Source organism: Rutidosis leptorrhynchoides, chromosome 10 (genome assembly GCF_046630445.1).
Source record: "Rutidosis leptorrhynchoides isolate AG116_Rl617_1_P2 chromosome 10, CSIRO_AGI_Rlap_v1, whole genome shotgun sequence".
Taxonomy (NCBI): domain Eukaryota; kingdom Viridiplantae; phylum Streptophyta; class Magnoliopsida; order Asterales; family Asteraceae; genus Rutidosis; species Rutidosis leptorrhynchoides.
In genome coordinates, this window is record NC_092342.1 from 194143969 (window position 1) to 194288147 (window position 144179).

The window sequence follows — 144179 nt, forward strand, 5'->3', positions numbered from 1 at the left end:
AAATAATTACAATGACATTATCAATTTATATCAAACTTAAGCTCATTTTCACATTTTTATCAAATCTACACTTTTTCAAATAAGCATATACGAAAATGTTCGCCAAGTTCATAAGCATTCAACTCAAATAACATGTCAAAATAATCATTACTAGCAATCAAACAAGTCTCAAATGGCATTATCTTTCAAAAATCAAGTTCATGAATTTTAGACTTGAAAAAGTCCACTTTAATTCTCAAAATCATGTTTAGGCTCAAAGTTTGGATCATTTAACTACCTAGACATGTTACACTACTCAATTTAGCAACAATTCATGACAAAAATCGGCCATAACCTGTTTATATCAAAAAGCCCCAAATTGCTCAAGAACACAAACCCTAGATTACTCAAAATTTGAAGTTTAAGGCTTCTAATCATGTTAAACAGCATCAATCTAGGTTATACAAGCATAATACATAAACAATTTAAGCTTAATTACACTAAAAAGCATCAAAATCAAATTGGGGAAAAATTTGCTCAAGAACACCAAATTTCGAATTAAATGGTGTTTAGGTGTAGAAATTTACCGTTTCTCTTGAGTAATTCTTAGATAGCATCCTTCTCAACATGATTTTAGCAAAAAATTTGGTGATTAACGGTTAAAAATTGGGATTTTTGGGGTGTTTTTGGGTGGTTTTTCGTGGGTTTTTCGCAGCTATTTTTTTCTGTTTTGGGGTTGTGTGGTGCACTGATCGTTCAGCTCTTTTTATTTTTTTTTCTGATTTTCGGTCCCTCCGCGAGTCGCGGCAAAATACACTTCAAACTCCGCGACTCGCGGAGTTTGTTTTTTTGTTTTTTTGTTTTTTCATTAACTTATTAAAACAATTAAGTAATTAATTTTAAAATTTTGTTTCCCTTGTTATTTAGGACGAGGTCGTTTCGGATCGATGTCCTAGTCCGTCCTTCGACAAAATTTTAAAATTTGTCTTTTTGTAGCGATTGTTTTAAAAGCTAAGATTTTTGGGTTTTTTCAATGTTTTTGGCATACTTTAATTCAATAAGATTAAAAATAATGATAATAAAAGTTCTCGTCCCTCCCTCGGGTAAAGCAATTTCGGTTCAAAGACCTAGTCTTCAACTTACGACGAATTTTAAAAATCATATTCTTAACTTAATGAGATAAAGTAAATTTTTGTTTTTAAATTCACACAACTTAAATATAAAATTCAAAATTAATATTAAAAATTCATACCAAACTTAAAATTTGAAATGCATAAAATTAAAAATTAATATTTTAAAAATTAAAAATTTACACCAAACTTAATTTAAAAATTTATAAATTCATACTAAACTTATATTAATTTTTCAAATATTTATAATTTTAAAAATATTGTTTTTACAAAGTTTACAATATTAATTTAAGATTTAAATATTAATTTTAAAAACATGATAAAAATAAAATTAAAAATCTTTTTGTCTTTTTATCCCACTTTAATCAATCAAATATTATCAAAAATATGCGCCCCTCTTTTCGGTAAAGTAATTTCGGTTCCAAGACCTAATTTAACTCATGACGAATTTTTGAAATATTTTGGGTTGATTGTTTAAAGATATTTATACCTTAAGAATAAACGTTAAATTTCGCAGTGATGTAATAAATTTTTGAATGATATCAATAATTTCGGTCGCCAAACCTAATTTTATTCAATACCAATTTAATACTTTTTAGCGAACAAATTAGCGTTTATTATCAAAAGGTTAAAAATAAAAATAAAAATAAAAACTGTACAGACATACCTGTGAAATAGATTTCTTAGTTATATGATCTATTCCATTCATAAGATAGTCGGTTTAATTGGTTTTCCATGGCTACATAGGCATAACCTCGAGCATTCAGTATCTTTTCTTCTAAACATATGAACGGTCCGTCTCTGCATAAAGTAACAAATTCGGTATTTGAATAGGTTTGATTATTTGAACATTTACCTCCATGTGACCATTTTCCGCATTTGTGACATCGTTCTAAGTGTCGTGCTCTTCTTTTCGCTGCGGATTTTGATTTTCCTTTACCAAATTGTAACTTATTATCTTCGCATCTGGATTCTTTTCTAACTCCGTCCATTCTTTCTCTGATTACTGATACTATTTCACTCGGGAGTATGTCATTATTACGTTTAGTGATCAAAGCGTGTAGCATTAGACCATGGTTTAGTTCACAGGCAGTCATCATTTTGTAAAAACCTAAAAAAAATATAAATTCAGAATGGGGGGGAGAAGACTAGTTCTTTAGGGTCTGCTAGGGAAAGACCATTCGGGTTCTATTTTCGAGAACTACACAAAAACAGACAATCTAACTCTAACAGAAATACATATTATCCTTTAAAGACTTGATTCTCCCCACACTTAGTTAGCTGTGGTGTCGAAATTGTGATTAACTTCGTTGTCGACTTTCATCGGACCATGTATGTAATGTTTAACTCTGTGACCATTAACTTTAAATTCAATCCCATTTGAATTTATTAATTCTATCGTTCCGTATGGGAAAACTCTTTTGACTATGAATGGTCCAGACCATCTTGATTTCAATTTTCCAGGAAATAGCTTGAATCGTGAATTGAAAAGAAGAACTCTGTCTCCTTCTTTAAATTCTTTTGAACTTCTGATTCTTTTATCATGCCATTTCTTCGTTCTTTCTTTATAGATTAACGAATTTTCGTATGCTTCATGTCTTAATTCTTCTAATTCATTTAGTTGACTTAATCGTAGATGTCCGGCTTCATGTAAATCAAGATTACATGTTTTCAAAGCCCAAAATGCTTTGTGTTCAATTTCTACTGGAAGATGACATGCTTTTCCATAAACAAGTCTAAAAGGTGTGGTTCCAATTGGAGTTTTGTAGGCTGTTCTAAAAGCCCAGAGTGCATCCTCCAATTTAATGGACCATTCCTTCGGATTTGATCCTACGGTTTTCTCTAGAATACGTTTTAAAGCTCGGTTGGTATTTTCAACTTGTCCACTTGTTTGTGGATGATATGCGGTGGAGATTTTATGAGTTACTCCATATCTTTTAAGAACTTTCTCAAGTTGATTATTACAGAAATGAGTACCCCGATCACTTATAGATTATTATGAGATTTTGGAAATGGACCCATAAAGTCAATACCCCAAATGTCAAATACTTCACATACTTGGATGACATTTTGTGGCATTTCATCACGTTGACTTATTTTTCCGGCCCTTTGACATGCATCACAGGATTTGCAAAGAAGGTGTGCGTCTTTGTAAATTGTAGGCCAATAGAATCCAGCTTCATAAACTTTTCTTGCTGTTAGTTGAGGCCCATAATGCCCTCCTGTTGGTCATGTGTGATAATGGTTTAATATTTTACTAGCTTCATCTCCAAATACACATCGGCGTATTATTCCATCGGGACAACTTTTAAACAGATGTGGATCTTCCCAAAAATAGTGTTTTATATCACTGAAGAATTTCTTTCGTCTTTGGTACGATAATCCTTTTTCAAGGAATCCACAAACTAAGTAGTTTGCATAGTCTGCAAACCATGGGATTTCTTTATAATCTATCTTCAATAGATATTCATCAGGAAAGTTGTCTTGTATGGCCGATTCATTTAGAACTTCTAACTCAGGATTTTCAAGACGAGAAAGATGATCAGCGGCGAGATTTTCTGCTCCTCTTTTATCTCGGATTTCAATATCAAACTCTTGTAAGAGTAAGATCCAACAGATTAATCTTGGTTTAGCATCTTGTTTTGAAAATAGGTATCTAAGAGCAGAATGGTCGGTATAGACCACCGTTTTTGCTAGAACGAGATATGATCGAAATTTGTCAAAAGCAAAGAAAATAGCAAGGAGTTCTTTTTCAGTAGTTGTATAGTTTGTTTGTGCTCCTTGTAACGTCTTACTAGCATAATATATAGGTTGAAATCGTTTTTCAATCCTTTGTCCTAAAACGGCTCCCATTGCAAAATCACTTGCATCGCACATTAGTTCAAATGGTAGATTCCAATTTGGTGTTATCATGATCGGTGCATTAGTGAGTTTCTCTTTAAGAATATTAAAAGATTTGATACACTCATCTGAAAAGATGAATGGCGCATCCTTTTCTAGGAGTTTATTCATAGGAGTGGCAATTTTAGAAAAATCTTTTATGAAACGTCGGTAAAAACCGGCATGCCCTAGAAAACTCCTAACTCCTCTAACATTTGTGGGATGTGGAAGTTTAGCAATTACATCTACTTTAGCTCTATCCACTTCAATTCCTTCTTTTGAAATTTTATGTCCAAGAACGATGCCTTCTTTAACCATGAAATGGCATTTCTCCCAATTAAGTACTAGATTTGATTTTTCGCATCTAATTAGCATTCGTTCCAGATTAACTAGACATGATTTAAATGTATCACCGAAGACTGAAAAGTCATCCATGAAAACTTCCATGCATTCTTCTATCATGTCATGAAAAATCGCCATCATGCACCTTTGAAAGGTTGCAGGGGCGTTGCAAAGTCCAAATGGCATTCTTTTGTAAGCAAAAGTACCATAAGGGCACGTGAATGTGGTTTTCTCTTGGTCCTCGGGTGCTATTGGAATTTGAAAATATCCGGAAAATCCATCTAGAAAACAATAGTAACTATTTCCGGCTAATCTTTCCAACATTTGATCTATGAAAGGTAAGGGAAAGTGATCTTTTCTGGTGGCGTCATTTAATTTTCTATAATCAATACATACACGCCATCCTGTTACAGTCCTAGTAGGAATAAGCTCATTTTTCTCATTTGTAATGACAGTCATGCCACCCTTCTTAGGTACGCATTGAACTGGGCTTACCCATGGACTATCAGAGATTGGATATATCAAACCTGCATCTAGCAGTTTAATAATCTCTTTCTTAACTACATCTTGCATATTAGGATTTAGTCTTCGTTGGCGTTGCACATACGTTTTATGACCCTCTTCCATAAGGATTTTATGTGTGCAATACGAAGGACTTATTCCTTTAATATCATGAATCTTCCATGCAATGGCTGGTTTATGAGCTTTCAACACAGAAATGAGTTGTGATTTCTCATTTTCAGTAAGAGAAGACGATATTATTACAGGTAATTCAGATTCACCATGTAAATAAGCGTATTCCAAATAGTTTGGAAGTGGCTTTAACTCTAATTTCGGAGGTTCTTCTATCGATGATTTATATCGATATCTGTCTTCTTCTTTTAGCACTTGAATTTCTTCTGTTGTTGGTTCATATCCATTAGCTATAAGTGTAGCTAACATTTCAGCTTCATCAATTGGTTCATTACCTTCTCCTAAAGAACATTCTCCTGTTCCTTGTAATTCTGGAAATTCTTCTAATAATTCTGCATGTGCATCTATAGTTTGAATATAATAACATGTATCATCTGCAGATTGTGGTTGTTGCATTGCTCTATCAACTGAAAAGGTAACACTCTCATCCTCTATACTTAGGGTCAGTTTCTTACCGAACACGTCTATCATTGCTTTAGCCGTGTTTAAGAATGGTCTTCCTAATATGAGAGGAACTTGAGAATCTTCTTCCATGTCCAAAACAACAAAATCTACTGGAAATACTAAAGTACCAACTTTAACTAGCATGTTCTCTATTATCCCTCTAGGATATTTTATTGATCTATCGGCTAGTTGTATGCTTATTCTGGTTGGTTTCAATTCTCCAAGGTCTAGTTTAGCGTATAGTGAATACGGCATTAGATTTATACTAGCACCTAAGTCTGCCAATGCTTCTATTGAACTAAGACTACCCAGAAAACATGGAATTGTGAAACTTCCTGGATCAGATAGTTTTTCTGGTATCTTATTCAACAGCACTGTTGAACAATTAGCATTCATAGTAACAGCCGAGAGTTCTTCCATTTTCTTTCTATTTGAGATTAGATCTTTCAAGAATTTAGCATATCTTGGCATTCCTGAAATCACATCAATGAAAGGAAGATTTACATTTATCTGTTTAAACATATCCAAGAATTTGGATTGCTCGGCTTCAAGTTTTTCTTTCTTCATTTTACTCGGGTAAGGAAGTGGTGGTTGGTATGGTTTAACATAAGGTTTATCCTTAACTGTGTTATTTTCATTAACCTTTTCAACTACCGGTTCTTTTTCCTTATCTTGATCAGGTTGTGGTTCTTGTGGAGTAGGAATAGTTTCATCAGAAGTTACAGGTATTTCAGGTGGTTTAAGTGTTGTACCACTTCTTGTGGTAATAGCTTTAGCTGTTTCATTCCTGGGGTTAGCATTTGTATCACTAGGTAGACTTCCCGGTTTTCTTTCACCTATTAACCTTGCTAGGTTACTTACTTCTTGTTCCAGATTTTGAATAGAAGCTTGTTGATTTCTAAATGCTTGAGCATTTTGTTCATTAGTTTGTTTCTGAGATGTGAAAAACTGTGTTTGAGTTTCAACTAGCTTTGTCATCATATCTTCTAAATTTGGCTTTTTATCATCGGTTTGTTGTGGTGGTTTGTTTTGAAAATTCGGTCTTTGCTGATTGTAAGTATTATTGGATACTTGTTGATTGCTAGGACCTTGTTGGTTGTTGTATGGAATATTTCGGTTATAATTCTGGTTTTGATTGTAAATCGGTCTTGGCGGTTGATAATTATTCTGATAATTATTTCCAGGCCTTTGGTTTATGTATGAAATATTCTCTCTTTGTTCCATTGTTAATTCAATACTGAGACAATCTTTTGTCAAATGTGGTCCTCCACACTGCTCACAACTAATTCGTATTGAGTGAATATCCTTAGTCATCTTTTCCATTCGTCTCTCCACAGCATCTATCTTTGCGGAAATGGAATCTATGTCATGGCTAGAATCGGCTCTAGCTGCTTTAGATGATCTAATGATATCTTTTTCTTGGTGCCACTCATGTGAGTGGGAAGCAGTGTTATCAATAATTTTGTAAGCATCAGTTTCGGTTTTCTTCATAATAGAACCACCAGCTGCTATATCTATATCTTTCCTTGTAGTGATGTCGCATCCTTGGTAGAATATTTGTACTATTTGACAGGTGTCTAAACCATGTTGCGGACATCCTCTTAATAACTTTCCATATCTTGTCCACGCCTCATATAGAGTTTCATTTGGTTTCTGTGTGAACGTAACAATTTCTGCTTGAAGTCTTACGGCTTTAGATGCAGGAAAGAATTGTTTAAGAAATTTGTCAATTAAAACGTCCCATGTATCAATCGCCCCTTCAGGTAACGATTCCAACCAATCTTTGGCTTCTCCCTTTAAAGTCCAGGGAAATAACATGAGATATATCTGTTCATCCTCCACTTCTCGTATTTTAAATAGTGTGCAGATCCTATTAAAGGTACGTAGATGTTCATTTGGATCTTCCTTCGGCGCACCACTAAATTGGCATTGATTAGTCACCATGTGTAGAATTTGTCCTTTGATTTCATAATCTGGCGCATTAATGTCTGGATGAGTAATTGCGTGACCTTGGCCAGTGCGTTTAGCTCTCATTCGGTCTTCCATACTTAAAGGTTCCAGATTCTCCATAATTGAATTTGTTGAATCGGTATCACTAGATGATTCTGATTTAATGGTTCATTCCTCAACAATCTCTGTTTGAATGATTGGTGGTTCCGGAGGAAAGTTTAATGGTTCAGGATCTATGAACTGTTCCTGAATATTCTCTGGATTCTCAATTGTGAGGTTGGGTTCAAAAAATGGATTATCGGAAATTTGAACTGAAGTACTTGGTTGACTGGATGACGATTCTAAAGAAAAATCAACGGTGGTTATATTTGCTAAATGTCTTGATCTAGTTACAGGTGGTGAACGTACAAAAGGTGGTGAACGTCTTGCTCGGTGCATTCACTGAATATCCTATTAGTTTTTAAAAGGAAAGAAAAATTATAATAAGTTATCCAATTAATAGACTTTTCTGATTTTGCCCACGTTTTGAATAGCCAAAAGATGCAGCAGAGGGGCAGGATTCGTTTGGTCTCAATATAATTGAGGACTGTTTGGCTCCAATAACCCGGTCCACGTACAAATCCAACTATTACTACGAACCAGAAAATTTTGATGTCTATCAATTTAACCACTTAAAATAAATTTTCGTAATTTTAAGAAATTTAGATAAGAAGTAGAAAAAATTCGAAGTCCTAAAAACTAGAATGGCGAGAAATAAGAGAGAAAAAGAGTTCGTCGCAAAAGGTCGAAAAAGAAAAAAAAAATGGTTGAAAAATAAAAGGTGACGGAAAAATAAAAGAAACTTATCAAAACTTAAAAATACTTAACTAACCTAACCTTATTACTACAACTAACTTAAAATTATAATCGCAAATTGAAATTACTAATTGGAATGATAATTGATACATAGTAAAAGGTCTAAAAATATTAAAGCTTACAGGAAAAACTAAATCCCAAATAGAAATAACTTAAAAAGAAACTAAAACTTAAAAAGGCGTCGCAAAATTCTAAAGCACCTAAATCTTAGTCTAAAGAAAAAGCACTTAAGGAATTCTACGGCAAAGCCTAAAAATCTAGGAGTAAAAATGACTATAGCAAAAACTAAGTTTAAAATTAAATATGAGCTAAAAATACAAAAGTTATGCTACAACGATTAAAAAGGGACAAAATATAAAAATATACAAAAAGTTGTAATAAGTACAATTTTTATAAAAATATTATTTTTATATTATTTATTTAATAAAACTACTAATTTTACAAATTAATTAAACTAATTAATACTAAATAAAACAAATTAAATAAAAAGTAAATCTTAAAATAAAACTAATAATAATAATAATAATAATAAGGTTTAAATAATAATAATAATTAATTAAAACCCGTAATTAATGCTGGTTTAGGGTTTTTTGTCGCCTGTCAGAATGGCTCCGCGAGTCGCGGCATTTATTGCATCAAACCCCGCGAGTCGCGGGGTTCAGAAATTCAGTTGACAGATTTAAATATTCGACGCGTTTTTTCTTTATTTATTTATTTTTTATTTTCTGTTTTCCATTTTTATATAAATAAAAGATGTTTAATAAAATTTATATTATTATAAACTAAAATAAAAATAAAGAAACTTATAAAACTTAAATATTTAACAAAATCTTAAAAATACATATATTTTTGTTTTTCTTTTTATATTTTTGAATAATTAAAACGTATTTTTACAAAAACGAATTTTAATAAAAGTTAAATTTTTTTTTTTTTTTTTATATTAGCGTTGCGCTTCCGGCGTTTAAGAGTGTCCCCGGCAGCGGCGCCAAAAATACTTGATGTTATGCGAGGTGTATATAAAATAGTTATTAATTTTAGCAGAAAACACTATTAAATACGATACAATTTTACACAAGATATTTATTTATTTATAGAATGGATATACTTAAACCTTGCTACAACACTTATAGGCAGTGTACCTAATCGTACAGTAGTGTAGTTTTTAGTAAGTCCGGTTCGTTCCACAGGGAAATCTTTAAACAAAGCTCAACGCTATATTAGTTTACTTTTATAAAAATACAAACATATATATAAGTAATATTATTATTATAAAGGGGGGTTTTTACCGTTTAATGACCGGTTTGTCGATTTTAAGACTTTAGTCGCAGTTAAAACCTAATGTAAAATATAAAATAAATACAAGACTTAAATTAAAGCGTAAAGTAAATAACGATAATGAAATTGCGAATAATAAAAGTGCGATAAAATAAACTTGCGATAATTAAAAAGTACGATAATTAAAAGTGCGATTAAATAACAATAAATAAAAGTGCGATAATTAGAAGTGCAATTAAATATAAAATAAAGGAAATTAAATATGAAATAAAAGAATTATGCTTATTTAAACTTCCGTAATCATGATGTTTGACGTGTTGATTTTAGTTTTATGCCCATGGGTTAATTGTCCTTTGTCCTGGATTATTTAATATGTCCGTCTGGTTTTTGTCCATAACAGTCCATCAGTCATAAATATAAAGTGCGAGTGTCCTCATCAAATTATTCTTATACCCGAAGTTAAATATTCCAACTAATTGGGGATTCGAATTGTAACAAGGTTTTAATACTTTGTTTAATGAATACACCAGGTTATCGACTGCGTGTAAACCAAGGTTTTACTACTTTGTTAACAATTACACCAATTACCCTTGAATGTAATTTCACCCCTGTTTTAATTATTCTAGTGGCTATTAATCCATTCCCGTGTCCGGTTAAATGAACGATTATTCGTACATATAAATACCCCGCCCATCGTGTCCGATTGAGTGTATATGGTAATTTATAGGGACGCCCAATTGTAAATCTTTATATTAACATTAACAAACTTTCATTTAGTTAAACAAATATAAAGCCCATTAATAACCCATAGTCTAATTTCCACAAGTGTCGTTCTTTTGTCCAAACCCCAATTATGGTACAAAGCCCAATTACCCAATTTTAGTAATTAGCCCAACATCATGATTACTTCGTTTTAAATAAGCATAATAATAACTTAGCTACGAGACATTAATATAAAAAGGTTGAACATAACTTACAATGATTAAAAATAGCGTAGCGTTACACGGACAGAATTTCGACTTACACCCTTACAACATTCGCTAACATACCCTTATTATTAGAATTATAATTAAAATTAAAATTAAAATATAAATTATATATATATATATATATATATATATATATATATATATATATATCATATAGATAGAGAGATGAGAGAAATAGAATATGAAAAATGATTAGAATTCGGTTTGCTTTATAGCCAGAGTTGAAATTTGGGGCTCCGCGACTCGCGGTGAAAACCTCTTCAAACTCCGCGAGTCGCGGAGATTACTTTTACAGCTCAGAGGAGTTTGGCTCTTTGTTTACCGACGGTTTATAATATATATATAATATATATATAATTAATATAATTAATTATATATTATATTATATTTATATACATAGTTAACTTGTAATTTTTAGTCCGTTGCGTCGAGCGTTAAGAGTTGACTCTGGTCCCGATTCCGGATTTTCGAACGTCCTTGCGTACAATTTTATATTTTGTACTTTGCGTTTTGAATCTTCTACTCTTGTAATTTCGAGACGTTTCTTATCAATAATTGGAACCTTTTTGATTGTCTTTTGTACTTTTGAGCTTTTTGGTCGTTTGCGTCTTCAATTCGTCGAATCTGTCTTTTGTCTTCACCTTTTATTATTTAAACGAATATCACTTGTAAATAGAACAATTGCAACTAAAAGCTTGTCTTTCTTGAGGAATAATGCTATGAAATATATGTTCGTTTTTAGCATTATCAACAAGCATAAGTAAACCCATTTCAATTTTTCCTGTTATGCTATTTGCAGCCTGATAAATCGCTCAGAACTCACACAAACACAAAACAAACTGCTGCACACTACCATAACTTATTTCTATTTTTTGTTAGAATCATAAATAAAAAAAACCACACATGCAACACATCTTGATCGACCCAATTCAAAACTACCCAAATTCACTTTCGATTTACAATCACACCATCACAACCAGGTTACTTATTAATAAGCACAATCAAATTCATTAATTCCTAAATTATTCAAACAAACAAGAATCATCTAACCTTTATAAACTGCTACTGCATTGTGTTAACTTTGAAATCGAGCATCACCATCGATGAACCTGCATAAATTGTTTTTAGGTAATCAAACATCAATTTAAAACTAAATGAAATACAAACAATTAATCAATTATCACTACCTTCCTTGATTTGATACATATAATTAAAAACCCTAATCCTGCTCGTATTCATCTCCTTCCTATCATCCTATTTCTGTTCACCTCAAACCAATCAAACACCAACCACGGCTATTGTTCCTGTTAATAACCGTAAATCACCATCACAAATCTTGAAACCATTCTTAATCACGACTACGTGTGTCGGATGATGATGATGATGATACGAAGATGAAGACTGATGATGATATTGACAAGATGTTGATAATGAATTGATGACCGGTTATAACTTTAATTGTTGTTGGATTGATTGATAAATTGATCGATTGGAGAAATCAAAATACCCTTGAACCATTATTTTTCTCTGCGAATTGGGTTCTGCTACTTCTCGATCTGTTGTAGCCGCCAACAAACCCTCACAGATCCCTTTTATTAGGTATTTTAACAATTATTATTATTATTATTATTATTATTATTATTATTATTATTATTATTATTATTATTATTAATATTATTATTATTATTATTATTATTATTATTATTATCATTTTTGTTATTATTATTATTATTATTATCATTTTTGTTATTATTCTTATTATTATTATTATCATTTTTGTTATTATTATTAAAAGAATCAATATTTTTTAAAATTATCATTTTCATTTTCATTAAAATTATAAGTATTATCAAAAGTATCATTTAAAAATTATTAACATTAATATGATCATCATTATTTTTATTACTAGTATTATCATTATTATTATTTTTACAACAAATAAATATTATGCGTATAAAGTTATACTTATAATAAACATATATTTTTTATATAAACATTCATATATAGCAAATGATGTATTTTTAATATAATATTAATCATATATAAATATTAATATAACTATATAAACATTAGTCATTTTTTTTAAAGATACATACAAATTAAATATATATAATATATAACTTAAGATATAATAAATTTGTTCGATTACAAATATATGTTTTAATGTATATAAATGTTATAGGTTCGTGAATCCGAGGCCAACCTTGCATTGTTTAGTTGTTCAATGTCGTCATATGTATTTTTACTACAAAATACATTAGGTGAGTTTCATTTGCCTTTTTACCCTTTATATTTTTGGGCTGAGAATACATGCGCAATTTTTATAAATGTTTTACGATATAGACACAAGTAATCAAAACTACATTATATGGTTGAGTGATCGAAGCCGAATATGCCCCTTTTGCTTGGTAATGTAAGAATTAGTAAACCGATCTACTAATTGACGCGAATCCTAAAGATAGATCTATTGGACCTAACGAACCCCATCCAACATACCGTATGCTTTAGTACTTCGATGTTGTTTTTATCATGTCCGAAGGATTTCCCGGAATGATAGGGGATATTCTTATATGCATCTTGTTAATGTCGGTTACCAGGTGTTCAATCCATATGAATGATAATTTTGTCTCTATGCATGGGACGTATATTTATGAGAACTGAAAATGAAAATCTTATGGTCTATTAAAATGATGGAAATGATTATTAATGTTAAACTAATGAACTCACCAACCTTTTAGTTGACACTTTAAAGCGTGTTTATTCTCAGGTATGAAAGAAATCTTCCGCTGTGCATTTGCTCATTTTAAAGATATTACTTGGAGTCATTCAAGACATATTTCAAAAGACGTTGCATTCGAGTTGTTGGGTTCATCAAGATTATTATTAAGTCAATTATAATTGGATATATTATGAAATGGTATGCATGCCGTCAACTTTCGATGTAAATGAAAATTTGTCTTTTAAAACGAATGCAATGTTTGTAAAATGTATCATATAGAGGTCAAGTACCTCACGATGTAACTAAATGTAATGTATTCGTCCAGATGGATTTGTAGAGACCCGTCCTAATCCATCTGGACGAAGTCCATATCGATTATAAACGATTCACAACAGTTGATTACATTGCGAGGTACTTGACCGCTATATGATACATTTTACAAACATTGCATTCATTTTTGAAAAGACAATCTTTCATTACATCGAAAGTTGACGGCAGGCATATCATTTCATAATATATCTAACTATAATTGACTTAATTATAATCTTGATGAACGCAACGACTCGAATGCAACGTGTTTTGAAATATGTCATAAATGACTCCAAGTAATATCTCTAAGATAAACAAATGAACAGCGGAAGATTTCTTTAATACCTGAGAATAAACATGCTTTAAAGTATCAACCAAATGGTTAGTGAGTTCATAGGTTTAACTTAAAACAATAAAATTCATCATGTTGATAGACCACAAAATTTAAATGTTGCATGGTACAAATAGGCCCGAATCCTATAACCACCTGTAATGTACATGCTATATCTTTTAAATACAGTACATCTTTCTCGTGTATGAAACCATTTTCATAAATCATAGTAATCGTACACATATCTTGTGCACAAAAATAACATACACATAACCTGTGTATAAAATCATTCTCTCGATATATAACATTCACATCAACTGGTGGGTATTATCATGTCCACATATTTCAATGGTGGCAATTATCATGTCTGCATAATTCAATGGTGGCAATTACCATGTCCACATAATTGAATGGTGGCAATTATCATGTCCACATAATTCAATAATAATCCGCAGAACTTTTGTCTGCATAATAATTCATTCGAGGAATGTTTTGTTTGTGTCTATCTCGTCAAACATTTATAAAAGCATTTCATGTATTCGCAGTTCAAAATATAATTCAAAAGCATTTAATAAAGCAGTTGTAAAAACAGCGCATGTATTCTCAGTCCCAAAAATGTAAAGAGTAAAGGGGAATCAAATGAACTCACGCATATAAATATCGTAAAACAGTTAATAAAGCATTTGCATGTATTCTCAGCCCAAAAATATAATGAGTAAAAATACCTAATTTGTATATTTATTAATACATATAATTGTAATCGAACAAATTGATGCATTCCATCTTAATTTATATATTTTATATATCTAATTTGTGTATATATATTTAAAATGATTAATATTTATATAGTTATATTAATATCTATATATGATTAGTATTATATCAAAAATATCTAATTTGTTACATAAGAATATTTATACAAAAATGTTAATATGAACAATACATACTTATATGTAATATTAATAAAAGTATACTTTCATATACAAAATATTTATTTGGTAACATAATATTAATAATAGAAACAAAAGTTGTATTTGCTTATAATGATAATAATACTACTACTTATGAAAATAATAAAAATAATAATGCTATTCTTACTAAAAATGATTCTTTTAATAATACTATAGTTGTTATAATAATAATAATGATACTAATAGTAAAAATGATAATAAAAATAATAATATAGTTGTAATAATATTAATTATGATACTCGTAGTAAAAATAATAACAATGTTAATAATACTAATAACATTTAATGATACTAACTAACTTATCACTAATAATAATAATAATAATAATAATAACACTAATAATAATAATAATAATATAATTATATTAGTAACCCTAATAATAATAATAATAATAATAATAATAATAATAATAATAATAATAATAATAATAATAATAATAATAATAATAATAATAATAATAATAATAATAATAAGATAGTGATAATAATAAAGATAATAGAAACTACCTCAAAGGAATCGGCTAAAAAAAATAATGTCACTGCTCGGGTTCAAACCCACAACCTCTCATTTAACACAAAAGATCACAAACCATCACTCTGTCTATTTCATTTCTGTTTTAAATACGCCTTAAATTCTTATATCCCGTATTATTCTGTTTTCTACTTCTCTTTTTCTTCTAAAAAAATATGCAACAAACTAGGATTGAACCTATGACCTCCTTAAGTCATCAACACCCTAACCATTGAACCGTTGTATCTTTCTTGAATCAACTAGCAAATTAAATTTATTTCACATTACGATACTTATTGTCTTCTTCAAACAAAACCCATTAATTGTCTGCTTTCCTTTTAAAACCCATTTAATTTCTTTATCACCATTATCATAATCATCATTAAATTCCTTATGATATCATTCTTCATCATAATTACATAACATCATTATTAATATACACCGTATATCATCATCAACCTAATTCATTAACTCGTGTATCGTTATCATAACCTGGTTCGACTACTAATATCACTTCAACTTCATAAGCACTGTTCATTATATTTATTCCTTTCGTTCTCAGAGATATACAGCAGGAGCATGAAAAAATGATAGAAAATGGGTTTTGATAGTGGTTGTTTTCGATGGTTTAACACGGGATTACAAACAGAAACTGTATCAGCAACATGAACTGGTTCTTGGCCCATCAAGAATAAGAACACGGCCAAACAAAGATATGGCAGCCCAAAAGTCCAAGTAGGTGTTTAATTGGATCCATAAGCCTCATAAAAAAAATGGAATACGGCCTACTGAAGAAAAGAAAACGTCCATGAGGTAAATCATTTGGAATTTCATAGTGGGTGACATACACCTTGATAACTTTACAGCTCATTCTTGTTATTTGAGATCTCAAGTAGCCTAATGAAGTCAATTAACTAATCTCTCCACTAGGCTAAAGGTGTGGTAACATGTCGGCAATCAAGAAAAAGTGGCAGGCTAAAATTCTTCATAATCATATCGTTATCACTTATCATAATCATCATGAATATCATAAGCATTATGTATTTATCTAATCCATCCTCACTCATCTTTTTATTCGTTTACCCAACAATAGAAGTGAAGGTATAGCAACAGCATATATCAATTTGTTTTGTTTGATCAAACCGTAGCAGTAGCAGTTCGATATGATAACAAGAAAGATGTAGCTGTAGGTGGCGGTTTACATGAGTTTCGATGGTGGTGGATCAACGATGATTGTGGTGGTGATAAAAAGGTGATTTTCGATTAAACAGAAATAGAAACGAGATAATAGCAGCGGTGTAGCAGTAGTGTCTTGGTGGTGGCGATTCGGTTAAAAAAAATAAAAGAAATGGAAAATGGGTTTGTGATTGTTCACGTAAGGTGGTTGTTATGGTTTGTGAAAGATCGAGCAGGTAGTACGTTACCGTTAGAATAGGAATAGAAATGGAAACGTAAGTGGTTGTTTAATGGACTGTGGTGGTGGTTTGAGATGATTAATAGAAAAGAGTAGTAACAATACCGGGGTGGGTTTATGTTGTGGTGTACTCGTAAGGTTGCAAGAATTAATACCAAAATGGTGATCGATCAAATGGTTTTGTTTGTTTTTGTTCAATCGAGTAGCAACAACATTTAGTGTTTCGTATATGGGGATGTTGATGTTTGGCGAGTGTTGCAACAGAAGGCGAGCAAGAGTGGTTCGATGGGTTGGGTTTGCATGGTGCTGAAGTGGTAATGCAAATCAAAGAACAAATAACTAAAAGCAAGTGGTGTATTGCTTTTCCCTATCTATGATTTATACATAGTTTATATAAATACAAAAAGGTGATAAGTTAGTTGGAGAAGAAAGGATAAGTTGGTTTTGTGTTGACCATGAAGTATGTATCTATTTTCCGTCCATATGAATGTGTAGGATATAAATATAAATATATATTTATGCTGTAATTTGAAGTGAAAGGCCATCAAGTACCAATCAAGCATAGTATAACTCAATCAAGTATTAATCATAAATCTAAAAAGGGATACAGTATTTCACATCTCTAATTCACGGATGAGAGATAGATTAGATGAAGACTTATAACAGAAAGGGAAGAATGTGGGAGACAAGGAATCATAGACAAGCAGAAAGATACAAGAAAATAAAAGAATAGATAGTGATATCAATTAATAACGCGTGTATCCCTGCTTTTATAAATATGATATTTAATATTAATGTTTTAATAAATATAAATATATTAATAATAAATCAAATACTAATAATAATAATAATAATAATAGAATTAATAATAATAATAATATTAATAATAATAATATCAAAATACTAATAATAATAATAAGAATAATGATAAAATAAAATAAAAATGATAACAATAATATTAGTAATATTAATAATAATATAACAAATTAAATGTCTCAATTATATATATATATATATATATATATATATATATATATATATATATATATATATATATATATATATATATATATATATATATATATATATATATACCCCTTTATTTACAATTAGTTGTTCATGAATCGTCGGGCATGGTCGAAAGTCCAATGAATATATGAAACAGTTCAAAATTTTTGAGGCTCAACCTAAACGACTTTGCTTATCGTGTCAAAAATATTAAATCGTATCGAGAGTTTGGTTTAAAATTAGTCAAAAATTTCTGGGTCACTAAAGTACCTACCCGTTAAAGAAATTTCATCCCGAAATTTGAGTGAGGTTGTCATGGCTAACAATAAAAATGTTTTCATGCTGAATATGAGTTGATAAATAGAGTTTTATCATCATTGAGTAATATAGATAAAACCGTTTGATTTTGTGAAGAGTACGATTGAAGCTATCACCAAAGGGTGAAATGAGTAGGTATAGATTCATCATATCTTTTGACGTAGATATGATTGATTTCCAAGTTCAAGGTATTTGGAGAAAATCTTCGTAATAAGATTTGATTCTTTGGTAATCAAGGAAATTAGGATCCGCTTTAAATGAGATCATCTGTTTTGATTGCTCTGCCGGATAATTTACTATAAATCCACCCTCTTTGTGTCCTTATTTCCACAACTCGATTTGACTTTTCAAATTATCAGAAGTCACGAGAAAAGATATAACTATCAAGAAAATATGCTCTTGATATGTTTATAGATTAGATAGAATGTAAGAGTCGTGTAACATGGCACATGATGATGGTACTGAGAATCATCACGTTCCATTAGAAACTCAGCATGACTTACTGTAATATAATCACGTTGATCAAGTGTCGTTATATTATACTAATTCATGCATCAATTTCCAACACTACTTCAAAATCATTCATAATTCAAACTCGAATTTTAAAGAAATTTAGAAACTAAATTAGTTTCCTTTATGATGTAATATAGATAGCACGAAGAGATAAATAATTTCGGACGAGAATATTTATGAAAATATCTTCAGAAATATCGAAGATATTTATGATGATATTTTGGAATTTCTAAGTTCGATGATTGATGAAGAAAGATTTTTCGCAAGATTTTAACATGTTTTTGGAACAAGATATTCTCTAAAGATTTCAACGGATCCAGAATTACTTGGATTCTTTGAATATAGAGTATGGTTCTTGTATTTGTCCTTGGTCTCCTTCGTAGTTAGCTCAATCCGTTTTCCAGTTCCAACTTTTCTGAGCTTTTCCAACATTACTTCAATAACATTCATTTTTTAAGCTCGAAAGTTTACAGAATATAGAAACTAACAGTTTCTATATGATGTAACACTGATAGCACGATGAGATTAATGATTTTAGACAAGATTAGTTATGAAAATATATTCAGAAATATCGAGGATATTTATAATGAAAGATACAATAATATTTTTGAATATCTAAGATCAGAGGATGATGGAAACTATTGTTTGCAAGGGTTTAGAGTAAGGAGCAAGATATTCGCTAAAGACTTCAGCGGGCATTGAATCATTTGGATTCTTTGAATTCAAACTTATTCTTTGTGATTTGTCCACGGTTTCCTTCATAGTTTCGTATAATCCGCTTTTCGGTACTAAATTTTCTATTGAGTGTTTCCAATACTCCATTCTTTATCCTCAAACTTTTGATGGTTAAGGTCGTGTACAATTTTTGCTGCTGTATTCAGCTTTTTCAGAATTTGTGGTATTGATTTGTAGACTGGGTGCTTTTCAGAATTTCAGAATGAAAGATCATAACTCTAAAAGATAAATGTTATATGTTTACATATAACTGTTGATGTAGACATGCTACGAGGTTTCAAAATACTGATTGCTGATTCTCGATATTTGGTACGAAAATTCTCGTTATCAGATGCAAATGAGTAGATGATAGGATTTCAATGAATATAATAACTTTTCATTAAGTCAAAGATCAATGATGTTGTTGGTAAGTTTACTGCTAATGTGGTGAGATATAAACGGTTTCCTAGTATCGATGACGAAAGACAACTTATATATATCAGGGTTATAATAAGCTAATCTGAGTGAAAAGGCGAAGTTGACTTATTGGAGCTGTGACAAAATTGGCTAATTTGGAAAAAGAACTGCAGAGTTATTTTGGGTAATAATAACACCAAAGGAATTAGCACAGCTACGTGTTAAACGTTTACTCAGTTTTTGAGAGTTTTTTTTTCCAGGTGTATAACTATATGCATAAATCTTTCCTTCTGTAGATGAAGTGTCGTTGGTTCATGTTCTCGATTGAGATGTTTTCAAGAATCATGAAAGGTTTGAACGCAGAATGTAATCGTGAAGATACAAATGAGGTTTAAGACGAAATCAAGTGGCAAACTTAAAGAATTGTTTAGTTTCATATGTTATAATCAATATTTTAATTCATTTTAATTGTCCAATGTTATTAGTCCACAGTTGACAGTCCAATAATTCATATATAGTTTAATATATAATATTCGAATTAATTAATACGTGTCGTGACCCGTATACGTCTCAGACTCGATCACAACTCAAACTATATATATTATTATAGAATTAACCTCAACCCTGTATAGAGAACTCGATCATTACTGCATATAGAGTGTCTATGGTTATTTCAAATAATATATATAGATGCGTCGATATGATATGTCAAAACCTTGTATACGTGTCCCGATATTTAAAATGCATAAAATAAATAACAGAAATTAAATGACGATAAATAAAGTGCATAAAGTAAATAATAGAAATTAAATGACGATAAACAAAATTGTGATAATTAAATTGCGATAAATAAACTGCGATAAATAAAATGTAATAAGGAATTAACAGTTTGCTAGGAACAGTTAGCTAGGATTTTGTTAGCGTGGTTTCTTAACAGAATTTCTTATAGTTAATTTGTTTGTTTCTAACAAAATTTTATTTTGTCCAATGTTTTTCTTCATTATGCCACTTGTTGGGTTCTGATAAGTCAAAATCCAAATATGAAATTGAATGACAATGGTTATTCTGTGGTGAACGGATTCGTATATCTGTGGATGTAGGTAGAATAGTAAATGTCTGTTGAATCGGAATCGAAGAACGTACAATGTAACTTATTAATGTGAAATCTAAATATTCCTCGGGTATTACCTACCCGTTAAAATATTCTCACCATTAACAGTTTGTACTATAAAACTTTTAATTACCATCTTTATAAAAACATATATACATATATATTTTCTTCAGACGTAATCATGGATTTAATGAGTCAATGTGATATTAAACTCATCAGATTTACGGCTAGAACTAGAGTACATAATCTCTAAAACAGAGATTATATAATCGCCATGAAGGACAAAGATAGTTTATGTAGAACGATTAGTAGAACGATGATTATGCTTGAGGTATAGACTGCGAGGTTGAGATGTGTGATGATGTTGTTGTGGTTGGTACTGGTTATGCTGCTGGTGCTGCTGATGGTGGTACTGTTGCTGTCGGTGCTACAAGTGTTGTTGGTGCTGAGGTTGGTGATGATGTTGGTGTAGTAAGTATAGCTTGTAGATCACGCACCATTCTTGTTAGGGTTTCTATCCTACCCTCTATCATTTCTATCAATCCACTCATCTGATTTGATAGATCTTGATTATCAATTCGAAGTTCCCTAACTTCTTCTAATATTCCCCTTCGATTGGTATTCGGAAGTAGAGGTTGAATATTTTCTGAAATTGCAGTAATGCGACCTTTGAGGTGGAAAACTTTAGCAAGAAGGGTGAATACAGTGTTGCGCATAGGTTCACCGGTGAGTACATCATTTTCTTCGATGTTATGAGGTAAGTTTGGTTCGCGGTAGGGCTCGCCTTCTTCATTTCTCCATCGAGTGAGTAAGTCTCGGACCCACTCCCATCTCCTTCAGAAAGAAAAATAGCTAAACAGTGGAGACATTTTGGGTTCATTGACTTCGGAGTCTACTTCAATACGCATCTCGAAATTGCTTCCGGAACTAATGGAATCCAAGCTAGGTGTAGGATCCATCTCTTTAAAGGGTTTTCGATATGAAATGATTTTCGGTTATCGGATAATACTCCAATTAGATAGAATATCTAATATAGTATAGAAGATCCCGTAGATTACAGAGGAAATTAATGAAACGTGTCAGATAAAGTCTACAGTAATAGATACGCTAAGATATAGATCTTGTCTATACACTATTCATACAATCAATGCAGTAAGATGTGTCTAGACTAAGAATGATAAGCAGGTAATTTTCTAAGGATAAGTAGATGATTTTCGACACGAATGATAAGCAAAACTTTTTAACATGCAGACATGGTCGAAGTCCAGACTCACTAATGCATCCTATCGACTTATCAGTTAGACACACTAATACAAACCTGGTTCGCTAAGACCACCGCTCTGATACCAACTGTAGAGACCCATCCTAATCCATCCGGACGAAGTCCATATCGATTATAAACGATTCACAACAGTTGATTACATCGCGAGGTACTTGACTGCTATATGATACATTTTACAAACATTGCATTGGTTTTTGAAAAGACAATCTTTCATTACATCGAAAGTTGACGGCAGGCATATCATTTCATAATATATCTAACTATAATTGACTTAATTATAATCTTGATGAACGCAACGACTCGAATGCAACGTCTTTTGAAATATGTCATAAATGACTCCAAGTAATATCTCTAAGATGAACAAATGCACAGCGGAAGATTTCTTTAATACCTGAGAATAAACATGCTTTAAAGTGTCAACCAAAAGGTTGGTGAGTTCATAGGTTTAACTTTAAACAATAAAATTCATCATTTTGATAGACCACAAAATTTAAATGCTGCATGGTACAAATGGGCCCGAATCCTATACCCACATGTAATGTACATGCTATATCTTTTAAATACAGTACATCTTTTTCGTGTACGAAACCATTTTTATAAATCATAGTAACCGTACACATATCTTGTGCAAAAAAATAACATACACATAACCTGTGTATAAAATCATTCTCTCGATATATAACATTCACATCAACTGGTGGCAATTATCATGTCCACATATTTCAATGGTGGCAATTATCATGTCCACATAATTCAATGGTGACAATTATCATGTCCACATAATTCAATGGTGGCAATTATCATGTCCACATAATTTAATAATAATCCACAAAACTTCTGTCTGCATAATAATTCATTCGAGGAATGTTTTGTTTGTATCTATCTCGTCAAACATTTATAAAATCATTTCATGTATTCGCAGTTCAAAATATAAATCAAAAGCATTTAATAAAGCAGTTGTAAAAACAGCGCATGTATTCTCAGTCCCAAAAATGTAAAGAGTAAAAGGGAATCAAATGAACTCACGCATATAAATATTGTAAAATAGTTAATAAAGCATTTGCATGTATTCTCAGCCCAAAAATATAATGAGTAAAAAGGGAGCAAATGAAACTCACCTAATGTATTTTGTAGTAAAAATACATAGAACGACATTGAACAAGTAAAGGGTTGGCATCGGATTCACGAACCTATATCATTTGTATATTTATTAATACATATAATTGTAATCGAACAAATTGATGCATTCCATCTTAATTTATATATTTTATATGTTTAATTTGTGTATATATATTTAAAATGATTAATATTTATATAGTTATATTAATATCTATATATGATTAGTATTATATCAAAAATACCTAATTTGTTACATAAGAATATTTATACAAAAATGTTAATATGAACAATACATACTTATATGTAATATTAATAAAAGTATACTTTCATATACAAAATATTTATTTTGTAACATAATATTAATAATAGTAACAAAAGTTGTATTTGCTTATAATGATAATAATACTACTACTTATGAAAATAATAAAAATAATAATGCTATTCTTACTAAAAATGATTCTTTTAATAATACTATAGTTGTTATAATAATAATAATGATACTAATAGTAAAAATGATAATAAAAATAATAATATAGTTGTAATAATATTAATTATGATACTCGTAGTAAAAATAATAAGAATGTTAATAATACTAATAATACTTAATGATACTAACTAACTTATCACTAATAATAATAATTAATAATAATAATAATAATAATAATAATAATAATAACACTAATAATAATAATAATAATAATAATATAATTATATTAGTAACCCTAATAATAATAATTATAATAATAATAATAATAATAATAATAATAATAATAATAATAATAATAATAATAATAATAATAATAATAATAATAATAATAATAATAATAATAATAATAATAATAATAATAAGATAGTGATAATAATAAAGGTAATAGAAACTACCTCAAAGGAATCGGCTAAAAAAAATAATGTCACTGCTCGGGTTCGAACCCAAGACCTGAAATGTCCCGTTCTTATTGATTAAAAACGTTCCATATTAATTGATTTCGTTGCGAGGTTTTGACCTCTATATGAGACATTTTTCAAAGACTGCATTCATTTTAAAACAAACCATAACCTTTATTTCATCAATAAAGGTTTAAAAAGCTTTACGTAGATTATCAAATAATGATAATCTAAAATATCCTTTTTACACACGACCATTACATAATGGTTTACAATACAAATATGTTACAACAAAATAAGTTTCTTGAATGCAGTTTTTACACAATATCATACAAGCATGGACTCCAAATCTCGTCCTTATTTAAGTATGCGACAGCGGAAGCTCTTAATAATCACCTGAGAATAAACATGCTTAAAACGTCAACAAAAATGTTGGTGAGTTATAGGTTTAACCTATATATATCAAATCATAATAATAGACCACAAGATTTCATATTTCAATACACATCCCATACATAGAGATAAAAATCATTCATATGGTGAACACCTGGTAACCGACATTAACAAGATGCATATATAAGAATATCCCCATCATTCCGGGACACCCTTCGGATATGATATAAATTTCGAAGTACTAAAGCATCCGGTACTTTGGATGGGGCTTGTTGGGCCCGATAGATCTATCTTTAGGATTCGCGTCAATTAGGGTGTCTGTTCCCTAATTCTTAGATTACCAGACTTAATAAAAAGGGGCATATTCGATTTCGATAATTCAACCATAGAATGTAATTTCACGTACTTGTGTCTATTTTGTAAATCATTTATAAAACCTGCATGTATTCTCATCCCAAAAATATTAGATTTTAAAAGTGGGACTATAACTCACTTTCACAGATTTTTACTTCGTCGGGAAGTAAGACTTGGCCACTGGTTGATTCACGAACCTATAACAATATATACATATATATCAAAGTATGTTCAAAATATATTTACAACACTTTTAATATATTTTGATGTTTTAAGTTTATTAAGTCAGCTGTCCTCGTTAGTAACCTACAACTAGTTGTCCACAGTTAGATGTACAGAAATAAATCGATAAATATTATCTTGAATCAATCCACGACCCAGTGTATACGTATCTCAGTATTGATCAAAACTCAAACTATATATATTTTGGAATCAACCTCAACCCTGTATAGCTAACTCCAACATTCACATATAGAGTGTCTATGGTTGTTCCGAAATATATATAGATGTGTCGACATGATAGGTCGAAACATTGTATACGTGTCTATGGTATCTCAAGATTACATAATATACAATACAAGTTGATTAAGTTATGGTTGGAATAGATTTGTTACCAATTTTCACGTAGCTAAAATGAGAAAAATTATCCAATCTTGTTTTACCCATAACTTCTTCATTTTAAATCCGTTTTGAGTGAATCAAATTGCTATGGTTTCATATTGAACTATATTTTATGAATCTAAACAGAAAAAGTATAGGTTTATAGTCGGAAAAATAAGTTACAAGTCGTTTTTGTAAAGGTAGTCATTTCAGTCGAAATAACGACGTCTAGATGACCATTTTAGAAAACATACTTCCACTTTGAGTTTAACCATAATTTTTTTATATAGTTTCATGTTCATAATAAAAATCATTTTCTCAGAATAACAACTTTTAAATCAAAGTTTATCATAGTTTTTAATTAACTAACCCAAAACAGCCCGCGGTGTTACTACGACGGCGTAAATCCGGTTTTACAGTGTTTTTCGTGTTTCCAGGTTTTAAATCATTAAGTTAGCATATCATAAATATATAGAACATGTGTTTAGTTGATTTTAAAAGTCAAGTTAGAAGGATTAACTTTTGTTTGCCAACAAGTTTAGAATTAATTAAACTATGTTCTAGTGATTACAAGTTTAAAGCTTCGAATAAGATAGCTTTATATGTATGAATCGAATGATGTTATGAACATCATTACTACCTTAAGTTCCTTGGATAAACCTACTGGAAAAGAGAAAAATGGATCTAGCTTCAATGGATCCTTGGATGGCTCAAAGTTCTTGAAGCAGAATCATGACACGAAAACAAGTTCAAGTAAGATCATCACTTGAAATAAGATTGTTATAGTTATAGAAATTGAACCAAAGTTTGAATATGATTATTACCTTGTATTAGAATGATAACCTACTGTAAGAATCAAAGATTTCTTGAGGTTGGATGATCACCTTACAAGATTGGAAGTGAGCTAGCAAACTTGAAAGTATTCTTGATTTTATGAAACTAAAACTTTTGGAATTTATGAAGAACACTTAGAACTTGAAGATAGAACTTGAGAGAGATCAATTAGATGAAAAAAATTGAAGAATGAAAGTGTTTGTAGGTGTTTTTGGTCGTTGGTGTATGGATTAGATATAAAGGATATGTAATTTTGTTTTTCATGTAAATAAGTCATGAATGATTACTCATATTTTTGTAATTTTATGAGATATTTCATGCTAGTTGCCAAATGATGGTTCCCAAATGTGTTAGGTGACTCACATGGGCTGCTAAGAGCTGATCATTGGAGTGTATATACCAATAGTACATACCTCTAAAAGCTGTGTATTGTACGAGTACGAATACGGGTGCATACGAGTAGAATTGTTGATGAAACTGAACGAGGATGTAATTGTAAGCATTTTTGTTAAGTAGAAGTATTTTGATAAGTGTCTTGAAGTCTTTAAAAAGTGTATGAATACATATTAAAACACTACATGTATATACATTTTAACTGAGTCGTTAAGTCATCGTTAGTCGTTACATGTAAATGTTGTTTTGAAACCTTTAGGTTAACGATCTTGTTAAATGTTGTTAACCCAATGTTTATAATATCAAATGAGATTTTAAATTATTATATTATCATGATATTATCATGTATGAATATCTCTTAATATGATATATATACATTAAATGTCGTTACAACAATAATCGTTACATATATGTCTCGTTTCAAAATCATTAAGTTAGTAGTCTTGTTTTTACATATGTAGTTCATTGTTAATATACTTAATGATATGTTTACTTATCATAATATCATGTTAACTATATATATAACCATATATATGTCATCATATAGTTTTTACAAGTTTTAACGTTCGTGAATCACCGGTCAACTTGGGTGGTCAATTGTCTATATGAAACCTATTTCAATTAATCAAGTCTTAACAAGTTTGATTGCTTAACATGTTGGAAACACTTAATCATATAAATATCAATTTCATTTAATATATATAAACATGGAAAAGTTCGGGTCACTACAGTACCTACCCGTTAAATAAATTTCGTCCCGAAATTTTAAGCTGTTGAAAGTGTTGACGAATCTTCTGGAAATAGATTCGGGTATTTCTTCTTCATCTGATCTTCACGCTCCCAGGTGAACTCGGGTCCTCTACGAGAATTCCATCGAACCTTAACAATCGGTATCTTATTTTGTTTAAGTCTCTTAACCTCACGATCCATTATTTCGACGGGTTCTTCAATGAATTGAAGTTTTTCATTGATTTGGATTTCGTCCAACGGAATAGTGAGATCTTCTTTAGCAAAACATTTCTTCAAATTTGAGACGTGGAAAGTGTTATGTACAGCCGCGAGTTGTTGAGGTAACTCAAGTCGGTAAGCTACTGGTCCGACACGATCAATAATCTTGAATGGTGCAATATACCTTGGACATAATTTCCCTCGTTTACCAAATCGAACAACGCCTTTCCAAGGTGAAACTTTAAGCATGACCATCTCTCCAATTTCAAATTCTATATCTTTTCTTTTAATGTCAGCGTAGCTCTTTTGTCGACTTTGGGCGGTTTTCAACCGTTGTTGAATTTGGATGATCTTCTCGGTAGTTTCTTGTATAATCTCCGGACCCGTAATCTGTCTATCCCCCACTTCACTCCAACAAATCGGAGACCTGCACTTTCTACCATAAAGTGCTTCAAACGGCGCCATCTCAATGCTTGAATGGTAGCTGTTGTTGTAGGAAAATTCTGCTAACGGTAGATGTCGATCCCAACTGTTTCCGAAATCAATAACACATGCTCGTAGCATGTCTTCAAGCGTTTGTATCGTCCTTTCGCTCTGCCCATCAGTTTGTGGATGATAGGCAGTACTCATGTCTAGACGAGTTCCTAATGCTTGCTGTAATGTCTGTCAGAATCTTGAAATAAATCTGCCATCCCTATCAGAGATAATAGAGATTGGTATTCCATGTCTGGAGACGACTTCCTTCAAATACAGTCGTGATAACTTCTCCATCTTGTCATCTTCTCTTATTGGCAAAAAGTGTGCTGATTTGGTGAGACGATCAACTATTACCCAAATAGTATCAAAACCACTTGCAGTCCTTGGCAATTTAGTGATGAAATCCATGGTAATGTTTTCCCATTTCCATTCCGGGATTTCGGGTTGTTGAAGTAGACCTGATGGTTTCTGATGCTCAGCTTTGACCTTAGAACACGTCAAACATTCTCCTACGTATTTAGCAACATCGGCTTTCATACCCGGCCACCAAAAATGTTTCTTGAGATCCTTGTACATCTTCCCCGTTCCAGGATGTATTGAGTATCTGGTTTTATGAGCTTCTCTAAGTACCATTTCTCTCATATCTCCAAATTTTGGTACCCAAATCCTTTCAGCCCTATACCGGGTTCCGTCTTCCCGAATATTAAGATGCTGCTCCGATCCTTTGGGTATTTCATCCTTTAAATTTCCTTCTTTTAAAACTCCTTGTCGCGCCTCCTTTATTTGAGTAGTAAGGTTATTATGAATCATTATATTCATAGATTTTACTCGAATGGGTTCTCTGTCCTTCCTGCTCAAGGCATCGGCTACCACATTTGCCTTCCCCGGGTGGTAACGAATCTCAAAGTCATAATCATTCAACAATTCAATCCACCTACGCTGCCTCTTATTCAGTTGTTTCTGATTAAATATGTGTTGAAGACTTTTGTGGTCGGTATATATAATACTTTTGACCCCATATAAGTAGTGCCTCCAAGTCTTTAATGCAAAAACAACCGCGCCTAATTCTAAATCATGCGTGGTATAATTTTGTTCGTGAATCTTCAATTGTCTAGATGCATAAGCAATCACCTTCGTTCGTTGCATTAATACACAACCGAGACCTTGCTTTGATGCATCACAATAAATCACAAAATCATCATTCCCTTCAGGCAATGACAATATAGGTGCCGTAGTTAGCTTTTTCTTCAATAACTGAAACGCTTTCTCTTGTTCATCATTCCATTCAAATTTCTTCCCTTTATGCGTTAATGCAGTCAAGGGTTTTGCTATTCTAGAAAAGTCTTGGATGAACCTTCTGTAGTAACCAGCTAGTCCTAAAAACTGGCGTATGTGTTTCGGAGTTTTCGGGGTTTCCCACTTTTCAACAGTTTCTATCTTTGTCGGATCCACCTTAATACCTTCTTTGTTCACTATGTGACCGAGGAATTGAACTTCTTCCAACCAAAATGCACACTTTGAAAACTTAGCGTACAATTCTTCCTTCCTCAATACTTCTAACACCTTTCTCAAATGTTCACCGTGTTCTTGGTCATTCTTTGAGTAAATAAGTATGTCATCAATGAAAACAATGACAAAATTGTCAAGGTATGGTCCACACACTCGGTTCATAAGGTCCATGAACACAGCTGGTGCATTAGTTAAACTAAACGGCATGACCATAAACTCGTAATGACCGTAACGTGTTCTGAAAGCAGTCTTTGGAATATCATCTTCTTTCACCCGCATTTGATGATACCCGGAACGTAAGTCAATCTTTGAATAAACAGACGAGCCTTGTAGTTGATCAAATAAGTCGTCGATTCTCGGTAGTGGGTAGCGGTTCTTGATGGTAAGTTTGTTCAACTCTCGGTAGTCGATACACAACCTGAATGTACCATCTTTCTTCTTGACAAACAAAACAGGAGCTCCCCACGGTGATGTGCTTGGTCGAATGAAACCACGCTCTAAAAGTTCTTGTAATTGGCTTTGCAGTTCTTTCATCTCGCTGGGTACGAGTCTGTAAGGAGCACTAGCTATTGGTGCAGCTCCTGGTACAAGATCTATTTGAAATTCAACGGATCGATGTGGGGGTAATCCCGGTAATTCTTTCGGAAATACATCGGGAAATTCTTTTGCAATGGGAACATCATTGATGCTCTTTTCTTCAGTTTGACTTTCTCGACGTGTGCTAGAACAGCATAGCAACCTTTTCTTATTAGTTTTTGTGCCTTCAAATTACTAATAAGATGTAGCTTCGTGTTGCCCTTTTCTCCGTACACCATTAAGGGTTTTCCTTTTTCTCGTATAATGCGAATTGCATTTTTGTAACAAACGATCTCTGCTTTCACTTCTTTCAACCAGTCCATACCGATTATCACATCAAAACTCCCTAACTCTACTGGTATCAAATCAATCTTAAATGTTTCGCTAACCAGTTTAATTTCTCGATTCCGACATATATTATCTGCTGAAATTAATTTACCATTTGCTAATTCGAGTAAAAATTTACTATCCAAAGGCGTCAATGGACAACTTAATTTAGCACAAAAATCTCTACTCATATAGCTTCTATCCGCACCCGAATCAAATAAAACGTAAGCAGATTTATTGTCAATAAGAAACGTACCTGTAACAAGCTCCGGGTCTTCCTGTGCCTCTGCCGCATTAATATTGAAAACTCTTCCGCGGCCTTGTCCATTCGTGTTCTCCTGGTTCGGGCAATTTCTAATAATGTGGCCCGGTTTTCCACATTTATAACAAACTACATTGGCATAACTTGCTCTGACACTACTTGCTCCGCCATTACTCGTTCCGACACCATTTGTTCCTTTCGTTATATTAACCCCTGGTCCGTAGACCTCACACTTCGCCGCGCTATGACCATTTCTTTTACACTTGTTGCAAAATTTGGTGCAGAACCCCGAGTGATACTTTTCACACCTTTGGCATAGCTGCTTCTGATTGTTGTTGTTGTTACGGTTATTATTATTGTTGGGATGATTGTTGTAGTTGCTGTTGTTGTTGTTGTTGTTGTTGTTGGGCCGTTTGTTGTAGTTGCGATTGGTGTTGCGATTGTTGGGATAATTGTTGCGATTATTGTTGTAATTGCTGCTGTTGTTGTATTGGTGATTCTTATCACCGTTTTCCTCCCACTTTCTTTTGACTTGCTTCACATTGACCTCTTCAGCAGTCTGTTCTTTAATTCTTTCTTCAATCTGGTTCACTAGTTTGTGAGCCATTCTACATGCCTGTTGTATGGAGGCGGGCTCGTGTGAACTTATATCTTCTTGGATTCTTTCCGGTAATCCTTTCACAAACGCGTCGATCTTCTCTTCCTCATCTTCGAACGCTCCCGGACACAATAGGCATAATTCTGTGAATCGTCTTTCGTACGTGGTAATATCAAATCCTTGGGTTCGTAACCCTCTAAGTTCTGTCTTGAGCTTATTGACCTCAGTTCTGGGACGGTACTTCTCGTTCATTAAGTGCTTGAATGCTGACCACGGTAGTGCGTAAGCATCATCTTGTCCCACTTGCTCTAGATAGGTATTCCACCATGTTAACGCAGAACCTGTGAAGGTATGCGTAGCGTACTTCACTTTGTCCTCTTCAGTACACTTACTTATGGCAAACACCGATTCGACCTTCTCGGTCCACCGTTTCAATCCGATCGGTCCTTCGGTTCCATCAAATTCCAAAGGTTTGCAGGCAGTGAATTCTTTGTAGGTGCATCCTACACGATTTCCTGTACTGCTAGATCCAAGGTTATTGTTCGTATGTAGCGCAGCCTGTACTGCGGCTATGTTTGAAGCTAGAAAAGTACGGAATTCCTCTTCATTCATATTCACGGTGTGTCGAGTAGTCGGTGCCATTTCCTTTAAAATAGTCAAATGGAACAAGTTAATCATACAGAATATTAAGAGTAGTTAATAGTGTTTCGTAGCATAATATGAACTCATTTATAAAAGCTTTTTCTTCATATTAGCATTTTATAAGTTTAAATTCGGGTAGTACCTACCCGTTAAGTTCATACTTAGTAGCTAATATACAATTCAACTACTACAATTCTATATGAAAAACTGATTATAATAATATTTCGCGTTCAAACTTTTACACAATATTTTACAAACTTACAATACCGCTTATTTTACATATAGCATGAAATATAGCACACAATAAATTTGATACAAGATGGTTGTGAAGATAATTCTAGCTAGTACACAAGTCGTTCAGCAAAGGCAATAAAGACACGTAATTCATACGTCCAGAAACAAGTCATGCATTCTGGTTTTACTAGGATTACTTCCCATCCTTGGTCTTGTGGAACATAACCGTTATGGCCGTTGATAAGACAGCGTGTTGTAACGTCGTCAAAGGGACGAGGGTTACGTAATGTCCAACAGTCCCGTAACAATCTAAAAACCTCATTTCTTACCCCAATTACCGACTCCGTCACTTGTGGAAACGTTTTGTTTAATAGTTGTAGCCCGATGTTCTTGTTCTCACTTTGGTGAGAAGCGAACATTACTAATCCGTAAGCATAACATGCTTCTTTATGTTGCATGTTAGCCGCTTTTTCTAAATCACGAAGTCCAATATTCGGATATATTGAGTCAAAATAATTTCTTAACCCATTGCGTAAAATAGCATTTGGGTTCCCCGCAATATATGCGTCAAAGTAAACACATCGTAACTTCTGGATTTCCCAATGTGATATCCCCCATCTTTCGAACGAAAGCCTTTTATAAACCAAGGCATTCTTGGAACATTCTTCGAATGTCTTACAAACTGATCTCGCCTTAAATAGTTGTGCCGAAGAATTCTGACCGACTCTAGACAAGATTTCATCAATCATGTCTGCGGGTAGGTCTCTTAAAATATTGGGTTGTCTATCCATTTTGTGTTTTTATACTGTAAAATAGACAAGAGTTAGATTCATAAAAAAAAAATACTTATTAATACAAGCAATTTTTACATATATCATAAAGCATAAGCACACTATATTACATATATTACACCACACGAATACAACTATCTTATTCCGACTCGCTCGTTTCTTCTTGTTTGGTTTTGGTTCGTTTTGCCAAGTTTCTAGGGATATATGATGTTTCCCTAATACGAGCCGTCATTGTCCACATTGGTTTAGAAAAACCTGGTGGTTTAGAGGTTCCCGGGTCATTGTTACAACTTAAGGACTTCGGGGGTTGATGATACATATAAAGTTCATCGGGGTTGGAATTAGATTTCTCTATTTTTATGCCCTTTCCCTTATTATTTTCTTTTGCCTTTTTAAATTCAGTTGGGGTAATTTCTATAACATCATCGGAATTCTCGTCGGAATCCGATTCATCGGAGAATTGGTAATCCTCCCAATATTTTGCTTCCTTGGCGGAAACACCATTGACCATAATTAACCTTGGTCGGTTGGTTGAGGATTCTCTTTTACTTAACCGTTTTATTATTTCCCCCACCGGTTCTATTTCTTCTTCCGGTTCCGATTCTTCTTTCGGTTCCGATTCTTCTTCCGGTTCCGACTCTTCTTCCGGTTCCTCTTCGGGAACTTGTGAATCAGTCCACGAATCATTCCAATTTACATTTGACTCTTCATTATTATTAGGTGAGTCAATGGGACTTGTTCTAGAGGTAGACATCTATCACATAATATCAAATACGTTAAGAGATTAATATATCACATAATATTCATATGTTAAAAATATATAGTTTCGAACCAAAATGTTAAGCAATCATTTTTAAAGAAAACACGGTCGAAGTCCAGACTCACTAATGCATCCTAACAAACTCGATAAGACACACTAATGCAAATTTTCTGGTTCTCTAAGACCAACGCTCTGATACCAACTGAAATGTCCCGTTCTTATTGATTAAAAACGTTCCATATTAATTGATTTCGTTGCGAGGTTTTGACCTCTATATGAGACATTTTTCAAAGACTGCATTCATTTTAAAACAAACCATAACCTTTATTTCATCAATAAAGGTTTAAAAAGCTTTACGTAGATTATCAAATAATGATAATCTAAAATATCCTGTTTACACACGACCATTACATAATGGTTTACAATACAAATATGTTACAACAAAATAAGTTTCTTGAATGCAGTTTTTACACAATATCATACAAGCATGGACTCTAAATCTCGTCCTTATTTAAGTATGCGACAGCGGAAGCTCTTAATAATCACCTGAGAATAAACATGCTTAAAACGTCAACAAAAATGTTGGTGAATTATAGGTTTAACCTATATATATCAAATCATAATAATAGACCACAAGATTTCATATTTCAATACACATCCCATACATAGAGATAAAAATCATTCATATGGTGAACACCTGGTAACCGACATTAACAAGATGCATATATAAGAATATCCCCATCATTCCGGGACACCCTTCGGATATGATATAAATTTCGAAGTACTAAAGCATCCGGTACTTTGGATGGGGCTTGTTGGGCCCGATAGATCTATCTTTAGGATTCGCGTCAATTAGGGTGTCTGTTCCCTAATTCTTAGATTACCAGACTTAATAAAAAGGGGCATATTCGATTTCGATAATTCAACCATAGAATGTAGTTTCACGTACTTGTGTCTATTTTGTAAATCATTTATAAAACCTGCATGTATTCTCATCCCAAAAATATTAGATTTTAAAAGTGGGACTATAACTCACTTTCACAGATTTTTACTTCGTCGGGAAGTAAGACTTGGCCACTGGTTGATTCACGAACCTATAACAATATATACATATATATCAAAGTATGTTCAAAATATATTTACAACACTTTTAATATATTTTGATGTTTTAAGTTTATTAAGTCAGCTGTTCTCGTTAGTAACCTACAACTAGTTGTCCACAGTTAGATGTACAGAAATAAATCGATAAATATTATCTTGAATCAATCCACGACCCAGTGTATACGTATCTCAGTATTGATCACAACTCAAACTATATATATTTTGGAATCAACCTCAACCCTGTATAGTTAACTCCAACATTCACATATAGAGTGTCTATGGTTGTTCCGAAATATATATAGATGTGTCGACATGATAGGTCGAAACATTGTATACGTGTCTATGGTATCTCAAGATTACATAATATACAATACAAGTTGATTAAGTTATGGTTGGAATAGATTTGTTACCAATTTTCACGTAGCTAAAATGAGAAAAATTATCCAATCTTGTTTTACCCATAACTTCTTCATTTTAAATCCGTTTTGAGTGAATCAAATTGCTATGGTTTCATATTGAACTATATTTTATGAATCTAAACAGAAAAAGTATAGGTTTATAGTCGGAAATATAAGTTACAAGTCATTTTTGTAAAGGTAGTCATTTCAGTCGAAAGAACGACGCCTAGATGACCATTTTAGAAAACATACTTCCACTTTGAGTTTAACCATAATTTTTGGATATAGTTTCATGTTCATAATAAAAATTATTTTCTCAGAATAACAACTTTTAAATCAAAGTTTATCGTAGTTTTTAATTAACTAACCCAAAACAGCCCGCGGTGTTACTATGACGGCGTAAATCCGGTTTTACGGTGTTTTTCGTGTTTCCAGGTTTTAAATCATTAAGTTAGCATATCATACAGATATAGAACATGTGTTTAGTTGATTTTAAAAGTCAAGTTAGAAGGATTAACTTTTGTTTGCGAACAAGTTTAGAATTAACTAAACTATGTTCTAGTGATTACAAGTTTAAACCTTCGAATAAGATAGCTTTATATGTATGAATCGAATGATGTTATGAATATCATTACTACCTTAAGTTCCTTGGATAAACCTACTGGAAAAGAGAAAAATGGATCTAGCTTCAATGGATCCTTGGATGGCTCGAAGTTCTTGAAGCAGAATCATGACACGAAAACAAGTTCAAGTAAGATCATCACTTGAAATAAGATTGTTATAGTTATAGAAATTGAACCAAAGTTTGAATATGATTATTACCTTGTATTAGAATGATAACCTACTGTAAGAAACAAAGATTTCTTGAGGTTGGATGATCAGCTTACAAGATTGGAAGTGAGCTAGCAAACTTGAAAGTATTCTTGATTTTATGAAACTAGAACTTTTGGAATTTATGAAGAACACTTAGAACTTGAAGATAGAACTTGAGAGAGATCAATTAGATGAAAAAAATTGAAGAATGAAAGTGTTTGTAGGTGTTTTTGGTCGTTAGTGTATGGATTAGATATAAAGGATATGTAATTTTGTTTTCATGTAAATAAGTCATGAATGATTACTCATATTTTTGTAATTTTATGAGATATTTCATGCAAGTTGCCAAATGATGGTTCCCACATGTGTTAGGTGACTCACATGGGCTGCTATGAGCTGATCATTGGAGTGTATATACCAATAGTACATACCTCTAAAAGCTGTGTATTGTACGAGTACGAATACGGGTGCATACGAGTAGAATTGTTGATGAAACTGAACGAGGATGTAATTGTAAGCATTTTTGTTAAGTAGAAGTATTTTGATAAGTGTCTTGAAGTCTTTCAAAAGTGTCTGAATACATATTAAAACACTACATGTATATACATTTTAACTGAGTCGTTAAGTCATCGTTAGTCGTTACATGTAAATGTTGTTTTGAAACCTTTAGGTTAACGATCTTGTTAAATGTTGTTAACCCAATGTTTATAATATCAAAAGAGATTTTAAATTATTATATTATCATGATATTATGATGTACGAATATCTCTTAATATGATATATATACATTAAATGTCGTTACAACGATAATCGTTACATATATGTCTCGTTTCAAAATCATTAAGTTAGTAGTCTTGTTTTTACATATGTAGTTCATTGTTAATATACTTAATGATATGTTTACTTATCATAATATCATGTTAACTATATATATAACCATATATATGTCATCATATAGTTTTTACAAGTTTTAACGTTCGTGAATCACCGGTCAACTTGGGTGGTCAATTGTCTATATGAAACCTATTTCAATTAATCAAGTCTTAACAAGTTTGATTGCTTAACATGTTGGAAACACTTAATCATATAAATATCAATTTCATTTAATATATATAAACATGGAAAAGTTCGGGTCACTACAAGACCTCTCGTTTAACACAAAAGATCACAAACCATCACTCTGTCTATTTCATTTCTATTTTAAATACGCCTTAAATTCTTATATCCCATATTATTCTGTTTTCTACTTCTCTTTTTCTTCTAAAAAAATATGCAACAAACTAGGATTGAACCTATGACCTCCGTAAGTCATCAACACCCTAACCATTGAACCGTTGTATCTTTCTTGAATCAACTAGCAAATTAAATTTATTTCACATTACGATACTTATTGTCTTCTTCAAACAAAACCAATTAATTGTCTGCTTTCCTTCTAAAACCTGTTTAATTTCTTTATCACCATTATCATAATCATCATTAAATTCCTTATGATATCATTCTTCATCATAATTAACTTAATTCACCGTATATCATCATTATTAATATACACCGTATATCATCATCAACTTAATTCATTAACTCGTGTATCGTTATCATAACCTGGTTCGACTAGTAATATCACTTCAACTTCATAAGCACTGTTCATTATCTTTATTCCTTTCGTTCTCAGAGATATACAGCAGGAGCATGAAATAACGATAGAAAATGGGTTTTGATAGTGGTTGTTTTCGATGGTTTAACACGGGATTACAAACAGAAATTGTATCAGCAACATAAACTGGTTCTTGGCCCATCAAGAATAAGAACACGGCCCAATAAAGATATGGCAGCCCAAAAGTCCAAGTAGTTATTTAATTGGATCCATAAGCCTCATAAAAAAATGGAATACGGCCTACTGAAGAAAAGAAAATGTCCATGATGTAAATCATTTGGAATTTCATAGTGGGTGACATACACCTTGATAACTTTACTGCTCATTCTTGTTATTTGAGATATCAAGTGGCCCAATGAAGACAATTTACTAATCTCTCCACTGGGCTAAAGGTGTGGTAACATGTCGGCAATCAATAAAAAGTGGCAGGCTAAAATTCTTCATAATCATATCGTTATCACTTATCATAATCATCATGAATATCATAAGCATTATGTATTTATCTAATCCATCCTCACTCATCTTTTTATTCGTTTACCCAACAATAGAAGTGAAGGTATAGCAACAACAGATATCAATTTGTTTCATTTGATCAAACCGTAGCAGTAGAAGTTCGATATGATAACAAAAAAGATGTAGCTGTAGGTGGCGGTTTACATGAGTTTCGATGGTGGTGGATCAACGATGATTGTGGTGGTGATAAAAAGGTAATTTTCCATTAAACAGAAATAGAAACGAGGTAATAGCAGCGGTGTAGCAGTAGTGTCTTGGTGGTGGTGATTTGGTTAAAAAAAATAAAATAAATGGAAAATGGGTTTGTGATTGTTCACGTAAGGTGGTTGTTATGGTTTGTGAAAGATCGAGCAGGTAGTACGTTACCGTTAGAATAGGAATAGAAATGGAAACGTAAGTGGTTGTTTAATGGACTGTGGTGGTGGTTTGAGATGATTAATAGAAAAGAGTAGTAACAATACCGGGGTGGTTTTGTGTTGTGGTGTAATCGTAAGGTTGCAGGAAGTAAAACCAAAATGGTGATCGATCAAATGGGTTTTATTTGTTTTTGTTCAATCGAGTAGCAACAACAATTAGTGGTTCGTATATGGGGATGATGATGTTTGGCGAGTGTTACAACAGAAGGCGAGCAAGAGTGGTTCGATGGGTTGGGTTTGCATGGTGCTGAAGTGGTAATGCAAATCAAAGAAAAAATAACTAAAAGCAAGTGGTGTATTGCTTTTCCCTATCTATGATTTATACATAGTTTATATAAATATAGAAAGGTGATAAGTTAGTTGGAGAAGAAAGGATAAGTTGGTTTTGTGTTGACCATGAAGTATGTATCTATTTTCCGTCCATATGAATGTGTAGGATATAAATATAAATATATATTTATGCTGTAATTTGAAGTGAAAGGCCATCAAGTACCAATCAAGCATAGTATAACTCAATCAAGTATTAATCATAAATCTAAAAAGGGATACAGTATTTCACATCTCTAATTCACGGATGAGAGATAGATTAGATGAAGACTTATAACAGAAAGGGAAGAATGTGGGAGACAAGGAATCATAGACAGCAGAAAGATACAAGAAAATAAAAGAATAGATAGTGATATCAATTAATAACGCGTGTATCCCTGCTTTTATAAATATGATATTTAATATTAATGTTTTAATAAATATAAATATATTAATAATAAATCAAATACTAATAATAATAATAGAATTAATAATAATATTAATAATAATAATATCAAAATACTAATAATAATAATAAGAATAATGATAAAATAAAATAAAAATGATAACAATAATATTAGTTGTAACACCCCGTTTTCACCGTAAATGATTTATAGGTGTATTGTGTATGTACAATAGGCGTATGAAGGGTTCGGGACATGTTCGGGTGTTGAGGTCTTGTATGCAAGAAAATGACTCAGATCACGCTGTGTGTCGCGGCGCGACAAACGAGTCCGCGGCGCGGAAATAAACTGGAAATCAGATCAGAAGTCCAACAAAAAATGATCCCAGACCTAGGCAAATGTCGCGGCTCGATATTTAAGGCCGCGGCGCGGCAATGTGGGCAAACTGGTTCCTGTTTTCGCAATATTTAGGTAAAGTGAGGGGCATTTTGGTTTTTTCACGTTTGAGCCAGATTTGAGGCTTTAACCACATCCATTCATTTCATTTCCTAATTTCCTTTTCCTTTTCATTTCATTTTCCTCTCAAAAACTCAAACACCCATTTTATTTCAAAGGGATTTTTAGAAAGGAAGAAGCGAGATTTGATCTTTGGTGTAGTTGACTAGGTTGTTCTCCTCGTTCTTAGCTACACGGTGATACTAGTGGTAAGATCTAACTCCGAATTTCATTTTCGTGTTCATCATTCAAATTTGGAGCTTTTGATTGTATGATTCATAGATGGAACCCATTTAGTTGTTAATTGGAGATTAACACCAAGATTCGGGTTTATAAGTGTTAAAGGTGGGTTTTGGGTTGGTTAATGATTTAACCATGTTTAAGACTTGTAAATGGTGTACAATCACTAGCATTAGTGATTGTTGGTGTTTTGGAGACTTTTTGGGTTTTCGTGGTTGACTAATTTTGACTAGATTCAAAATTAGGGTTTGTTGAGGATTATGACCCGAATGTCGATTCGATGGGGTTTGTAAACTTAAAATGGATTAAGTTGAAGTATAAAACCGAGTTAAACATGTTTTGGTGTCAAAACTTGTAAATGGTGAGATTTTGACCTTATGGGTCAAAATTAGGGTTTATGGGCGATTTTGAGAACGATAAGTGTTTAACACTTGTGTTCGGGTTTAATTGGCATATTAGGACCATTATCACTTGTGTTTGTGATTATTGGTTAGTTTGGGCGCGGTTTGTCCTTGGAAGTGCATTTGGGTCGAAATTGCACTAAGTGTCGAATTGGGTTGGTTTGTAGATCCAATCTAAGTGTGTTGTTGAATTTGTGATAATGGATTAGGTACTTTCCAATGACGAGTTGCGGATTACTTGGAAGTGCATATGTATGTGTAGGATGGGTGCGGGTCGGGTGAAGTGGTTCTCGGTTATAGAGGTCACTTCACATATAGGTGGATTCGATGGACTTGCGTTTAGGTCCAATTGGCACGGTTGTGCGTTTTGGTTGACCACCTTTGGCGAGGTACACGTTTTGTGTGTACATTATCACACGTGTTTGTGATGTGGGGTATATAACCCCAATGGCTAAGGGTTGATATTGTTGTGATGTGGATAACCCCGATGTGGTGGATTTTATAATCCCGTGACCGTGGGTTTTGAATTGTGAAAGTGGATCACGTGTAGTTCAGATTCACAATGACGCGTGTAGTTCGGTCATATTATCAGAAGTGAGTATCGTGTAGTTCGGATTCACGATGACTCGTGTAGTTCGGTCTTCTTATTGAGGTAGTAATCTCGTGTGGTTTCGGATTACTGAGGCTCGTGTAGTTCGACCAACCTCGATGTTGTGAAGTTAGTAATCTTGTGTGGGTTCGGATTACTAAGGCTTGTGTAGTTCGGCCAATCTTCATTGTGGCGTTTGGTATTCGGTAATGGGTTAAGGGGTTAACCTTATTCATTTTATATTGTTATATATATTAATGTAATGTTGTGTTGCAGCTAACCCTCCGGGTGTAGCTTATTGGCGTTGTTCACATCGTCGTTGGTGAACTTATACTTTGTTGATATCTTTAGCTTGTTGCTTAGAGATCATACTGTATGCTTAGTGTAGTTGCATTATACATGGATGCTTCGGTATGCGGTATTTGATATTTGTGTGACGTGTCTATTTTATACATATATATGTATGTAGTATATTATCATTCACTAAGCGTTAGCTTACCCTCTCGTTTTTGATATTTTTATAGGTTCGCATGATGGCAGCTCGGGTAAGCATGGGGATTAGAGATCTTGGCTAGGTTGCTTTAGAAGATCTTGCTTTTGGACTCGATTAGGATTTGGGTAGCGTAGTCCCAAATCACCATGCTCGGTTTTGTGTAAACGTAACTAGTCGGGTCATAATGATTATAACCGGTTTACGATTTAATTAATGAACCATTGTATTAGGGAGTTTAAATTATTAATGTATGTTTTAAGTTCGTTGAACTTACTTTGGTAACAAATATGTTTTGGAAATTGTGTAACGGGACCTAAAGTATTATTTAACGCGTATTAAAAGGAAAAATTTTTATGGGCCGGTTTTAATACGGGTTAGGTTGTTACAAGTGGTATCAGAGCATGGTCTAAGGGATTTAGGTGACTTGAGATAGGTGCCTAGACTTAGACTTTTGTGTGTACTTATTTGTTGCGAGACTTGTAGGTGAACGGGTCGGAACGGGTTATAGTTAGTGAATTGTTTGTAGGTGGACTAACTGGGATTTTTGGCTTGTGTTGTAATGCTATTTGAAATGTCCCGTTCTTATTGATTAAAAACGTTCCATATTAATTGATTTCGTTGCGAGGTTTTGACCTCTATATGAGACGTTTTTCAAAGACTGCATTCATTTTAAAACAAACCATAACCTTTATTTCATCAATAAAGGTTTAAAAAGCTTTACGTAGATTATCAAATAATGATAATCTAAAATTTCCTGTTTACACACGACCATTACATAATGGTTTATAATACAAATATGTTAAAACAAAATAAGTTTCTTGAATGCAGTTTTTACACAATATCATACAAGCATGGACTCCAAATCTCGTCCTTATTTAAGTATGCGACAGCGGAAGATCTTAATAATCACCTGAGAATAAACATGCTTAAAATGTCAACAAAAATGTTGGTGAGTTATAGGTTTAACCTATATATATCAAATCATAATAATAGACCACAAGATTTCATATTTCAATACACATCCCATACATAGAGATAAAAGTCATTCATATGGTGAACACCTGGTAACCGACATTAACAAGATGCATATATAAGAATATCCCCATCATTCCGGGACACCCTTCGGATATGATATAAATTTCGAAGTACTAAAGCATCCGGTACTTTGGATGGGGTTTGTTAGGCCCAATAGATCTATCTTTAGGATTCGCGTCAATTAGGGTGTCTGTTCCCTAATTCTTAGATTACCAGACTTAATAAAAAGGGGCATATTCGATTTCGATAATTGAACCATAGAATGTAGTTTCACGTACTTGTGTCTATTTTGTAAATCATTTATAAAACCTGCATGTATTCTCATCCCAAAAATATTAGATTTTAAAAGTGGGACTATAACTCACTTTCACAGATTTTTACTTCGTCGGGAAGTAAGACTTGGCCACTGGTGGATTCACTAACCTATAACAATATATACATATATATCAATGTATGTTCAAAATATATTTATAACACTTTTAATATATTTTGATGTTTTAAGTTTATTAAGTCAGTTGTCCTCGTTAGTAACCTACAACTAGTTGTCCACAGTTAGATGTACAGAAATAAATCGATAAATATTATCTTGAATCAATCCACGACCCAGTGTATACGTATCTCAGTATTGATCACAACTCAAACTATATATATTTTGTAATCAACCTCAACCCTGTATAGCTAACTCCAACATTCACATATAGAGTGTCTATGGTTGTTCCGAAATATATATAGATGTGTCGACATGATAGGTCGAAACATTGTATACGTGTCTATGTTATCTCAAGATTACATAATATACAATACAAGTTGATTAAGTTATGGTTGGAATAGATTTGTTACCAATTTTCACGTAGCTAAAATGAGAAAAATTATCCAATCTTGTTTTACCCATAACTTCTTTATTTTAAATCCGTTTTGAGTGAATCAAATTGCTATGGTTTTATATTGAACTCTATTTTATGAATCTAAACAGAAAAAGTATAGGTTTAAAGTCGGAAAAAGAATTTACAAGTCGTTTTTGTAAAGGTAGTCATTTCAGTCGAAAGAACGACGTCTAGATGACCATTTTAGAAAACATACTTTCACTTTGAGTTTAATCAAAATTTTTGGATATAGTTTCATGTTCATAATAAAAATCATTTTCTCAGAATAACAACTTTTAAATCAAAGTTTATCATAGTTTTTAATTAACTACCCCAAAACAGCCGGCGGTGTTACTACGACGGCGTAAATCCGGTTTTACGGTGTTTTTCGTGTTTCCAGGTTTTAAATCATTAAGTTAGCATATCATATAGATATAGAACATGTGTTTAGTTGATTTTAAAAGTCAAGTTAGAAGGATTAACTTTTGTTTGCGAACAAGTTTAGAATTAACTAAACTATGTTCTAGTGATTACAAGTTTAAACCTTCGAATAAGATAGCTTTATATGTATGAATCGAATGATGTTTTGAACATCATTACTACCTTAAGTTCCTTGGATAAACCTACTGGAAAAGAAAAAAATGGATCTAGCTTCAACGGATCCTTGGATGGCTCGAAGTTCTTGAAGCAGAATCATGACACGAAAACAAGTTCAAGTAAGATCATCACTTGAAATAAGATTGTTATAGTTATAGAAATTGAACCAAAGTTTGAATATGATTATTACCTTGTATTAGAATGATAACCTACTGTAAGAAACAAAGATTTCTTGAGGTTGGATGATCACGTTACAAGATTGGAAGTGAGATAGCAAACTTGAAAGTATTCTTGATTTTATGTAACTAGAACTTGTAGAATTTATGAAGAACACTTAGAACTTGAAGATAGAACTTGAGAGAGATCAATTAGATGAAAAAAATTTAAGAATGAAAGTGTTTGTAGGTGTTTTTGGTCATTGGTGTATGGATTAGATATAAAGGATATGTAATTTTGTTTTCATGTAAATAAGTCATGAATGATTACTCATATTTTTGTAATTTTATGAGATATTTCATGCTAGTTGCCAAATGATGGTTCCAACATGTGTTAGATGATTCACATGGGCTGCTAAGAGCTGATCATTGGAGTGTATATACCAATAATACATACATCTAAAAGCTGTGTATTGTACGAGTACGAATACGGGTGCATACAAGTAGAATTGGTGATGAAACTGAACGAGGATGTAATTGTAAGCATTTTTGTTAAGTAGAAGTATTTTGATAAGTGTCTTGAAGTCTTTCAAAAGTTTATGAATACATATTAAAACACTACATGTATATACATTGTAACTGAGTCGTTAAGTCATCGTTAGTCGTTACATGTAAGTGTTGTTTTGAAACCTTTAGGTTAACGATCTTGTTAAATGTTGTTAACCCAATGTTTATAATATCAAATGAGATTTTAAATTATTATATTATCATGATATTATCATGTATGAATATCTCTTAATATGATATATATACATTAAATGTCTTTACAACGATAATCGTTACATATATGTCTCGTTTAAAAATCATTAAGTTAGTAGTCTTGTTTTTACATATGTAGTTCATTATTAATATACTTAATGATATGTTTACTTATCATAGTATCATGATAAATATATATATATCCATATATATGTCATCATATAGTTTTTACAAGTTTTAACGTTCGTGAATCACCGGTCAACTTGGGTGGTCAATTGTCTATATGAAACATATTTTAATTAATCAAGTCTTAACAAGTTTGATTACTTAACATGTTGGAAACATTTAATCATGTAAATATCAATCTCAATTAATATATATAAACATGGAAAAGTTCGAGTCAATACAGTACCTACCTGTTAAATAAATTTCGTCCTGAAATTTTAAGCTGTTGAAGGTGTTGACGAATCTTCTGGAAATAGATGCAGGTATTTCTTCTTCATATGATCTTCACGCTCCCAGGTGAACTCGGGTCCTCTACGATCATTCCATCGAACCTTAACAATTGGTATCTTGTTTTGCTTAAGTCTTTTAACCTCACGATCCATTATTTCGACTGGTTCTTCGATGAATTGAAGTTTTTTGTTGATTTGGATTTCAGCTAACGGAATAGTGAGATCTTATTTAGCAAAACATTTCTTCAAATTCGAGACGTGGAAAGTGTTATGTACAGCCGCGAGTTGTTGAGGTAACTCAAGTCGGTAAGCTACTGGTCCGACACGATCAATAATCTTGAATGGTCCAATATACCTTGGATTTAATTTCCCTCGTTTACCAAATCGAACAACGCCTTTCCAAGGTGCAACTTTAAGCATGACCATCTCTCCAATTTCAAATTCTATATCTTTTCTTTTAATGTCAGCGTAGCTCTTTTGTCGACTTTGGGCGGTTTTCAAACGTTGTTGAATTTGGATGATCTTCTCGGTAGTTTCTTGTATAATCTCCGGACCCGTAATCTGTCTATCCCCCACTTCACTCCAACAAATCGGAGACCTGCACTTTCTACCATAAAGTGCTTCAAACGGCGCAATTTCAATGCTTGAATGGTAGCTGTTGTTGTAGGAAAATTCTGCTAACGGTAGATGTCAATCCCAACTGTTTCCGAAATCAATAACACATGCTCGTAGCATGTCTTCAAGCGTTTGTATCATCCTTTCGCTCTGCCCATCAGTTTGTGGATGATAGGCAGTACTCATGTCTAGACGAGTTCCTAATGCTTGCTGTAATGTCTGCCAGAATCTTGAAATAAATCTGCCATCCCTATCAGAGATAATAGAGATTGGTATTCCATGTCTGGAGACGACTTCCTTCAAATACAGTCGTGCTAACTTCTCCATCTTGTCATCTTCTCTTATTGGCAGGAAGCGTGCTGATTTGGTGAGACGATCAACTATTACCCAAATAGTATCAAAACCACTTGCAGTCCTTGGCAATTTAGTGATGAAATCCATGGTAATGTTTTCCCATTTCCATTCCGGGATTTCGGGTTGTTGAAGTAGACCTGATGGTTTCTGATGCTCAGCTTTGACCTTAAAACACGTCAAACATTCTCCTACGTATTTAGCAACATCGGCTTTCATACCCGGCCACCAAAAATGTTTCTTGAGATTCTTGTACATCTTCCCCGTTCCAGGATGTATTGAGTATCTGGTTTTATGAGCTTCTCTAAGTACCATTTCTCTCATATCTCCAAATTTTGGTACCCAAATCCTTTCAGCCCTATACCGGATTCCGTCTTCCCGAATATTAAGATGCTTCTCCGATCCTTTGGGTATTTCATCCTTTAAATTTCCCTCTTTTAAAACTCCTTGTTGCGCCTCCTTTATTTGAGTAGTAAGGTTATTATGAATCATTATATTCATAGATTTTACTCGAATGGGTTCTCTGTCCTTCCTGCTCAAGGCATCGGCTACACCATTTGCCTTCCCCGGGTGGTAACGAATCTCAAAGTCGTAATCATTCAATAATTCAATCCACCTACGCTGCCTCATATTCAGTTGTTTCTGATTAAATATGTGTTGAAGACTTTTGTGGTCGGTATATATAATACTTTTGACCCCATATAAGTAGTGCCTCCAAGTCTTTAATGCAAAAACAACCGCTCCTAATTCCAAATCATGCGTCGTATAATTTTGTTCGTGAATCTTCAATTATCTAGACGCATAAGCAATCACCTTCGTTCGTTGCATTAATACACAACCGAGACCTTGCTTTGATGCGTCACAATAAATCACAAAATCATCATTCCCTTCAGGAAATGACAATATAGGTGCCGTAGTTAGCTTTTTCTTCAATAACTGAAACGCTTTCTCTTGTTCATCATTCCATTCAAATTTCTTCCCTTGATGCATTAATGCAGTCAAGGGTTTTGCTATTCTGTAAAAGTCTTGGATGAACCTTCTGTAGTAACCAGCTAGTCCTAAAAACTGGCGTATGTGTTTCGAAGTTTTCGGGGTTTCCCACTTTTCAACAGTTTCTATCTTTGCCGGATCCACCTTAATACCTTCTTTGTTCACTATGTGTCTGAGGAATTGAACTTCTTCCAACCAAAATGCACACTTTGAAAACTTAGCGTACAATTCTTCCTTCCTCAATACTTCTAACACCTTTCTCAAATGTTCACCGTGTTCTTGGTCATTCTTTGAGTAAATAAGTATGTCATCAATGAAAACAATGACAAACTTGTCAAGGTATGGTCCACACACTCGGTTCATAAGGTCCATGAACACAGCTGGTGCATTAGTTAAACCAAACAGCATGACTATAAACTCGTAATGACCGTAACATGTTCTGAAAGCAGTCTTTGGAATATCATCTTCTTTCACCCGCATTTGATGATACCCAGAACGTAAGTCAATCTTTGAATAAACAGACAAGCCTTGTAGTTGATCAAATAAGTCGTCGATTCTCGGTAGTGGGTAGCGGTTCTTGATGGTAAGTTTGTTCAACTCTCGGTAGTCGATACACAACCTGAATGTACCATCTTTCTTCTTGACAAACAAAACAGGAGCTCCCCACGGTGATGTGCTTGGTCGAATGAAACCACGCTCTAAAAGTTCTTGTAATTGGCTTTCCAGTTCTTTCATCTCGCTGGGTGCGAGTCTGTAAGGAGCACGGGCTATTGGTGCAGCTCCTGGTACAAGATCTATTTGAAATTCAACGGATCGATGTGGGGGTAATCCCGGTAATTCTTTCGGAAATACATCGGGAAATTCTTTTGCAATGGGAACATCATTGATGCTCTTTTCTTCAGTTTGTACTTTCTCGACGTGTGCTAGAACAACATAGTAACCTTTTCTTATTAGTTTTTGTGCCTTCAAATTACTAATAAGATGTAGCTTCGTGTTGCTCTTTTCTTCGTACACCATTAAGGGTTTTCCTTTTTCTCGTATAATGCGAATTGCATTTTTGTAACAAACGATCTCTTCTTTCACTTCTTTCAACTAGTCCATACCGATTATCACATCAAAACTCCCTAACTCTACTGGTATCAAATCAATCTTAAATGTTTCGCTAACCAGTTTAATTTCTCGATTCCGACATATATTATCTGCTGAAATTATTTTACCATTTGCTAATTCGAGTAAAAATTTACTATCCAAAGGCGTCAATGGACAACTTAATTTAGCACAAAAATCTCTACTCATATAGCTTCTATCCGCACCCGAATCAAATAAAACGTAAGCAGATTTATTGTCAATAAGAAACGTACCCGTAACAAGCTCCGGGTCTTCCTGTGCCTCTGCCGCATTAATATTGAAAACTCTTCCGCGGCCTTGTCCATTCGTGTTCTCCTGGTTCGGGTAATTTCTAATAATGTGGCCCGGTTTTCCACATTTATAACAAACTACATTGGCATAACTTGCTCCGACACTACTTGCTCCACCATTACTCGTTCCGACACCATTTGTTCCTTTCGTTCAATTAACCCCTGGTCCGTAGACCTCACACTTCGCCGCACTATGACCATTTCTTTTACACTTGTTGCAAAATTTGGTGCAGAACCCTGAGTGATACTTTTCACACCTTTGGCATAGCTGCTTCTGATTGTTGTTGTTGTTGCAGTTATTATTGTTGTTGGGATGATTGTTGTAGTTGCTGTTGTTGTTGTTGTTGTTGTTGTTGTTGTTGTTGTTGTTGTTGTTGTTGTTGTTGTTGTTGTTGTTGTTGTTGTTGTTGTTGTTGTTGTTGTTGTTGTTGTTGGGCCGTTTATTGTAGTTGCGATTGATGTTGCGATTGTTGGGATAATTTTTGCGATTATTGTTTTAATTGCTGTTGTTGTTGTATTGGTGATTCTTATCACCGTTTTCCTCCCACTTTCTTTTGACTTGCTTCACATTGGCCTCTTCAGCAGTCTGTTCTTTAATTCTTTCTTCAATCTGGTTCACTAGTTTGTGAGCCATTCTACATGCATGTTGTATGGAGGCGGGCTCGTGTGAACTTATATCTTCTTGGATTCTTTCCGGTAATCCTTTCACAAACGCGTCGATCTTCTCTTCCTCATCTTCGAATGCTCCCAGACACAATAGGCACAATTCTCTGAATCGTCTTTCGTACGTGGTAATATCAAATCCTTGGGTTCGTAACCCTCTAAGTTCTGTCTTGAGCTTATTGACCTCAGTTCTAGGACGGTACTTCTCGTTCATCAAGTGCTTGAATGCTGACCACGGTAGTGCGTACGCATCGTCTTGTCCCACTTGCTCTAGATAGGTATTCCACCATGTTAACGCAGAACCTGTGAAGGTATGCGTAGCGTACTTCACTTTGTCCTCTTCAGTACACTTATTTATGGCAAACACCGATTCGACCTTCTCGGTCCACCGTTTCAATCCGATCGATCCTTCGGTTCCATCAAATTCTAGAGGTTTGCAGGCAGTGAATTCTTTGTAGGTGCATCCTACACGATTTCCTGTACTGCTAGATCCAAGGTTATTGTTGGTATGTAGCGTAGCCTGTACTGCAGCTATGTTTGAAGCTAGAAAAGTACGAAATTCCTCTTCATTCATATTCACGGTGTGTCGAGTAGTCGGTGCCATTTCCTTCAAAATAATCAAATGGAACAAGTTAATCATATAGAATATTAAGAGTAGTTAATAGTATTTCGTAGCATAATATGAACTCATTTATAAAAGTTTTTTCTTCATATTAGCGTTTTATAAGTTTAAATTCGGGTAGTACCTACCCGTTAAGTTCATACTTAGTAGCTAATATACAATTCAACTACTACAATTCTCTATGAAAAACTGATTATAATAATATTTCGCGTTCAAACTTTTACACAATATTTTACAAACTTACAATACCGCTTATTTTACATATAGCATGAAATATAGCACACAATAAATTTGATACAAGATGGTTCTGAAGATAATTCTAGCTAGTACACAAGTCGTTCAACAAAGGCAATAAAGACACGTAATTTATATGTCCAGAAACAAGTCATGCATTCTGGTTTTACTAGGATTACTTCCCATCCTTGGTCTTGTGGAACATAACCGTTATGGCCATTGATAAGACAGCGTGTTGTAACGTCGTCAAAGGGACGAGGGTTACGTAATGTCCAACAGTCCCGTAACAATCTAAAAACCTCATTTCTTACCCCAATTACCGACTCCGTCACTTGTGGGAACATTTTGTTTAATAGTTGTAGCCCGATGTTCTTGTTCTCACTTTGGTGAGAAGCGAACATTACTAACCTGTAAGTGTAGCATGCTTCTTTATGTTGCATGTTAGCCGCTTTTTCTAAATCACGAAGTCCAATATTCGGATATATTGAGTCAAAATAATTTCTTAACCCATTGCGTAAAATAGTATTTGGGTTCCCCACAATATATGCGTCAAAGTAAACACATCGTAACTTATGGATTTACCAATGTGATATCCCCCATCTTTCGAACGAAAGCCTTTTATAAACTAAGGCATTCTTAGAACGTTCTTTGAATGTCTTACAAACTGATCTCGCCTTAAATAGTTGTGCCGAAGAATTCTGACCGACTCTAGACAAGATTTCATCAATCATGTCTCCAGGTAGGTCTCTTAAAATATTGGGTTGTCTATCCATTTTGTGGTTTTATACTGTAAAATAGACAAGAGTTAGATTCATAAAAAAAATACTTATTAACACAAGCAATTTTTACATATATCATAATGCATAAGCTCACTATATTACATATATTACACCACACGAATACAACTATCTTATTCCGACTCGCTTGTTTCTTCTTCTTCGGTTTTGGTTCGTTTTGCCAAGTTTCTAGGGATATATGATGTTCCCCTAATACGAGCCGTCGTATTCCACATTGGTTTAGAAAAACCTGGTGGTTTAGAGGATCTCGGGTCATTGTTACAACTTAAGGACTTCGGGGGTTGACGATACATATAAAGTTCATCGGGGTTGGAATTAGATTTCTCTATTTTTATGCCCTTTCCCTTATTATTTTCTTTTGCCTTTTTAAATTCAGTTGGGGTAATTTCTATAACATCATCGGAATTCTCTTCGGAATCCGATTCATCGGAGAATTGGTAATCCTCCCAATATTTTGCTACCTTGGCGGAAACACCATTGACCATAATTAACCTTGGTCGGTTGGTTGAGGATTTTCTTTTACTTAACCGTTTTATTATTTTCCCCACCGGTTCAATTTCTTCATCCGGTTCCGATTCTTCTTCCGGTTCCGATTCTTCTTCCGGTTCCGACTCTTCTTCCGGTTCCTCTTCAGGAACTTGTGAATCAGTCCACGAATCATTCCAATTTACATTTGACTCTTCATTATTATTAGGTGAGTCAATGGGACTTGTTCTAGAGGTAGACATCTATCACATAATATCAAACGCGTTAAGAGATTAATATATCACATAATATTCACATGTTAAAAATATATAGTTTCCAACAAAATTTGTTAAGCAATCATTTTTCAAGTAAACACGGTCGAAGTCCAGACTCACTAATGCATCCTAACAAACTCGATAAGACACACTAATGCAAAATTCTGGTTCTCTAAGACCAACGCTCGGATACCAACTGAAATGTCCCGTTCTTATTGATTAAAAACGTTCCATATTAATTGATTTCGTTGCGAGGTTTTGACCTCTATATGAGACGTTTTTCAAATACTGCATTCATTTTAAAACAAACCATAACCTTTATTTCATCAATAAAGGTTTAAAAAGCTTTACGTAGATTATCAAATAATGATAATCTAAAATATCCTGTTTACACACGACTATTACATAATGGTTTACAATACAAATATGTTACAACAAAATAAGTTTCTTGAATGCAGTTTTTACACAATATCATACAAGCATGGACTCCAAATCTCGTCCTTATTTAAGTATGCGACAGCGGAAGCTCTTAATAATCACCTGAGAATAAACATGCTTAAAATGTCAACAAAAATGTTGGTGAGTTATAGGTTTAACCTATATATATCAAATCATAATAATAGACCACAAGATTTCATATTTCAATACACATCCCATACATAGAGATAAAAGTCATTCATATGGTGAACACCTGGTAACCGACATTAACAAGATACATATATAAGAATATCCCCATCATTCCGGGACACCCTTTGGATATGATATAAATTTCGAAGTACTAAAGCATCCGGTACTTTGGATGGGGTTTGTTAGGCCCAATAGATCTATCTTTAGGATTCGCGTCAATTAGGGTGTCTGTTCCCTAATTCTTAGATTACCAGACTTAATAAAAAGGGGCATATTCGATTTCGATAATTCAACCATAGAATGTAGTTTCACGTACTTGTGTCTATTTTGTAAATCATTTACAAAACCTGCATGTATTCTCATCCCAAAAATATTAGATTTTAAAAGTGGGACTATAACTCACTTTCACAGATTTTTACTTCGTCGGGAAGTAAGACTTGGCCACTGGTTGATTCACGAACCTATAACAATATATACATATATATCAAAGTATGTTCAAAATATATTTACAACACTTTTAATATATTTTGATGTTTTAAGTTTATTAAGTCAGCTGTCCTCGTTAGTAACCTACAACTAGTTGTCCACAGTTAGATATACAGAAATAAATCGATAAATATTATCTTGAATCAATCCACGACCCAGTGTATACATATCTCAGTATTGATCACAACTCAAACTATATATATTTTGGAATCAATCTCAACCCTGTATAGCTAACTCCAACATTCACATATAGAGTGTCTATGGTTGTTCCGAAATATATATAGATGTGTCGACATGATAGGTCGAAACATTGTATACGTGTCTATGGTATCTCAAGATTACATAATATACAATACAAGTTGATTAAGTTATGGTTGGAATAGATTTGTTACCAATTTTCACGTAGCTAAAATGAGAAAAATTATCCAATCTTGTTTTACCCATAACTTCTTCATTTTAAATCCGTTTTGAGTGAATTAAATTGCTATGGTTTCATATTGAACTCTATTTTATGAATCTAAGCAGAAAAAGTATAGGTTTATAGTCGTAAAATTAAGTTACAAGTCTTTTTTGTAAAGGTAGTCATTTCAGTCGAAAGAACGACGTCTAGATGACCATTTTAGAAAACATACTTTCACTTTGAGTTTAACCATAATTTTTGGATATAGTTTCATGTTCATAATAAAAATCATTTTCTCAGAATAACAACTTTTAAATCAAAGTTTATCATAGTTTTTAATTAACTAACCCAAAACAGCCCGCGGTGTTACTACGACGGCGTAAATCCGGTTTTACGGTGTTTTTCGTGTTTCCAGGTTTTAAATCATTAAGTTAGTATATCATATAGATATAGAACATGTGTTTAGTTGATTTTAAAAGTCAAGTTAGAAGGATTAACTTTTGTTTGCGAACAAGTTTAGAATTAACTAAACTATGTTCTAGTGATTACAAGTTTAAACCTTCGAATAAGATAGCTTTATATGTATGAATAGAATGATGTTATGAACATCATTACTACCTTAAGTTCCTTGTATAAACCTACTGGAAAAGAAAAAAATGGATCTAGCTTCAACAGATCCTTGGATGGCTCGAAGTTCTTGAAGCAGAATCATGACACGAAAACAAGTTCAAGTAAGATCATCACTTGAAATAAGATTGTTATAGTTATAGAAATTGAACCAAAGTTTGAATATGATTATTACCTTGTATTAGAATGATAACCTACTGTAAGAAACAAAGATTTCTTGAGGTTGGATGATCACCTTACAAGATTGGAAGTGAGCTAGCAAACTTGAAAGTATTCTTGATTTTATGTAACTAGAACTTGTAGAATTTATGAAGAACACTTAGAACTTGAAGATAGAACTTGAGAGAGATCAATTAGATGAAGAAAATTGAAGAATGAAAGTGTTTGTAGGTGTTTTTGGTCGTTGGTGTATGGATTAGATATAAAGGATATGTAATTTTGTTTTCATGTAAATAAGTCATGAATTATTACTCATATTTTTGTAATTTTATGAGATATTTCATGCTAGTTGCCAAATGATGGTTCCCACATGTGTTAGGTGACTCACATGGGCTGCTAAGAGCTGATCATTGGAGTGTATATACCAATAGTACATACATCTAAAAGCTGTGTATTGTACGAGTACGAATACGGGTGCATACGAGTAGAATTGTTGATGAAACTGAACGAGGATGTAATTGTAAGCATTTTTGTTAAGTAGAAGTATTTTGATAAGTGTATTGAAGTCTTTAAAAAGTGTATAAATACATATTAAAACACTACATGTATATACATTTTAACTGAGTCGTTAAGTCATCGTTAGTCGTTACATGTAAGTGTTGTTTTGAAACCTTTTGGTTAACGATCTTGTTAAATGTTGTTAACCCAATGTTTATAATATCAAATGAGATTTTAAATTATTATATTATCATGATATTATCATGTATGAATATCTCTTAATATGATATATATACATTAAATGTCTTTACAACGATAATCGTTACATATTTGTCTCGTTTAAAAATCATTAAGTTAGTAGTCTTGTTTTTACATATGTAGTTCATTGTTAATATACTTAATGATATGTTTACTTATCATAGTATCATGTTAACTATATATATATCCATATATATGTCATCATATAGTTTTTACAAGTTTTAACGTTCGTGAATCACCGGTCAACTTGGGTGGTCAATTGTCTATATGAAACATATTTCAATTAATCAAGTCTTAACAAGTTTGATTGCTTAACATGTTGGAAACATTTAATCATGTAAATATCAATCTCAATTAATATATATAAACATGGAAAAGTTCGGGTCACTACACTATTCCCTTGCGTGTGTTTATATCGCGTGGAATTGTCGTTGTATTTGTTTCTATCATCGAGCGCGGCGGTCGTTGTACTAACGCATTGATACGGCGTGTGTGCGTAATAAGGACTTGCAAACCTTATTACGGGTGCAAATCTTGTCTAACAAGTGATGTACGACGAGTGTTGAGCAAGATGGGGCGGTGTTATGCGTGTTGTTTTATACGTTCGTGGACTAATCATTTTGCGTTCATTAGAATGACGACGCGAAACGAGATCAAGACGAATGACGAGGAGTTTAACTCTAGAGTTGCGGCCGCCGTTGCGGAGCAAAGGAGTGCGTTTCGAGAAGAAGTGGATAGGAAGTATTCTGAATTTCGGGGTAGTAGTGAAATGGAGCGTTGTCTTAAGAGCTTCATGAGGACTAAACCCCCGATGTATGACGGGAAACCGGATCCTTTGGTAAGCACAACTTGGATCTCGGATGTCGAAGGGTGCTTTCGTACTATTGAATGCCCTCCTGAGAAGAAGACGAGACTCGCTACTAGTTTGTTGCGGGGTAGGGCAAAGGATTGGTTGGATGGTAAGATTGATCTTGTCGGTGGTGAACCGTTTATGGCGTTAGCGTGGGATGGGTTTAAGAAGGAATTCTTCGAGGAGTTCCGAACGTCAGCTGATTTGTCAGAAATGCGTAATGAGTTGCGAAATTTGCAACAGGGTTCTATGGATTTGAATACTCTCAAGACGACCTTTATGGCGAAGGCTCGTTTTTGCCCAGAGTATTTGGGGAATGATAATTTGTTGATGCAAGATTTCTATCGAACCTTGAATGATGACTTGAAGAATAAGATTAGCCGGGGTCACGCGAAATCGTTTACGGAATTATTCGCCGTGGCTTGAGGTTTCGAGTCGTATACGTGATCAAAGATTGGTGGACCTTCAAGTGAGAGAAGGGTTGTTTCATATGGTGCTCCGAGTAAAAGGACTAAGGGTCCGAGTGTGAGCACGGGTGGTACGCGGACGGGTATACCGGATTCTAGTGCATCTAGATATTACAATTGTGGCATGAGGGGTCACAAGTCTTGGGAATGATCGGTACCAAAAGGTGATGGTATTGTGTGTTTCAATTGCCAAGAAGAAGGACATCGTAAGTCGGAATGTCCCAAGTTAGCGGGGACGGGTGTGGCAAGGAGACGTTAAGGTACGTTTCATTTTAATAAATATGTCCTTTGATTATTTATTAAGTGCCGTTGAATTTGAGTTTATTTAGATGCATTGTTTGTGCATGTTATTGACATGGGTGACGTTCCTAATGGAAGTACCCTATGGTGACGTTTGATTAACGGGCGAAGGGCGTAAGAGTTGGTGCAACCAAGCATTCCTTAGTATTTGGGAAATGTTCCTACCAAGCCATGGAAATGGGTTTTGGTGTTCGATTGTTAAGCGCGTGTTCGCTATAGTGTGGAAGTTGATGAACCATGAGGTTTGTCGGGTGGTTGGAACCCTTGAGAGCGAGTGTTTTGAATCTCGATGTATGTTGGTAATGGAGTTTATATGACGCGACATTAGGTGCCTCTTTTATACCTACTAGCGTGGTGTTCAACTCCGATTGTGTCGCGGTTACATTGTACTTAGGGTACCGGAGTGAAACCCTTAGGTACATGAGTGACTAGGTGGAAATTTGACAAACTAAAGCAATTGGATGATTGCGAGGGTATGGTTTGTGTAATCGTGGTACACTTTTCGTTCGAAGTGTTTAAGGATTGATTGAAATCCTTCGTGTGCTCAAGGTTGGAGCAAGATGTGGAGATGGGTCGTGTGAGCCCAATCGTTTGTAAATTCTACCTTTGGTAGCATTGTACGGTTGTACGAGTTGTGGATATGGGACGTTGTTCCAAGTGGGGGAGTTACACTTCCGCACGAGGAAGTTTTAGTGTGAGATTTCGGATGATGCTTTTGGTAGATCCGGAAAATGTTGGCGAGACCTGGTTTTGGTCGATTTGTGGTAAATTACAATTTTGGATAAATTGTACTTACGGTTTGGATTTGAATTATCTCCGAGGTGGTAATGTGGTAAATGTCGTTGAGAGATAATGGACGTGTTTGGTGAGCAAGGTGAAATCCTTCGGTTAAGGGAGGTGTGTGTCGGATTCTCTTCTAGAGAATTATTGTTTTGTGCCTATGTTTGATATAGGTGGTTCTTGCTCGAGTGTGTGAATGGTTAGTGGTATCCGTTAGGATTCACTATGGCGTAGCAGAGCGCGATGTTACCCTACTCGTCGTTCGAGGCCAAAAGGGCGTTGATTGATGAAGCATGACTTTCGGGGTCCGCTGACTTCATCATGGTATTGGTGATTGATGAAGCATGACCTTTAGGGTTCGCTGACTTCATCATGGGAGTATGCGATTGGTGGAGCATGACCTTCGGGGTCCGCTGACTTCATCATGAGCAAGGTGTTATATCGGTGAAGCATGACCGTTGACGGGGTCCGCTGACTTCATTCGGTGTTGAGATTGGTGAAGCATGATCTTCGGCTCCGCTGACATCATCATCGTAGTGGATCGTGTGTGGTTTCGAATTCACGATGACGCGTGTGGTTTTGGTCATCTTATTGTGGAAGTGAGTCGCGTGTAGTTCGGATTCACAAATGACTCGTGTGGTTTCAGTCATTGTATTGAGGATTGAGTCTCGTGTAGTTCGGATTCACAAATGACTCGTGTAGTTCAGTCATTCCTCCGGGATAGTGACTCTTGTGTAGTTCGGATTCACTAAGGCGCGTGTAGTTCGGCCAATCCCGATTGTTGTTGTGGTGAAGGTAGTGAGTCTCGTGTAGTTCGGATTCACTAAGGCGCGTGTGTTTTTGGCCAGCCTTCGAGTTGTGTGATCTGTCGGTTGTTTTATACACCGATGGTGTGGTCGTAAGGACCATGATGGTTGATCTATTGGTTGTTTTATACACCAATGGTGGGGTCGTAAGGACCATGTCGTGTGATTTATTGGTTGTTTGATACACCAATGGTGGGGTCGTAAGGACCATGTTGTGGGAACTATCGGTTGTTTTATACGCCGATGGTGGGGTTGTGAGGACCATGTTGTATGATTAGTGATGCGATAGCCGTGTTTCGCTCACATGTTGCTACGGGTGTGACGATAGTCGATTTTGTACACCTTGGGATTAACGTTACCATAGTCGTTTTGGGCGTTATCGGTCTTAACCGTTTGTTATGATGTTACGGTAGTTGCGTATTGGTCGTATTGCGCACTACAAGGGATGTATAGTGATTGGTGTTATTCGTCAAGATTCGTTTGGTTCGGTCTTCATCGCTTCGGGTTGTTGACCTTAGGTTGAGACTTCGTTGTTTTTAGCGTCGTACTCGGTAAGGGTATGCTAAGGAATTTATATCTCGATACGAGATTGGTTGAGTTTTCCCGATGAGAGGGATTGAGTTAGTGCTAGTGCTCGGAATTATGGAATTTGATAAATCTCGGGTCACGATTTAGCTGTTAAGGGTAACTCTTTGAGAAGAATTGTCTAAGGGATCGTTGTAGACTTTGGTTATTGCGTGTCTCGGGATGCGATCAAGTGTATAATTTGTCATTGGACTAACCATCAGGTTAGCGAATTTGTGGTAGAAGTCGGTTTGAAATGCATGTTCGACGACCATTGAGTGTGGGTCCGTTTTGGTTCGTGACTAGGATCATGAGGACGTGATCGAATCTAACTGGGGGAGAGTTGTAACACCCCGTTTTCCCCGTAAATGATTTATAGGTGTATTGTGTATGTACGATAGGCGTATGAAGGGTTCGGGACATGTTCGGGTGTTGAGGTCTTGTATGCAAGAAAATGACTCAGATCACGCTGTGTGTCGCGGCGCAACAAATGAGGCCGCGGCGCGGCAATTAACTGGAAATCAGATCAGAAGTCCAACAAAAAATGATCCCAGACCTAGGCAAATGTCGCGGCGCGACATTTAAGGCCGCGGCGCGGCAATGTGGGCGAACTGGTTCATGTTTTCGCAATATTTAGGTAAAGTGAGGGGCATTTTGGTCTTTTCACGTTTGAGCCAGATTTGAGGCTTTAACCTCATCCATTCATTTCATTTCCTAATTTCATTTTCCTTTTCATTTCATTTTCCTCTCAAAAACTCAAACACCCATTTGATTTCAAAGGGATTTTTGGAAAGGAAGAAGCGGGATTTGATCTTTGGTGTAGTTGACTAGGTTGTTCTCCTCGTTCTTAGCTACACGGTAATACTAGTGGTAAGCTCTAACTCCGAATTTCATTTTCGTGTTCATCATTTTCGTGTTCACCATTTAGTTGTTAATTGGAGATTAACACCAAGATTTGGGTTTATAAGTGTTAAAGGCGGGTTTTGGGTTGGTTAATGATTTAACCATGTTTAAGACTTGTAAATGGTGTACAATCACTATCATTAGTGATTATTGGTGTTTTGGAGACTTTTAGGGTTTTCGTGGTTGACTAATTTTGACTAGAGTCAAAATTAGGGTTTGTTGAGGATTATGACCCGAATGTCGATTCGATGAGGTTTATAAACTTAAAATGGATTAAGTTGAAGTATAAAACCGAGTTAAACATGTTTTGGTGTCAAAACTTGTAAATGGTGAGATTTTGACCTTATGGGTCAAAATTAGGGTTTATGGGCGATTTTGAGAACGATAAGTGTTTAACACTTGTGTTCGGGTTTAATTGGCATATTAGGACCATTATCACTTGTGTTAGTGATTATTGGTTAGTTTGGGCACGGTTTGTCCTTGGAAGTGCAATTGGGTCGAAATTGCACTAAGTGTCGAATTGGGTTGGTTTGTAGATCCAATCTAAGTGTGTTATTGAATTTGTGATAATGGATTAGGTACTTTCCATTGACGAGTTGCGGATTACTTGGAAGAATTTCTTCAAGGCGACAAGGTGAGTGTTAATATCCTATGTGCATATGTATGTGTAGGATGGGTGCGGGTCGGGTGAAGTGGTTCTCGGTTATAGAGGTCACTTCACATATAGGTGGATTCGATGGACTTGCGTTTAGGTCCAATTGGCACGGTTGTGCATTTTGGTTGACCACCTTTGGCGAGGTACACGTTTTGTGTGTACGTTATCACACGTGTTTGTGATGTGGGGTATATAACCCCAATGGCGAAGGGTTGATATTGTTGTGATGTGGATAACCCTGATGTAGTGGATTTTATAATCCCGTGACCGTGGGTTTTGAATTGTGAAAGTGGATCGCGTGTAGTTCGGATTCACGATGACGCCATGTAGTTCGGTCATCTTATCGGAAGTGAGTCTCGTGTAGTTCGGTCATCTTATTGAGGTAGTAATCTCGTGTGGTTTCGGATTACTGAGGCTCATGTAGTTCGGGCAACCTCGATGTTGTGAAGTTAGTAATCTCGTGTGGGTTCGGATTACTAAAGCTCGTGTAGTTCGGCCAATCTTCATTGTGGCGTTTGGTATATAACGGGTTAAGGGGTTAACCTTATTCGTTTTATATTGTTATATATATTAATGTAATGTTGTGTTGTAGCTAACCCTCCAGGTGTAGCTTATTGGCATTGTTCACATCGTCATTGGTGAACTTATACTTTGTTGATATCTTTAGCTTGTTGTTTAGAGATCGCACGGTATGCTTAGTGTAGTTTCCGTATACATGGATGCTTCGGTATGCGGTATTTGATATTTGTGTGGCGTGTCCATTTTATACATATATATGTATGTAGTATATTATCATTCGCTAAGCATTAGCTTACCCGCTCGTTGTTGATATTTTTATAGGTTCGCGTGATGGGGGCTCGGGTAAGCATGGGGATTAGAGATCTTGGCTAGGTTGCTTTAGAAGATCTTTCTTTTGGACTCGATTAGGATTTGGGTAGCGTAGTCCCAAATTACCATGCTCGGTTTTGTGTAAACGTAACTAGTCGGGTCATAATGATTATAACCGGTTTACGATTTAATTAATGAACCATTGTATTAGGGAGTTTAAATTATTAATGTATGTTTTAAGTTCGTTGAACTTACTTTGGTAACAAATATGTTTTGGAAATTGTGTAACGGGACCTAAATTATTATTTAACGCGTATTAAAAGGAAAAATTTTTATGGGCCGATTTTAATACGGGTTGGGTTGTTACATTAGTAATATTAATAATAATATAGCAAATTAAATGTCTCATATATATATATATATATATATATATATATATATATATATATATATATATATATATATATATATATATATATATATATATATATATATATATATATATATATACATATACATATATACATATATATATACATATATACATATATATATATACATATATATATATATATATATATACATATATATATATACACACCTTTATTTACAATTAGTTGTTCGTGAATCGTCGGGCATGGTCGAAAGTCTAATGAATAAATGAAACAGTTCAAAAATTTTGAGGCTTAACCTAAACGACTTTGCTTATCGTGTCAAAAATATTAAATCGTATCGAGAGTTTGGTTTAAAATTAGTCAAAAATTTCCGAGTCACTACAGGATTAGGACGGGTCCTTTCAAATATCACCTCGCTTATCCTCAAGTAAGTTTATCATCAAAATAGTGAAACTCAATACAAGATTAAATGTACTCGAAGCATCTTTAATAATAATAAAGTCTAGATACACCGTTGTAATCCTCATAAGCAAATAAATCCAACACGTGTGATCTTCAACAAGCAATTTCAAGGTTCTAGCCTTCAACAAACATCAATATCTTCAATTATCAAATTCAAAATCACCCACAAGATTCACACCCGCAATCATGAACACCCATGTGCGGAACCAAGAAAAAGTTTGTCCTTAGGGAAAACAAGACCTTTAGAAAACCATTTTTTCATTTAAGAACGGGAAACCAAGTTAAGTTTTAAGCAAAACAAGTTTTTCAGAAAGTTTTATGTTTAAAGGCTATGTGCTTTCAAAGCCATCCTGGTTTTGGGACAACCGCACGGGTAATTGCAAACCCAGTATATAATCTAGGATGAACTACCTCCCGGTTCGAAGGCGATGGGAAGACAACTACATTGGGTATGAATTTATCGGGGAGTCTAGGGCAAAATGACACTTGAAAGACTTTACTTTCATGTTCAGGTCTATTTGATTCATAATTTATCTTGGAAGACTTTACTTCCAAGCATCGGAAGACTTGACTTCCATAAAATAAAGGAGGACTCGATTCTCCCGGAAGTGTTTAAACACTTACTTTATTTTATTTAAGGTCCTTGGACCTCACTTCAGACGCATATAGCTTTAATGTTATTTTTAAGAAAATGTAGGAAACAGATACTACATTTCCATATTTTAGAAGGGTACCATGGCTTTTGACCAAGGCGTGTGTTTTCTAAGCAATGCTGGCACGAAGCCATTGCTCTTCCTTTATGGATGGACTTGAATCATCCTACAGTTTGTGTTTTTAAACCCCTGGAAGACTTTGCTTCCTTATGACACACACATTCACGAAAAAGAAAATAAAAAACACCAAAATCATTGAGGTACCTTCACAATTTAACTTACAATAGTGATAACATTTGCTTCATAAACCAACTGCACTTGGCTTTTGAGTGAGTCAAAAAATTTTAAAAATTCCTAATTTTTCAACAATTTAGTCCAAAATAAGACTCAATCCAAGTGTATTACATCCACGAGAATTTATATCTCTCTCCCCACACTTAGGATCATGTAATGCCCTCATTTATATGAAATCCGAATATTCAAATATAAATTCAAGAGGACAATAGAGTGAATAGGAAAAATATAACCGGATGTAGAGCAAAAATATAACTGGGCGGAGTGACAGATAGCTCTGCAGTGACGGCCATTCCTCAATTATTATCACATTATAGTACTTGTAATGATTACAAAAAAAAAAAACGCAAAAAGAATTTTTTTTTTTGGATTTTTGGGTTTTTCAAATTTTTAGAGTTTTTTGTTTTAAAACACATTCAATATACAAGATTACAAGGATATACATCGTGCAAGTTTATTAATGAGTCTTGCACTAGACTCCTCCTTATCAGCTAATGCCCGGATGGTGGGTTCCCTCCTTAAAACAATGGGAACCACCACTTACAATACCATTACCGATCATATTTATCCACCAATCATCAGCTACTCTAGATTCCCTAGTCAGTTCTCTCAACTTTATTTTCTCCATTTCCAATAAATTAGAAACTAACCGGAGTCTTAACTGCTCATCTTTCTCATTTATCGCTTTCTTAAACCACCCGAATAACCTTCTCATAGACCTATCAACAACACTATCATCGGGTGTTTTAACTACGGGTTTCTCTTTAACAACTTCACCCCCACACTTAGACTTTTTACGAGTCACAGTTTTAACATTATCAGATTTACTAGTAAGCACATTCACAGAATCAACGGGTGTGGGTGGTATTATAACGCTAAACTTTGTTTGAAAACTCAAAGTCTTACCTCTATCCCTTAAAATCAATTTACAAGTTCTCCATTCAGTTAGTGCACATGCAGTTGCTAATAATGGTCTACCTAAAACAATGGGTACAACCTTATCTTCTGGCATATCAACAACCACAAAGTCAGCTAGGAACTCCAATTCACCTATCTTAAACACCAAATTTTCAGCAATCCATATGGGTTTACTAATCGACTGGTTAATCAATCTAACTCCAGTATTAGTCGACTTAAGTTCATTTAAACCCAGATGTGAATAAATAGACAAAGGAATAAGATTGATACTCGCACCTAAATTAGTTAAACACCTAAAAAGTTCAAAGCCATTAATCCTACAGGGCACTATGAATGGCCCGGGATCACCTAACTTTGGTGTCATATTACTCTTCTTCAAAATAGCAACGCATTCCGCTTCAAGAAACACGGAAGATGCCTGCTCATGCTCACCTTTCTTTTCCATTAAATCCCTCCAAAATTTCTGATAATTTGGAATACCTGCAACATCAACCAAAGGTACATGCACATAAATATTATCATTAGTATTAATAGACTTACAAACAGTGTCCTTTGGTAGCTTGGATTGAATAGCCCTTGGATGTGAAATGGGCGGCTTGTAAACTTTCAACTTAGGTGATGGTTTCACCTTTTCTTCCACTTCAATCGGCTCAACATTAAACTCAGGCGACTCGGTAGTCTCAACACTTTTCACTTTTGACTCTTGAGTACCCGAACTAGAAGAACTCCCCGTCATCAAACTCATCAAGTAATTACCATACGCGAGAGTTATATCACTAACTCAAATCCAACTTTCTTCACCATTAACTGTATAAGTTGGAATAACATCATCGGAACCATAACCCTCAAAGCTACAAATAGCATTCACCTGCAAATAAGTAGAAACCTGAGGATCTTTGTTCTACACATCACTTATGTTGTTATTAATAAAGATTGTTCGGGGTGACCCATTGACGTTAGGATTTAGTTGGGTATTGGATGCGAGAGCACCTGGTGGTCTTTCCGTTAACACTAGGGATATACGACCCACTTATCGTTCCAAATTTTGCATTGAAGCTTGTTGAAGCCTCATTTGTTGCTTTGTCACATCACTGTCTTGTCTTAAGGTCGTGATGGTTTCATCCATCTTTATTATGAAACCCCGTAATAACTCTTCTAAGTAAGGAACTTTTTTAACTTGATGTTGATTCTGATTTCGATTAACGAACCCCGGTGGTCCATTAAACTACCTCCTCGGTACTGATTATTATATTGGTTACCCAAGTAGTTCACATGCTCCTCCATTATTGACTGATCACAATCCTTCGTGAGATGTGGTCCTTGGTATAGCTCACAACCAACCCTTATAGCGTGCATGTCTTTAGTCATTGATTCCATTTGTCTTTTGACGGTTACAAGTTGTACTTTAACCGATGCAAGTTCATCACTAGTTTCGGTACTAGCGACATGAGATGATCTAGAAACCTCCATCTCTTGGTTCCAATCATATGAATGTGTAGCAGTTTCTGAGATGATGTTATAGGCTTCATCTGGTGTCTTTTTCATTATAGACCTACTGGCAGCAATGTCAATTTTCCTTCCTCGTTGGCACATTAATACCCTTATATAAAATTTGGACCTTATTGAAATTGTTAAACCGTGTTGAGGAACATTTCGTAACATTTTACCGAACCGTGTCCAAGCATCATAGAGTGTCTCATTTGACTTTTGAACAAAGTGATTAATGTCACTCTGTAACTTTACAGCCTTCAAAGCTGGAATGAAACGCTGCAAGAATCTATCTTCCATAACCGTCCAACTGTCAATCTCACCCTCGGACAATGACTCTAACCAGTCTTTGGCATCTTCTTTCAAAGACCAAGGAAAAACCCTCAAATAGAGTAGAGTATCTGCAACTTCTTTGATTTTGAACAAGTTACAAATGCTTTTGGAAGCTCAGAGACGCTCGAATGCATCCTCCTTCGGTGTACCCCTGAACTGGCATTGATGAGTAATCATATTGAGAATCTGACCCTTGACCTTGAAATCTGTAGTGACTACTGGTTGTGTAATAGCATGCCCATTACCAGCCCTCATAGCTTTCATCATAGCTTCCATGGATTGACCTCTCGCTGGTTCACCCATCTTAACTTCTTCCTTCTTAATATATTCAAAATCTAGAATATAAAAAAGAAATTCTGAGAAATCTTCGGCGATTATTTGCTCAAATTTAGCTTTGTGTGTGTATGACAAACTCTAGAGAGTTCCAGAGTTATGAGTACCTAACCTACAATTACAACACAACAAACCCACGCGTAAAACTGAAAATAACAGAAAAGTAACTTTCGCGAAAACAAGTTTCCACGAGAGGATCGAATAACTAAAAGCTTGTAAAATCCTAAGACACACCGCTCCCCCGCAGCTGTGCCAAAAATTTGATATGGGCTAAGCACACCTAATTTTATTGTAATATACTTACAAATTTGTCCACAGAGAGCAGGGTTTAGGATTTGAAAACTAATTATTATTCTAAAGATTTAGTTTGTAAAAATGGGGGCTTTGATTAACACTCATTAAAGCAAAGAAAACAAATACGAATGCAATAAGATAAAGGGGTATTCACTTAGATTCAATTCAATAGGATCCAGATTGCTTTTATTAAGAACAATGTAATTAAATACCTAAGTATAACTCTCGTTAACCTATTTCATTAATCAATTAGTAAGATAAGCTGGTGACCCTCACTTAGATACTAATTATATCATGAAAGTTTTAGTTTTTCACGCTAGTTTCCCGCACGTTTCTAAAGAACACAATCAATCAGTTAAAACTACTCAAGATGGTGATTCAGTTGAAGGATATATCGGTGTCCCTCTTAGGCTTCACATGCAATTCAACAAATCTAATTATTTCTCAAAAAACCTAGATAAATTAATCAGCCTAGTAACTCTCGATACATCAACCAATAAACAAGTAATTAATGGGATCAATTGATGGGGGTAATTAAGAATCATGGATCAAGAGCAATTATTAATACATACAAAAGATAAACAATCCATCACCTAGGGTCAATCATCTAAGTGAATACATGAATATATTAGCTAAACATGACAATAGAAGAAATCACACACAAGGATAAACAATTAAAAACCATAGTATTAATCAAAAGAATAAACATTAGAGTTACAAATGATCAATGTTAGCCAAAATTGAATACAAGTGTTAAAACTCCAAGAACAACCATGAAAAACCCTTAAAAATTCGTAGCCAAACCCAAGAAAATGTAATATAAAAGTTGATAAAAAGTTAGGGTATGAATGGGGTATTTATAGGGCAATATTCTGTAAAGACCCGTCCTAATTCATAAGGTTGAATACAATAACATATGATTACATTGCGAGGTACTTGACCTCTATATGATACATTTTACAAACATTGCATTCATTTTTAAAAGACGACATTTCATTACATCAAAAGTTGACATGCATGTATACCATTTCATAATATCAAACTTATAAATGACCTAATCTGTCATTTACTTAATAATAATCTCTATTGAACTCAACGACTTGAATGTAACGTCTTTTGAAATATGCCATGAATGATTCCAAGTAATATCTTTAATATGAGTAAATGCACAGTGGAAGACTTCTTTAATACCTGAGAATAAACATGCTTTTAAGTGTCAACTAAAAGGTTGGTGAGTTCATTAGTTTATCATAATCGATCATTTCCATAATTTTAATAGACCACACGATTTTCATTTCCATTTCTCATAAATATACGTCCCATACATAGAGACAAAAATCATTCATATGGATTGAACACCTGGTAATCGACCTTAACTAGATGCATATAGAATATCCCCATCATTTCAGGACTCCCTTCGGACATGATAAATTCGAAGTACTAAAGCATCCAGTACTTCGGATGGGGCTCGTTGGGCCCGATAGATCTATCTTTAGGATTCGCGTCAATTAGGGTGTCTGTTCCCTAATTCTTAGATTACCAGACTAAAAAGGGGCATATTCGATTCGATAATCCAACCATAGAATGTAGTTTCGATTTACTTATGTCTATTTCGTAAAACATTTATAAAAGCAGCGCATGTATTCTCAGTCCCAAAAATATATATTGGAAAAGCATTTAAAAAGGGAGCAAATGAAACTCACAATACGATATTTTGTAGTAAAAATATGCATACGACAGAACTGAACAATGCAAGGTTGGCCTCAGATTCACGAACCTATTTCAGTAATATATATATTAAAACACATAATGAGCATGTAATGGTATTCAATCCAGTTTAATTATATATTACTTGTTAAAAATATTACTATTTTTATTATTTCCACTACAATATATATCTATATATGTCATTTTTATATTAAAATAGTGAATTAGGAATACTTATGATATAGGTAATAATTATATTATTATATAAATATCTTTTGTTTGTCAAAATAATAATTATGATAATACTAAAATAATGATAATAATATAATAATTTTGATAATCATCTTAATCATTTTATTTGTAGTAATAATAATAATGATAATGATAGTATTAATAAAATAATAATGATAATCCTAATACTAATACTTATTTTAGTACTAATGATAATAATAATAATAATAATAATAATAATAATAATAATAATAATAATAATAATAATAATAATAATAATAATAATAATAATAAAAATAATAATAATAATATTAATAATAATAATAATAATAATAATAATAATAATAATAATAATAATAAATAATATGAATAATAAGTATACTACCTTAAGGAAATAGCTAAAAATATAGTGTCGAAGCCCAGGCTCGAACTCACGACCTATAGTTCATCAACACAACACCCAACCATCCATCCGTTTCTCTCATTTCTGTTTAATATATCGGCTTAAATTCTCTTAACCCCTACGTGACTGTATTATTTTCCTTCATCGTCTAACTCTCATTCGTAACCATCATCATTATCCAAAATCATCATCATCAGTAATCATAATCATTTTAATCATGATCATAACATCATCGGTCTCATCATCCTCCTTTATTTATTATTATCTATATCATTATCTATAAAATTTTCATCCTTCCCTTAATCATAACAATCATCATCATACGATTATCATCTATATCATACATCATTCATACCTCATCATCGTTATCCTTTATCATGTATCATCATATACATCATACATTATCATCATATTCATCATCATTACTATCGTGACCTTCACCATACATTATGATTTGTAGTTTATACGTAATATGCAACCAATCAGTGACCCACTCGAGAAAAGCGATTGGGTCTCGGCCTATTAAGTTTAAACATAACAGCCCAACAAAAAAAGAATGGTAGTCCATATCAACGACCCACTATCCAAGGCTCCACCATTCACTAGCCCCTTTTAGAAAAACAGAAAAATATTACGGCTCAAAAGAAGGTAATGTTACTTGGTTTATACATTTAAAACACATCATACAGCTCATCACTAGACCCCCCTAATCATGTATCCCACTATCTAACATTATTGGGAAGTGGGGTTATCTTTCCTATAAATATTGTCGATAAAAAAATATATAGACAACTTGTTTTCTCGGTTAAGATTGGTAGTAAAATAGAAAATCAAATGATGGTATACGTTTGGTTTGGGTGGTGATGGAAGGTTTGGGATTAGGAAAAGGTTAGTAGTTCGAACAAAAGATGGCTACAGCAGCTGTTTTAATGGTGTAGCAGGTGCACTAAACACAGCAAACAACCATGGCAGTCTTCGGTTTTTATTCGTTCTCATCATATCGTTTATCATAATCATTATCATCTTCATCACTATCGTGTTCATAATCGTAACAGTGACCAGAAGGAAGAAAAATTTGTTTGGGTTAACTGTTTCTTCATCCTTGCTAGATTAACAATCGACAACAATTAAAACTGTAGTAGCAGTTATAAACGAGTAGTAACCGCTATAAAACAAGTGGTTTTGATTTATCAAATAGCAATAAAGAGTGATGATTGTCGATGATTCTAAGGTTAGGTTGTGATGTGTTGAAACAACAACTAAACGGCAACAGCAAGGTAACAATGAATGGTGGTTATAGAGGGTGGAGAAAAGGAATGAGTTCCTCAATGACAATGAGAATCGATCGCCTTATACCCAATTAGTGTCGACAGAGAGAATCAATTAGAAACAGGAGGAAAATAAAAGTTGAAAGTGAAATTCAACTGAATATGGATTTGTTCAATTATTTTGATCCTGGTTCGTACAAATCTAAAGACAGAAAACAAACCTTAACACTGTGTGATTGAAACGTTAAACAGAATTTGATTCATTAGGTACAAAAATTACGTATTAACCTATATTTATATAGGTATATACTGTATATTGTACGCGTATATGTATATGAATCTGATAATAATCTGTATTAGTAAATATACGTGTATTAATGACTATATTAATACTAATAGTAAGTGTGTAAATAATAATAATAATACAATTTATAATAATGATAATAATATCAATAATTCTAATAATTTATAATTAATAATTAAACAATGTAACAATAATACTAATAATATTAATAATAATTTATTAATAAGAATAACAAATAAATAATAATAATACTGATAATAATACGTATTAATGATAATGTTTATAGTAATATTAATAATAACATTGATAATGATATTAATAAAATACAAATATTAATATTAATAATAATAGACTACTAATAATATTAATATTAATAATGTCTAATAATAATACTAATATTTATCATAATAACTAACATTATAACTTTACTACTAGTTATAATAATGATGATATTAACAATAATAACAATAATAAATCAAATGTATCAATTTTCAGTATTACAATTTTAATAATATAATACTATTATTAATATTAATAATAATAATAAATATAAAAATATAATAACTATAATTAAACTTGTAATTTCATTTAATATATTATCATTTCAATTTATTAATTATGTAATATTTAATTATTATATCATAGGTTACATGATAACATTTATTGAATATTTAATTACAATGTAATAATTATTGATATATATATATATATATATATATATATATATATATATATATATATATATATATATATATATATATATATATATATTCTTTTTAATAGTAACTTTAATTATTCTATTTATTATTTTACATAATTAGTTCTAATTGACTATAGGCATTTTACTAATTCAAAATGTTACATATATACTTATATTTATATTTATATATATATTTACATATTTGTTATACACAATTGTTCGTGAATCGTCAGAAGTAGTCAAAGATTAAGTAAATCCATATAAATAGTTCAAAAATTTTGTGACTCAACATTACAGACTTTGCTTATCGTCTCGAAATCATATAAAGATTAGGTTTAAATTTGATCGGAAATTTTCGGGTCGTCACAGTACCTACCCGTTAAAGAAATTTCGTCCCGAAATTTGATTGGGATGGTCATGGCTGACAATAAGTATGTTTTCATGACGCATACAAGCTAAAAATTATAGTTTTATCATTAATTGTAATATGGATAAAACAATTCGATTATGCGACGAGTATAAGTGAAGCTATCACAAAAGAGTGAAATGAGAAAATAATATTTCGTCATATCCTTTGACGTAGATATGGTTGATTTTCGGAGTTCAAGGGATTTGGAGAAAATCTTCGTGATAAGATTTGATTCTTCGGTAATTAAGGAAATTAGGATCCTCCTTGATTAAATGCGATGATCTGTCTTGATTGCTTTGTCTGATATTTAACTATAAATCCACCCCCTTTATTTCCTTTATATATTAGAGTTCCATACTTTTGTTTTCTATTCCCGACCTTAAGTCAAGCGAATAATGGTCCAGAATTCGTAGGTATGAATTTTTTAGTGAACATGACTAACGTTCTAAGAGAGAAATTGTAATAGCACGATTTTGATTTATTAAATTACCAGAATTCATGAGAACAGATAGAACTATCAAGAAAATATGTTCTTCATATGTTTATATATCAGATAGAATGTAAGAGTCATGTAACATGTCACATGATGACGGTCGGGTCTGTGAATCATCACATTCCATTAGAAACTCAGCATGACTTACTGTAATATAATCACGTTGATCAAGTGTCATTATATTATACTAACTCATGCTTCAGTTCCCAACACTACTTCAATAACATTCATATTTTAAGTTCGAATTTTTCAGAATTTAGAAACTAAATAGTTTCCTTTCTGATGTATCACTAACATCGCGAAGAAGTAAATGATTTCGGATAAGAATAGTTATGAAAATATCTTTGGAATATCGAGGATATTTGTAATGAAAGATACGATGATATCTTAGAATTTCTAATATCAAAGGATGATGAAGAAAATTTGTCCGCAAAGATTTAGAGTCAGGAGCAAGGTATTTGTTAATGACTTCAGCAGATACTGAATCATTTGGATTCTTTAAAGGCGAGTTTAGTATTTGTGATTTGTCCACAGCCTCATTCATGATTTGCCCCATCCGTTTATCAGTTCCAACTTTTCTGCGCTTTGCCAACATACCATTCTTTCTCATCAAACTTCCGACGGTTAAAGTCATTTACGGTTGTCTACAGTTTCTGCTGCTTCATTCAGCTTTTTCAAAACTTAAAGAACTGATTCGTAGGCTAGAGTGCTTTTCTGAATTTCAGAATGGAAGATCATAATTCTAAGAGATAAATGTTATATGTATACATATAATTGTTGATGTAGAAACGTTGCGAGATTCAAAATACTGATTGCTAATTCTGGGTAATTGGTATGGTCATTCTCGTTATAAGGCGTGGATGAGTATATGATACGGTTTCAATGAATATAATGATTCTTCGAAAAGTCAAAGATCAATGAAGTTGTTGGTAAGTTTTCTGCTAATATGGCGAGATATAAAAGGTTCCCGGGTAATGATAACGAAAAGCAAACTTATATATCAAGGTTATAATAAAGCAAATCCGAATGAAAGTCGAAGTTGATTTGCTGGAGCTTTGACAAAACTGGCTATCTCAAACAGGAGTTGCAAAGTTATTTTCGATAATAATAACACTAAAGGAATTAGCACAGCTATGTGTTAAACGTTTACTCAGTTTCCGAGAGTTTTTCAGGTGCATAACTATATACATCAATCTTTTCTTCCGTAGATGAAGTGCGGTTGGTTCATTCTCTCGATTGAGGTGTTTTCAAGAATCATGAAAGGTTTAAACGCAGATTGTAACCGTCGAGATACAAATGAGGTTTAAGATGAAATCAAGTGGCAAACTTGAAGAAATGTTTAGTTTCATATGTTATAATCATTATTTTAATTCATTTTAATTGTCCAATGATAGTAGTTCACTGTTAGTAGTCCAATAATTCATATATAGTTTAATATATAATATTCAAATTAATTAATACGTATCGTGACCCATTGTATACATGTCTCAGACTCGATCATAACTCAAAGTATATATATTATTTGAGAATCAACCTCAACCCTGTATAGCTAACTGGAGCATTACTGCATATAGAGTGTCTATGGTTATTCCAAATAATATATATATATGATGTCAATATGATATGTCAAATCATTGTATATGTGTCCCGATATTTAATGTGAATAAAATAAATAACAAAAATTAAATGACGATAAATAAAATTACGAGAATTTAAATTGCGATAAATAAATTGCGATAATTAAAATGTAATAGGGAATCAGGAACAGTTAGCTAGGAACAGTTATCTAGGAATAGTTAGCATGGATTCTTAACAGAATTTCTCATAGTTAATTCGTTTGTTTCTAATAAATTTTATTTTGTACAATGTTTTCTTCATTATGCCACTTGTTGGATTCTGATAGGTCAAAATCCAAATATGAAATTGAATGAAAATGGTTATTCTGTGATGAACGGATACGTATATCTGTGGATGTAAGTAGGATAGTAAATGATTGTTGAATCAGATTCGAAGAAGGTACAGTGTAACTTATTAATGTGAAATCTAACTATTCCTTGGGTATTACCTACCCGTTAAAATATTTTCACCATTAACAGTTTGTATAAAAGTATTTTTAATTACAATCTTTATGAAAACATATATACATATATTTTTTTTTCAGATGTAATCATGGATTTAATGAGTCAATATGATATTAAGCTCATTTGATTTACCGATAGAACAAGAATATATATTCTCTAAAACACTAGAGATTACATATTCGCCCTGTCGAACGAAAATAACTAATGTAGAAAGTCATGTAGAATGAAGATAATCGATGTAGGACATCATGTAGTATGATGATTATGCTGGAGGTACATACTGTGAGTTTGAGGCGTGTAGTGTTGAGGCTTATGCTGCGGATGTTGTTGTTGGTGGTACTGGTATTGCAAGTGCTGTTGCTGAAGCTGGTAGGTTATGCACCACGTTTTCCAAATTGATTACTCGAGAGCGAAGCTCGTTGACTTCTTCCATTATTCCGGGATGATTGTTGGTCGGAATGAGTGGATGAATAAGGTTTAGAATTTGGGATATCATATAATTGTTGTGAAATATCCTGGCAATGAGGGTGAATATGGTGTTTCGGACAGGTTCACCGGTAAGTGTTTTGGGTGTTTCGCCAAGAGTGCAGGTTGATGGGTGGAAGGGATCGCCTTCTTCTCGTCTCCATCGGTTAAGTCGACTACGTACCCATCCTCAATTCATCCAGAATTGAAGATGACTAGTTGGTTGATCCATTTCATTTAAACTGCTTTCGAAGCTTAGGTGAATATCCATGTCTAAATAGCTGTCGGAATAACTATCAGAATAGCTATCGGAATCTGAGGGACTCGAACTGGTTAGGGATTCATCTCGTACGATCAGATGAAGGATTTTCGATAAGAAATACATTATAGGATGTAGATTAGTACACTGCAATACATAATTTACATATGCATATATAATACTAAAATCCCATAAGTTACGGAGAAATCTACGGAAGCTGTCAGGCAAAGGTAACAATAACATATACGCTAAGATATGAATTTATCTATACACTGTCTATGCAATAGAGGCAGTAAGATGTGTCTAGACTTTAAAGATGATAAGCAAATAATTTTCGACACTAAATGATAAGCAAAACTTTTGACATGCAGACAGAGTCGAAGTCCAGACCCATTAATGCATCTAAACAACTATCAGTTAGACACACTAATGTAAGACCTGGTTCGCTAAGACCATCGCTCTGATACCACATGTAAAGACCCGTCCTAATTCATAAGGACGAATACAATAACATATGATTACATCGCGAGGTACTTGACCTCTATATGATACATTTTACAAACATTGCATTCATTTTTAAAAGACGACCTTTCATTACATCGAAAGTTGACATGCATGTATACCATTTCATAATATCAAACTTATAAATGATCTAATCTGTCATTTACTTAATAATAATCTTTATTGAACTCAATGACGTGAATGCAACGTCTTTTGAAATATGCCATGAATGATTCCAAGTAATATTTTTAACATGAGCAAATGCACAGCGGAAGATTTCTTTAATACCTGAGAATAGACATGCTCTAAAGTGTCAACCAAAAGGTTGGTGAGTTCATTAGTTTATCATAATCGATCATTTCCATAATTTTAATAGACCCCCAGATTTTCATTTCCATTTCTTATAAATATACGTCCCATACATAGAGACAAAAATCATTCATATGGATTGAACACCTAGTAATCGACCTTAACTAGATGCATATAAAATATCCCCATCATTCCGGGACTCCCTTCGGACATGATAAATTCAAAGTACTAAAGCATCCGGTACTTTGGATGGGGCTCGTTGGGCCCGATAGACCTATCTTTATGATTCACGTCAATTAGGGTGTCTATTCCCTAATTCTTATATTACCAGACTAAAATGGGGCATATTCGATTCGATAATCCAACCATAGAATGTAGTTTCGATTTACTTGTGTCTATTTCGTAAAACATTTATAAAAGCAGCGCATGTATTCTCAGTCCCAAAAATATATATTGCAAAAGCATTTAAAAAGGGAGCAAATGAAACTCACAATACGATATTTTGTAGTAAAAATATGCATACGGCGGAACTGAACAATGCAAGGTTGGCCTCGAAATCATGAACCTATTTCAGTAATATATATATTAAAACACATAATGAGCACGTAATGGTATTCAATCCAGTTTAATTATATATTGCTTGTTAAAAATATTAATATTTTTATTATTTCCACTACAATATATATCTATATATGTCATTTATATATTAAAATAGTGAATTAAGAATACTTATGATATACCTAATAATTATATTTTTATATAAATATCTTTTGTTTGTCAAAATAATAATTATGATAATACTAAAATAATGATAATAATATAATAATTTTGATAATGATCTTAATCATTTTATTTGTAGTAATAATAATAATAATGATAATGATAGTATTAATAAAATAATAATGATAATACTAATACTTATTTAGTACTAATAATAATAATAATAATAATAATAATAATAATAATAATAATAATAATAATAATAATAATAATAATAATAATAATAATAATAATAATAATAATAATAATAATAATAAAAATAAAAATAATAGAAATAATAAGTATACTACCTTAAGGAAATAGCTAAAAATATAGTGTCGAAGCCTAGGCTCAAACTCACGACCTGTAGTTCATCAACACAACACCCAACCATCCATCCATTTCTCTCATTTCTGTTTAATATCTCGGCTTAAATTCTCTTAACCCCTACGTGACTGTATTTTTTTCCTTCATCATCTAACTCTCATTCGTAACCATCATCATTATCCAAAATCATCATCATCAGTAATCATAATCATTTTAATCATGATCATAACATCATCATTCTCATTATCCTCCTTTATTTATTATTATCTATATCATCTATATCATTATCTATAAAATTTTCATCCTTCCCATAATCATAACAATCATCATCATACGATTATCATCTATATGATACATCATTCATACCTCATCATCATTATCCTTTATCATGTATCATCATATACATCAAACGCTATCATCATATTCATCATCATTACTATCGTGACCTTCACCATACATTATGTAATATGCAACCAATCAGTGACCCACTCGAGAATAGCTGTTGGGTCTCGGCCTATTAAGTTTAAACATAACAGCCCAACAAAAAAAGAATGGTAGTCCATATCAATGACCCACTATCCTAGGCTCCACCATTCACTAACCCCTTTTAGAAAAATAGAAAAATATTACGGCTCAAAAGAAGGTAATGTTACTTGGTTTATACGTTTAAAACACATCATACAGCTCATCACTAGACCCCCCCAATCATGTATCCCACTATCTAACATTATTGGGAAGTGGGGTTATCTTTCCTATAAAGATTGTTGATAAAAAAATATATAGACAACTTGTTTTCTCGGTTAAGATTGGTAGTAAAACAGAAAATCAAATGATGGTTTACGTTTGGTTTGGGTGGTGATGGAAGGTTTGGGATTAGAAAAAGGATAGTAGTTCGAACAAAAGATGGCTACAGCAGCTGTTTTAATGGTGTAGAAGGTGCACTAAACGCAGCAAATAACCATGGCAGTCTTCGATTCTTATTCGTTCTCATCGTATCATTTATCATAATCATTATCATCTTCATCATTATCGTGTTCATAATCGTAACAGTGACCAGAAGGAAGAAAAATTTGTTTGGGTTAACAGTTTCTTCATCCTTGCTTGATTAATAATCGACAACAATTAAAACTGTAGTAGCAGTTGTAAATGAGTAGTAACGCTGTAAAACAAGTGGTTTTGATTTATCGAATAGCAATAAAGAGTGATGATTGTCGATGATTCTAAGGTTGGGTTGTGATGTGCTGAAACAACAACTAAACGGCAGCAGCAAGGTAACAATGAATGGTGGTTATAGAGGGTGGAGAAAAGGAATGAGTTCCTCAATGACAATGAGAATCGATCGCCTTATAGCCAATTAGTGTCGATAGAGAGAATCAATTAGAAACAGGAGGAAAATAAAAGTTAAAAGTGAAATTCTACTGAATTTGGATTTGTTCAATTGTTTTGATCCTGGTTCGTACGAATCTAAAGACAGAAAACAAACCTTAACACAGTGTGATTGAAACGTTAAACAGAATTTGATTCATTAGGTACAAAAATTACGTATTAACCAATATTTATATATGTATATGCTGTATATTTTGTACGCGTTTATGTATATGTATCTGGTAATTATCTTTATTAGTAAATATACGTGTATTAATGACTATATTAATACTAATAGTAAGTGTGTAAATAATAATAATAATACAATTTATAATAATGATAATAATATCAATAATTCTAATAATTTATAATTAATAATTAAATAATGTAACAATAATACTAATAATATTAATAATAATTTATTAATAAGAATAACAAATAAATAATAATAATACTGATAATAATAAGTATTAATGATAATGTCCATAGTAATATTAATAATAACATTGATAATGATATTAATAAAATACAAATATTAATATTAATAATAATAGACTACTAATAATATTAATAATAATAATGTCTAATAATAATACTAATATTTATCATAATAATTGTAACGACCCTGGATTTTCCAACATTTATTTATTAATAATGTTTATTATTAATACTTGTGATTTAAATGAATGTATTGTTACACATTTACATGTTACCATACTTGACTTTAAATGCCCAAAATGTAGTGACCCGAACTTTTCCATGTTTATATATATTAATTGGGATTGATATTTACATGATTAAATGTTTCCAACATGTTAAGCAATCAAACTTGTTAAGACTTGATTAATTGAAATATGTTTCATATAGACAATTGACCACCCAAGTTGACCGGCGATTCACGAACGTTAAAACTTGTAAAAACGACATGATGATATATATATGGATATACATATGGTTAACATGAGATTATGATAAGTAAGTATCTCCATAAGTATATTAATAATGAGTTATATACATATAAATAAGACTACTAACTTAAGGATTTCGAAACGAGACATATATGTAACGATTATCGTTGTAACGACATTTAAATGTATATATATCATATTAAGATATATTAATATATCACAATATCATGATAATATAATAATTTAACATCTCATTAGATATAATAAACAATGGGTTAACAACATTAATTGAGATCGTTAACTTAAAGGTTTCAAAACAACACTTACATGTAACGACTAACGATGACTTAACGACTCAGTTAAAATGTATATACATGTAGTGTATTTAGATGTATTAAAATACTTTTGGAAGACTTCAAGACATATATCAAAACACTCATACTTAACGAAAATGGTTACAGTTACTTTCCCATTCTTTTCTTTCATCAAGAATTCTAGTCGTATTCTTACCCGTATTATACACAGCTTCAAAACGTACTTACTATGGGTATATACCAATAGGAACTAGCATGGGATTCCACTCTTGATTATGTCATGTATGACTAATCAATTTTAACATCTACCATGAGCTAGTCAACTAACTAGAACTTCTTTTAACCCCACTCACCACTCACCAATTACCACTCATCATTCACTCCATTTTACTTCCAATTCTCTTTCTAATTCTCTCTCAATAGACACACACTATTATGAACGTATTTTTCCAGTAGTTAATCATCATCTTTATCAAAAATCACTTCAAGAATCAAGCTATAATCATCATAGGAAGAACACTTCAAGAACACTTCAAAAATCCCTTCAAGTTTACTAATTTACTTCCAAGCTTTCTAATCCATTGCAAGTAATCATCTAAGATCAAGAAACCTTTGTTATATACAGTAGGTTATCTTTCTTATTCAAGGTAATATTCATATTCAAACTTTGATTCAATTTCTATAACTATAAACTATCTTAATTCGAGTAAAAATCTTACTTGAACTTGTTTTTGTGTCATGATCCTACTTCAAGAACTTTCAAGCCATCCAAGATCCTTTGAAGCTAGATCATTTCTTGTCACTTCCAGTAGGTTTACCTACTAAACTTGAGGTAGTAATGATGTTCATAACATCATTCGATTCATATATATAAAACTATCTTATTCGAAGGTTTAAACTCGTAATCACTAGAACATAGTTTAGTTAATTCTAAACTTGTTCGCAAACAAAAGTTAATCCTTCTAACTTGACTTTTAAAATTAACTAAACACATGTTATATATCTATATGATATGCTAACTTAATGATTTAAAACCTGGAAACACGAAAAACACCGTAAAACCGGATTTACGCTGTCGTAGTAACACCGCGGGCTGTTTTGGGTTAGTTAATTAAAAACTATGATAAACTTTGATTTAAAAGTTGTTATTCTGAGAAAATAATTTTTATTATGAACATGAAACTATATCCAAAAATTATGGTTAAACTCAAAGTGGAAGTATGTTTTCTAAAATGGTCATCTAGACGTCGTTCTTTCGACTGAAATGACTACCTTTACAAAAACGACTTGTAACTTATTTTTCAGACTATAAACCTATACTTTTGCTGTTTAGATTCATAAAATAGTGTTCAATATGAAACCATAGCAATTTGATTCACTCAAAACAGATTTAAAATGAAGAAGTTATGGGTAAAACAAGATTGGATAATTTTTTCATTTTAGCTACGTGAAAATTGGTAACAAATCTATTCCAACCATAACTTAATCAACTTGTATTGTATATTATGTAATCTTGAGATACAATAGACACGTATACAATATTTTGACCTATCATGTCGACACATCTATATATATTTCGGAACAACCATAGACACTCTATATGTGAATGTTGGAGTTAGCTATACAGGGTTGAGGTTGATTCCAAAATATATATAGTTTGAGTTGTGATCAATACTGAGATACGTATACACTGGGTCGTGGATTGATTCAAGATAATATTTATCGATTTATTTCTGTACATCTAACTGTGGACAACTAGTTGTAGGTTACTAACGAGGACAGCTGACTTAATAAACTTAAAACATCAAAATATATTAAAAGTGTTGTAAATATATTTTGAACATACTTTAATATATATGTATATATTGTTATAGGTTCGTGAATCAACAGTGGCCAAGTCTTACTTCTCGACGAAGTAAAAAATCTGTGAAAGTGAGTTATAGTCCCACTTTTAAAATCTAATATTTTTGGGATGAGAATACATGCAGGTTTTATAAATGATTTACAAAATAGACACAAGTACGTGAAACTACATTCTATGGTTGAATTATCGAAATCGAATATGCCCCTTTTTATTAAGTCTGGTAATCTAAGAATTAGGGAACAGACACCCTAATTGACGCGAATCCTAAAGATAGATCTATTGGGCCTAACAAACCCCATCCAAAGTACCGGATGCTTTAGTACTTCGAAATTTATATCATATCCGAAGGGTGTCCCGGAATGATGGGGATATTCTTATATATGCATCTTGTTAATGTCGGTTACCAGGTGTTCACCATATGAATGATTTTTATCTCTATGTATGGGATGTGTATTGAAATATGAAATCTTGTGGTCTATTGTTACGATTTGATATATATAGGTTAAACCTATAACTCACCAACATTTTTGTTGACGTTTAAAGCATGTTTATTCTCAGGTGAATATTAAGAGCTTCCGCTGTTGCATACTAAAATAAGGACAAGATTTGGAGTCCATGTTTGTATGATATTGTGTAAAAACTGCATTCAAGAAACTGATTTCGATGTAACATATTTGTATTGTAAACCATTATGTAATGGTCGTGTGTAAACAGGATATTTTAGATTATCATTATTTGATAATCTACGTAAAGCTTTTTAAACCTTTATTTATGAAATAAAGGTTATGGTTTGTTTTAAAAATGAATGCAGTCTTTGAAAAACGTCTCATATAGAGGTCAAAACCTCGCAACGAAATCAATTAATATGGAACGTTTTTAATCAATAAGAACGGGACATTTCAGTTGGTATCCGAGCGTTGGTCTTAGAGAACCAGAATTTTGCATTAGTGTGTCTTATCTAGTTTGTTAGGATGCATTAGTGAGTCTGGACTTCGACCGTGTTTACTTGGAAAATGATTTCTTAACAAATTTTGTTGGAAACTATATATTTTTAACATGTGAATATTATGTGATATATTAATCTCTTAACGCGTTTGATATTATGTGATAGATGTCTACCTCTAGAACAAGTCCCATTGACTCACCTAATAATAATGAAGAGTCAAATGTAAATTGGAAGGATTCGTGGACTGATTCACAAGTTCCCGAAGAGGAACCGGAAGAAGAGTCGGAACCGGAAGAAGAATCGGAACCGGAAGAAGAATCGGAACCGGATGAAGAAATAGAACCGGTGGGGGAAATAATAAAACGGTTAAGTAAAAGAAAATCCTCAACCAACCGACCAAGGTTAATTATGGTCAATGGTGTTTCCTCTAAGGAAGCAAAATATTGGGAGGATTACCAATTCTCCGATGAATCGGATTCTGACGAGAATTCCGATGATGTTATAGAAATTACCCCAACTGAATTTAAAAAGGCAAAAGAAAATAATAAGGGAAAGGGCATAAAAATAGAGAAAACTAATTCCAACCCCGATGAACTTTATATGTATCGTCAACCCCCGAAGTCCTTAAGTTGTAACAATGACCCGGGAACCTCTAAACCACCAGATTTTTCTAAACCAATGTGGATAATGACGGCTCATATTAGGGGAACATCATATATCCCTAGAAACTTGGCAAAACGAACCAAAACCGAAGAAGAAGAAACAAGCGAGTCGGAATAAGATAGTTGTATTCGTGTGGTGTAATATATGTAATATAGTGTGCTTATGCTTTATGATATATGTAAAAATTGCTTGTATTAATAAGTATTTTTTTTATGAATCTAACTCTTGTCTATTTTACAGTATAAAAACACAAAATGGATAGACAACCCAATATTTTAAGAGACCTACCCGGAGACATGATTGATGAAATCTTGTCTAGAGTCGGTCAAAATTCTTCGGCACAACTATTTAAGGCGAGATCAGTTTGTAAGACATTCGAAGAACGTTCCAAGAATGCCTTGGTTTATAAAAGGCTTTCATTCGAAAGATGGGGGATATCACATTGGGAAATCCATAAGTTACGATGTGTTTACTTTGACGCATATATTGCGGGGAACCCAAATGCTATTTTACGCAATGGGTTAAGAAATTATTTTGACTCAATATATCCGAATATTGGACTTCGTGATTTAGAAAAAGCGGCTAACATGCAACATAAAGAATCATGTTATGCTTACGGATTAGTAATGTTCGCTTCTCACCAAAGTGAGAACAAGAACATCGGCCTACAACTATTAAACAAAATGTTCCCACAAGTGACGAAGTCGGTAATTGGGGTAAGAAATGAGGTTTTTAGATTGTTACGGGACTGTTGGACATTACGTAACCCTCGTCCCTTTGACGACGTTACAACACGCTGTCTCATCAATGGCCATAACGGTTATGTTTGAAATGTCCCGTTCTTATTGATTAAAAACGTTTCATATTAATTGATTTCGTTGCGAGGTTTTGACCTCTATATGAGACGTTTTTCAAAGACTGCATTCATTTTAAAACAAACCATAACCTTTATTTCATCAATAAAGGTTTAAAAAGCTTTACGTAGATTATCAAATAATGATAATCTAAAATATCATGTTTACACACGACTATTACATAATGGTTTACAATACAAATATGTTACAACAAAATAAGTTTCTTGAATGCAGTTTTTACACAATATCATACAAGCATGGACTCCAATTCTCGTCCTTATTTAAGTATGCGACAGCGGAAGCTCTTAATAATCACCTGAGAATAAACATGCTTAAAACGTCAACAAAAATGTTGGTGAGTTATAGGTTTAACCTATATATATCAAATCATAATAATAGACCACAAGATTTCATATTTCAATACACATCCCATACATTGAGATAAAAATCATTCATATGGTGAACACCTGGTAACCGACATTAACAAGATGCATATATAAGAATATCCCCATCATTCCGGGACACCCTTCGGATATGATATAAATTTCGAAGTACTAAAGCATCCGGTACTTTGGATGGGGTTTGTTAGGCCCAATAGATCTATCTTTAGGATTCGCGTCAATTAGGGTGTCTGTTCCCTAATTCATAGATTACCAGACTTAATAAAAAGGGGCATATTCGATTTCGATAATTCAACCATAGAATGTAGTTTCACGTACTTGTGTCTATTTTGTAAATCATTTATAAAACCTGCATGTATTCTCATCCCAAAAATATTAGATTTTAAAAGTGGGACTATAACTCACTTTCACAGATTTTTACTTCGTCGGGAAGTAAGACTTGGCCACTGGTTGATTCACGAACCTATAACAATATATACATATATATCAAAGTATGTTCAAAATATATTTACAACACTTTTAATATATTTTGATGTTTTAAGTTTATTAAGTCAGATGTCCTCGTTAGTAACCTACAACTAGTTGTCCACAGTTAGATGTACAGAAATAAATCGATAAATATTATCTTGAATCAATCCACGACCCAGTCTATACGTATCTCAGTATTGATCACAACTCAAACTATATATATTTTGGAATCAACCTCAACCCTGTATAGCTAACTCCAACATTCACATATAGAGTGTCTATGGTTGTTCCGAAATATATATAGATGTGTCGACATGATAGGTCGAAACATTGTATACGTGTCTATGGTATCTCAAGATTACATAATATACAATACAAGTTGATTAAGTTATGGTTGGAATAGATTTGTTACCAATTTTCACGTAGCTAAAATGAGAAAAATTATCCAATCTTGTTTTACCCATAACTTCTTCATTTTAAATCCGTTTTGAGTGAATCAAATTGCTATGGTTTCATATTGAACTCTATTTTATGAATCTAAACAGAAAAGTATAGGTTTATAGTCGGAAAAATAAGTTACAAGTCGTTTTTGTAAAGGTAGTCATTTCAGTCGAAAGAACGACGTCTAGATGACCATTTTAGAAAACATACTTCCACTTTGAGTTTAATCATAATTTTTGGATATAGTTTCATGTTCATAATAAAAATCATTTTCTCAGAATAACAACTTTAAAATCAAAGTTTATCATAGTTTTTAATTAACTAACCCAAAACAGCCCGCGGTGTTACTACGACGGCGTAAATCCGGTTTTAGGGTGTTTTTCGTGTTTCCAGGTTTTAAATCATTAAGTTAGCATATCATATAGATATAGAACATGTGTTTAGTTGATTTTAAAAGTCAAGTTATAAGGATTAACTTTTGTTTGCGAACAAGTTTAGAATTAACTAAACTATGTTCTAGTGATTACAAGTTTAAACCTTCGAATAAGATAGCTTTATATGTATGAATCGAATGATGTTATGAACATCATTACTACTTTAAGTTCCTTGGATGAACCTACTGGAAAAGAGAAAAATGGATCTAGCTTCAATGGATCCTTGGATGGCTCAAAGTTCTTGAAGCAAAATCATGACACGAAAACAAGTTCAAGTAAGATCATCACTTGAAATAAGATTGTTATAGTTATAGAAATTGAACCAAAGTTTGAATATGATTATTACCTTGTATTAGAATGATAACCTACTGTAAGAAACAAAGATTTCTTGAGGTTGGATGATCACCTTACAAGATTGGAAGTGAGCTAGCAATCTTGAAAGTATTCTTGATTTTATGAAACTAGAACTTTTGGAATTTATGAAGAACACTTAGAACTTGAAGATAGAACTTGAGAGAGATCAATTAGATGAAGAAAATTGAAGAATGAAAGTGTTTGTAGGTGTTTTTGGTCGTTGGTGTATGGATTAGATATAAAGGATATGTAATTTTGTTTTCATGTAAATAAGTCATGAATGATTACTCATATTTTTGTAATTTTATGAGATATTTCATGCTAGTTGCCAAATGATAGTTCCCACATGTGTTAGGTGACTCACATGGGCTGCTAAGAGCTGATCATTGGAGTGTATATACCAATAGTACATACATCTAAAAGCTGTGTATTGTACGAGTACGAATACGGGTGCATACGAGTAGAATTGTTGATGAAACTGAACGAGGATGTAATTGTAAGCATTTTTGTTAAGTAGAAGTATTTTGATAAGTGTCTTGAAGTCTTTCAAAAGTGTATGAATACATATTAAAACACTACATGTATATACATTTTAACTGAGTCGTTAAGTCATCGTTAGTCGTTACATGTAAATGTTGTTTTGAAACCTTTAGGTTAACGATCTTGTTAAATGTTGTTAACCCAATGTTTATAATATCAAAAGAGATTTTATATTATTATATTATCATGATATTATGATGTATGAATATCTCTTAATATGATATATATACATTAAATGTCGTTACAACGATAATCGTTACATATATGTCTCGTTTCAAAATCATTAAGTTAGTAGTCTTGTTTTTACATATGTAGTTCATTGTTAATATACTTAATGATATGTTTACATATCATAATATCATGTTAACTATATATATAATCATATATATGTCATCATATAGTTTTTACAAGTTTTAACGTTCGTGAATCACCGGTCAACTTGGGTGGTCAATTGTCTATATGAAACCTATTTCAATTAATCAAGTCTTAACAAGTTTGATTGCTTAACATGTTGGAAACATTTAATCATGTAAATATCAATCTCAATTAATATATATAAACATGGAAAAGTTCGGGTCACTACAGTACCTACCCGTTAAATAAATTTCGTCCCGAAATTTTAAGCTGTTGAAGGTGTTGACGAATCTTCTGGAAATAGATGCGGGTATTTCTTCTTCATCTGATCTTCACGCTCCCAGGTGAACTCGGGTCCTCTACGAGCATTCCATCGAACCTCAACAATTGGTATCTTGTTTTGCTTAAGTCTTTTAACCTCACGATCCATTATTTCGACGGGTTCTTCGATGAATTGAAGTTTTTCGTTGATTTGGATTTCATCTAACGGAATAGTGAGATCTTCTTTAGCAAAACATTTCTTCAAATTCGAGACGTGGAAAGTGTTATGTACAGCCGCGAGTTGTTGAGGTAACTCTAGTCGGTAAGCTACTGGTCCGACACGATCAATAATCTTGAATGGTCCAATATACCTTGGATTTAATTTCCCTCGTTTACCAAATCGAACAATGCCTTTCCAAGGTGCAACTTTAAGCATGACCATCTCTCCAATTTCAAATTCTATATCTTTTCTTTTAATGTCAGCGTAGCTCTTTTGTCGACTTTGGGCGGTTTTCAACCGTTGTTGAATTTGGATGATCTTCTCGGTAGTTTCTTGTATAATCTCCGGACCCGTAATCTGTCTATCCCCCACTTCACTCCAACAAATCGGAGACCTGCACTTTCTACCATAAAGTGCTTCAAACGGCGCCATCTCAATGCTTGAATGGTAGCTGTTGTTGTAGGAAAATTCTGCTAATGGTAGATGTCGATCCCAACTGTTTCCGAAATCAATAACACATGCTCGTAGCATGTCTTCAAGCGTTTGTATCGTCCTTTCGCTCTGCCCATCAGTTTGTGGATGATAGGCAGTACTCATGTCTAGACGAGTTCCTAATGCTTGCTGTAATGTCTGCCAGAATCTTGAAATAAATCTGCCATCCCTATCAGAGATAATAGAGATTGGTATTCCATGTCTGGAGATGACTTCCTTCAAATACAGTCGTGCTAACTTCTCCATCTTGTCATCTTCTCTTATTGGTAAGAAGTGTGCTGATTTGGTGAGACGATCAACTATTACCCAAATAGTATCAAAACCACTTGCAGTCCTTGGCAATTTAGTGATGAAATCCATGGTAATGTTTTCCCATTTCCATTCCGGGATTTCAGGTTGTTGAAGTAGACCTGATGGTTTCTGATGCTCAGCTTTGACCTTAGAACACGTCAAACATTCTCCTACGTATTTAGCAACATCGGCTTTCATACCCGGCCACCAAAAATGTTTCTTGAGATCCTTGTACATCTTCCCCGTTCCAGGATGTATTGAGTATCTGGTTTTATGAGCTTCTCTAAGTACCATTTCTCTCATATCTCCAAATTTTGGTACCCAAATCCTTTCAGCCCTATACCGGGTTCCGTCTTCCCGAATATTAAGATGCTTCTCCGATCCTTTGGGTATTTCATCCTTTAAATTTCCCTCTTTTAAAACTCCTTGTTGCGCCTCCTTTATTTGAGTAGTAAGGTTATTATGAATCATTATATTCATAGATTTTACTCGAATGGGTTCTCTGTCCTTCCTGCTCAAGGCATCGGCTACCACATTTGCCTTCCCCGGGTGGTAACGAATCTCAAAGTCGTAATCATTCAACAATTCAATCCACCTACGCTGCCTCATATTCAGTTGTTTCTGATTAAATATGTGTTGAAGACTTTTGTGGTCGGTATATATAATACTTTTGACCCCATATAAGTAGTTCCTCCAAGTCTTTAATGCAAAAACAACCGCGCCTAATTCCAAATCATGCGTCGTATAATTTTGCTCGTGAATCTTCAATTGTCTAGACGCATAAGCAATCACCTTCGTTCGTTGCATTAATACACAACCGAGACCTTGCTTTGATGCGTCACAATAAATCACAAAATCATCATTCCCTTCAGGCAATGACAATATAGGTGCCGTAGTTAGCTTTTTCTTCAATAATTGAAACGCCTTCTCTTGTTCATCCTTCCATTCAAATTTCTTCCCTTTATGCGTTAATGCAGTCAAGGGTTTTGCTATTTTGGAGAAATCTTGGATGAATCTTCTGTAGTAACCAGCCAATCCTAAAAATTGACGTATATGCTTCGGAGTTTTTGGGGTTTCCCACTTTTCAACGGTTTCGATCTTTGCCGGGTCCACCTGGATACCTTCTTTGTTCACTATGTGACCGAGGAATTAAACTTCTTCCAACCAAAATGCACACTTTGAAAACTTAGCGTACAGTTTTTCTTTCCTCAATACTTCTAGCACTTTTCTCAAATGTTCTTCGTGCTCTTGATCATTCTTTGAGTAAATAAGTATGTCATCGATGAAAACAATGACAAACTTGTCAAGATATGGCCCACACACTCGGTTCATAAGGTCCATGAACACAGCTGGTGCATTAGTTAAACCAAACGGCATGACCATAAACTCGTAATGACCGTAACGCGTTCTGAAAGCAGTCTTTGGAATATCATCTTCTTTCACCCGCATTTGATGATACCCGGAACGTAAGTCAATCTTTGAATAAACAGACGAGCCTTGTAGTTGATCAAATAAGTCGTCGATTCTCGGTAGTGGGTAGCGGTTCTTGATGGTAAGTTTGTTCAACTCTCGGTAGTCGATACACAACCTGAATGTACCATCTTTCTTCTTAACAAACAAAACAGGAGCTCCCCACGGTGATGTGCTTGGTCGAATGAAACCACGTTCTAATAGTTCTTGCAGTTGGCTTTGCAGTTCTTTCATCTCGCTGGGTGCGAGTCTATAAGGAGCACGAGCTATTGGTGCAGCTCCCGGTACAAGATCTATTTGAAATTCAACAGATCGATGTGGAGGTAGTCCCGGTAATTCTTTCGGAAATACATCGGGAAATTCTTTTGCGATGGGAACATCATTGATGCTCTTTTCTTCAGTTTTTACTTTCTCGACGTGTGCTAGAACAGCATAGCAACCTTTTCTTATTAGTTTTTGTGCCTTCAAATTACTAATAAGATGTAGCTTCGTGTTGCCCTTTTCTCCGTACACCATTAAGGGTTTTCCTTTTTCTCGTAAAATGCGAATTGCATTTTTGTAACAAACGATCTCTGCTTTCACTTCTTTCAACCAGTCCATACCGATTATCACATCAAAACTCCCTAACTCTACTGGTATCAAGTCAATCTTAAATGTTTCGCTAACCAGTTTAATTTCTCGATTCCGACATATATTATCTGCTGAAATTAATTTACCATTTGCTAATTCGAGTAAAAATTTACTATCCAAAGGCGTCAATGGACAACTTAATTTAGCACAAAAATCTCTACTCATATAGCTTCTATCCGCACCCGAATCAAATAAAACGTAAGCAGATTTATTGTCAATAAGAAACGTACCCGTAACAAGCTCCGGGTCTTCCTGTGCCTCTGCCGCATTAATATTGAAAACTCTTCCACGACCTTGTCCATTCGTGTTCTCCTGGTTCGGGCAATTTCTAATAATGTGGCCCGGTTTTCCACATTTATAACAAACTACATTGGCATAACTTGCTCCGACACTACTTGCTCCGCCATTACTCGTTCCGAGACCATTTGTTCCTTTCGTTCTATTAACCCCTGGTCCGTAGACCTCACACTTCGCCGCGCTATGACCATTTCTTTTACACTTGTTGCAAAATTTGGTGCAGAACCCCGAGTGATTCTTTTCACACCTTTGGCATAGCTGCTTCTGATTGTTGTTGTTGTTGCGGTTATTATTGTTGTTGGGATGATTGTTGTAGTTGCTGTTGTTGTTGTTGTTGTTGTTGTTGGGCCATTTGTTGTAGTTGCGATTGATGTTGCAATTGTTGGGATAATTGTTGCGATTATTGTTGTAATTGCTGTTGTTGTTGTATTGGTGATTCTTATCACCGTTTTCCTCCCACTTTCTTTTGACTTGCTTCACATTGGCCTCTTCAGCAGACTGTTCTTTAATTCTTTCTTCAATTTGGTTCACGAGTTTGTGAGCCATTCTACATGCCTGTTGTATGGAAGCGGGCTCGTGTGAACTTATATCTTCTTGGATTCTTTCCAGTAATCCTTTCACAAACGCGTCGATCTTCTCTTCCTCATCTTCGAATGCTCCCGGACACAATAGGCACAATTCTGTGAATCGTCTTTCGTACGTGGTAATATCAAATCCTTGGGTTCGTAACCCTCTAAGTTCTGTCTTAAGCTTATTGACCTCGGTTCTGGGACGGTACTTCTCGTTCATCAAGTGCTTGAATGCTGACCACGGTAGTGCGTACGCATCGTCTTGTCCCACCTGCTCTAGATAGGTATTCCACCATGTTAACGCAGAACCTGTGAAGGTATGCGTAGCGTACTTCACTTTGTCCTCTTCAGTACACTTACTTATGGCAAACACCGATTCGACCTTCTCGGTCCACCGTTTCAATCCGATCGGTCCTTCGGTTCCATCAAATTCCAAAGGTTTGCAGGCAGTGAATTCTTTGTATGTGCATCCTACACGATTTCCTGTACTGCTAGATCCAAGGTTATTGTTGGTATGTAGCGCAGCCTGTACTGCGGCTATGTTTGAAGCTAGAAAAGTACGGAATTCCTCTTCATTCATATTCACGGTGTGTCGAGTAGTCGGTGCCATTTCCTTCAAAATAGTCAAATGGAACAAGTTAATCATACAGAATATTAAGAGTAGTTAATAGTATTTCGTAGCATAATATGAACTCATTTATAAAAGCTTTTTCTTCATATTAGCGTTTTATAAGTTTAAATTCGGGTAGTACCTACCCGTTAAGTTCATACTTAGTAGCTAATATACAATTCAACTACTACAATTCTATATGAAAAACTGATTATAATAATATTTCGCGTTCAACTTTTATACAATATTTTACAAACTTACAATACCGCTTATTTTACATAAAGCATGAAATATAGCACACAATAACTTTGATACAAGATGGTTGTGAAGATAATTCTAGCTAGTACACAAGTCGTTCAGCAAAGGCAATAAAGACACGTAATTCATACGTCCAGAAACAAGTCATGCATTCTGGTTTTACTAGGACTACTTCCCATCCTTGGTCTTGTGCAACATAACCGTTATGGCCGTTGATAAGACAGCGTGTTGTAACATCGTCAAAGGGACGAGGGTTACGTAATGTCCAACAGTCCCGTAACAATCTAAAAACCTCATTTCTTACTCCAATTACCGACTCCGTCACTTGTGGGAACGTTTTGTTTAATAGTTGTAGCCCGATGTTCTTGTTCTCACTTTGGTGAGAAGCGAACATTACTAATCCGTAAGCATAACATGCTTCTTTATGTTGCATGTTAGCCGCTTTTTCTAAATCACGAAGTCCAATATTCGGATATATTGAGTCAAAATAATTTCTTAACCCGTTGCGTAAAATAGCATTTGGGTTCCCCGCAATATATGCGTCAAAGTAAACACATCGTAACTTATGGGTTTCCCAATGTGATATCCCCCATCTTTCAAACGAAAGTCTCTTATAAACCAAGACATTCTTGGAACGTTCTTCGAATGTCTTACAAACTGATCTCGCCTTAAATAGTTGTGCCGAGGAATTCTGGCCGACTCTAGACAAGATTTCATCAATCATGTCTCTGGGTAGGTCTCTTAAAATATTGGGTTGTCTATCCATTTTGTGTTTTTAAACTGTAAAATAGACAAGAGTTAGATTCATAAAAAAATACTTATTAATACAAGCAATTTTTACATATATCATAAAGCATAAGAACACTATATTACATATATTACACCACACGAATACAACTATCTTATTCCGACTCGGTCGTTTCTTCTTCTTCGGTTTTGGTTCTTTTTGCCAAGTTTCTAGGGATATATGATGTTCCCCTAATACGAGCCGTCGTTGTCCACATTGGTTTAGAAAAACCTGGTGGTTTAGAGGTTCCCGGGTCATTGTTACAACTTAAGAACTTCGGGGGTTGACGATACATATAAAGTTCATCGGGGTTGGAATTAGATTTCTCTATTTTTATGCCCTTTCCCTTATTATTTTCTTTTGCCTTTTTAAATTCAGTTGGGGTAATTTCTATAACATCATTGGAATTCTCGTCGGAATCCGATTCATCGGAGAATTGGTAATCCTCCCAATATTTTGCTTCCTTGGCGGAAACACCATTGACCATAATTAACCTTGGTCGGTTGGTTGAGGATTCTCTTTTACTTAACCGTTTTATTATTTCCCCCACCGGTTCCGATTCTTCTTCCGGTTCCGATTCTTCGTCCGGTTCCGATTCTTCTTCCGGTTCCGACTCTTCTTCCGGTTCCGAATCTTCTTCCGGTTCCTCTTCGGGAACTTGTGAATCAGTCCACGAATAATTCCAATTTACATTTGACTCTTCATTATTATTAGGTGAGTCAATGGGACTTGTTCTAGAGGTAGACATCTATCACATAATATCAAACACGTTAAGAGATTAATATATCACATAATATTCATATGTTAAAAATATATAGTTTCCAACAAAAATGTTAAGCAATTATTTTTAAAGAAAACACGGTCGAAGTCCAGAATCACTAATGCATCCTAACAAACTCGATAAGACACACTAATGCAAATTTTCTGGTTCTCTAAGACCAACGCTCGGATACCAACTGAAATGTCCCGTTCTTATTGATTAAAAACGTTCCATATTAATTGATTTCGTTGCGAGGTTTTGACCTCTATATGAGACGTTTTTCAAAGACTGCATTCATTTTAAAACAAACCATAACCTTTATTTCATCAATAAAGGTTTAAAAAGCTTTACGTAGATTATCAAATAATGATAATCTAAAATATCCTGTTTACACACGACCATTACATAATGGTTTACAATACAAATATGTTACAACAAAATAAGTTTCTTGAATGCAGTTTTTACACAATATCATACAAGCATGGACTCCAATTCTCGTCCTTATTTAAGTATGCGACAGCGGAAGCTCTTAATAATCACCTGAGAATAAACATGCTTAAAACGTCAACAAAAATGTTGGTGAGTTATAGGTTTAACCTATATATATCAAATCATAATAATAGACCACAAGATTTCATATTTCAATACACATCCCATACATTGAGATAAAAATCATTCATATGGTGAACACCTGGTAACCGACATTAACAAGATGCATATATAAGAATATCCCCATCATTCCGGGACACCCTTCGGATATGATATAAATTTCGAAGTACTAAAGCATCCGGTACTTTGGATGGGGTTTGTTAGGCCCAATAGATCTATCTTTAGGATTCGCGTCAATTAGGGTGTCTGTTCCCTAATTCATAGATTACCAGACTTAATAAAAAGGGGCATATTCGATTTCGATAATTCAACCATAGAATGTAGTTTCACGTACTTGTGTCTATTTTGTAAATCATTTATAAAACCTGCATGTATTCTCATCCCAAAAATATTAGATTTTAAAAGTGGGACTATAACTCACTTTCACAGATTTTTACTTCGTCGGGAAGTAAGACTTGGCCACTGGTTGATTCACGAACCTATAACAATATATACATATATATCAAAGTATGTTCAAAATATATTTACAACACTTTTAATATATTTTGATGTTTTAAGTTTATTAAGTCAGCTGTCCTCGTTAGTAACCTACAACTAGTTGTCCACAGTTAGATGTACAGAAATAAATCGATAAATATTATCTTGAATCAATCCACGACCCAGTGTATACGTATCTCAGTATTGATCACAACTCAAACTATATATATTTTGGAATCAACCTCAACCCTGTATAGCTAACTCCAACATTCACATATAGAGTGTCTATGGTTGTTCCGAAATATATATAGATGTGTCGACATGATAGGTCGAAACATTGTATACGTGTCTATGGTATCTCAAGATTACATAATATACAATACAAGTTGATTAAGTTATGGTTGGAATAGATTTGTTACCAATTTTCACGTAGCTAAAATGAGAAAAATTATCCAATCTTGTTTTACCCATAACTTCTTCATTTTAAATCCGTTTTGAGTGAATCAAATTGCTATGGTTTCATATTGAACTCTATTTTATGAATCTAAACAGAAAAGTATAGGTTTATAGTCGGAAAAATAAGTTACAAGTCGTTTTTGTAAAGGTAGTCATTTCAGTCGAAAGAACGACGTCTAGATGACCATTTTAGAAAACATACTTCCACTTTGAGTTTAATCATAATTTTTGGATATAGTTTCATGTTCATAATAAAAATCATTTTCTCAGAATAACAACTTTAAAATCAAAGTTTATCATAGTTTTTAATTAACTAACCCAAAACAACCCGCGGTGTTACTACGACGGCGTAAATCCGGTTTTACGGTGTTTTTCGTGTTTCCAGGTTTTAAATCATTAAGTTAGCATATCATATAGATATAGAACATGTGTTTAGTTGATTTTAAAAGTCAAGTTAGAAGGATTAACTTTTGTTTGCGAACAAGTTTAGAATTAACTAAACTATGTTCTAGTGATTACAAGTTTAAACCTTCGAATAAGATAGCTTTATATGTATGAATCGAATGATGTTATGAACATCATTACTACTTTAAGTTCCTTGAATGAACCTACTGGAAAAGAGAAAAATGGATCTAGCTTCAATGGATCCTTGGATGGCTCAAAGTTCTTGAAGCAAAATCATGACACGAAAACAAGTTCAAGTAAGATCATCACTTGAAATAAGATTGTTATAGTTATAGAAATTGAACCAAAGTTTGAATATGATTATTACCTTGTATTAGAATGATAACCTACTGTAAGAAACAAAGATTTCTTGAGGTTGGATGATCACCTTACAAGATTGGAAGTGAGCTAGCAATCTTGAAAGTATTCTTGATTTTATGAAACTAGAACTTTTGGAATTTATGAAGAACACTTAGAACTTGAAGATAGAACTTGAGAGAGATCAATTAGATGAAGAAAATTGAAGAATGAAAGTGTTTGTAGGTGTTTTTGGTCGTTGGTGTATGGATTAGATATAAAGGATATGTAATTTTGTTTTCATGTAAATAAGTCATGAATGATTACTCATATTTTTGTAATTTTATGAGATATTTCATGCTAGTTGCCAAATGATGGTTCCCACATGTGTTAGGTGACTCAGATGGGCTGCTAAGAGCTAATCATTGGAGTGTATATACCAATAGTACATACATCTAAAAGCTGTGTATTGTACGAGTACGAATACGGGTGCATACGAGTAGAATTGTTGATGAAACTGAACGAGGATGTAATTGTAAGCATTTTTGTTAAGTAGAAGTATTTTGATAAGTGTCTTGAAGTCTTTCAAAAGTGTATGAATACATATTAAAACACTACATGTATATACATTTTAACTGAGTCGTTAAGTCATCGTTAGTCGTTACATGTAAATGTTGTTTTGAAACCTTTAGGTTAACGATCTTGTTAAATGTTGTTAACCCAATGTTTATAATATCAAAAGAGATTTTATATTATTATATTATCATGATATTATGATGTATGAATATCTCTTAATATGATATATATACATTAAATGTCGTTACAACGATAATCGTTACATATATGTCTCGTTTCAAAATCATTAAGTTAGTAGTCTTGTTTTTACATATGTAGTTCATTGTTAATATACTTAATGATATGTTTACATATCATAATATCATGTTAACTATATATATAATCATATATATGTCATCATATAGTTTTTACAAGTTTTAACGTTCGTGAATCACCGGTCAACTTGGGTGGTCAATTGTCTATATGAAACCTATTTCAATTAATCAAGTCTTAACAAGTTTGATTGCTTAACATGTTGGAAACATTTAATCATGTAAATATCAATCTCAATTAATATATATAAACATGGAAAAGTTCGGGTCACTACAATGTTCCACAAGACCAAGGATGGGAAGTAATCCTAGTAAAACCAGAATGCATGACTTGTTTCTGGACGTATGAATTACGTGTCTTTATTGCCTTTGCTGAACGACTTGTGTACTAGCTAGAATTATCTTCACAACTATCTTGTATCAAAGTTATTGTGTGCTATATTTCATGCTTTATGTAAAATAAGCGGTATTGTAAGTTTGTAAAATATTGTATAAAAGTTTGAACGCGAAATATTATAATAATCAGTTTTTCATATAGAATTGTAGTAGTTGAATTGTATATTAGCTACTAAGTATGAACTTAACGGGTAGGTACTACCCGAATTTAAACTTATAAAACGCTAATATGAAGAAAAAGCTTTTATAAATGAGTTCATATTATGCTACGAAATACTATTAACTACTCTTAATATTCTGTATGATTAACTTGTTCCATTTGACTATTTTGAAGGAAATGGCACCGACTACTCGACACACCGTGAATATGAATGAAGAGGAATTCCGTACTTTTCTAGCTTCAAACATAGCCGCAGTACAGGTTGCGCTACATACCAACACTAACCTTGGATCTAGCAGTATAGGAAATCGTGAAGGATGCACCTACAAAGAATTCACTGCCTGCAAACCTTTGGAATTTGATGGAACCGAAGGACCGATCGGATTGAAACGGTGGACCGAGAAGGTCAAATCGGTGTTTGCCATAAGTAAGTGTACTGAAGAGGACAAAGTAAAGTACGCTACGCATACCTTCACAGGTTCTGTGTTAACATGGTGGAATACCTATCTAGAGCAAGTGGGACAAGACGATGCGTACGCACTACCGTGGTCAGCATTCAAGCACTTGATGAATGAGAAGTACCGTCCCAGAACCGAGGTCAATAAGCTCAAGACAGAACTTAGAGGGTTACGAACCCAAGGATTTGATATTACCACGTACGAAAGACGATTCACAGAATTGTGCCTATTGTGTCCGGGAGCATTCGAAGATGAGGAAGAGAAGATCGACGCGTTTGTGAAAGGATTACCGAAAAGAATCCAAGAAGATATAAGTTCACACGAGCCCGCCTCCATACAACAGGCATGTAGAATGGCTCACAAACTAGTGAACCAGATTGAAGAAAGAATTAAAGAACAGACTGCTAAAGAGGCCAATGTGAAGCAAGTCAAAAGAAAGTGGGAGGAAAACGGTGATAAGAATCACCAATACAACAATAACAACAATTACAACAATAATCGCAACAATTATCCCAACAATAGCAACATCAATTGCAACTACAACAAACGGCCCAACAACAACAACAACAACAACAACAACAGCAACTACAACAATCATCCCAACAACAATAATAACCGCAACAACAACAACAATCAGAAGCAGCTATTCCAAAGGTGTGAAAAGTATCACTCAGGGTTCTGCACCAAATTTTGCAACAAGTGTAAAAGAAATGGTCATAGCGCGGCGAAGTGTGAGGTCTACGGACCAGGGGTTAATAGAACAAAAGGAACAAATGGTGTCGGAACGAGTAATGGCGGAGGAAGTAGTGTCGGAGCAAGTTATGCCAATGTAGTTTGTTATAAATGTGGAAAACCGGGCCACATTATTAGAAATTGCCCGAACCAGGAGAACACGAATGGACAAGGCCACAGAAGAGTTTTCAATATTAATGCGGGAGAGGCACAAGAAGACCCGGAGCTTGTTACGGGTACGTTTCTTATTGACAATAAATCTGCTTACGTTTTATTTGATTCGGGTGCGGATAGAAGCTATATGAGTAGAGATTTTTGTGCTAAATTAAGTTGTCCATTGACGCCTTTGGATAGTAAATTTTTACTCGAATTAGCAAATGGTAAATTAATTTCAGCAGATAATATATGTCGGAATCGAGAAATTAAACTGGTTAGCGAAACATTTAAGATTGATTTGATACCAGTAGAGTTAGGGAGTTTTGATGTAATAATCGGTATGGACTGGTTGAAAGAAGTGAAAGCAGAGATCGTTTGTTACAAAAATGCAATTCGCATTATACGAGAAAAAGGAAAACCCTTAATGGTGTACGGAGAAAAGGGCAACACGAAGCTACATCTTATTAGTAATTTGAAGGCACAAAAACTAATAAGAAAAGGTTGCTATGCTGTTCTAGCACACGTCGAGAAAGTACAAACTGAAGAAAAGAGCATCAATGATGTTCCCATTGCAAAAGAATTTCCCGATGTATTTCCGAAAGAATTACCGGGATTACCCCCACATCGATCCGTTGAATTTTAAATAGATCTTGTACCAGGAGCTGCACCAATAGCTCGTGCTCCTTACAGACTCGCACCCATCGAGATGAAAGAACTACAAAGCCAATTACAAGAACTTTTAGAGCGTGGTTTCATTCGACCAAGCACATCACCGTGGAGAGCTCCTGTTTTGTTTTTCAAGAAGAAAGATGGTACATTCAGGTTGTGTATCGACTACTGAGAGCTGAACAAACTTACCATCAAGAACCGCTACCCACTACCGAGAATCGACGACTTATTTGATCAACTACAAGGCTCGTCTGTTTATTCAAAGATTGACTTACGTTCCGGGTATCATCAAATGCGGGTGAAAGAAGATGATATTCCAAAGACTGCTTTTAGAACATGTTACGGTCATTTCGAGTTTATGGTCATGCCGTTTGGTTTAACTAATGCACCAGCTGTGTTCATGGACCTTATGAACCGAGTGTGTGGACCATACCTTGACAAGTTTGTCATTGTTTTCATTGATGGCATACTTATTTACTCAAAGAATGACCAAGAACACGGTGAACATTTGAGAAAGGTGTTAGAAGTATTGAAGAAGGAAGAATTGTACGCTAAGTTTTCAAAGTGTGCATTTTGGTTGGAAGAAGTTCAATTCCTCGGTCACATAGTGAACAAAGAAGGTATTAAGGTGGATCCGGCAAAGATAGAAACTGTTGAAAAGTGGGAAACCCCGAAAACTCCGAAACACATACGCCAGTTTTTAGGACTAGCTGGTTACTACAGAAGGTTCATCCAAGACTTTTCCAGAATAGCAAAACCCTTGACTGCATTAACGCATAAAGGGAAGAAATTTGAATGGAATGATGGACAAGAGAAAGCGTTTCAGTTATTGAAGAAAAAGCTAACTACGGCACCTATATTGTCATTGCCTGAAGGGAATGATGATTTTGTGATTTATTGTGACGCATCAAAGCAAGGTCTCGGTTGTGTATTAATGCAACGAACGAAGGTGATTGCTTATGCGTCTAGACAATTGAAGATTCACGAACAAAATTATACGACGCATGATTTGGAATTAGGCGCGGTTGTTTTTGCATTAAAGACTTGGAGGCACTACTTATATGGGGTCAAAAGTATTATATATACCGACCACAAAAGTCTTCAACACATATTTAATCAGAAACAACTGAATATGAGGCAGCGTAGGTGGATTGAATTGTTGAATGATTACGACTTTGAGATTCGTTACCACCCGGGGAAGGCAAATGTGGTAGCCGATGCCTTGAGCAGGAAGGACAGAGAACCCATTCGAGTAAAATCTATGAATATAATGATTCATAATAACCTTACTACTCAAATAAAGGAGGCGCAACAAGGAGTTTTAAAAGAAGGAAATTTAAAGGATGAAATACCCAAAGGATCGGAGCAGCATCTTAATATTCGGGAAGACGGAATCCGGTATAGGGCTGAAAGGATTTGGGTACCAAAATTTGGAGATATGAGAGAAATGGTACTTAGAGAAGCTCATAAAACCAAATACTCAATACATCCTGGAACGGGGAAGATGTACAAGGATTTCAAGAAACATTTTTGGTGGCCGGGTATGAAAGTCGATGTTGCTAAATACGTAGGAGAATGTTTGACGTGTTCTAAGGTCAAAGCTGAGCATCAGAAACCATCAGGTCTACTTCAACAACCCGAAATCCCGGAATGGAAATGGGAAAACATTACCATGGATTTCATCACTAAATTGCCAAGGACTGCAAGTGGTTTTGATACTATTTGGGTAATAGTTGATCGTCTCACCAAATCAGCACACTTCCTACCAATAAGAGAAAATGACAAGATGGAGAAGTTAGCACGACTGTATTTAAAGGAAGTCGTCTCCAGACATGGAATACCAATCTCTATTATCTCTGATAGGGATGGAAGATTTATTTCAAGATTCTGGCAGACATTACAGCAAGCATTAGGAACTCGTCTAGACATGAGTACTGCCTATCATCCACAAACTGATGGGCAGAGCGAAAGGACGATACAAATGCTTGAAGACATGCTACGAGCATGTGTTATTGAATCCAAGGTATATTGGACCATTCAAGATTATTGATCGTGTCGGACCAGTAGCTTACCGACTTGAGTTACCTCAACAACTCGCGGCTGTACATAACACTTTCCATGTCTCGAATTTGAAGAAATGTTTTGCTAAAGAAGATCTCACTATTCCGTTAGATGAAATCCAAATCAACGAAAAACTCCAATTCATCGAAGAACCCGTCGAAATAATGGATTGTGAGGTTAAAAGACTTAGGCAAAACAAGATACCAATTGTTAACGTTCGATGGAATGCTCGTAGAGGACCTGAGTTCACCTGGGAGCGTGAAGATCAGATGAAGAAGAAATACCCACATCTATTTCCAGAAGATTCGTCAACACCTTCAACACCTTAAAATTTCGGGACAAAATTTATTTAACGGGTAGGTACTGTAGTGACCCGAACTTTTCCATGTTTATATATATTAATTGAGATTGATATTTACATGATTAAATGTTTCCAACATGTTAAGCAATCAAACTTGTTAAGACTTGATTAATTGAAATATGTTTCATATAGACAATTGACCACCCAAGTTGACCGGCGATTCACGAACGTTAAAACTTGTAAAAACGACATGACGATATATATATGGATATACATATGGTTAACATGAGATTATGATAAGTAAGTATATCTATAAGTATATTAACAATGAGTTATATGCATATAAACAAGACTACTAACTTAAGGATTTCGAAACGAGACATATATGTAACGATTATCGTTGTAATGACATTTAAATGTATATATATATATCATATTAAGATATATTAATATATCATAATATCATGATAATATAATAATTTAATATCTCATTAGATATATTAAACAATGGGTTAACAACATTAATTGAGATCGTTAACTTAAAGGTTTCAAAACAACACTTACATGTAACGACTAACGATGACTTAACGACTCAGTTAAAATGTATATACATGTAGTGTATTTAGATGTATTAAAATACTTTTGGAAGACTTCAAGACATATATCAAAACACTCATACTTAACGAAAATGGTTACAGTTACTTTCCCATTATTTTCTTTCATCAAGAATTCTAGTCGTATTCTTACCCGTATTATACACAGCTTCAAAACGTACTTACTATGGGTATATACCAATAGGAACTAGCATGGGATTCCACTCTTGATTATGTCATGTATGACTAATCAATTTTAACTTCTACCATGAGCTAGTCAACTAACTAGAACTCCTTTTAACCCCACTCACCACTCACCAATTACCACTCATCATTCACTCCATTTCACTTCCAATTCTCTTTCTAATTCTCTCTCAACAGACACACACTATTATGAACGTATTTTTCCAGTAGTTAATCATCATCTTCATCAAAAATCACTTCAAGAATCAAGCTATAATCATCATAGGAAGAACACTTCAAGAACACTTCAAAAATCCCTTCAAGTTTACTAATTTACTTCCAAGCTTTCTAATCCATTCCAAGTAATCATCTAAGATCAAGAAACCTTTGTTATATATAGTAGGTTATCTTTCTTATTCAAGGTAATATTCATATTCAAACTTTGATTCAATTTCTATAACTATAAACTATCTTAATTCGAGTAAAAATCTTACTTGAACTTGTTTTTGTGTCATGATCCTACTTCAAGAACTTTCAAGCCATCCAAGATCCTTTGAAGCTAGATCATTTCTTGTCACTTCCAGTAGGTTTACCTACTAAACTTGAGGTAGTAATGATGTTCATAACATCATTCGATTCATATATATAAAACTATATTATTCGAATGTTTAAACTCGTAATCACTAGAACATAGTTAATTAATTCTAAACTTGTTCACAAACAAAAGTTAATCCTTCTAACTTGACTTTTAAAATTAACTAAACACATTTTCTATATCTATATGATATGCTAACTTAATGATTTAAAACCTGGAAACACGAAAAACACCGTAAAACCGGATTTACGCCGTCGTAGTAACACCGCGGGCTGTTTTGGGTTAGTTAATTAAAAACTATGATAAACTTTGATTTAAAAGTTGTTATTTTGAGAAAATGATTTTTATTATGAACATGAAACTATATCCAAAAATTATGGTTAAACTCAAAGTGGAAGTATGTTTTCTAAAATGGTCATCTAGACGTCGTTCTTTCGACTGAAATGACTACCTTTACAAAAACGACTTGTAACTTATTTTTCAGACTATAAACCTATACTTTTTCTGTTTAGATTCATAAAATATTGTTCAATATGAATCCATAGCAATTTGATTCACTCAAAACGGATTTAAAATGAAGAAGTTATGGGTAAAACAAGATTGGATAATTTTTTTCATTTTAGCTACGTGAAAATTGGTAACAAATGTATTCCAACCATAACTTAATCAACTTGTATTGTATATTATGTAATCTTGAGATACCATAGACACGTATACAATGTTTCGACCTATCATGTCGACACATCTATATATATTTCGGAACAACCATAGACACTCTATATGTGAATGTTGGAGTTAGCTATACAGGGTTGAGGTTGATTCCAAAATATATATAGTTTGAGTTGTGATCAATACTGAGATACGTATACACTGGGTTGTGGATTGATTCAAGATAATATTTATCGATTTATTTCTGTACATCTAACTGTGGACAACTAGTTGTAGGTTACTAACGAGGACAGCTGACTTAATAAACTTAAAACATCAAAATATATTAAAAGTGTTGTAAATATATTTTGAACATACTTTAATATATATGTATATATTGTTATAGGTTCGTGAATCAACAGTGGCCAAGTCTTACTTCTCGACGAAGTAAAAAATCTGTGAAAGTGAGATATAGTCCCACTTTTAAAATCTAATATTTTTGGGATGAGAATACATGCAGGTTTTATAAATGATTTACAAAATAGACACAAATACGTGAAACTACATTCTATGGTTGAATTATCGAAATCGAATATGCCCCTTTTTATTAAGTCTGGTAATCTAAGAATTAGGGAACAGACACCCTAATTGACGCGAATACTAAAGATAGATCTATTGGGCCTAACAAACCCCATCCAAAGTACCGGATGCTTTAGTACTTCGAAATTTATATCATATCCGAAGGGTGTCCCGGAATGATGGGGATATTCTTATATATGCATCTTGTTAATGTCGGTTACCAGGTGTTCACCATATGAATGATTTTTATCTCTATGTATGGGATGTGTATTGAAATATGAAATCTTGTGGTCTATTGTTACGATTTGATATATATAGGTTAAACCTATAACTCACCAACATTTTTGTTGACGTTTAAAGCATGTTTATTCTCAGGTGAATATTAAGAGCTTCCGCTGTTGCATACTAAAATAAGGACAAGATTTGGAGTCCATGTTTGTATGATATTGTGTAAAAACTGCATTCAAGAGACTGATTTCGATGTAACATATTTGTATTGTAAACCATTATGTAATGGTCGTGTGTAAACAGGATATTTTAGATTATCATTATTTGATAATCTACGTAAAGCTTTTTAAACCTTTATTTATGAAATAAAGGTTATGGTTTGTTTTAAAAATGAATGCAGTCTTTGAAAAACGTCTCATATAGATGTCAAAACCTCGCAACGAAATCAATTAATATGGAACGTTTTTAATCAATAAGAGCGGGACATTTCACAAAACGTCTTTGTGACACACGTACATTACCCAAATAATATTTTTGAGTATTATTTGCATTCATGATTGATTTTATTAATCATTTTAATTAACTAAGGTTGTTGGTTAATTACTTGGGCTTTATTTGGATTAACTTGTGAATTACCTACATACTTGGGCTTTATTTTTGTACATGGACTTAGAAGCCCACAATACCACACTTAATGGATTATATTAGCCCATCCTAAAATGCAAGTATCACTTTAAGTTACAACTAGTTAGTTAGTGCATAAAGAATCAAGTTACATGATACTTACAACTAGTTCCCATGTAAGCAACTCTATTAACCAACTTTTAAAGACTTTAACATGCATGATCTAGTGAGTATTCTCCTTCCCCCTCTTTTCTTTGAAACCGTCGGCCAAGGATCAATGGAGGGAGTTCACTTTTCTTTTTTTGAGTTTACTTAATCACTTGTTTCATTCATCTCTTCACACACACAAATTACTTCTCATTTTCCTCTCACTTTTGCTCTCATCTTTCTCTACATTTTGTAAGTATCAAACTTGCTTTTCTTTCTTTTCCTCTTCACTAAAACCGAAACACACACACATAATCATCATCATCACTTGTTTTATATTGTTGTTTAATTACTTGTTCATTGTTGTTATTTTGTTACATGTCTTTGTTAGATATTACTTACTAGTTAAAAGAATCAAACTACCTAGTTTAATTCTTCATTTTATCTTGTATTTACAAGAACAAACAAGAACAAAACTTCCTAGTTTATGTTCTACATATAATGTCCTAAAAGATTTAAGGTTAATGTGTTGTAAAATCATACTTGTAATTCATGTTAGTAAACTTAAAGTTTACTTTTCTTAAAGATCAAGACTTTAGCTTGAATCTTTAAAGTATGAACAACAATGAACTAGTTACTTGTTTATTTAGTTTATTACTTCATTCTTGCACTTTTTAAATTCATGAATCATGTTGTTGTTGGTCAAGTGTTACTAGTTAACTTTGATCTCATTTTTCTTGAACAAAAGTTAACTTTAAAAGTTCAAGAACATGGAAGTATAACTTTTTAGTTATAACTTCATACACTTGTGTTAGATTTAACTTAATAACTTTAGATCTAGACCTTTGAGTCTTGGATATTCAAGATCTAACTAAGAACTATGTTCTACATCTTAAGATCTTGATTAGTTAGTTTACTTTCAAGTTTGTAGTTCAATATTACCTTTATAGTTCATGTATGTGTTAAATCTAAGACTTTGTTGTAACTTTGGTTCATCAAACTACATACAACACTTAATTGAGTTGTGCTACATGTCTTAGACTTACACAAGTGTTATGATAGTGAAACCTTGGTTAATATGATGCAAACACATCAACGAGTTGTACACTTGAAGCTATATGCATCAAGGATGAGAACCGTGATAAGCATCGAGCACCAAGAACCCACCGGACCTACTGTTTTACTGTTTATGGGTCTGATCAGTACGACCTGTGAAACACCCCGTCCTAATCCATCCGGACGAAGTCCATATCGATTATAAACGATTCATAATAGTTGATTACATGGCGAGGTACTTGGCCTCTAAATGATACATTTTACAAATATTGCATTCGTTTTTAAAAGACAAACTTCCGTTTCATCGAAAGTTGACAGGTATGCATACCAATTCATAATATCCAAACTGTAAATGACCTAATCTGTCATTTACTTAATAATAATCTCTAATGAACTTCAATGACTCGAATGTAACGTCTTTTGAAATATGTCATGAATGACTCCAAGTAATATCCTTAAAATGAGCTAATGCACAGCAAAAGATTTCTTTCAAACCTAAGAATAAACATGCTTTCAAGTGTCAACCAAAAGGTTGGTGAGTTCATTAGTTTATAGTAATCATTTCATTTTCATCATTTTAATAGACCACAAGATTTTAAGTATTATAAAACGTGCAGAAGTCCCATTCCAACTGCACAAACAAAATATCATTCATATGAAGAACACTTGGTGAGGATTCAAAATATAATAGTAACCATCTGTGCCGGTCTTTCACCCCACGGCTGAATACACGTGCCTTCAAAATATAGAACCTCTGTGCCGGTCTTTACACCCCATGGCTGAACACATGTTTGTAAAATATAGGACAACCGGTGCCAAAATGTCATAAATAATAAACCATCCACTCGGCTCGGGAGCTCATACGCTCTAACGGAAACCGGGGACTAATGCGTGTCATAATAATCAACCCCAATCCCAGATAATTCTATCATAGAATGCAGTTAAGCTACTTGTGTCTATTGCGTCAAACATTTATAAAAGGCATGTATTCTCAGCCTAAAAATATAAAGGGTAAAAAGGCAAATGAAACTCACCTAATGTATTTTGTAGTAAAAATACATATGACTATATTGAACAATGCAGGGTTGGCCTCGGATTCACGAACCTATATCATTTATTTATATATTAACACATATAATGGTAATCGAACAAATTTATATATTATTATTATTAGTGGTCTAATTGTTTTATGCTTCATTAATTCATTTATTAATATAAAAAATAATTTCTTATTAAGGTAGTTTAATAGTTTATTTAAAAAAAATAAGAAATTTACATTAAGGTCTTTTTGATATAAATATATAGTTTAATTAATAATATTTTATTGATAGAATATAGTAATATGTAATATTAATATAATTGTAATGTATTTTTATATCTATTTTAAATAATACTAATATGAATGATAATAATAATAATAATTCTAATAATAATAATAAGAATGATAATCTTTGTAAAAGTGATAATAATGATAATAATTCTTAATAATAACATTACTTATTAATGATAATCATATTAACAAAATAATAATAATGGTATTATCGATAATAATTCTTATCATAATAATAATAATGATAATAATATTTATAAAAATGTTAGTAATCCTAATTTTAATGATACTAATAATCATGTTATTAATATTAGGGATAATAATAATAATAATAATAATAATAATAATAATAATAATAATAATAATAATAATAATAATAATAATAATAATAATAATAATAATAATAATAATAATAATAATAATAAGTAAACTACCTCAAAGAAGTATCCCTTTAAAAAAAATGTCCAAGTCCGGGTTTGAACCCGCGACGTCCCGCTAACCCGTTAAGACCTTTAAACCAATGAACCAACGATTAGTTTTGATACTAACCCGCATGATTAACTAGTTCATCATCACTATCATTCGAATCACTTTCTTTGTTTTAAACATTATCATCACTCTTAACCTCATAAACATCCTCATCATCATTCATATCATAATCATCGTCACCTTTTAACTTCACTATCATGCATATCGTCGTTCCTCATCACCATTCATCATTACTGATCATCATTTTGTCTAATCATCATTCTTATATTATCCTTAATTAACTTCCCTATACTTTAAATATGTACAGCAAGGAGTCAGTCCATCTCAAGCCCAATAGACAAACTGAATCGTGGCCCAACAGGCAACCTAATATGGATCTCGGTCCAATACCTAAACTAAAAGTAATTCTGCCCAGGCTTAAGTCGATCCAACATCTATAACTTAAGCCCAATTATCTAAATTTCGGCCCAATCAAACTTTACGGCCAAAAATTAAAATAATTACCTGCTGGCTCGTTCCCTATTAATTAACATAGAGCTCCAAATAGTTTAATCTTATTTAATTATTATTACTTCCACTGGACATACAAATCCCCACATTCTTTTCCTAAATCCCACTCGTCAAATTGAAAGTTTGTTTTCATGGACTGACCCCACAACCAACTTAACATCCCACTAAAAAAAAGAACCCTCGTTTGTAACAATAGCAACAATAACTCAACAGGTGGTTCACGTGTTTGTTTGTGAAGCTTCCAAGTTTGAAATGATATTATAATGTGAGAAAAGTAGATCGATATATAATCTAAACAGGATACCAGTTTGAAATTGAAATAAAAGTCGAGTAGCAGCAGAATTTAAAATAGAAGGTGGTGATTTGTGTGGTTTCAAGATGGTGGCATTTGAATTGATAACAAAGACAGCAGTAAGTTAATGATCTTAAGTGGTTTTGGTCTCGGTTTTTGGGTTTAACTTGTACAAGGAACCGACAGCAATCATGGTGTCGGGTTTAGGATGATTAAAGGTAGTTTCAACAAGAGCCGTAGTCGAGGCAAATTAAATGATAGGCTGTAGCAGTAAATTTGTTGAGCAAAAGAAAAGAAACAACCTTAACGATGGTGATTGATAATATTGTAGGTGGTTGATTGGTCTCAGTTCAATGAAAAACAAGTGGGTTTCATGAAAGTAGAGAAGTGGTGATCATAGGTGATTCGAGGTGATGGTTTTCGGTTGTTACAGCAGTCGTGCTTGGGCAGGAAATCAGAAATGAAAATGGTAGTTTGAAAGGTGATTCACGATGGCTTTAGGAGAGAGAGAGAGATATATTGAGGTAGAGAGATAGAGAGTGACGAGGTAGGGTTTGATGATAGTTTAAAGGTGGTCGGGTGATGGTTGTTCGAATCCACAAAAAGAAAGATAACAACGAGTGTGGTTTCGTTTAGACCGATGACAGAAAGGAAGTATAGCAGTCGTGGTCACAAGGTGGTGTTGGAGATTGGTGATGGTGATCATAAAAGCAGAAAACGATACCGTAGTATTGACTATTATGGTTTGTTGGTGACCAAATGAGAATAATAAAATAATAGAAGTAAATGATCGGAACAGTAATAGAATCCTTGTAACAGAAACGGCTTTCTTTTGGGTGGACTAGTGATGGTGGTAGTTTGGGTTGGTAATGGAAGAGAACTTGAAGCAAAAAGTGGGGGTTGTTGGTCTTGGTTGTAGACGCATGTTGATGGATTGGAGAGGATGGTAGTTCATTGATTATAGAGGAAAGGAAATAATAAAGAAGAAGAAAGAAGATTGGTGATGGATGATGCATTCCTTTTCTTTTCTTTTTTGTGAATTGTATATGTATATGTTATATATAATATTAGATTAGGTAGATAGATGGTTGTGAAAAGGATTTAAAACTGAGTGTCTTGATCAATCATTCTATTAGTGAATCATTATTCAATTAGTGGCAGAGAAAGATTCGAGCAAACAAGGAATAAGAAAAATAAAAAGTGATATCGACTCCTAACGAATTTTGTTTGTTTATATCGAATTGAATTAGATAGATGGAAAAAGGTACGCAGTAATCAATCATAACATAGTAATCCTTCAATCAATATACAATTATCAATTCAAGGACGAATACGTCCAAAAGAGAAAAATAAATGTATATAATATAATAAAAATTAATAAACGTATGAATTAGAATTAGCAGCCATCAATTTGTTTTTAATCTACGACAGTTTTAATTATGAATATTATATCGTATATTATTATTTTAAGTTATTATATACATACATATATTTATATTTATTTTTATATTTATATTTATATGTATACACATTTATTTACATTTAATGGTTCGTGAATCGTCGGGAATGGTCGAAGTTAAATGGATTTATGAAACAGTTCAAAATTTTCAAGACTCAATATTACATACCTTGCTTGTCGTGTCAAAATATGAAATCGTATCGAGAGTTTGGTTTAAAATTAGTCGAAATTTTCCGGGTCACTACAGTACCTACCCGTTAAAGAAATTTCGTCCCGAAATTTGATCGAGGTTGTCATGGCTAACAATAAGAATGTTTTCATGACGAATATGATAAATAGAGTTTTATTACCATTTAGTAATAAGGATAAAACAATTAGATTATACGAAGCGTACGAATGAAGATATCACAAAAGAGTGAAATGATTAAATGTAGGTTCGTCTTAACCGGTGACGTAGTCACGGTTGATTTTCGGAATTCATGGGATTTAAGGAAAATCTTCGTAATAAGATTTGGTTCTTCGGCGATTAAGGAAATCAGGATCCTCTTTGATTAAATGCAATAATCTCTTTCGATTGCTCTGTCGGATATTTCACTATAAATCCACCCTCCTTCGTTTCCTTATTTTCCACAACTCACACCTTTTATTCTTTTTCTCTTGATTCATACTTTAAAGTATTCGTCAATATATTCCATCCCGTTTTGATCCTCGATATACTCCTAACCTTCATATCTGTCATTCTTCTTTTTCATCTACCACCGGAGGATTTTATTTATTTCTACTATTATCTTGGGGTTATAGTGTTATTAATTTTCCCGTGCCTTTACGTGGCAATACGTATTGATATGCACGGTTTGTAATTTGTGTATTGTTGTCGAGCTTTATATTTCCTTTTATACTCAAGGGTTCCACACTTTTGTCTCCTCTTCCCGACTTCAAGTCAAGCGAATAATGGTCCAGAATTTGTAAGTATGGATTTTGAAAAGAATATAGTTAATGTTCTAAGAAAAAAATTGTAATGACACGATCTTGATTTGGTAAATTACCAAAATATCTGGAAAGATAGAACTATCAAGAAGATATGTTCTTAATATGTTTGAAGATTGAGTAGAATGCAAGAGTCGTGTAAATGGCACATGATGATGGTACTGAGAATCATCACGTTCTATTAGAAACTCAGCATGACTTACTGTAATATAATCACATTGATCAAGTGTCATTATATTATACTAACTCATGCATCAGTTCCCAACACTACTTCATAAACATTCATATATTAAATTTGAAGGTTCGCAGAATATAGAAACTAAAACAGTTTCCATTTATGATATAATACAGATATCGCAGAGAGATAATTAATATCGAACGAGAATATTTATGAAGATATCTTCAGAAATATTGAGGATATTAATAAAGAAAAGTACGATGATATCTTAGGATTTCATAATCAAATTGTGATGAAGAAATTCATTCACGATGATTTAGAGTGGTTAAGGAGTAAGGTATTCGCTAAAGATTTCTTCAGAAACAGAATCATCTGGATTCTTTATGTACAAGTTTAGTCCTTGTAATTTGTTCAGAGTCTCCTTCATGGTTGCTCGATTCATTTTTTAGAACTCAAAGATCTGATTCGTAAGCTAGAGTGCTTTTCAGAATTTCAGAATGAAAGTTCATAATTCGATGAGGTAAATTTTATATGTATACATATAACTGTTGATGTAGAAACGCTGAGAGATTTGAAACACTGATTGTTGATTCTCGGTAATTGTTATGACAATTCTCGTTATAAGATGCGGATAAGTATATGATAGGGTTTTAATGAACAAATATAATGATTCTTCGGAGAGACTTAAGTCAATGAGTAATGAAGTTGCTGGTAAGTTTAATGCTAATGTGATAGAATATAAACGGTTCCCTGGTAACGATGATGAAGGGGTATTCTTTATAATAGAGTTTATTCGAATGAAAAACTTGAAGTTGATTTGCTGGAGCTGTCACAAAATTGGCTAATTTGAAAAGAAATTGCGTTGTTATTTTCGGAAATAACAACGCCAAAGAAGCTAGCACAGATACGTGTTAAACATTTATACAGGTTCCGAAAAATTTTCAGGTGCATAACTATATGCGTAAATCTTTTCTTCCGTAGATGAAGTGCGGTTGATTCATCTTCTCGATTGAGGTATTTTCAAGAATCATGAAAGGTTTGAACGCAGATTATAATCGTCAAGATACAAATGAGGTTTAAGATGAAATCAAGTGGCAACTTGAGGAAATATTTAACTGTAGTAGATGTAATTTATTTACGATATTTTAAGTCAAAATGTATTATAATTAATATTTTCTACTCTTTTAATACTTTTTAATTGTCCAATGATAGTAGTTCAATAGTCTAATAGTTTAACCAAAACTAGTATACTATAAGGAAATAGTCATATAGGAACAGTTAGCTAGGAACAGTTAGCTAGGATTTGGTTAATATAGTTTTAAAGTTTTTCGTAGTTAATTAATTGGTTACTAATCAATTTTATTTTGTTCATTATTTTCTTCATTATGCCACTTGTCAAATCTTGACTTGGATTCTGATCGGTCAAAATCCGAATATGAAATTGAACTTGGATGAAAATAGTTGTTCTTTGTTGAACGGATACTTATATGTGTGAATTTAAGCAGTGTTGTTAATGACTGCTGAATCTGAATTGAAGAATGTACAATGTAACTTATTAATGTGAAATTTAAATATTCCTCGGGTATTACCTACCCGTTAAAATATTTTCATCATTAACAGTTTGTACGAAAAAAATTTTAATCACAATCTTTATGAAAATATATATACATATATATTTTCTTCGGATGTAATCATGTATTTAATGAGTTAATATGATATTAACCTCATTTGATTTTCGGTTTGAGCTAGAATAAGTAATCTCTAAAACTATTAGGATCCACATATTCTTCACAGAATATTAATGAAGTTATGGATCAATACTTCATCGTTAGTTATTAGGATCCACATATTCTTCGCAGAATATTTATGAAGTTATGGATCAATACTTCATCGTTCATTGCTGTTGGTACTCCTTGCTATCTATGGTACGTATGATGTTAATGTTCGTGGAACAGATTGTGATGTTGAGGTGTGGGATGTGGATGTTGTTGTTGATGATACAGTTGGTGCCGGTAATGTTGCTGAAGCTGGTACATTTTGCACCATACTTTACACGGCTACAACTCGAGTGCAAAGCTCGTTGACTTTTTCTACTATTTCGGGATGATTATCGGTCGAAACGAGCGGATGAATACGGTTTAGAATTTTAGATAGAATATAAACATGGCGAGATATTCGCGTAATGAGGGTGAAAATGGTGTTTCGGATTGGTTCGCCGGTGAGTGTTTCAGGTTCTTCACCAAGAGGTGAATTCGGTTGATGGAAAGGATCGTCTTCTACTCGTCTCCATTGATTACGTCGACTACGAACTCATCAGATGAATTGAGGATGGCTGATAGATTGATTCATTCTAGTGACGCTGCTTTCGGAGCTGGAGTGGGACTCCATATCGGAATTCGAGGGACATGAACTAATGGTGAGTTCCATTTCGTACGATTGAATAAAGGATTTCTCGAAATGAAATAATTTTCGGATATCGGATGATATTCTAATTACATAGAATACCTATATATAGAACAGAAAATTTCGTAGATTACGGAGGAATTTATTAAATATATCAAGCAAAGCTTATAGTAACAGATACGCTAAGATATGGATTAGCAGATACACTAAGATGTGAATTTTGTCTACACACTATTCATGCAGTCAATGCAGTAAGATGTGTCTACACTAAGAATGATAAGTAGGTAATTTTCGACAAGAAATGATAAGCAAATCTTTTATCATGCAAACCAGGTTCAAGTCCAGACTCATTAATATAACCTAACAACTGCTTGGTCGAAGTCCAGAATTCACTAATGCATCCTAACAACTACCTGTTAGACACACTAATGCAGACCTGGTTCGCTAAGACCACCGCTCTGATACCAACTGAAACACCCCGTCCTAATCCATCCGGACGAAGTCCATATCGATTATAAACGATTCATAATAGTTGATTACATCGCGAGGTACTTGACCTCTAAATGATACATTTTACAAACATTGCATTCGTTTTTAAAAGACAAACTTCCGTTTCATCGAAAGTTGATAGGTATGCATACCAATTCATAATATCCAAACTGTAAATGACCTAATCTGTCATTTACTTAATAATAATCTCTAATGAACTTCAATGACTCGAATGCAACGTCTTTTGAAATATGTCATGAATGACTCCAAGTAATATCCTTAAAATGAGCTAATGCACAGCGGAAGATTTCTTTCAAACCTAAGAATAAACATGCTTTCAAGTGTCAACCAAAAGGGTGGTGAGTTCATTAGTTTATAGTAATCATTTCATTTTCATTATTTTAATAGACCACAAGATTTTAAGTATTATAAAACGTGCAGAAGTCCCATTCCAACTGCACAAACAAAATATCATTCATATGAAGAACACTTGGTGAGGATTCAAAATATAATAGTAACCATCTGTGCCGGTCTTTCACCCCACGGCTGAATACATGTGCCTTCAAAATATAGAACCTTTGTGCCGGTCTTTACACCCCACGGCTGAACACATGTTTATAAAATATAGGACAACCGGTGTCAAAATGTCATAAATAATACACCATTCACCCGGCTCGGGAGCTCAACCCCAATCCCAATGTATAAAATATAGGACAACCGGGGACTAATGCGTGTCATAATAATCAACCCCAATCCCAGATAATTCTATCATAGAATGCAGTTAAGGTACTTGTGTCTATTGCGTCAAACATTTATAAAAGGCATGTATTCTCAGCCCAAAAATATAAAGGGTAAAAAGGCAAATGAAACTCACCTAATGTATTTTGTAGTAAAAATACATATGACAATATTGAACAATGCAGGGTTGGCCTCGGATTCACGAACCTATATCATTTATTTATATATTAACACATATAATTGTAATCGAACAAATTTATATATTATCATTAGTGGTATAATTGTTTTATGCTTCATTAATTCATTTATTAATATAAAAAATAATTTCTTATTAAGGTAGTTTAATAGTTTATTTAAAAAAAAATAAGAACTTTACATTAAGGTCTTTTTGATATAAATATATAGTTTAATTAATAATATTTTATTGATAGAATATAGTAATATGTAATATTAATATAATTGTAATGTATTTTTATATCTATTTTAAATAATACTAATATGAATGATAATAATAATAATAATTCTAATAATAATAATAATAAGAATGATAATCTTTGTAAAAGTGATAATAATGATAATAATTCTTAATAATAACATTACTTATTAATGATAATCATATTAACAAAATAATAATAATGGTATTATCGATAATAATTCTTATCATAATAATAATAATGATAATAATATTTATAAAAATGTTAGTAATCCTAATTTTAATGATACTAATAATCATGTTATTAATATTAGTAATAATAATAATAATAATAATAATAATAATAATAATAATAATAATAATAATAATAATAATAATAATAATAATAATAATAATAATAATAATAATAATAATAATAATAATAATAATAAGTAAACTACCTCAAAGAAGTATCCCTTTAAAAAAAATGCCCAAGTCCGGGTTTGAACCCGCGACGTCCCGCTAACCCGTTAACACCTTTAAACCAATGAACCAACGATTAGTTTTGATACTAACCCGCATGATTAACTAGTTCATCATCACTATCATTTGAATCACTTTCTTTGTTTTAAACGTTATCATCACTCTTAACCTCATAAACATCCTCATCATCATTCATATCATAATCATCGTCACCTTTTAACTTCACTATCATGCATATCGTCGTTCCTCATCACCATTCATCATTATTGATCATCATTTTGTCTAATCATCATTCTTATATTATCCTTAATTAACTTCCCTATACTTTAAATATGTACAGCAAGGAATCAGTCCATCTCAAGCCCAATAGACAAACTGAATCGTGGCCCAACAGGCAACCTAATATGGATCTCGGCCCAATACCTAAACTAAAAGTAATTCTGCCCAGGCTTAAGTCGATCTAACATCTATAACTTAAGCCCAATTATCTAAATTTCGGCCCAATCAAACTTTACGGCCAAAAATTAAAATAATTACCTGCTGGCTCATTCCCTATTAATTAACATAGAGCTCCAAATACTTTAATCTTATTTAATTATTATTACTTCCACTGGATATACAAATCCCCACATTCTTTTCCTAAATCCCACTCGTCAAATTGAAAGTTTGTTTTCATGGACTGACCCCACAACCAACTTAACATCCCACTAAAAAAAGAACCCTCGTTTGTAACAAAAGCAACAATAACTCAACAGGTGGTTCACGTGTTTGTTTGTGAAGCTTCCAAGTTTGAAATGATATTATAATGTGAGAAAAGTACATCGATATATAATCTAAACAGGATACCAGTTTGAAATAGAAATAAAAGTCGAGTAGCAGCAGAATTTAAAATAGAAGTGGTGATCATAGGTGATTCGGGGTGATGGTTTTCGGTTGTTACAACAGTCGTGCTTGGGCAGGAAATCAGAAATGAAAATGGTAGTTTGAAAGGTGATTCACGATGGCTTTAGGGGAGAGAGAGAGATATTGAGGTAGAGAGATAGAGAGTGATGAGGTAGGGTTTGATGATAGTTTAAAGGTGGTCGGGTGATGGTTGTTCGAATCCACATAAAGAAAGATAACAACGAGTGTGGTTTCGTTTAGACCGATGACAGAAAGGAAGTATAGCAGTCGTGGTCACAAGGTGGTGTTGGAGATTGGTGATGGTGATCATAAAAACAGAAAACAATACCGTAGTATTGACTATTATGGTTTGTTGGTGACCAAATGAGAATAATAAAATAATAGAAGTAAATGATCGGAACAGTAATAGAATCCTAGTAACAGAAACGGCTTTCTTTTGGGTGGACTAGTGATGGTGGTAGTTTGGGTTGGTAATGGAAGAGAACTTGAAGCAAAAAGTGGGGGTTGTTGGTCTCGGTTGTAGACGCGTGTTGATGGATTGGAGAGTATGGTAGTTCATTGATTATAGAGGAAAGGAAATAATAAAGAAGAAGAAAGAAGATTGGTGATGAATGATGCATTCCTTTTCTTTTCTTTTTTGTGAATTGTATATGTATATGTTATATATATAATATTAGATTAGGTAGATAGATGGTTGTGAAAAGGATTTAAAACTGAGTGTCTTGATCAATCATTCTATTAGTGAATCATTATTCAATTAGTGGCAGAGAAAGATTCGAGCAAACAAGGAATAAGAAAAATAAAAAGTGATATCGACTCCTAACGAATTTTGTTTGTTTATATCGAATTGAATTAGATAGATGGAAAAAGGTACGCAGTAATCAATCATAACATAGTAATCCTTCAATCAATATACAATTATCAATTCAAGGACGAATACGTCCAAAAGAGAAAAAGAAATGTATATAATATAATAAAAATTAATAAACGTATGAATTAGAATTAGTAGCCATCAATTTGTTTTTAATCTACAACAGTTTTAATTATGAATATTATATCGTATATTATTATTTTAAGTTATTATATACATACATATATTTATATTTATATTTATATTTATATTTATATTTATATTTATATTTATATTTATATTTATATTTATATTTATATTTATATTTATATGTATACACATTTATTTACATTTAATGGTTCGTGAATCGTAGGGAATGGTCGAAGTTAAATGGATTTATGAAACAGTTCAAAATTTTCAAGACTCAACATTACATACCTTGCTTGTTGTGTCAAAATATGAAATCGTATCGAGAGTTTGGTTTAAAATTAGTCAAAATTTTCTGGGTCACTACAACCTGGGCTACTGTAAAGATGATTTTCGGTTAGCTCTGTTCAAGTAGATAACTTTTCATTTAGGACTCGTCTTAATCCGAGTTACGGTTTAGGATTTATGGCCCTCCGAACGTCATTATGTCCTTTTACGTTGTGCTGAAAATTCTGACCTACTCGCACTTAGACCGTCGCCACGGTCAAACGAAGACGAGTTTACTTCTGGAATTTTTATCACAACTAAAGGACTCATATACGGAGCCATGGCCACTGGTCTCACCTTATTTCAGTAGGTATAGAGGCCGTGGTGACTGATCCAATCAGCCTTTGTTTTAAACTCTTTTCATGAACGAAACTTACTTTACACCTTTTGTTTGATGATGAATGATGATGACCCTTAAGACCTAATCTACATACTTTTAAACCTATTGGGACAATTTACTGACTTAGTACTATTTGACTTAGGTTGAGGACTTTTCGGACCTACGTACTTGCTTATTTCCCGACTCGACTTTACTACTACTTTACCACTGTGAGTTATAGCATCCCTTTTTACTTTAACTATTTTGGGAACTAAGAATACATGCGCATTTTACGTTTTACATACTAGGCACGAGTACTTAAACTTATATATGTGTGGGTTATACAACGGCATAAACATTCCCTTTAGCTCGGTAACGTTTAGTCATTGGTTTTTGAACCGGTGAACGCGAATCTTAGATATGGATCCATAGGGTTTGACAACCCCACTCGGGCTAGCAGCGCTAGCATTTAACGGGTGTTTATTACTTCGTAATCATACGCACTTGCCAAGTGTACTTTCAGGGGGTATAAACATTAAGTTAGTTACCAAGTGCCCACGGTTAAGCATATACTTTATCTTACTGTTTTGAAACGCTCTTTGTAGCACTGAAATCTTGTGGCCTACCTTACATACTGTTATACTTAAACTATATCTCACCAACCTTTGTGTTGACATTTTTAAGCATGTTTTTCTCAGGTGCTTAAGGTTGCTTCCGCTGTGTACTAGTCTTGCTGTAGACACCCACTGCTCTAGAGTTATCACCGCATGAACTGTTTATCTTGCATTCAAACTTATTTACTTTTGGAACTATGATTTGTAACTACCTAAGGGTCACGTACTATTATCTTTGCTTCTATTCATAGGAGCATACTTTTGATGTAAAACATTCGACGTTAGTTATGACGTCACCTTTTATCATGAATGCAAACTTGTTTTGAAAACGCATATAGTGTATGACCTTGTAATGATCCTGTTGTTGTTGATGATTCGTACACGATGATTCGTACACGATGGCTGAAGGAAGTCCAATTTCTGGGTCATATTGTGAGCTACCAGGGTATCAAAGTTGATCCCGCCAAGATTGAAGCTATCAGCAAGTGGGAGACCCCCACTACTCCGACTCACATTCGTCAGTTTCTAGGTCTCGCTGGTTACTACCGATGGTTTATTGAAGGTTTCTCTCTGATTGCGCGTCCTTTGACCGCGCTGACTCACAAGGGGAAGAAGTTCATTTGGGAACCCACACACGAATCAGCATTTCAAACTTTGAAGAAGAAGTTAACCACCGCACCTATCTTATCACTCCCTGAGTGTAGTGACGAATTTGTTGTTTATTACGATGCATCGAGAAGTGGTTTTGGTTGTGTACTGATGCAAAGATCAAAGGTTATTGCCTATGCTTCCCGCCAACTGAAGATTCACAAGCGGAACTACACTACTCACGATCTTGAACTTGGAGCCGTTGTCTTTGCGCTCAAATTGTGGAGACACTATCTTTATGGAACAAAAAGCACCATCTTCACCGACTACAAGAGCCTCCAGCACATCTTTGATCAAAAGAAACTGAATATGAGACAGCGTCGATGGATCGAGACGCTAAACAACTATGATTGTGAACTTCGCTATCATCCTGGCAAGGCCAATGTTATAGCTGACGCTTTAAGCCGAAAGGAGAGGACATCACCTCTTCGTGTTAGGGCTCTGAACATCACCATCCATTCGAATCTCAACAGCCAGATCCGAGTAGCCCAAGATGAGGCTCTTAAGGAGGAGAATATATCTCATGAACATTTGAACATTCTTGTCTCTCGATTAGAGGTTAGGGAGTCTGGACTCCGATGTTATGCCGGAAGAATTTGGGTACCTCTTTATGGAGATCTACGGAACCTTATACTTGATGAAGCACACAAGTCGAGATATTCGATTCATCCCGGAGCGGGAAAAATGTACCACGATCTTAAGGAACAGTATTGGTGGCCAAATCTTAAGAAAGATGTTGCAACTTATGTTGTTAAGTGTTTGACTTGCTCGAAGGTTAAAGTCGAGCATCAGAGACCTTCTGGGTTACTTCAGCAACCAAAAATCCCGTAATGGAAGTGGGAAAGGATCACAATGGATTTCATTACTAAGCTGCCAAAGACGGTGGGCGGATACGATACAATTTGGGTTATTGTTGACCGCCTTACTAAATCTGCACACTTCCTAGCGATGAAGGAAACTGATACGATGGAGAGACTCACTCAATTATACATCAAAGAGGTTGTATCTTGTCATGGTGTACCTTTATCGATCATCTCAGATCGCGATCCCCGTTTTGCTTCTAGATTTTGGCGTTCTTTGCAAGAAGGCATGGGAACCCGTCTCGACATGAGTACAGCTTATCACCCACAGACTGATGGGCAAAGTAAACGAATGATTCAGACCTTGGAAGACATGTTGCGTGCATGTGTCATTTATTTCGAAAAGGCCTGGGAAAGGCATTTGCCGTTAGCCGAATTCTCGTACAACAACAGTTATCACTCGAGTATTAATGCCGCACCTTTTGAAGCATTGCATGGCCGCAAGTGCCGATCTCCTATTTGTTGGGCCGAAGTAGGCGAAAAGCAAATCACTGGACCCAAGGAAGTCCATGAAACCACGGAAAAGATTGCTCAGATTCAAGCTAGACTTAAGACGGCCCGTGATCGTCAGAAGAGTTATGCCGATCTTAATCATAAAGACTTTGAATTCAACGTTGGTGACCGTGTAATGTTGAAGGTTGCACTTTGGAAAGGTGTGATTCGTTTTGGAAAATGCGGAAAGTTAAACCCATGATACATTGGTCCTTTTGAAATCCTGGAACGTGTTGGACCCGTTGCATACCGTTTGGATCTACCAATACAATTGAGCTCAGTTCATCCTACCTTCCACATGTCAAACTTGAAAAAGTGTCTTGCTGCACCTGAACTTATCATACCACTTGAGGAACTTACGATTGACGACAAACTCCACTTCGTGGAAGAACCTGTTGAAATTATGGATCGTGAAATCAAAACTTTGAAACGCAACAAGATTCCGATCGTCCGAGTACGATGGAATGCCAAACGAGGACCTGAGTTTACTTGGGAACGAGTGGATCAAATGATGCAGAAGTATCCTCACCTTTTTCCGGCTCCTCCATCTACCTCAGCTTAAAATTTCAGGACGAAATTTTCTTTAACAGGTGGGTAATGTAACGACCCTGGATTTTCCAACGTTTATTTATTAATAATGTTTATTATTAATACTTGTGATTTAAATGAATATATTGTTATACATTTACATGTTACCATACTTCACTTTAAATGCCCAAAACGTCTTTGTGACACACGTACATTACACGAATAATATTTTTGAGTATTATTTGCATTCATGATTGATTTTATTAATCATTTTAATTAACTAAGGTTGTTGGTTAATTACTTGGGCTTTATTTGGATTAACTTGTGAATTACCTACATACTTGGGCTTTATTTTTGTACATGGACTTAGAAGCCCACAATACCACACTTAATGGATTATATTAGCCCATCCTAAAATGCAAGTATCACTTTAAGTTACAACTAGTTAGTTAGTGCATAAAGAATCAAGTTACATGATACTTACAACTAGTTCCCATGTAAGCAACTCTATTAACCAACTTTTAAAGACTTTAACATGCATGATCTAGTGAGTATTCTCCTTCCCCCTCTTTTCTTTGAAACCGTCGGCCAAGGATACAATGGAGGGAGTTCACTTTTCTTTTTTTGAGTTTACTTAATCACTTGTTTCATTCATCTCTTCACACACACAAATTACTTCTCATTTTCCTCTCACTTTTGCTCTCATCTTTCTCTACATTTTGTAAGTATCAAACTTGCTTTTCTTTCTTTTCCTCTTCTCCAAAACCAAAACACACACACACATAATCATCATCATCACTTGTTTTATGTTGTTGTTTAATTACTTGTTCATTGTTGTTATTTTGTTACATGTCTTTGTTAGATATTACTTACTAGTTACAAGAATCAAATTACCTAGTTTAATTCTTCATTTTATCTTGTATTTACAAGAACAAACAAGAACAAAACTTCCTAGTTTATGTTCTACATATAATGTCCTAAAAGATTTAAGGTTCATGTGTTGTAAAATCATACTTGTAATTCATGTTAGTAAACTTAAAGTTTACTTTTCTTAAAGATCAAGACTTTGGCTTGAATCTTTAAAGTATGAACAACAATGAACTAGTTACTTGTTTATTTAGTTTATTACTTCATTCGTGAACTTTTTAAATTCATGAATCATGTTGTTTTTGGTCAAGTGTTACTAGTTAACTTTGATCTCATTTTTCTTGAGCTAAAGTTAACTTTAAAAGTTCAAGAACATGGAAGTATAACTTTTTAGTTATAACTTCATACACTTGTGTTAGATTTAACTTAATAACTTTAGATATAGACCTTTGAGTCTTGGATCTTCAAGATCTAACTAAGAACTATGTTCTACATCTTAAGATCTTGATTAGTTAGTTTACTTTCAAGTTTGTAGTTCAATATTACCTTTATAGTTCATGTATGTGTTAAATCTAAGACTTTGATGTAACTTTGGTTCATCAAACTACATACAACACTTAATTGAGTTGTACTACATGTCTTAGACTTACACAAGTGTTATGATGGTGAAACCTTGGTTAAGATGATGCAAACACATCAACGAGTTGTACACTTGAAGCTATATGCATCAAGGATGAGAACCGTGATAAGCATCGAGCACCAAGAACCCACTGGACCTACTGTTTTACTGTTTATGAGTCTGATCAGTATGACCTGGGCTACTGTAAAATGATTTTCGGTTAGCTCTGTTTGAGTAGATAACTTTTCATTTAGGACTCGTCTTAATCCGAGTTACGGTTTAGGATTTATGGCCCTCCGAACGTCACTATGTCCTTTTATGTTGTGCTGAAAATTCTGACCTACTCTCACTTAGACCGTCGCCACGGTCAAACGAAGACGAGTTTACTTCTGAAATTTTTACCATAACTAAAGGACTCATATACGGAGCCATGGCCACTAGTCTCACCTTATTTCAGTACGTATAGAGGCCGTGGTGACTGATCTAATTCAGCCTTTGTTTTAAACTCTTTTCATGAACGAAACTTACTTTACACCTTTTGTTTGATGATGAATGATGATGACCCTTAAGACCTAATATACATACTTTTAAACCTATTGGGACGATTTACTGACTTAGTACTATTTGACTTAGGTTGAGGACATTCCGGACCTACGTACTTGCTTATTTCCTGACTCGACTTTACTACTACTTTACCACTGTGAGTTATAGCATCCCTTTTTACTTTAACTATTTTGGGAACTGAGAATACATGCACATTTTACGTTTTACATACTAGGTACGAGTACTTAAACTTATATATGTGTGGGTTATACAACGGCATAAACATTCCCTTTAGCTCGGTAACATTTAGTCATTGGTTTTTGAACCGGTGAACGCGAATCTTAGATATGGATCCATAGGGTTTGACAACCCCACTTGGGCTAGTAGCGCTAGCATTTAACGGGTGTTTAATACTTCGTAATCATACGCACTGGCCAAGTGTACTTTCAGGGGGTATAAACGTTAAGTTAGTTACCAAGTTCCCACGGTTAAGCATATACTTTATCTTACTGTTTTGAAACGCTCTTTGTAGCACTGAAATCTCGTGGGCTACCTTACATACTGTTATACTTAAACTATAGCTCACCAACCTTTGTGTTGACATTTTTAAGCATGTTTTTCTCAGGTGCTTAAGGTTGCTTCCGCTGTGTACTAGTCTTGCTGTAGACACCCACTGCTCTAGAGTTATCACCGCATGAACTGTTTATCTTGCATTCAAACTTATTTACTTTTGGAACTATGATTTGTAACGACCTAAGGGTCACGTACTATTATCTTTGCTTCTATTCATAGGAGCATACTTTTGATGTAAAACATTCGACGTTAGTTATGACATCACCTTTTATCATGAATGCAAACTTGTTTTGAAAACGCATATAGTGTTTGACCTTGTAATGATCCTGTTGTTGATGATTCGTACACGATGGTTTTGTACGGGGCATCACAATAATTAACATTATAACTTTACTACTAGTTATAATAATGTTGATATTAACAATAATAACAATAATAAATCAAATGTATCAATTTTCAGTATTACAATTTTAATAATATAATACTATTATTAATATTAATCATAATAATAAATATAAAAATATAATAACTATCATTAAACTTGTAATTTCATTTAATATATTATCATTACAATTTATTAATTATGTAATATTTAATAATTATATCATAGGTTACATGATAACATTTATTGAATATTTAATTACAATGTATTAATTATTGATAACTATCACACACACACACACACACACACATATATATATATATATATATATATATATATATATATATATATATATATATATATATATATATATATATATATATATATATATATATATATATATATATATATATATATATATATTCTTTTTAATAGTAACTTTAATTATTCTATTTATTATTTTACATAATTAGTTCTAATTGACTATAGGCATTTTACTATTTCAGAATGTTACATATATACTTATATTTATATTTATATATATATATTTACATATTTGTTATACAAAATTGTTCGTGAATCGTCGGAAGTAGTCAAAGATTAACTGAATCCATATAAATAGTTCAAATATTTTGTGACTCAACATTACAGACTTTGCTTATCGTCTCGAAATCATATAAAGATTAGGTTTAAATTTGATCGAAAATTTTCGGGTCGTCACAGTACCTACGAGTTAAAGAAATTTCGTCCTGAAATTTGATTGGGATGGTCATGGTTGACAATAAGTATGTTTTCATGACGCATACGAGCTGAAAATTATAGTTTTATCATCAATTTGTAATATGGATAAAACAATTCGATTACGCGACGAGTATAAGTGAAGCTATCACAAAAGAGTGATTTAACGAATTGAAGATCACGTGGATAATTGTCTTTCTTTAAATTACCTAGATAAAGGATAGTAGTGGTTTTAAGCTAATGGTCCTAATTGCAGAAAAGTAAAGGAAGTGGAAGGATATCCGGAGTATGCAGATCAGGGAAATGTTGACCAAGATATTAGTTTGGTTTAAATTAAGGTAATTATGTTTATGTTAAGGCTAAGTTCGGAATGGTGTTTATAAAGACCCGTCCTAAACCATCCGGACGAAGTCCATATCGATTATAAACGATTCACAACAGTTGATTACATCGTGAGGTACTTGACCTCTATATGATACATTTTACAAACATTGCATTCGTTTTTGAAAAGACAATCTTTCATTACATCAAAAGTTGACGGCATGCATACCATTTTATAATATATCTAACTATAATTGACTTAATAATAATCTTGATGAACTCAACGACTCGAATGCAACGTCTTTTGAAATATGTCATGAATGACTCCAAATAATATCTCTAAAATGAGCAAATGCACAGCGGAATATTTCTTTCATACCTGTGAATAAACATGCTTTCAAGTGTCAACCAAAAGGTTGGTGAGTTCATTAGTTTATCATAAATAATCATTTCATAATTTTAATAGACCACAAGATTTCATTTTCAGTTCTCATAAATATATGTCCCATGCATAGAGACAAAAATAATCATTCATATGGATTGAACACCTAGTAACCGACATTAACAAGATGCATATAAGAATATCCCCTATCATTCCGGGAAATCCTTCGGACATGATAAAAACACCATCGAAGTACTAAAGCATCCGGTACTTTGGATGGGGTTCGTCGGGCCCATAGATCTATCTTTAGAATTCGCGTCAATTAGGCGTGCACTAATTCTCAAAATTAGTGATGTTCCCTAATTCTTAGGCTACTAAGCAAAAAGGGGCATATTCGGCTTCGATCATTCAACCATATAATGTAGTTTCGATTACTTGTATCTATTTCGTAAAACATTTATAAAAAAATGGTGCATGTATTCTCAGCCCAAAAATATAAAGGGTAAAAAAAAGGCAAATGAAACTCACCTAATGTATTTTGTAGTAAAAATACATATGACTATATTGAACAATGCAGGGTTGGCCTCGGATTCACGAACCTATAACATTTGTATATATATTAAAACATATAATCGTATTTGAATAAGTTTATATATTTTATTATTAATAATCATACTTGTTGAATTATGTGTTATATAGATAAATTTAATATATTTAATTTATGTATTTTAAGTAACTAATATTTATCATTCTTTAGAATATGTTAAAAATAATGTAAATATATTTTAGTGTTTATATATGATAACAATATGTATTTATGTATTAACTGATACATTTTTTATGTATATATAGTTTAGTATTTATCATTTTAATAATAACAATATAGTGATATGTAAAATTGATATTATTGTAATGTATTTTTGTAGAAAATATCCATTTGTATTGATACTGGTAATGATATGAATGATAAATATAATAATAGTAATAATAGCAATAATAATAATAATAACTATGAATATAACAATTTTACTACTAATAATACTAATGATAATAAGTTTAATAATAACAATACTAAATATCATATTAATAATAATAATGGTAATATTAGTAATAATACTTATGTTAATGATAACAGTAATAATAATAATATTAAAAATCATAAAATGATTCTAATACTAATATCTATGAAAATAACAATAGATTGTATTATTTTCATAATAATAATAATAATAATCATAATGATAATGTTACTAAAATAATAAAATTAATAATAATAATAATAGTATAAATATTAATAGTTCTTGTAATAATAATAATTTAATAAGGTTAATAATAATGTTAATAAAAATAATAACAATACTTAAGGATAATATTAAAATGATATTAGTATTCATAATACATATATTAATACTAATGGTAACAAAAATTATAATACTTTTAAATGTAAATATGATAATAATAATAATAATAATAATAATAATAATAATAATAATAATAATAATAATAATAATAATAATAATAATAATAATAATAATAATAATAATAATAATAATAATAATAATAATAATAATAATAATAATAATAATTAATAAGGATACTACCTCACAATGAAGGAGTCCAAAAAATAAATAAAAATACAGCTGCCCTCGCCCGAAATCGAACCCACGACCTCTTGAATACTCACAAACACACATCAAACCAGTCACGCTATTATGTTTTTCTGATTAAGTAAGGAACTCAGTAATATTTAATCCATCTTTCTTTCTGACTTCTTTTCTCCTCCTTCTTCTTCACAGGTCCAAACGACCCAAAATCATAGTAATCTTAACAACGCTTGCCAATTTGATTTTAGGATTTAATATCCAAAACATAACAATTAATTGAGGGTACTTGGCTTGGGAAAAAAAATATAAATGGAAGACCACTGCTTTTGCTCGTTGAAGATAAACAAAATTTTTTATTTTTTTTTTATTTTGATTTGTAGGTCGATTTTGATAAAACTTATAACACAAAATATGCTATGAACCTTTTATAGAAACTATCTCAATAATCAATTGAACTTGAAACACAACAGAGAACTCGAACTTTTTTATAAACGAATCGGTTGACTTTTGAAATTAAACTTTGACTCTTGGAATTCGCATCCGATATAATGAATTGGATCATGATATTTTGCAGATAGTTTGTTTAAAAGATTCCTAAAATGACTGCGTTATTACTTTTTGAAATTGACTTCGAATTGGAGTTTTTGTGTTTTGGTTTTAAGAACAGGACTGACGGGTTTTTCTTTATCTGTTTCCTTATTTTTTTTTCTTCTGTTTTAATCTTCGAGTAATACCAGATATTATATAATGTAAAATATTAATTGATGCTGTATCAAAATTTGATCAAAGTTGTATTTTAGTTATTATGAATCGACAAGAACAAAAATTGTGACAGGAGCCGAAGAGAAAAAAAATCAGAAAGTGATTGACACTGATTCGATTACTTTGTTTATATAATAATAATAACTATTAAATATAAACACCATATTAATAATAATGCTTTAATAATAAAAATAATAATAATAGAAATACTAATATTATTCATGATAAAAATAACTAATAACATTAATATTAACATTAATAATGGTAAAAGTAATATCATTTTTAGTATTCATACTAGTAATGATATTATTGATAAATATAATATTAATAATATTATAATATATTTAATAACAATAATTATAATAATACTAATAGTAATTATAATATAGCAAATTTACATACAACAATTTCATAATATAAATTTTAATAATACTAATGATACTAATATTTACATTTATATTAATAATAACGAATGTAATAATAATAACATGTCAATTATATTATAACTTGTAATTCTCTCTCTCTCTCTCTCTCTCTCTATATATATATATATATATATATATATATATATATATATATATATATATATATATATATATATATATATATATATATATATATATATATATATATATATATATATATATATATATATATATATATATATTTATATATTTATATATATTAATGTATTTAAATATATCTATTTATATATATATATTTGTGCACATATATGTATTGTATTTAGTCTCATTAATTATTAAATATACTATAATAATAATACTTCTTATTATTATAAATAATAATAATAACACTTTATAATAATATAATGAAATGTCCCGTTCTTATTGATTAAAAACGTTCCATATTAATTGATTTCGTTGCGAGGTTTTGACCTCTATATGAGACGTTTTTCAAAGACTGCATTCATTTTTAAAACAAACCATAACCTTTATTTTATAAATAAATGTTAAAAAAGCTTTACGTAGATTATCAAATAATGATAATCTAAAATATCCTGTTTACACACGACCATTACATAATGGTTTACAATACAAATATGTTACATCGAAATCAGTTTTTTGAATGCAGTTTTTACACAATATCATACAAACATGGACTCCAAATCTTGTCCTTATTTAAGTATGCGACAGCGGAAGCTCTTAATATTCACCTGAGAATAAACATGCTTTAAACGTCAACAAAAAATGTTGGTGAGTTATAGGTTTAACCTATATATATCAAATTGTAACAATAGACCACAAGATTTCATATTTAAATACACATCCCATACATAGAGATAAAAATCATTCATATGGTGAACACCTGGTAACCGACATTAACAAGATGCATATATAAGAATATCCCCATCATTCCGGGACACCCTTCGGATATGATATAAATTTCGAAGTACTAAAGCATCCGGTACTTTGGATGGGGTTTGTTAGGCCCAATAGATCTATCTTTAGGATTCGCGTCAATTAGGGTGTCTGTTCCCTAATTCTTAGATTACCAGACTTAATAAAAAGGGGCATATTCGATTTCGATAATTCAACCATAGAATGTAGTTTCACGTACTTGTGTCTATTTTGTAAATCATTTATAAAACCTGCATGTATTCTCATCCCAAAAATATTAGATTTTAAAAGTGGGACTATAACTCACTTTCACAGATTTTTACTTCGTCGGGAAGTAAAACTTGGCCACTGGTTGATTCACGAACCTATAACAATATATACATATATATCAAAGTATGTTCAAAATATATTTACAACACTTTTAATATATTTTGATGTTTTAAGTTTATTAAGTCAGCTGTCCTCGTTAGTAACCTACAACTAATTGTCCACAGTTAGATGTACAGAAATAAATCGATAAATATTATCTTGAATCAATCCACGACCCAGTGTATACGTATCTCAGTATTGATCACAACTCAAACTATATATATTTTGGAATCAACCTCAACCCTGTATAGCTAACTCCAACATTAACATATAAAGTGTCTATGGTTGTTCCGAAATATATATAGATGTGTCGACATGATAGGTCGAAACATTGTATACGTGTCTATGGTATCTCAAGATTACATAATATACAATACAAGTTGATTAAGTTATGGTTGGAATAGATTTGTTACCAATTTTCACGTAGCTAAAATGAGAAAAATTATCCAATCTTGTTTTACCCATAACTTCTTCATTTTAAATCCGTTTTGAGTGAATCAAATTGCTATGGTTTCATATTGAACTATATTTTATGAATCTAAACAGAAAAAGTATAGGTTTATAGTCGGAAAAATAAGTTACAAGTCATTTTTGTAAAGGTAGTCATTTCAGTCGAAAGAACGACGTCTAGATGACCATTTTAGAAAACATACTTCCACTTTGAGTTTAACCATAATTTTTGGATATAGTTTCATGTTCATAATAAAAATCATTTTCCCAGAATAACAACTTTTAAATCAAAGTTTATCATAGTTTTTAATTAACTAACCCAAAACAGCCCGCGGTGTTACTACGACGGAGTAAATCCGATTTTACGGTGTTTTTTCGTGTTTCCAGGTTTTAAATCATTAAGTTAGCATATCATATAGATATAGAACATGTGTTTAGTTGATTTTAAAAGTCAAGTTAGAAGGATTAACTTTTATTTGCGAATAAGTTTAGAATTAACTAAACTATGTTTTAGTGATTACAAGTTTAAACCTTCGAATAAGATAGCTTTATATGTATGAATTGAATGATGTTATGAACATCATCACTACCTCAAGTTCCTTGGATAAACCTACTGGAAATGAGAAAAATAGATCTAGCTTCAAAGGATCCTTGGATGGCTTGAAAGTTCTTGAAGCAGAATCATGACACGAAAACAATTTCAAGTAAGATTTCCACTCGAAATAAGATTTTTATAGTTATAGAAATTGAATTAAAGTTTGAATATGATTATTACCTTGTATTAGAAAGATAACCTACTATAAGTAACAAAGGTTTCTTGATCTTGGATGATTACTTGGAATGGATTTAGAAAACTTGGAAGTAAACTTGCAATCTTGGAAGTATTCTTGATTTTATGAAACTAGAACTTTTGGAATTTATGAAGAACACTTAGAACTTGAAGATAAAACTTGAGAGAGATCAATTAGATGAAGAAAATTGAAGAATGAAAGTGTTTGTAGGTGTTTTTGGTCGTTGGTGTATGGATTAGATATAAAGGATATGGAATTTTGTTTTCATGTAAATAAGTCATGAATGATTACTCATATTTTTGTAATTTTATGAGATATTTCATGCTAGTTTCCAAATGATGGTTCCCACATGTGTTAGGTGACTCACATGGGCTGCTAAGAGCTGATCATTGGAGTGTATACACCAATAGTACATACATCTAAAAGCTGTGTATTGTACGAGTACGAATACGGGTGCATACGAGTAGAATTGTTGATGAAACTGAAAGAGGATGTAATTGTAAGCATTTTTGTTAAGTAGAAGTATTTTGATAAGTGTCTTGAAGTCTTTGAAAAGTGTATGAATACATATTATAACACTACATGTATATACATTTTAATTGAGTCGTTAAGTCATCGTTAGTCGTTACATGTAAATGTTGTTTTGAAACCTTTAGGTTAACGATCTTGTTGAATGTTGTTAACCCATTGTTTATTATAACAAATGAGATGTTAAATTGTTATATTATCATGATATTATGATATATAATATATCTTAGTATGATATATATACAGTTAAATGTCGTTACAACGATAATCATTACATATATGTCTCGTTTCGAAATCATTAAGTTAGTAGTCTTATTTTTACATATGTATTTCTTTGTTAATACACTTAATAATATATTTACTTATCATTTAACATAATTAACCAAGTGTATCAATATCTTAATATGATTCATATGTACCTAGTAAGACGTTGTTATAACGATAATCGTTATATATATCGTTTTTGAGTTTCTTAAATTAATAGTCTCATTTTTATGTATATAACTCATTGTTAAAATACCTAGTGAGATACATACTTATAATAAAATCATGTTAACTATATATATAACCATATATATGTCATCGTATAGGTTTTACAAGTTTTAACGTTCGTGAATCACGGGTCAACTTGGGTGGTCAATTGTCTATATGAAACCTATTTCAATTAATCAAGTCTTAACAAGTTTGATTTGCTTAACATGTTGGAAACACTTAATCATGTAAATAACAATTTCATTTAATATATATATAAACATGGAAAAGTTCGGGTCACTACAGTACCTACCCGTTAAATAAATTTCGTCGAAATTTATAGCTGTTGGAGGTGTTGACGTATCTTCCGGAAATAAATGCGGGTATTTCTTCTTCATCTGATCTTCACGCTCCCAGGTGAACTCGGGTCCTCTACGAGCCTTCCATCGAACCTTAACAATCGGTATCTTGTTTTGTTTAAGTCTCTTAACCTCACGATCCATTATTTCGACGGGTTCTTCAATGAATTGAAGTTTTTCATTGATTTGGATTTTGTCCAACGGAATAGTGAGATCTTCTTTAGCAAAACATTTCTTCAAATTTGAGACGTGGAAAGTGTTATGTACAGCCGCGAGTTGTTGAGGTAGCTCCAGTTGGTAAGCTACTGGTCCGACACGATCTATAATCTTGAATGGTCCAATGTACCTTGGATTTAGTTTCCCCCGTTTACCAAATCGAACAACGCCTTTCCAAGGTGAAACCTTAAGCATGACCATTTCTCCAATTTCAAACTCTATATCTTTTCTTTTACTGTCCGCGTAGCTCTTTTGTCGACTCTGGGCGGTTTTCAATCTTTGTTGAATTTGGATGATTTTCTCGGTAGTTTCTTGTATTATCTCTGGACCCGTAATCTGTCTATCTCCCACTTCACTCCAACAAATCGGAGACCTGCACTTTCTACCATAAAGTGCTTCAAACGGCGCCATCTCAATGCTTGAATGGTAGCTGTTGTTGTAGGAAAATTCTGCTAACGGTAGATGTCGATCCCAACTGTTTCCGAAATCAATAACACATGCTCGTAGCATGTATTCAAGCATTTGTATTGTCCTTTCGCTCTGTCCATCAGTTTGTGGATGATAGGCAGTACTCATATCTAGACGAGTTCCTAATGCTTGCTGTAATGTCTGCCAGAATCTTGAAATAAATCTGCCATCCCTATCAGAGATAATAGAGATTGGTATTCAATGTCTGGAGACGACTTCCTTCAAATACAGTTGTGCTAACTTCTCCATCTTGTCATCTTCTCTTATTGGCAGGAAGTGTGATGATTTGGTGAGACGATCAACTATTACCCAAATAGTATCAAAACCACTTGCAGTCCTTGGCAATTTAGTGATGAAATCCATGGTAATATTTTCCCATTTCCATTCCGGGATTTCGGGTTGTTGAAGTAGACCTGATAGTTTCTGATGCTCAGCTTTGACCTTAGAACACGTCAAACATTCTCCTACGTATTTAGCAACATCGAATTTCATACCCGGCCACCAAAAATGTTTCTTGAGATCCTTGTACATCTTCTTCGTTCCAGGATGTATTGAGTATCTGGTTTTATGAGCTTCTCTAAGTACCATTTCTCTCATATCTCCAAATTTTGGTACCCAAATTCTTTCAGCCCTATACCGGGTTCCGTCTTCCCGAATATTAAGATTCTTCTCCGATCCTTTGGGTATTTCATCCTTTAAATTTCCCTCTTTTAAAACTCCTTGTTGCGCCTCCTTTATTTGAGTAGTAAGGTTAGTGTGAATCATTATATTCTTAGATTTTACTCGAATGGGTTCTCTGTCCTTTCTGCTCAAGGCGTCGGCTACCACATTTGCCTTCCCCGGGTAGTAACGAATCTCAAAGTCGTAATCATTCAACAATTCAATCCACCTACGCTGCCTCATATTCAGTTGTTTCTGATTAAATATGTATTGAAGACTTTTGTGGTCGGTATATATAATACTTTTGACCCCATATAAGTAGTGCCTCCAAGTCTTTAATGCAAAAACAGCCGCGCCTAATTCCAAATCATGCGTCGTATAATTTTGCTCGTGAATCTTCAATTGTCTAGACGCATAAGCAATCACCTTCGTCCGTTGCATTAATACACAACCGAGACCTTGCTTTGATGCGTCACAATAAATCACAAAATCATCATTCCCTTCAGGCAATGACAATATAGGTGCCGTAGTTAGCTTTTTCTTCAATAATTGAAACGCCTTCTCTTGTTCATCCTTCCATTCAAATTTCTTCCCTTTATACGTTAATACAGTCAAGGGTTTTGCTATTTTGGAGAAATCTTGGTTGAATCTTCTGTAGTAACCAGCCAATCCTAAAAATTGACGTATATGCTTCAGAGTTTTTGGGGTTTCCCACTTTTTAACGGTTTCGATCTTTGTCGGGTCCACCTGGATACCTTCTTTGTTCACTATGTGACCGAGGAATTGAACTTCTTCCAACCAAAATGCACACTTTGAAAACTTAGCGTACAATTTTTTTTCTTTCCTCAATACTTCTAGCACTTTTCTCAAATGTTATTCGTGCTCTTGATCATTCTTTGAGCAAATAAGTATGTCATCGATGAAAACAATGACAAACTTGTCAAGATATGGCCCACACACTCGGTTCATAAGGTCCATGAACACAGCTGGTGCGTTAGTCAATCCAAACGGCATAACCATAAACTCGTAATGACCATAACGCGTCCTAAAAGCAGTTTTTGGAATATCATCCTCCTTTACTCGCATTTGATGATATCCAAAACGTAAATCGATCTTCGAATAAACCGACGAGCCTTGTAGTTGATCAAATAAGTCGTAAATTCTCGGTAGTGGATAACGGTTTTTGATGGTAAGTTTGTTCAACTCTCTGTAGTCAATACACAACCTAAATGTACCATCCTTCTTCTTGACAAACAAAACAGGAGCTCCCCATGGTGATGTGCTTGGTCGAATGAAACCACGTTCTAATAGTTCTTGCAGTTGGCTTTGCAGTTCTTTCATCTCGCTGGGTGCGAGTCTATAAGGAGCACGAGCTATTGGTGCAGCTCCTGGTACAAGATCTATTTGAAATTCAACAGATCGATGTGGAGGTAGTCCCGGTAATTCTTTTGGAAATACATCGGGAAATTCTTTTGCGACGGGAACATCATTGATGCTCTTTTCTTCAGTTTGTACTTTCTCGACGTGTGCTAGAACAGCATAGCAACCTTTTTTTATTAGTTTTTGTGCCTTCAAATTACTAATAAGATGTAGCTTCATGTTGCCCTTTTCTCCGTACACCATTCAGGGTTCTCCTTCTTCTCGTACAATGCGAATTGCATTTTTATAACATACGATCTCTGCTTTCACCTTCTTCAGCCAGTCCATGCCAACTATTACATCAAAACTCCCTAACTCTACTGGTATCAAATCAATCTTAAATATTTCGCTACCCAATTTAATTTCTCGATTTCGACATATATTATCTGTTGAAATTAATTTACCGTTTGCTAATTCGAGTAAAAATTTACTATCCAACAGTGTCAATGGACAACTTAATTTAGCACAAAAATCTCTACTCATATAGCTTCTATCCGCACCCGAATCAAATAAAACGTAAGCAGATTTATTGTCAATAAGAAATGTACCCGTAACAAGCTCCGGGTCTTCCTGTGCCTCTGCCGCATTAATATTGAAAACTCTTCCGCGACCTTGTCCATTCGTGTTCTCCTAGTTCGGGCAATTTCTAATAATGTGGCCCAGTTTTCCACATTTATAACAAACTACATTGGCATAACTTGCTCTGACACTACTTGCTCCGCCATTACTCATTCCGACACCATTTGTTCCTTTCGTTCTGTTAACCACTGGTCCGTAGACCTCACACTTCGCCGCGCTATGACCATTTCTTTTACACTTGTTGCAAAATTTGGTGCAGAACCCCGAGTGATACTTTTCACACCTTTGGCATAGCTGCTTCTGATTGTTGTTGTTGTTGCGGTTGTTATTGTTGTTGGGATGATTGTTGTAGTTGTTGCTGTTGTTGTTGTTGTTGTTGTTGTTGGGCCGTTTGTTGTAGTTGCAATTGATGTTGCGATTGTTGGGATAATTGTTGCGATTATTGTTGTAATTGTTGTTATTGTTGTATTGGTGATTCTTATCACCGTTTTCCTCCCACTTTCTTTTGACTTGCTTCACATTGGCCTCTTTAGCAGTCTGTTCTTTAATTCTTTCTTCAATCTGGTTCACTAGTTTGTGAGCCATTCTACATGCCTGTTGTATGGAGGCGGGCTCGTGTGAACTTATATCTTCTTGGATTCTTTCCGGTAATCCTTTCACAAATGCGTCGATCTTCTCTTCCTAATCTTCGAACGCTCCCGGACACAATAGGCACAATTCTGTGAATCATCTTTCATACGTGGTAATATCAAATCCTTGGGTTCGTAACCCTCTAAGTTCTGTCTTGAGCTTATTGACCTCGGTTCTGGGACGGTACTTCTCGTTCATCAAGTGCTTGAATGCTGACCACGGTAGTGCGTACGCATCATCTTGTCCCACTTGCTCTAGATAGGTATTCCACCATGTTAACGCAGAACCTGTGAAGGTATGCGTAGCGTACTTCACTTTGTCCTCTTCAGTACACTTACTTATGGCAAACACCTATTCGACCTTCTCGGTCCACCGTTTCAATCCGATCGGTCCTTCGGTTCCATCAAATTCCAAAGGTTTGCAGGCAGTGAATTCTTTGTAGGTGCATCTTACACGATTTCCTGTACTGCGGCTATGTTTGAAGCTAGAAAAGTATGGAATTCCTCTTCATTCATATTCACGGTGTGTCGAGTAGTCGGTGCCATTTCCTTCAAAATAGTCAAATGGAACAAGTTAATCATACAGAATATTAAGAGTAGTTAATAGTATTTCGTAGCATAATATGAACTCATTTATAAAAGCTTTTTCTTCATATTAGCGTTTTATAACTTTAAATTCGGGTAGTACCTACCCGTTAAGTTCATACTTAGCAGCTAATATACAATTCAACTACTACAATTCTATATGAAAAACTGATTATAATAATATTTCGCGTTCAAAATTTTATACAATATTTTACAAACTTACAATACCGCTTATTTTACATAAAGCATGAAATATAGCACACAATAACTTTGATACAAGATAGTTGTGAAGATAATTCTAGCTAGTACACAAGTCATTCAGCAAAGGCAATAAAGACACGTAATACGTCCCGAAACAAGTCATGCATTCTGGTTTTACTAGGACTACTTCCCATCCTTGGTCTTGTGGAACATAACCATTATGGCCGTTGATAAGACAGCGTGTTGTAACGTATTCAAAGGGATGAGTGTTACGTAATGACCAACAGTCTCGTAATAACCTAAAAACCTCATTTCTTACCCCAATTACCGACTCCGTCACTTGTGGGAACGTTTTGTTTAATAGTTGTAGCCCGATGTTCTTTTTCTCACTTTGGTGAGAAGTGAACATTACTAACCCGTAAGCATAGCATGCTTCTTTATGTTGCATGTTAGCCGCTTTTTCTAAATCATGAAGTCCTATATTCGGATACATTGAGTCAAAATAATTTCTTAACCCGTTGCGTAAAATAGCATTTGGGTTCCCCGCAATATATTTATTAAAGTAAACACATCGTAACTTATGGGTTTCCCAATGTGATATCCCCCATCTTTCAAACTAAAGTCTCTTATAAACCAAGACATTCTTGAAACGTTCTTCGAATGTCTTACAAACTGATTTCACCGTAAATAGTTGTGCCGAAGAATTCTGACCGACTCTAGACAAGATTTCCTCAATCATGTCTCCGGGTAGGTCTCTTAAAATATTGGGTTGTCTATCCATTTTGTGTTTTTATACTGTAAAATAGACAAGAGTTAGATTCATAAAAAAAATACTTATTAATACAAGCAATTTTTACATATATCATAAAGAATAAGCACACTATATTACATATATTACACCACACGAATACAACTATCTTATTCTGACTCGCTCGTTTCTTCTTCTTCGGTTTTGGTTGGGTTTGCCAAGTTTCTAAGGATATATGATGTTCCCCTAATACGAGCTGTCCTTTTCCACAACGGTTTAGAAAAACCTGGTGGTTTAGAGGTTCCCGGGTCATTGTTACAACTTAAGGGCTTCGGGGGTTGACGATACATATAAAGTTCATCGGGGTTGGAATTAGATTTCTCTATTTTTATGCCCTTTCCCTTATTATTTTCTTTTTCCTTTTTAAATTCAATTGGGGTAATTTCTATAACATCATCGGAATTCTCGTCAAAATCCAATTCATCGGAGAATTGGTAATCCTCCCAATATTTTGCTTCCTTGGCGGAAACACCATTGACCATAATTAACCTTGGTCGGTTGGTTGAGGATTTTCTTTTACTTAACCGATTTATTATTTCCCCCACCGGTTCTATTTCCTCCTCCGGTTCCTCCTCTTCCGGTTCTGATTCTTCTTCCGGTTCTGATTCTTCTTCTGGTTCTTCTTCGGGAACTTGTGAATCAGTCCAATATATATTCGACTCTTCGTTATTATTAGGTGAGTCAATGGGATTTGTGCTAGAAGTAGACATCTATCACACAATATCATACATGTTAAGAGATTAATATATCACATAATATATACATGTTAATAATATATAGTTTCCAACAAAAATGTTAAGCAATCATTTATAAAGAAAACACGGTCGAAGTCCAGACTCACTAATGCATCCTAACAAACTCGATAAGACACACTAATGCAAATTTTCTGGTTCTCTAAGACCAACGCTCGGATACCAACTGAAATGTCCCGTTCTTATTGATTAAAAACGTTCCATATTAATTGATTTCGTTGCGAGGTTTTGACCTCTATATGAGACGTTTTTCAAAGACTGCATTCATTTTTAAAACAAACCATAACCTTTATTTCATAAATAAAGGTTTAAAAAGCTTTACGTAGATTATCAAATAATGAAAATCTAAAATATCCTGTTTACACACGACCATTACATAATGGTTTACAATACAAACATGTTACATCGAAATCAGTTTCTTGAATGCAGTTTTTACACAATATCATACAAACATGGACTCCAAATCTTGTCCTTATTTAAGTATGCGACAGCGGAAGCTCTTAATATTCACCTGAGAATAAACATGCTTTAAACGTCAACAAAAAATGTTGGTGAGTTATAGGTTTAACCTATATATATCAAATCGTAACAATAGACCACAAGATTTCATATTTCAATACACATCCCATACATAGAGAAAAAAATTATTCATATGGTGAACACCTGGTAACCGACATTAACAAGATGCATATATAAGAATATCCCCATCATTCCGGGACACCCTTCGGATATGATATAAATTTCGAAGTACTAAAGCATCCGGTACTTTGGATGGGGTTTGTTAGGCCCAATAGATCTATCTTTAGGATTCGCGTCAATTAGGGTGTCTATTCCCTAATTCTTAGATTACTATACTTAATAAAAAGGGGCATATTCGATTTCGATAATTCAACCATAGAATGTAGTTTCACGTACTTGTGTCTATTTTGTAAATCATTTATAAAACCTGCATGTATTCTCACCCCAAAAATATTAGATTTTAAAAGTCTAACTATAACTCACTTTCACAGATTTTTACTTCGTCGGGAAGTAAGACTCGGCCACTGGTTGATTCACGAACCTATAACAATATATACATATATATCAAAGTATGTTCAAAATATATTTACAACACTTTTAATATATTTTGATGTTTTAAGTTTATTAAGTCAGCTGTCCTCGTTAGTAACCTACAACTAGTTGTCCACAGTTAGATGTACAGAAATAAATCGATAAATATTATCTTGAATCATGTGATGACCCGGGAATTTCCGACCAAATTTAAACTTAATCTTTATATATTTCCGACACGATAAGCAAAAATCTGTAATGTTGAGTCTCGAAAGTTTTGAAACCTATAGTCATGTAATCGAATACCCTTTGACTGTGCCCGACGATTCACGAACAATTGTTACAAATAAATATAAATATAAAATTTGAATTGGATTATATTTATTATTAATGTTATTATTCTTCATTAATAATATATGATTATAACTAGTATTATTACTAGTATCATTAATAAGACATTATTATCATAAGTAGTGTTAATATTAGTAATATTATTGTTATCATTATTATTATTATGGTTATTATTATTAAACTTATTAAAGTTATAAACTTTATGATTATTAGTACCATTTTTATTTATTATTATTATTATATTTATTATTACTAGAAATATTAATATTATTATCAATATTATTATTTCTATTACTAATACTATTCTGATTAGTAATACTATTATTATTCTCTATTATTTTTTTTAACTAATATTATTATTATTATTATTAATATAATTAATATTATTATAAATTCTTAATATTAGTATTTAATATAAATAAAAATTTCATGAGATCACTTTCTGTTTGAAGTCTCAATCGAGACGGTGCTTGATTGATTCCACAAATCAAATTCTTGTACAAACCAGGATATCAGACATCAACATAAAACAAATCCTCCACTGCTAGTGACTAGTAAATAAGTATGGATTGAAGGGTTGATAAAGTGATTGATACTTGTTTTGTTTTACTTACACTTTAAAACACTTCAAGTAATATGTACGTACATAATTTACATACACAAAGAGAGGGGATATAGATAGATTAATGATAACAAATAACACCACTCCAACACCATCGTAATACATCTTCATCCCTTCATACTTCTGACGTGCACCACAACACAAACCATCGAGATATGTTGCTGCCATATTTACATTTCTATTTTACTCTCACAATTACTATAACAATCGAAAACCACCAAACGATTACGTTTGACTCCTAAAATAATTCAACCCACAACTCTCTTCAACCATTGAACTATTTATTTTATTTTTTTTTCTCTGTTTTCACTTGCAACCATCTTACCCACCATGAACAACCAAACCACCTTTGCTTCTCATCTCAACAGAACATCATTCTAATACCACCAACTGCTACTAAGTACACACGTCTATGTTACGGTTGCAGGCTGAGAACCCCATCGACAAACCCAAGCCCACCACCTTTATTAAACCATCACTCGAAGCTACCATTAAGCTATTTATTGTAACAAAGATCTCCTGCAACCTTCGTGTAAACTGCAACTACTTTCTGGGTGCTACCATTTCGAAAACCATCACTAATGGACGTTCTCTTTTATTTTTTTTATGAAGTAATCAAGATGATGAGCTTTAAAGAAATTAACAAGTGATTGTTGTCTCTAGTTCCAACATATAACCCCACTTACAGTATTTCCATTTTTTTTATTCGTTGTCCAAGTATACACTTCCTCAATCATGTATACATGTGGTCGCCTTTTTTCCTTTTAATCGACGATCAGAAAATCAACTAACCCCACACCAAAATAAAAGCCTGCCGACAGAATCATACGTGTAAAGCTAGTGGGATGTTTGAGCAGTGAAATCTTAAGAAAACATAATAAAATATGAAAGAAATGGAATTATCTCAATTCCTGTTGATAAGCCGTGATTCATTTTCCGTTCTTGGGCTGTAGCTTTCAGTTTGTCCGATTGGTCCATGAGCCATTCCTTATTTTTATGTCGGGCCAAAAACATTCCTTGCACTAGTGGGCCACCATATTGTTTCTGTTGGGCCGAGAATGAGTATGTGGTCGGTTAAAATGAAGAAGGAGGCACTGAGAAATACGGGATATATATATTTATGTAATGAAATAAATCACAAAGGGAAAGGTCAGTCGAGTGGTCTTGGGTGTTGGCAAGGGGAGCGAGAGGTCTTGGGTTCGAACCCGGCTTGGTGTGTTTTCTTTTTGGAAGAGGTTTTTGAGGTAGTCTACATGTATTTACTTATTATTATCATTATTATTTATCAATATTAATTATTATTATCATTATTTTTATTATTAATATGATTCTTATTGATATGATTATTGTTGTTATTGTTATTATTAGCATTAGTATTATCAATATAGTATTAATAGCACAATCATAATTATAAAGTATTATAACCGTTATTATTATTATTACAAATCGTATTATTATTATTATTATTATTATTATTATTATTATTATTATTATTATTATTATTATTATTATTATTATTATTATTATTATTATTATTATTATTATTATTATTATTATTATTATTATTATTATTATTATTATTATTATTATTATTATTATTAGTATTATTATTATTATTATTATTGTTATCACTTAACATATTATCTTAGTACTAACAAACAAATGATATTTATATATAAATATATCTAATACATATAACATAACAAAATTTAATATTTTATGTACAAAAATGAATATACGAAACATATATATTATTATTATAAAAAGGGATATAACTAATAAATCCATATATATAATTATTCGATTATAACTATGTATATCGATAAATATACAAATGATATAGGTTCGTGAATTCGAGGTCAACCCTATACTTGTTAAATGACGTCATATGTATTTTTACTACAAAATACAGTTGGTGAGTTCATTTGCTCCCTTTTACTCTTTATATTTTTGGAACTAAGAATACATGCGCTGTTTTTACAACTGCTTTATTAAATGCTTTTGAAATATATTTTGAACTGCGAATACATGAAATGCTTTTATAAATGTTTGACGAGATAGACACAAGCAAAACATTCCTCGAATGAATTATTATGCAGACAGAAGTTCTGCGGATTATTGTTGAATTATTTGGACATGATAATTGCCACCCTTGAATTATGTGGACATGATAATTGCCACCATTGAATTATGTGGACATGATAATTGCCACCAGTTGATATGAATGTTATACATCGAGAGAATGATTTTATACACAGGTTATGTGTATGTTATTTTTGTGCACAAGATATGTGTACGGTTACTATGATTTATGAAAATGATTTCGTACACGAGAAAGGTTTACTGTATTTAAAAGATATCGCATGTACATTACAGGTGGGTATAGGATTCGGGCCCATTTGTACCATGCAGCATTTAAACTTTGTGGTCTATCAAAATGATGAATTTTATTGTTTTATGATAAACCTATGAACTCACCAACCTTTTGGTTGACACTTGAAAGCATGTTTATTCTCAGGTATGAAAGAAATCTTCCGCAGTGCATTTGCTCATTTTAAGGACATTACTTGGAGTCGATCATCGCTCTGGAATCAAATGTTGATGACTTCGTCCAGATGGATTAGGACGGGGCATCACAGTTGGTATCAGAGCAGTGGTCTTAGCGAACCATGTCTGCATTAGTGTGTATAACTGATAAGTCGTTAGGATGCATTAGTGAGTCTGGACTTCGACCGTGTCTGCATGTCAAAAGTTTTGCTTATCATTTTATGTCAAAAATTACCTGCTTAACATTTTTAAAGAATCACTTGCTTATCATTCTTAGTCTAGACACGTTTAACTGCATTGACTGCATGAATAGTGTATAGATAAAATTCAAATCTTAGCGTATCTATTACTGTAACTTGCCTTACAACTTCCGTAGATTCCTCCGTAACTTATGGGACTTTAGTATTATATATGCATATGTAAATTATGTATTGCAGGGTACTAATCTACATCCTATAATCTATTTCTTATCGAAAATCCTTCACCTGATCGTACGAGATGAATCCTGTAACCAGTTCGAGTCCCTCAGATTCCAATAGCTATTCCGATAGTTATTCCGACATAGATGTTCACCTAAGCTCCGAAAACAACGTCATCGGCATGAATCAACCAATCAGCCGTTATCAATTCATCTGATGGGTTCGTAGTTGACTTAATTAATGGAAACGCGCAGAAGGTAATCTCTTCCACCAACCGAATTCACCTCTTGACAATGAACCTGAAGCGGTTACCGGCGAACCTGTTTGAGACATCATTTTCAGTCTCATTTCCAGGGTAACTCGACAAGGTTATATTCTATCCACAATTCTGAACCTTATTCATCCGCTCGTTCCGATCGACAATCAT